Source organism: Harpia harpyja, chromosome 5 (assembly GCF_026419915.1).
Source record: "Harpia harpyja isolate bHarHar1 chromosome 5, bHarHar1 primary haplotype, whole genome shotgun sequence".
Lineage (NCBI taxonomy): Eukaryota > Metazoa > Chordata > Aves > Accipitriformes > Accipitridae > Harpia > Harpia harpyja.
The window spans coordinates 13,843,370-13,987,548 of NC_068944.1; the positions used below are offsets into that span (position 1 = coordinate 13,843,370).

Below are 144,179 nucleotides of genomic sequence, written 5' to 3' on the forward strand. Positions count from 1 at the left end.
ACTGCTTGCCCCAAGGACAGTGAACTGTAGGTGTCAAAGCAGAGAAGACTAATTAGTCACCTTTCACTACCTCAAGGTCAGAGGAACAGGTTTTTTGTAGCTTGCATAAAGTGATCATCTACGCTCCCTTAAGGTCAGAATGTCTCTCTCCGTTCCCCCCCCCCCCGTACTGTCAGTATGGGCAGCCATGAAGAGAAGACTGCAATACTGAAGTCCTATTTTTACAAAGTGCTTTGGTCATCATCAAGTCTTTGAATAATAATTTATTTTTGTCATGGAGTCTATTGATCACGCAGTCATCTTGGCTGTATTTTGGTAAGTGGGTAGTCTGCTGTTGAAGTCTGTTTATCTTCACATACATTGTCATGTGTTTTGGATCTTTTTGATGCATGTCAGGATTCTGCACCTTTGAAGGCTAAAGACATCTTGTACTTCTATGTGTTTAATGTGCATGTGTGGTAAATGATCGTCCATCCTCATTTGAGCTTTCATCTTATGATGTCTTTGAAATAGCTTAATGCTACACTAATGCTGAAAATAAGTTCTTCATCATTTCTAATGCACTGTGATGTCTGTTCATTCACAGACGTTTAAAATTTCACCCAGTATAAGTTTTTTCCCAAAATTATTTTCTTTAAAGCATCCTGTAACAGTCACATTTTGCACCATTCAGTATTTATCTAGCCACAACTATTGCTCAAGTAAAAATTTCACAATTTAATAATTAAAAAAAAATCTCACTGTACTCCTGTAATTGATGACACGCAACTACAATGCAGAGGCACATATTCTTTTTTAAATGGCTTTATTCTACCTGTGAAAGTACAACTCTTCAAGCTTGGCCATGCAATTCAAATCAGATGGTCCGCAACCATATTATACTTTAAGAAGGGTAGATGGGATGCGTATGCCAGATTTTCAAGAAAGAAGGGTCTTCCTCTTATGCTGTAGGAGAATGAAAGCAAAGTTGTGACAGACGCTTCAGAAAGGGTTCTGCTTATTCTGGAATATGGCCAAACCTTATTAATGCAGTTCTCAAAAATGTCAGATTCACCATGGAGCAAACACTCCCTTTCATCTATGACATCTGTAAGGTGCATAACAAAATAAACCTACTAGCTGGTGTCTTCATCACGCTTGTTTTGTTTGTTTCTATTCTGTTCTCTCTTCATTTAGTCAGTCATACAAATAGAACATTTTCTCCCATCCAAACTGCAGTGTCCAAACCTAAAGTAGTTTAAAAGAAGTCTATAATTAAGCACAGGGGAAAATACGAATATCAGTTATGGGTCCATGTTAAATCAAGAAAAGAAAGGAAATTCAGGCTGTGATTGAGGATGACAGACTGGCTTTGAAACCAAGAATTAAATACCTTTTTTTCTAATGTACAGTTAAAAGTATTGCATTGTATATTGTGGTTATAGCAGGATTTGGGGAATATCATTCATTCAGTGCATTCAAAACACACGTAAATGCAGAATACATCGTGGACTAAGTAGCAGCAAAACTTCTGAATGAATTGCATTTCTTTTGCACCTTGAGTCATACAATGCAAGTGAATTTCATTAGTTCTCTTTCAAATATGTCCTTTTAATGCAGCTTTACAAAAAGAGACAAAAATTAAACAAGCTCTATTTTACTCAGGATTGTGAAACAGAGAAAGGATTTGACTCAAAAGGCAGCTTTTATTATAGCCAAACTTCTAACTTTTCTGTAAAGTTCTGTAAAATGAGTGTTGATCTGTTGGTTTTAAGGGATTTTGTTTGGTTGGATAAGGTTTCTCTGCACTCTTCACAGCAGTGTGTCAGAACTGAGTTGTAGAATTAACAGTTCAATCCCTATATTGATTAAATTTAAGCTGAGATTTTGCCTCTGGGAATGTAAATGAATCAGATCAAATAATTGAGTATATATTTCAAGCACTAAAGCTCTGTAACCGGCTACAGGTTTTTACCCAAATTGCAGAATAAGCATGGGCTGTGAGACATTACTGGTATACTGATCATGAGTCTGGAAGCCAGGATTTCCAGACTCTGTAGCTGCTCGATGTTAAATCAGGGACTCCGGAAATCCCAGGAAGGATGTTTGGCCAAGAGAGGACCTTCCTGCTCACCCTTGGAGTGGGAAGAACCTGAAAACTCCTGACTCTTAATCTCATTCAAGGACACTTAGGAGAACTAAGAGCCCTTGGGACTTCCAAGCACCTCAAGGAGCCTCCAATATTGCAAGAGCTCTGTGGTGACCAAGGCAGAGGAAGATTTCTTGGCAGGACTCCCTTGGAGCTTGAGAATCAGAATATCTTCAAGTCCTTGTGACCTCATCAAGAATACACAGGGAAAAAAAGAAGAATCTTTCAGGTCTTTTGCAGCAGTTGGCTTCACTAGGTGCCTGATGGGGAAACAGCTAGCTTTGAAAGAACCAGCATCACCCAATGGAAGTCTGTACCCTTGGCCAGCAATTTATGTGACATGATCTAGTCCAGGTAAAAATTTCCTTCTTTTTAGATTTATCTTGCAGATGGCATATAATACTTTGACGTTGCATTTTTTTGAAACAGAGCCTGAAAAGCGTGCTAATAAGAATATTTAAGAAAAATATGCATTGCATTAAACCAAAATCTTGTTCAATGTCCTGTCCCTCACAATCAACAAGAGCAGCTTCTTAAAGGAAAAAAAAGAAATAAAGTATTTATCCTCCAGCTTTCCCAATTCACCCACTTCATGTCACTAATAATTCTGTGGGCCTCTCATCATATCTGTTGACAGTAGTCTCTCTGCAAACCTAAAGAAGCTACTCCATTTCTCTCAGCACACTTCCTATCTTTTTATCCATATTTTTTCATTTTAAAATAAGTTTTTTGAGGTAGGATGAACAGGACTATAGTCAGCATGTAAGAATGTGTTTTCTAACCAAGTTGCTTATTCTGTTCTTTTTTCCATTCCTGATCATAGCTAACACTCATTTTGCCTCTTTGCCTCCTGAAAATTCTATCTGATATTTTCAAAGAGCTACCTGCAAAAACTTCAAGAGCTCTTTCATTCATCATGATAGAGTCTGTTATTGTGAGTATGTCACTGGGTGATTTTTTTTTAAATTAATTACCTTGTATTATCTCGTTTGAGTTAATCTGCCACTTTATCTTCCAGTTTCTTGAGGCTTCATCCAAATATTAAAAGGCCCTCTTGTAATGTGGTTTAACCCCAAGTGGCAACTAAACAGCACGCAGCCACTCGCTCACTCCCCCCCACCCAGTGGGATGGGGCAGAGAATCGGGAAAAAAAAAAAGTAAAACTCATGGGTTGAGATAAAGACAGTTTGATAGGACAAAAAGGAAGGGAAAATAATAATAATTAATAATAACAACAACAACAACAATAATAAAGGAATATACAAAACAAGTGATGCACAATACAATTGCTCACAACCCACTGACTGGTGCCCAGAGAATCCCCGAGCCGCAGTGTCCCTTGGCCAACTTCCCCAGTTTATGTACTGGGCATGATGTCATATGGTATGGAACATCCATTTGGCGTGTTTGGGTCAGCAATCCTAGCTGTGTCCCTCCTAGTTTCTTGTGCACCTCCAGCCTCCACTGGCAGGGCAGTATGAGAAGCTGAAAAATCCTTGACTTAGTCTAAACACTGCTTAGAAACAACTGAAAACATCAGTGTGTTATCAACATTATTCCTATCCTAAATCCAAAACTCAGCACTATACCAGCTACTAGTGTCATGTCCCAGTTTCCCAGGGTGATGACTCAGATTTGCTGATTCCCAGGTCAGGATTAAGGTGAAATGACACCAGGGATCCTTTAACTCACAAACCTCAACTTTTATTCGCTCACAACAAGAACTGGCATGCTCACCACCAAAATTGGTATGCTCACAACAAAAATTGGCATGAAACTATGTCAGTAAATGGTGTAACATGTGCTAACATGACATCACCAAACATATACTACAGGCCTGGCTTATTGGGGAATCAGTTGAGGGCAGACAATAAGGCGAGCCCTCCCATTGAGTCCCGAGGTTGAGAGCAGACCCCCTTGCTTTCTAGACTCCTTCTCAGAGGTGGCTGGACCTGCTCCCTGTCCCAGACTTGGTCAGTGGTTTATGTCTAAAGGGATGAGGTGTAGGGACTATGGAAAATGAAAAGGGAAAGAGAGAGAGAAGAGAAAGATCTTGCGGGTCCTGGGTCCAGCATTGGTTCAGTCAGCCGAGGGGTCCAGTTCTGGTGGGCTTGCACCCATGGGGCTTCATTTTGTGTCCTTTTATCATCCCTGCTCCTCCTTCGGGCCGGCATTAGGCTAATTAGGTGTCATGAGCAGTTTGTGAGCCTTTGGGACTTGGGGGTCGTTTGGGGAGCCACTTCCCCTTCCCGGCAGGGTGAGCTGTCCCCCTCAGCGCATGGGAACAGCGGTATGGGAGCCGGGAGCTGTGCGCCCTCCGGCACGGCCTCCCCCTCCTGCTGCTGATTGATGGGTGCTGATCGATGGGCTGCTTTTCACCTGGGGTTCCTTGCTGGGCAGGGTTCCTTGTTAGGCAGAGTTAGTGGTTAAGCAGAACTTGCCTCACCACAACGTTTGAGACATGAACTCCTTCAGTCCTTCACAACTAGGAAGAAAATTAACTTTATTCCAGCTGAAACCAGGACAACTTCACGTTCAGCTTTGACTCTTCTGCATGATTTTATATTCTCAGCAAGCTTTATCAAGTCATTGCTTATAAAATTTTCAGATTTATTTCTGAGCATATTTAACAACAGATACCCAAAAATGTTCCCCTGAGAAGTGCCTATAATTGTGAAAACTGACCATTTATTCCGGTGTTTTGCTTCTTACCATGAGCAAATCTTACCTGGTATCTCTGACATCTTAGTTTATTTAGGAACTTTTGTGTAGAATATACTGAAAAGCCAAGAATAGTCTATTAACCAAATGGCCTTTTGTTTTCTCACAAGTTTATTGCTGTCTTGGAGAACTCTGGTGGATGTATCAGACATGGCTTTCTTCTACAAAAGCTGTGTTGATTCTTTGTAGCATGCAATATTTATCCTCAGGTCACATTTTCCTCGTTTCTACCATTTTGCCTACTGTGGATCTCAGGCTGATCTATAGTTTTCCAGATCATTATCTAGCTTTCTTTCACAAGGTGGCATTGCCACTGTCACCTTTTACTCCTCTAGCACCGATTCCAGTTTAAGGAGTACTTTAAACTCACCCATAAAGAATAGTTCCAGAGAGGGAACTTCCTCACCTCCTCTGTGATGAAAACCAATACATAGAATTTATCTACTTCTTTTTCTGATAAAAATTTAGTTTTCTTGCATATTCTCTATATATTATCTGTATCTGCCTTATATATATGCCTTATATATCTGCCCTGTCAGGTTTTCATTAAACTATGAAGCAATGTGCTGGTTTTGGCTGGGGTAGAGTTAATTTTCTTCATAGTAGCTGGTATGGGGCTATGTTTTGGACTTGTGCTCAAAACAGTGCTGATAACACAGGGATGTGTTCACTGTTGCTGAGCAGTGCTTACCCAGAGCCAAGGGCTGTTCTGCTTCTCACCCCACCCCACCAGCGAGGAGGCTGGGGGGGCACAAGGAGTTGGGAGGGGACACAGCCGGGACAGCTGACCCCAACTGACCCAAGGGATATCCCAGAACATATGGCATCATGCTCAGTGTATAAAACTGGGGGAAGAAGAAGGAAGGGGGGGACGTTCGGAGTGATGACGTTTGTCTTCCCAAGTCGCTGTTAGGCGTGATGGAGCCCTGCTTTCCTGGAGATGGCTGAACACCTGCCTGCCCATGGGAAGTGGGGAAGGAATTCCTTGTTTTGCTTTGCTTGTGTGCTCAGCTTTTGCTTTACCTGTTAAACTGTCTTTATCTCAGCCCACGAGTTTTCTCACGTTTACTTTTCCGATTCTCTCCCCCATCCCACCGTGGGGGGAGTGACCGAGCAGCTGCATGGGGCTGAGCTGCCAGCTGGGGTTAAACCACGATACAATGGAAACTAAATGGACACAATGGAAACTAAATGAAAACACTCCCTTTTCCACTACATCATGTATTTCTGATTCTGAAAGTAGTATGAAATCCAATGCTAATCCTATTAAAATTTTCATCTTATAACTCAGAATGTGAATGTGGCTTGTGGTGGACTTTTTTGGCAAATAAACATTTCATTAAATGAAACCAGTGATATGTTTATTTGGTTCAGATCTACTATGGAAATTAAAGCTGATCAATTGGATTTTTTAAATTGAAATAATATAATCTGAAGGGGTAAAGACAACTTAGTGATGAATTTAGGTCCATTTTTTGAAGTGCATTTCAAAGAAAAGTTAAGGACAGTATAAATTTTATAACACAGGATGAACAGACTAACTCACAGCATTCTTGAATTAACTTTTGAATGATCTGAGAAATGTTATCACCTGTAATTTCTCCCTTTCTGTATGGCATGTGAGTTTCTGAATATTTTGAAAGTGAACTGGTATGATTTATGAGGATTATTGCTTTATTATTTTCACAAATGCCATCATCTTACTATTCATGAGATTTATTAGAAAATTTAGGGATTATCTGAGAATTAGTTAGATTCCAGAGAGCATGTTCTGATCACAGGCCCTTGTGCTAGACTGTAGCTTAATATTATGTACTGTGGATAAAGCATAAAGACCTTTGTGCTTACCTCTTAATTTATCTTTTTTCTTGCTTATTACAGCTTTATGCAGAAGTGGGCTGTAAGAACCAAAGTCTGACTAGAAGCAGCAGCCAAAATGGGCAAGGTGAGCAATAGCGAAGGGCACCATCTCATGTGCTGCTCTAGGCAGCCAGGAGGGAAATGAGGAAGGAATACTTGGCACTCCAAATGCCTCAGGTATGCGGTGTCATATTATATCATACACCACAAGCAGCATAAATGGTGTAACTGAACTAAAAATGCAATGCTCTCCATAAACCACTGAGAAATCACTTAAAGTATCCCATATATAACTTGACGGGACACTAGTTTGGCAAAGAGTTCCTCTGCAGGTAGTTTAGAGGGAGGAACTATGATTGTTAAGCCCACAGTTTATGTTTTGGGATATCTCCTTTTTGCACTCTTCTTTTGTGATCTCTGTTTGAGCGAAAGACTAGTGTAAAATCGAGTTCCCTTAATGGAGGAATAAGCGTCAACTGAGCAGCACCACTGCACCCAGAGCAGTGTAAGCCCAGACTCTCGTGATGCTTAAACACGCTCAGCTGGCCCGTGGCATTTGGTCAGTATATGGGTGGATTTGCATCCAGAAAGATTCAGGTTGGATATTAGCATAACTGTAATAATAGGGTTACTGAAACAGGGAAAGAAATTGCCCATCAAGCCTTTGTTACTTCCTTCACTAGAGAATTTAAGGACTGGCTACACAAACATGTATGAGGAATGGCAAAGATATAGTTCATCTTGCCTTGTGCCAGAGAACTCAGTGACCTCTTAAAGTCCCTCTCAGCTTTATTTTCCTATGATTCTATGAAGATTTGATAGTAAATACAATAAAAGCTTCGAGATGCTCACAGACTGCAGTAAAGGAGCCATATAATGTTTTGAGTAGATGACACCAATGCTGTCTTCCTGGGACTTTTGCCAGGTAAGTGATTTTGAGCTACAGCTTTTCTGAGCACTTATACTACTGAATCCCTCAATTTATTTCCAGTGAAGCCTTTATTCTTAAATCCATGTAAGTAAATTAGGCAACTGAACAGAAGGGAACACATTTTGACTGTTAGGAATTGATTAGTATGCTATAAATGTTAATGCATGCAAATACCTCTATAAAGAATATTCCTCCGATTTAGTCCATTTCCTTTTTGACCTTTGGAGACCTCTTTCAATTCTGATCGTTGTGCCAGGTCATCTGATTAGTAACATGTACATGCAGATCTCAGAGGTTGCATGAGTCTTTTCTAGCTTTCAAGCCTTTTAATATTGTCAATAGAAAAAGACAAATTTTCTGTGGTCAAAGGCTTATTTTTGTATAAATTTTAAAGATGAAATCCAATCAATAGTGTTAATTACTGCAATGTAATTCAGTTGTAGCAATATGTATAAAATTGAAAATTACCGTTAAAAGTACTGAAAACATATATGTAATATACATTCAGAAGTTAGGTATGCTATATGTGAGATTATTTGATATCCTAATAAAATCTCATTTGTATAACAATAGTATAGACCCTAATTAATTTATCACAATCTGTTTTTTTTCCAAAAAGATTTTTTTCCACAAGAGCGAAGCAATAGCACCATCTAGAAGAAGTATACTTTCAGTTACGTGTTAGTCTTTTTCATATCTATCTTTTTCCTCTTTCCTTCCTACTGGATGGAAAATAGCCCTAATGTGCTTCTCAGTCTCCTAATTTGGTCAAATTTCAGTAGACTTTTATTATTTTTATTATTTGTATAAGGTATTAGAAATTTGACTTAAATTCATATCCTTCTATTTAAAATAAGGTCTTTATAAAAATTTTCAGTGAAATAATTGTCATAAAGAATTAACTAGCAGAATTTTTTCCTTTACATCAGACGGAGAAATGGCTGAACCATTCTTGACATTTTTCCAAAGTATGAAGATAGAATCAGATACTTGGCAGAAAAAGCCTACACAAATGGATAAAGCTTAGAAAAGTATAAGAAACTGAGAATGGACCTTAAAATTGAAAATGCTGAAAAACTTGAGATAAGCCTTGATACACCATCCAGGATTTGTGCTCATATCAGTAACACTGGGCCAATATTCACGTTACATGACAATAGAGTAGCTTGCAAAAAATTCTGTCTCATGTAATACCATGATAATCCTGATAAAATTTTCTCCCATAAAAAAGATGATGACAAAATTTTATCTGTAGGCAAAGAGCAGTTACTCAAGTGCGCAGTACATCAAAAGCAAGTTTCAGTGATCCTGGATCAGTGAATGGCCAACTCATTGAATGGTTAAACTCATTCTCTGAGCAGAGTATGAATGACTGAACATCCCTCTCTGGGTATCTCTGCTGGTAATGTAAATTCAGGAGCCAAATTCAGTAATGCTCTTGGTATGGATATTTATGCTTTACATTTGGAGTTTCTGCAGTTGATCTTACCTGACACCTGAGATGGAGAAGCCTCATGGACTGTCCAACATCATTTTTGTGTTGCACCAATTAGTGTGACTAACTTCATTGGAGTATTTGATATCTCATTGTCTTGAGTATGCAGTGGAATGCTTTGCATTGGTTTTTCTAGCTTGCAAACATATTACCTTATATTTCGGAAGGGCTATGACTTTTTCCGTGCAGCAGTTTGATGGAACAGGGTTGTTTGTTTTTTTTTAATTAAAACTTAATGACTTGTTGAAGTGAAACTTGTTCTGGCAATGAGCTAGTTTCAAGAAAACATCTTTTGGGAAAAGTTTCTTATGTCCAGCATTGGATTTTCCAGGAGAAGTAAATAAGTAAAACAAAAGGCCATGGTCAACATCTTGATAGTTACCTAGGATGCAGCACCCCTAGATTAAATCTGTAGTCTGAATCAGGAAAAAATCCCACTTGAACTAATATTTCTCAGATTCCAGGTGCAGGTTTCCTGTCCAATTCTTTAAAAGTGTATTAGAGAAGACAAGGTCAAAGAGATGAACCTTGTAGCTGGGAAGAAAGGGGAGTATTTTTCTGTCCTTTGCTTCATAGTGATGATAAAACCTTGCATCAGTTTCTTAAACTTTATCTGATGCTCTTACAGGCTAGACCTATAATCTACAACAAACTTTGATATTTTTTTTACTGGAAGAGTAAGCCTGTTGTCTGTGTATTCCTCCCCCAGATCTGAATTGATCTTTTAGTTTCCATGGGCCCTGGCCACAAAGTAGCAATTGAATTAGAAATTATAGGGAAAGTCAAGTATCATTGGAGAGAGAAGGACAAACCTAGCCTGTTGTTCTTGACAAAAATATGTGCCTTTTAAATCCTCTTGTACAAGCTGGAATTTTCTCCACATGGGAAGTTTTGTGGTGATGCTTATTGCACTACTGCAGTTCAACTACGAGGTGAGATAAGCATGACAGGCATGAATAATAAGGCAGATCTATGTTGTGCAAAGCAGCTTCATACATAGATACCTGAGCTAGCCCCAAGCAGTGCTGATGCAATCACGTGGCACATACAGCATCCTGTTCTAGAAAATAAACCATGTTTCCCATGGGTGCCTTGTAGCTCAAGCTTCTTCAGGCCATCGTGATTATCCTGTCGAAGATTCCTGTTTGGCGGCGAGTGGGATCGGTGCTAGATTGGGAGCAGCCATGCTATGCTCCATGGCACACCGCAGACATGACACCGCTACTCCACAGCTTCAGATAAGAAGTGTTTTGGACCTTACTTCTTCTGTGGCAATTGTCATAACTGCAGAACTGAGTTCTGGCATCTTATGCAATACAAATATGGTGAAAAGACCTAGTATGTACCCGTTGATTTTCCTACTCAGCACAAGTTGGAAGAGAATAAGTAAGAAAAATGGCACAGCATAACCAAGAAATATGGTATATGATGTCTCTAACTTTTGATTTTTTTCTTTTGAGTCAGTTTATAAATAGCAGGAACAGGACATAGGCCTTTAATGTATTTCAACTTACATTTAAAATGTGTTAAATGTAACTGATTTAGACTTTTTTTATTTCACATTCTAAGTACAAAGAAGCAGGACATTAGTATTTAGTGTTCTTTTAATTAAAATAGCAGTTTACTCTAAGCCCTGGAATTAATTACTTTTTGAACTGCTTCTCTGCTTTACTAATAATGTTTGGCAGTTTTAAAATAGAATAGCTAAACTTGAGGCTATTCATTTTAGAAAGCTGATACAGAGTACACTGAGCAAGCCGAACTGTAATTTAAAAAACTGTCATGTGTAAGTGCATACTATTCGTTTAAACATGAAGACCTCTGTGAAAATTTGCATATGCACACTGTGAATGAAAGGCCATTCAAAAGATGGAAATCAAAGCTAATTTTAACATTATTGACCTAATGATACTAAATTTTGTCCTAGCTATGACTTTAACGACAGCTGATTATTTTTCCACAAGCCCAGCCCTTGAAAAGAAATAGTTTGCATCTTACAGGAAATGTGCACTAAAAATGCTGGGTTTTAACATATTTTTCTTAACTATGAAGAAGTGTTATAGGACTTAAATGACAGGACATGCATTTTAAACCAGAAATTTAGAAAAGTTTTCACCTCATAACAACTTACTGATGTAAATAATAGTCAATGAAGGACTCTGCATTTATAGTTATCTTCTTGGAGAAATTACAACTTTAATACTTACTAACACTTTGTCCCAAACGGTAATACAATCATTTTGCCTCATTTAGAATATTTTGATGCCATGTTCCTAAAAGTAAAACCCCTATGTATGCAGAACAAGAAAAACACCCCAGATAACTTCAGGCATTAATAAAGTAGGCTCCTACATAAGGCAACTGACTTCTGGAGGCAGCAAAAAGACCCAAGTAAGGACAGACGTGGCATCAGTGTGTCCTATGCCATTAGAAATGGGGACTGGCTGTGTGAACCACATGCAATACTGTGGTGGTTTAACCCCAGCTGGCAGCTCAGCCCCATGCAGCCGCTCGCTCACTCCCCCCATGGTGGGATGGGGGAGAGAATCGGAAAAGTAAACGTGAGAAAACTCATGGGCTGAGATAAAGACAGTTTAATAGGTAAAGCAGAGCCGCATGCACAAGCAAAGCAAAACAAGGAATCCATTCCCCACTTCCCATGGGCAGGCAGGTGTTCAGCCATCTCCAGGAAAGCAGGGCTCCATCACGCCTCACGGTGACCTGGGAAGAAAAACACCATCACTCCGAACGTCCCCCCTTCCTTCTTCTTCCCCCAGATCTATACGCTGAGCGTGACGTCATACGGTCTGGGATATCCCTTGGGTCAGTTGGGGTCAGCTGTCCCGGCTGTGTCCCCTCCCAACTCCTTGTGCCCCCCCAGCCTCCTCGCTGGTGGGGTGGGGTGAGAAGCAGAACAGCCCTTGGCTCTGGGTAAACACTGCTCAGCAACAGTGAACACATCCCTGTGTTATCAGCACTGTTTTCAGCACAAATCCAAAACACAGCCCCATACCAGCTACTATGAAGAAAATTAACTCTACCCCAGCCAAAACCAGCACTGATACACATGCAACAGTCTCTTCCAGACATTTTGGGTGCTAACGAACGCTCTCTGTAGCAGCAGTTGCCAGCCCCACTTGTGTAGATGCTGCTGGGACAGTGACTCTCTGGAGTGCTTTTCGTATTCTGTCCAGGCCAACTGTCCCCATTTTGGGGACACTACCAGTTGAATTTGCTTGTACTGCTGAGCACTTCAGCATGATTCTCTTGTCACTCATGGTTACTGTGTTTAAAACCCAAAACCCACCTCCTGGAGAGTGTAAGCTGGCTTGTATGATCCTGAATGAATCCTACCCTGGTGGAAGTTGTCTCCGAGTACTTCTGTCACATGAATTCATGTCCTCAGAAATATTTAGATTTCTATGCCAGATGTTGAGCTGATATTTAATAGTGGAGCTTCCTAGATTTTTAAGTATTTGTAATGAAGCAGTTTTACCCAAGAAGAGTTAAGTCTGCAATGTTATCCATTAATATCCAAGTATCTCCATTAGGAGTATGTCACACTTGCCTTCATATACGTACTCTTTCCATCTCCTGCCAACCTTCTCTTTTCTCCCCACCTCAAGATTAAGAACAGAACAATACAATGAAAGTCTAAATTATGTGTTAATCTAGAAGCTAGTAATTAAAATAGGACTTCATTTGGACTGATTTTGGACTGATAAATGTGTATCCAACATCTTCCGTGAAATTTTGTTGATTTACACTTGCTGCCCAAGCTAGGCTTCTGCTTTTAATTTAGTGTTCCTGTATAACTCTTCCTCTTTTACTGTCATCTCAATCTAGTTTTCAGTACATCATTTATTTATTTGTAGTTTTGCTGTATACGCTACATATATAACTTGTGTGCTGGATATAGCAGAGATGCTGACTTGGCAGTTAGCAAATTGCATGCAGCATTCAAATTCCTTTTCTCTAAGAGATTATAAATAGACTGCCCTTTTTGATCCAGGTCTACAGTAATGAATATTTTCATGGTATCTAACAATAATTAATTTGAGTCCAAATTGTGTGACCCGCCACTGCCTCTCTTACTGTGTCACAAGGATGAAAAGTTTGGTAAGACAGCACGATTCATGCTCTTCTTTCCACACCATGATATAACAAACATTCCATTTAAATAATAAAGATGACCTACTCTGTCTCCCTAGTGTAAAAAAGAGTATTTGTCTTAAAATATAAATTGACTCCTATTAACAATCCCCTGGAAAAATGCATTTAATCAGTGTTCCACTGGAACACTAATGAAATAAAAATTAGTTGAACTTTCCAATTAATCCTTTTAAGATTCCATACTATTAGGTAGGAGAAACAGTGCTGTTTTGTCTTAATGAGGAGGTCATTTCTTTTGTCAATGCCAAAAAGAATATTTAATGAGCTTCAGGAAAACATGCAAGTATCTTTATAATTAAATTAAACTTTGCCTTAAGATGCAATGAAGAACAAAAACATACAGTCCCTACATATGTCACATTATTTTTAAATACAGTTTTCAGGTGGGACCCCCATTTGGCGTTTGGATCTATTTACCCTAAATACAGTTACAGGAAAAAGAGTGGAAGGAAAGCTGCAATGGCGTGGCTCAGAGGTAATTGCAGATGAATCAGCTAATAGTTAATGTCACCAGAACACAGCTATACAGTCTACTTTATCTGCATATTGTGCTGACGTCCCAATGGAATCAATCATTAGGCTATAATTTATTTCCACAATAGATATCTGCCTTATTTCCAGACCTTTTCTATTCACACATGGCAGACCAATAGGTAAATGAATGCTCACATTTGCATATAACTAGTTAAAGATGATACAGGAGGAATTTTCTACTCCCCCATGACTCAAAAGGGAAAGTTCTCCTCCAGAAGAGCAACAGGAGTGAGGCCCAGAACTGTGTTACTTGCGTGAGCAGAATGCTCCTGCAGTTCATCAGCAGCTTCTGTTGGCTGTCCATTGGCACTGGAGTCCTCCTATGGAGTATGCAGTCACTTGATTTTATTGAGAAATCCATCCTACAATTCACATTTCACTCCTCCACTTTGGAGCCTTGCAGTTTTATCAGATGCTTTCGGTTTGGATTAACATGTTCTACAGCTGGCATCATATGGGGAGGATTCTTTTCTTCCCCCTTTTTTTAGGATTGAGCGAAATCTCTGCAAGGACTCCTTTTAATTCCGGTAAATATGGAAATGAATGCTCTGACTTGTATGAGTATTCATACTTGAATTGGCATAGTTCAAAAAAGATGAAGTTAGAAACCTCAAAGTTGGCTGATTTCTAGTCCTCATTACACCAGGCAAAGTACTGCTATTATGAATACCTAATTCCAAATTTCTGCATGTTTATGCATATATATAGCATTTGATTTTAGGAAGATTTAAAAATGTGAAATATAGTTTAGGATATTAAAGTGAAAGATAGCCTAGATATTTTACACATCTGAAAAATTCACAAACTTCTGTTTGTGTAAATATGAATCATAGAGGAGCATATTCTCCCATGCAAGGGATTACTTTCAGGATTTAAAAAGAGGTAGGTGTATCAGCATTTTGAACCATTCTTAGCAATTGTTTCAATCCTTTACTATCATACTGTTCTTGAAAGTTCTTAGTCTTAAATAGCAGGTTTAATAATAATTACAGAAGAAAAGTTAAAATATTTACCATTAATACATAATGATATTTCTGTAATTTATTACTTCATAATAAATATCAGATTGTTTTAATTCTTTAATGCATCTGCCCAACATAACATTCTGCTGAAAACAGTGTTGTATTTGATTTTGCAATAGACCTTAATTTATTATACCAATTATTGATTATATGTGGTTATCAAGTTTAAAGGGTCACCCTTAACTGTGACAGAAAGATCTGAGTCTTCCATCTCAAAGGTGGGCCAGTCAATGTTATGTGGTACCCAAATTTAGTAGCACTTTGTTACTGTAATATTAGCTATTTGCATTAGACCAATCTATTTAAAAGAGATTTTGACTTTCACACAACATGCCCATTGTGTGGAAACTAGCTGGAAGTTATTCTTTACAAAAAATGTAAGTAGCAAATTTTAAATAAGTTTTCATTATGTGGTAAATTATAGAAGTTTTGTAAGGAGTAAGTTATCTATTTTAAAATTAATTTTAGCTTCTGCCATTTCAGTTTTCAATTTTCAATTAAGCATATTCCCATGGTTTATCTTCCACAGTTGTCTTCAAATTCTTAGTCTGTGATTGATGATTCAGAATATAATCTTTGGAAAGGTTTACCATAAGATTCATGTACTCTTACAGTTGTTTCTTTGAAAACTGACTATTTATAAGTTTTTCTTGTTCATTCTTTTTTTTTTTATTATTTTTAACATTAGTTATTTTGGGCAGAGAGTAATAATCCCAAAATTCCTACTGGATGAGTTGGAAAGAAAATATTTTCAAATATTCCTGTTTAACAGCTTGCTTCCAGATTTTGCCAATAATAAGCATGGAATTTCTTGAGCTCTTTCAGAGTGCTGTATGTCTATGTTTAATTCATAAACCAACTCACCAACATGTGAATTACTAAAAAATTCCCATATTCTGTACTAAGAAATTCCATTAGGAGTGACCCTTATTATTGAAATGGTAAAATCAAAGGTTCCTGAAAGCCTTAATTTAAGAGCCAAATACATCTCAGCCTAAAAATTGGAATCCTGGCTAGCACTTCTGCAAGTACCATTTGCTCCAGAGAGGATAGTTGACAGTGGTTTTCTAGGTCAGTGGTCTCCGAATTTTTTTGATCACAAACCCCTATCAGTAAAAGATTTTTAAGCATGCACCCTCAATATATGTATATTTATTTATTTATAAATTATATACATGTACTACTGTACTAATGTATTTTGTAAATTGTAAAACATATACAAAAATAGAAATTAAAAAGGATAAAGATGAAATAAACACCAATTTAAAAAAATACTTTTATTTTTCTTATTAATGGTGCAAAAAATACTTTCTTCCTGCACCCCAAAAGGTTGCATTGTACGTCCTGTAAGTGCATGATCTCCCCCTATTTTGGAGACCGCTGTTCTAGATAAAGCAAAGCAAACTGAGTACAGTAGGCAACCTTGCCAATTCCTGTATCACACAACAAATACTTTTTAATTAATTCCATTTCAGAGTGAGACTAAGCAAACAGGAAGGGGGGGGGGGAAAGAAGAAGAAAAGTAAGCATCCTGTAGAAGAGAAGTCTATTATCTCATTGAAATCATGGGGTATTGTGTAAATCCAAATTGCACTTAGTAAATCCTAGGCTAATTATGAGTTACTCTGCAGATAAAAAGTATCGGATTTTTCTTCTTGTTTAAACTGCTTTCTTCTCATATTTAAGTGTTACCACCTAGACTGGCTTGTAAAAGGGAAACACGCTTCAATTTCCAAGAACACTTTGTGAGAAGAGGTGTTCTAACTCTGTTGTGTTCAGGAAAGCCTTTGTTGAAAGGGTCCCCCTGCACTTACAGGAGACAGGTCTGCGAATGACCACAAAAAGGATAAGGAGAGAAAGTTTTTATTTTAAAGGACCAAACGGTGCCATTATCCTGATATCAAACAGGGAGATATATATATATTATGCCTCTCAGTAGGAGTTTCATCACAAAAAAGAATGAAGCATATTTCAGTTTTTCTTGTTTCAGTTTCTATCCCAGTTGAAAGAAATACTCGATAAGTCCACATTAATAAAACTCAGTGCAGAAGGAGCTTATCTGAAAGGTGAAACGGTTGGTACTGAGGTCTCCACACCTTCTCCGTACCTGTTTTAAGGGGTATTTATTTAGCATTAGTTTTACTCTGTTCCTGTGTACCACATGCCCTTTAGAAGCTGGAAAACAGACTCTGCTCCTGGAACACATCTCTCAGCTTAATTTCATCCATAAGTAAACCAGCTCACACACTCAAAGACTGCTCAAATTTGCAATCCAAAATGCGGTAAGTGGGGGCAATTGGGAGATTCACTTCAAAACCACACTCCTAATCTGAACTAAAACACGAACATAGATGTGCTGATCAGCTCAGTGATTCATTTCAGCGTTTCCAGATGTCACACTGTGTATAGATGTATTACTCTGAGCCTGTAGTTTGGATTTGCTACGTGCTAGCAACAAAAACCATTCACAAAGAGATTGTGACAAAAAGTGCATCTGTGATTACATACATCAGCACAGAATCCATGCTGTTTTTAAAGGAAGTGTAGAGAAGTGAAATATCACTCTCTTATTTCTTCTTTCCCACCCTCAGATGGGTAGACTGCTCTCCATAAATCAGGAAGCCAACGTCTCCTCCGTTTCATAACTTCGCTGTTTCTTGCAGTTCAAGGAGTCTTTCGGTAGGAATGTAGGAGTAATTCGTGGCTACTTTGAATCCTTTGAGTCTTTTACCTACACAAAGAGGAATTAATTCACTTAACTATTAAGGGGTGTAGTTAGAACAGCAGTCGATGGCAGAGCAGGGATAGGACAAGGCTATCCGAAATGGCCAAGAAAATCTGCTGGACAGATTCTGTTTTCACAAGAAAGATTTTAATGGACAAATGTACAGGGGCAATTTACCTAGGATGCCTCCATGTTGGGGAATTTTTAACTGAGACTAATTTTCTGTTTTAACGGAGACTGAATAATCTCCTCTGGTTGAAGGAGAAAATAATCCAGACATATTGTCTAATTCTATTATATGTTACAAATGAAAGCAAGCTGACTCAGTCCTGAATATTAAGGAGTTTCTTTATCTCACTAACCGTAACAATGAAACTGTTCCCCTCCTTTATGCTCCCTTGTCCCCCATTGCTTACAGAATCACAGAATCGTGGAACAGTTGAGGTCGGAGGGATCTCTGGAGGTCACCTGGCCCAACACCCCTGCTCAGGCAGGGTCACCTGCAGCCAGTTGCTCAGGACTTACTTCTGCTATTTGTCATTTACACACATAGATTAACCACAGAAAGGGGAAAGCAAGGCAGATTTTTTTTTTATTTTCTTGTGATTGAAACACCAGCATAACACAGTTCAGAGGCAAAAGCTTTTCTTCTGTCCGTTAAAAAAAAGTGTCCACTCCTTCACTTAGCTCTCAACGGGAGACTGTACACTACTGTTTCTGACAAAACTGTTAGAAATATTTTCATACTTGTCTGTTTTCATTTTGTAATCTCAGTTTGAAATGTTCCATAGTGCTCAAATTGGTCTCCAAGTGGTTGATCTCCTTTCTGCCATGCTAACCATCCTCAGACTGATCAGTGTCTTACGTTAGCCTAAAGATGTTAGACCACAGGAAGGAAGTGCTTCATATCTTGCTGGATAAAATATTCTGGGTTCAAACAAACTCCTGTAAAAATCAATAGAAAAACTCAGCTGTGAAAGTGAAAGAGAGAGGCTGAGAGAATGCGCTATATGAAGAGATTACCATGTAATGGATGGTTTAAAACTACAAAGAATAACATTGTATGTACTGAATCAAGGAACATCATTGTGTTTGGTCATCTTGCTTATTTTTAAAAATAAGATTTCAGCTGACATCCAATAAAGAACTCATAAAAGTACATTTCTAATCTAAAAGTGTAGCTGTCATTCCATGTAATAAAATAAGGCAATGTTCTTACTCTAAGGAAAATGCAAAACTTAAAAAAAAAAATTTCAAAATCAATAGGACTCTTACCAAATAAAATCCAAAGGGTTCCAAACAATACTAAGATGTCTTTGAGACAATTGTTTATGGCCACTATTCTTTTCCATTTTTTTTTTTAACATTTCATGTTTTATTAAATGTGAATCCCTTTCTCCCTTTTTTAGTTTGCTGCCTAATAGAAATGTAAGGGTATGGTTATTGGCTAATTAAGACACGCAAAAAATGCACACTAAGTATATAAATATTTACCCATACAAAACCAGGGTAGTGAAAGGTGCATGCTGGCCGGTGAGCTACTACCTTTTTAGAAAGAGTATTTACCAAAACTCACATAAACAGATTTTGTAACAAAACAAGCCGTAAAGCAAAAAAAGGTGGTGGTGAAGACTTTACAGTTGTATGAAGTTCAAAATTTCAAACTCTCTACAGGAGGGAGATCTATTGAGGTAGAAAGTGATTTTGACCAGTCTCTAACTTACAAACCCTGTGTGCTTGTTTATAAACACATTTGAACAAGCTTTTAGCATCCAGCTATGTAGATCCTGAGATATCCCCTTAAGGTCTCATTAGCAGAACATGCAATGGCCACTGTGGCCGTTCCTCAGCTGTTTTGTGGATGTCTCACTCCATAATGATGGTGACTGATTACATTTTGGCATATTTAAAACGTAGCTGGTATGTACCACATGCTATTAGTCAATACTATTGCAATGGTGCCCTTAAAATTAAGAGTGCCAATCAAAAGAGATCTAAGATTTTTAAAGATGAAAACACCCTATTTCAGAAAAGGAAAAATGTTGAAGCTCGCTGTTATATGATGTGACACAGCACATTTTCCCAGAACAGCAAAATCAGCTGTTTTGTGCCTACTTGTTTTATAACCTTTTTTTTTTTTTTAAGTAACTATAACTTGAAACTTAGCCATATGGATGTCTGCATCATCCTGCAGAAGAAACATCTGACTGTCTATAAACACTCCTATGACTGTTTTCAACACTATCCTTCTTCAGTTACTCTACTGTTGCTTGCTAAGGCAGGCTGCACATCTGTATTGTAGAAGTTTATCCTATGGATAAATCAGGTGACTTTCAATTACTGCACAAATAAAGTTCTTTAACTTGAGGCGGGAGAGAATAGGGAAGGTCAGAGAAAGTGCTGAGAGGGTTAGAAAGCAGAGTAGGACAGTTTATTAAGATTAACAGCTGCAGACTTGATGTTGCTAATGGCAAGACAGATTACACACAACATAGGTGAATCCTTTCATGAAGTCTGATATCTTCTATATTCCTTATTATAAGGAGCTTACTGCAGAGCCCTGTAGCTGAATCCTGTGCCCTTCTCACCCAGCAGGATTTTTAAATGCTCAAAGTCAGGCTGGCTGGGTGGTGGCTGGCTGGCTGGCTGGCTGGTCGAATGGATGAATTCTGCTAGCCAAGATCACCTCAGACTTACCCTAATGTGCACGCCGCTATGGCTGACTGTCTGCATTCGTAAGCATCGATGGCAGATATATTCTTGATTTCAGAGTACCGAGCAGACAATCCACAGGCTGAAAAAAAAAAGCCCTGAGGTTCTGTGTTAAAACACGTCGATTTACTGAAAAAAAAAAAAAATCAAAACCAAAAAAAAGCGAGGCTTCCTCATCACTCACCTCCTGGAGTAGCAGTTGTGCTGCTCAATGCTGTCCCAGAGGGAGTGAAGGCACCCGCCTCATTAAAAAGCTGCCCTAAAGACAACGGGTCACCCGACTCCGTTCTCACTGCCCACCAGGTAGCCGGCAGACCCCGGGCCGGGGGACGCGACCCCGGCGGGCGGCCCGGCTCCGCGGGTGCGCACCGCCCCTCCGCGCCCGGCCGCGGGGGCCGCCGGCGAAGGGCGATGGGCGCCGTCTGACCCGCGCTCGCCTCCCCTTTGCTTCTCCTCATCCGCGCCGGCATTTTATTTTTAATTGATTTACAGCCTCCCCCCCCCCGCCCCGGCTGCGCGCTTCCAGACACACTTTTCTCGTTGCAAACGGCGTGAGCATCAGGTGCGGGCAAGGAGGAGAGGGGCCGTCCCTGCCTCCGAGGTGCTGCCTGCGGCGTGGGGAGCCGGGGGAAGGGGCTGGCTGGGCCCCGGGGCCCCCGGCTCTGCCCCCCCATCCCGGCGGGGGGGGCGGCGGCGGCGGCTCTCCCGCGCCGGCCCTTCCCCAGCCGCAGAACGGTGCGGAGGGGCCGGGGGAGCCCATCCTGCTCCCCTCGCACTTCTGTGGCACAAATCTTCCCTTCTCCTCGGCCCTCCCCGCCGCCCCAGCGGTGCGCTTCGCCCCCTTTCTATGTTCCCCCCCACCCCCCCCCTCTTTGTCCGGGCCGGGGGGTGCTGGCTGCCGCGGCCCTGCAGGGCCGGCTCCCGGGGCCAAGAGGGAACACTGCCCTTTCTCTCCATGCACTCCCTCCTCCTCTCTCGTTTTTCGCTGAGATCATTTCAGCTTCTCGCAGTACTCTTATTATTAATATGTTTTGTTCCCTACTTTACTCTCCCCCCTCCCTTCCCGCCCTGGCCGCGAGCCCTCCGCAACCTCGTCGAAGGGATGGGTGTTCGGGGTGGGCTGTAGCTGGGGAGAAAGATAAGCCTGAGAAAGGGAGGGGGAAGAGAAAGGGAGAGATTTTGCTGTCGTCTCTGGGCTGATTGGAAGAGGCAATCATTGTATCTACGGCCGGAGGATTAGCAGCTAAACTTTTATTGCTCCCTTTAGTGCGCGCGTGTGTGTGCGTGTGTGTGCGGGTGTGCGTGTCTGTGTGGTGTGCGTGCGTGTGGGGGGTGTGTAAATGGAGAAGTCGCCTCTCAAGGGGGAAAATCTCTTCAATTTCCCTTTGGCAGGTGCAGTTCAAGGAGGAACTAACTCATGAGCATTTTGTCTCATCCCTGACCTGGGGAGGGGAGGGGAAACTACCCCTCTCCTCTCACTCTTCCTTTCCCAGTTTTGAAATCATTCTTTCCCCACCACCGCCACCCTCCTGCCCTTCCCCTCCCCTTCCCCTTGCCTTTCCCCTTCCCCTTCCCCTGCACTGAGTGAATGGAAGAGTCTCCAGGGTTTTCTTCTGCTTCTCGCCCTGGACTGGAGAAGTGAGGGGACATCTCTGTAGCCTCATCCGTCTCTATCTCGCTCCATCCATTCCCGAGAGGATTTCAGACGGCGCAATGTGTTTTCAGCCTCTTGCCGCTGCTACCACTTGATACCATGCTACGCGCAGGGAGAGGGTTTTGCAAAAATGGATTTGTTCGATTTTAAAGGATTTCTTCTCTAATAAGGATCGCATCGCACACAAATATGACTAAATCCCCTATTTGGTAAATCTTTCTTCCCCCCACCCCTCCTCTTTGGGTTCCCTCCCGCCCGCCCCCACCCCTTCAGAGGAGCAAGCACAGGGAGCTGATGACGGACCCATTAATCCCTTCTTCAATGCATCAAAAGAAGCCGAAAGGCTGGAAGTCGCTGGGCTCGGAGTCCTGCAGGAAATGCTTCGACCTGCTTTTGGTTTTGTATGAAACTGGTGACTAGGGGCTCGGCTCGCCCCGCCGCCGCCGCCGCCGCCGCCCGCCCGCCCGCCGGCACCTGGATGCGCGGGCTGCCGCCGCCGCCGCCGCCGCCGCCGCCTTGCCCGCCGCCGCGATGCAACGCTTACGGTGGTGCTGCTGCTGATAGCTCGGGTGTGAGGGGAGTGAGCCGGCGGTGATCATTTGAAGGCGGTGAGGGAGAGCGAGGGAGAGGAAGGGCTGCTCCGCTCTGCTGTGTGTGGGCTTCGGGATTTTTTTTTTTTTTTTCTTCTTCTTTTCCTACTTCCATCCTGTCCCCGTCACTGGAAGTCCTCCCGTATCTAAATGGAATTAGTGGAGACCGAAGCCCCTTGTGTAAGGAACAGACATGACCCATGGGCGCAGCTTCTTTCACAGTGAGTATCTCCCCCTTCCCGCCTCCCCCCCCCCCCGGGCTGAGCTCCGCCGCCGCGCACGGGCTCCTGCCCTCCGCTGCCTCCACAACTAGCGTAACGGGACGCCCAGACCTCCGCGGCGTGGGGGTAAACTCCCCCCACGCACACACAACGACCCCCTTCCCCACCTCTCCGCGGTGCACCGGAGGGGAGCCGGGGTCTGTCAGCGCTGTGGGGCCGGGGGGGGGGAAACGGCTCCTGCGGGCTGGAGGCTTTCACCTGATGGCTTTCGGCGTGACGGGGCGGGGGGGGGGGAAACGGCCCCCGCGGCCGCAGCCGGGGCTCGAACCGGCGGCCGCGGGGGCGCGGGGCAGCGCCGCGGCGGGGGCGGCCAAAGCCGGCGCGGATCCCGGAGGGCTGCGGGGCGGGGGCGGCCCCCTCGGGCGAAATCCTCCGGGAGAGCAGCGGGGAGGCACGGAAACGTAACAATTGTTAGTCGGAGACCCCCCCGGGGGGGCGTCAGGCTGCCCGGGTGGGCCCCCGTCTCCCGCCTCAGTTTTGCAGAGGGTCCACTCTACTGAAGGGGTTTGACTGGCCACAGTTCCTCCCAGCACCTCTCTCTACGCCCGCACCTGTAAAATAGGAGCGCTATGGCCAGGTATTGCTTGTCCGACAACTCTTCGCTCGGGCTAAGCCATGTCTATGCCAAATCGCAGCCTCCAAAAAGCTGCCTGGCCGAGGGATAAATCTCTTAACGTACAGCTTGCAATGGAAAAATGCACAGATCCCAAAAGATGCAAAGATGCGTAATCAGAGTGGCACTAGAAAGCGTGATTATAATTACACCCGTGATTAGGAGGGAAAGGGGGAGGAGGAAGGCAGAGAGAATGCAACAAGAAATTTGGTGGAAACTTCTTTAAAATAATTCCCAAACCCAGATAATCACACTACTGTTGCCGTACTGTCAAAGCTTCCCAAGCGACAGTTTTCAATGAGTGAAGATTGCATGAGTGGTCTCTTTGGGGTCTTTTTTTTTGTTCTTTTTTCCTCTGTGAGAAGCACTGTTCTTTTCCTGTGGCTTGAGAAGGAAAAAGGCAAGGGGTCATAGAATAAAATGGACCGCCTTGACTACTTAAGTAAAAAATATTGTATTATCTTTTCCCATAAAGCCCACAATTTTAATTACTTTCTAGCTATATACAGATTTTGGTGATGCTGGTGTTAATGCCACCGAATCAAGAAGCTTTCTCTTTTTTTGAAATACGGGAGGAGTATTTCACTTCATCTATCCAAATGTTAGATGTGATACATCCAGAAAAAACTTAGCTTTTTAGTCTCTTCTTGTCTATTATGTTTTATGATCAAGATTATTTTGACTCCTTATTAATAATCAATACTGACATGATGATATGTAAGTATAGCTCCCTGCTTTGGAATAACATAGCTCTGCGACTTGGAAGCATCCTTTCTAGCGGTTACAGCTGGAATTGAAAAGATCTGTGTTTTTTCTGTCATCTTGGTAATAATATCTCTGTGACTTGAACCAACTCTACTTCTCTGAACTTCAATTTTTTTCTACATAGAAAAGGAGGGGAGAGCTAATAGGTAAAGGTGTTTGAAATGAACCTGTAAGAATCAGGCATGAATAGTTATTAATTGCCTAAGAAGAAACATTTCTCACATGGGGTTTGTTTGGCTGTTGTGCGTCCTATTCTAGCTTCCATAAATCTGTGGGCAGAAAGAACACCGGCAGCTGGCTCCATATTCTAACACCAATCCACCTTACACTATTGTGAAATTAGGTTTTGACTGGTGAGGATTACAGGCATAGATGCAGTATGTTCACTGCATGAAACCCAGCTAAAGTAGATGAGCAACTTAGTAAATGAGCGAATCCTGCATTGCCTTTAGATTCTGACACCGCCGGCGGGCAGAGTCCCAGCTAGCATGTATTTCCAGAATCCATCCCCGAGGAGAGTAAGGGCATGAATGGTTGGGTAGTATTCAGATCCAAGCAGAAGATGTAATGTTCTCACTGAATGCCCATGACACAGAAGAGTTTTAAACTACCGGCTCTGCCAACATCCGTCTCTGTTAGCTGAGGGATTCAAAAAGACACAGGGGCTGTGAGCCTGACCAAGAAATAACGAATATGCTGCCAAGCCTTCATTCTCCCAGAACTTCAGCCTTTCCCTGCTTAATAAGGTAGCCATCATCCATGCCTCAAACCCTCTGTCACATAGAAAGGGTCAAAGGCATAGAAATAGAGATCTCAGTGCCATCAGAATGCTGGAAATATGGAGATTGGCTTCCTTCGGGGTAAAAATTGCACACAATTTGCAGTATAAAAGCTGAAAATGATGAGAGCACCATCTTTGAAAGGATCATTTATGTAGCTAGTTACTAGCCCATGATGACTTTTGGTGTCTCTTGGGGATAAGAAGAGGAAAGTATGCCATTCAATTACATTTGTTAAAGACCACAGGTCCATCAATTCCTCATCATAGTCAACAATACAAATGGCAGCTGATCAATCCAAAATGCTCAGAATAAACACACAACTTCATCCCCACTTCAATGCAGTCTGGGCATTATTTCTGCGTTTAACACCAAACTAGCCGGGGTCAAAACCCCGAGCACTCCAAGAACTGATGGATCTGTTCTCTTATGCTCTTTCTATCCCACTTTCTCCAATAGCCAAAGAAGATAATGGGTGATGACAAGAAAATGCTATCATCAGTGCATGATTTCTTCATCAGGTAGCTAGCTAGTCACTTTGATCTTCCAAAGGCCTCTCATTATGACTGGCCTAAGTGTTTGCCCCTTAGCCTTTTCTAGTTAAAAGCTTATATTCGGAAACTCCCAGGAACTCAGGAGTTATCTCCAGGTTGAAGTCCATCTCAGAAAGGTCACATTTGTTCCCCAGAGGCATAGCTGTCCTATCATGGTGGAAATAGGAGATTTCTATTTGTAAAATGGGCTGCAGATTCACTGCAGCACAAAGCAACACCCTCTGGACAAGTCAAACAAACTAGATTAATGAGACTGTTAAGCACACACAATAATTTACTTCACTGGGGATTTGCAAATGCTTTGATAGATGTGAAGAACCCAACCCCTCACTTCTTTCATACTCCCAGTACTCATTTTCAAATTTTGTTATGCCATAACGAGAGACCTTAGCGAGTCCAGTGGCACTGAAACTTAGCAGGCCTTTGTCTCCCTCTGTTAAAAGCAGCCACTTTTCTATCACTGGCCCAAGCTATGATTATATGAATAAATATTGGTAAAATGTTTTTCTGTAGTATTAAAAAAAGAAAAGAAATAGGAGGGAAACATCAGTGCCTGGGGATTTTGTTTTAAAACCAAAAGATCTCGTCTTTATTTGGATACATTCACAAAGATAAATACCTACAAGGACAGATCACAAAGAAACTCGTTTATGCAAAACGTGAAATTTAAAGATGCAAGTAAACATGAAACATTTTTCTTACAGTAATTCTATTTAATTTGTATTCTTCTAAGATAGATGTTTACAATTGATTTGATCGCAGGCACTCCTCACACTGTGATATCTAATGCATATTTCTCTTTCAGTTGTAGCAAGTCTAATCATCCTACATTTGTCTGGGGCAACCAAAAAAGGAACAGGTATGTAAATGTCAGACATTTTTTTCAGACATTATATTAGAGTCCCAAGCATGGATTTGAGTTGTTAGTTTAGTTCCTGAAATTTTTAGTAGTTCGCCTACTTCCGGTGTCTGTCCTTTGTTCATTTGTTCTGGGTATTAGTGTGCCTGTACACACACAAAAATGCAGTATTTTTTTTAGCAAGTTAGTGACCTGATCCGCAGCTAGATGTAACTGAAGACTCAGCCTGACTCCAACCGAAGACTGTAAAGAGTGCCCACTTTCAAATTGGGAAGTCCAGTTTGGGCACTGAGCTATCAACACTTAAGATCTTTTTGCTTGTTAAATTAGAAGTTGCTTGTTGAAGTAGAATTCGAAAACTGAAATTGGGTATCATGGGTGCATTTGTGCAGGGTGGGGATAGAAAGAGGGTCTTAAATGCCCTGGGTGCTAAGTGTGGTGAGAGCCGAGCAGGGCGAGCTGCTGAGCACAGTGTGTGTCTGAACTCCTTCGGGTCTGAATGCCCAGTCCCTGCAGGCCTGAATTCATTTCAGGAAGTTAGGATCTGTGTCCTACTCAGACCAGGAAGAAAGAGAAACCCTTGCAGAGCATAAGGCGGATCTCAGGTGGTTAAAATCATCCTTGGAAGGTGCCTGTCTCCCTCCATGGATCGTAAGAGGGAGCCTCAAACAACTCGGCTCTACACATCAGAGGCTGAAGTGAGATGGGACACCCCTTGGATATCGATACCTCATTCAGAGCAAAACACAGGACTCCTCTTTGGACACCTGGGTGAGGTCTAGAACCTACAGTCCATCATTTTAATACCAGCCTAGGTATTTTTCCCTACGAAGAACCCATCTTATTTTAGCCTACTTGTTAAAGCAAGATGCCCAGGAAGTGATCCTTCACCTTCTTCAGCCTGAACAGACTCAAACCTCTGTCTCCAGGCTCTCTGCCAACGTGCAGAAAGGAGTGCAAGAGTTTCAGGCTAGGAAGAAAACCAAGAAGAAGGTCTGACTCTGCTCTCCGATGATTCACCTAGGAGGAGAAGAGTTCTGGGCTGTGATTCCAGGTCCCAGAGCTATTTATTAATTTTACAGCAAACAGCAAGATAAAAATAATCTACAAACCAGAATCCAGGAATTCCCCCGTCTATCTCTGTCCGGTGAATATAGAGTCAAGCTGCTGTGAATTTAAAACCATGTGTATATTCTATCATAATTCTGTGGGTTTTTTTCTTGATTTTGCAGCTCTGATGTATTTCTGTATTACAGCACATAGCTTGCTGATAGAGCACATGCTTGAGCCTTTTGAGGTACACAAGTGGGAAACTCATGTTGCCCATTTCTTGAGCACATGCTTTTCCTACAAGGTTATTATTTAAAAAGCTATATAAATATGTCTTCCCCTAGACATCCAAGCCTCTTCTCTGCTTTGAAAAAATGATTTGAGTAAGAATTATATGTTTGTACCCCTAAAGAACAGCCTTGTTTTCCCTCAGGTCCATGATCATACTCTTAGTCTCAGCAGAAAAAAGCTGAGGCCACTGACAGAAGGGACTGTTTTATTCTGTAAGAGTTCTAAGTGTCATAGGGACATAATAATTTGTGAGCTAATTATATAACGCTTAATGTGATCGTTTCACAGAAAAGCAAACTACTTCCGAAGGACAGAAACCAGTGCAGTGTGGAACTTGGACAAAATATGCAGAAGGAGGCATCTTCACTTCTCCCAATTACCCCAACAAGTATCCTCCTGACAGAGAATGCGTCTACATTATAGAAGGTGACCAGTAGAAGAATCTTTATATTCTATAATCAACTGTATTAAAAAAAAAAAGTGTTTTATTTTATTATATGTGAAGAGTAGGTAACGCCTATATGATCATGATAAATCTTTTCAAGACACAAGATTTAGCAAAGATCTTTTTCTTTTTTTTTCATTAAAAATATTAAAATTTTGCAGACCATACCAAGAAATACTGGAAAATACTTGATTTATGTCCTGACATCACTCATAAATTAGTTCAGGTGGTAAGTATGCATGAGTCGCTTAGTAATAAACACAGTATAATTTATTTCAGGATATTCAGAAAACGAATAGAACCTAAAATGCTGTAACATGACAGAAGAAAGAATATTTTAAAATGAATAAATAAAAAAAATGAACACAGGAAATGAAAATGCTTTTGACTTTCCTATAGATACTTTAAACTTATCATAACTGAATCAGGGATGACAAGCATAGCTAGGCAAAGTACAGTAAAGACAGTCATACAGAAAATATCCATATAGTGAGTGTAAAAATTATTTTCCATCCAATTGTTCATAAGAAATGAAAATAAATGAAAAACAAAGCAAAACAAAACAAAACAATAGCAGAAAAGAATAAACATTAACACCAAACAGCTGTAAGACATGGTTTTTAAAGAGTAGACAGTTGCAGGCATGGAGGTGATGTGAAAAAGGCTAGAGGTGTATTACAAGCAAGTTATGCTGTTTCTTTTCGTCAGTCTTAGCACAACAGATGTTGAAAGGATTGTTGTAAAAATGAATCTGTGGAAAGTAATAGAGATTAGATACTGTCAGAGCTTAGTCACAGAAAAGATGAATCAGGTACAGAATGGTAAGTCATTGGAACTAAGAAAATTCATTCATGAGTTGTGAATACGTGCAGGATACAACACTCACGCTTGTTCTATGCATGCTTGGTTGGATAGAATTATTAACTACAAATGATGGAGCCAGGAATTATAGAAATATTTATTTTCCTAAAGATGCAGGTAGTATCAAGAGAGATTTCTAAAGGTGTATAGCTGATTCAAATTAAATTAGCTGCTTTAGCAATCCCCACAAGGCCCTTTTAGAAAACAGTCTGTCTTTCCAAATCTAGTGCTGAGTTACTAAAAGAAATATATTTCATAAAAACCTTCCAGGGAAATGATGGATAGTAAATGTTGTATTTATTGTTTAGGAAAAAAAAAATCACAGCAAAATGACTGAGATCTCTGAATTCCACTTTAGTGCTAGGTAACCTGACAGAAGTCAGAAGTACAGAGGTGATTATAAACCATGGAGTCAAACAGCCCCTTTAAAGAAAACTTATGCTTGTCCAGTCTTCCCACTTGAGTCCAAAATTTAAGCAGATGTATGGTAAACATTTAAGTTCTTTCATAGTTTAGTAATTGATTTAAAATGAAAATTTAAAAAAAGATAAATTTATACCTTCGATATGTACTACTTAGCCTTATATTTTTTGTTACACTTATGTTGCTAGATCCAGGTCTTTTTGCATAGATAGATCAAATTATTTTTCTAACATTCCTGTGAGGCTGGGAAGAAGCAAGCCTGTTTTACCTTCATGGATCTGAAACACAGAGACGTGTTTTATCATTAAAGAGAAAGAGTGTGGGGAAAAAAAAAAAAAAAGACCATTTTTGTAAACCCTAGTCCAGTATCTTAGGCCATAAGGTGTTCCTCCTCTCAGTAGGAAGGTGCCTGGAAAGCCTTTGACTGTAAAGACCTTTGTCTTTATTATAGTAATTAGGTACTTACAAAAATATAGTTAAGAAGCTGAAAGGTGGCAAAATATGCTGTTGAAATAACCTGATTTAGAATAGCTCAAATTGGAAATGTCTAAGAACAATTTAGGAAAGAAAGATTTAATCAACCAGCTTCTATGAAGAAGATGAAATTCCACGTTGACAAGTTTGGAGCAATGTATAGTAAAAAGAGTAATCTGAACTCAACAGACATCTTGTTATATTTTATGGGAAACGTCAATCTGGCAAAAACCAGTTGCACGTAATTTCTTACAACACTGATATTTTCTGCTTCCTGTCCAGCCATAATCAACAGTTTGGATTGCAACTGGGTATTTTAAAACCTGTGTTAATAGCAGCTATCTCAGTATATAATTTGATGAGAACCATGCATATTGCACAACATTTTCAGCTCTGATCTCCCCATGTCTATCTTCTAAAAAGATCAGGAATAGTCATTTCTGAAAGATGTCAAAAAATAAACAGAGGTGTAGTAAGATGTCTGAGCAATGATATTTTTAAAAGTGGCAGTTTTCAAAAGAGGCAAAAGGAGCAACACTGAAGGACAACAAAATTGTTTTGTAATTACAGTCAATTATTTGTCCATATTTATTCTTTTTACAACATATAAAAATGGCAGGAGATTATAAAGAAGGCTAGCAAGTGAAGACTTTTCCCCATCTCTTTTATATTCCGTGGAACTCATTGGCATAAGATATTGAAGTTAAAGGATTGCAAAAAAAAAAAGGATTAATTATTTTACTAATAGCAATATCTTTGAGGTCAGATAACAATTTATGGAGTGGCCAATCCTTGCTAATCCAGGACATAAACATCCATTCATTTTTAGAGTAAGACAGAAACATCTCCATATGCATCTTATTCCTATATTTAGTATTGAGATTCCAATATGCTTCAAATAGCTTCTGGTTGCTGTTGAATACCAAGTACCAAACTAGGGGGACTGTCGATATGATCACTATAGCATTCCCACGTTGCTATCTCCCCTTTGTAAGTCTTAGACAGTTCAGCATACCGGGACTGTATATACCGTGCTGACAGCTGTATGACATGAGTTTAGATACACATATGAATCACCAGGTTCCTTTCTGCCTGCTTGCTTTCATTCCTTCATTTTTTGCTATCTAACACAATCTAGGGCAAATTCTGATGGCTTCCCCCAAACACATTTCCTACTGACTTTAGTGGTCTTGAGTGAGGACTCGAGCATGTAGTGTGTTGTAATAAAATTGAATTTCATCTCGATACAATTTTTTCCCCCACATTGTAGCTCATCTTAAATGTATGCAAGCCTTTTATCATTTCAAAATTACTTTGGTGAAGTAAAGGAGCTGGCAAAAATTGCCATGATCATAGACTGTGAGTTTCTAAAAGAGAAGAGGATTTCTGACTGCAGAGGCTTCTATCCTAGCAGTCAAAGGCGTAAGCAGATCAAACAGCTAGAAGTTTCCTTTTCTCTTCCTTTTTTTTTTTCTTTTCTTCTATTTTAGTAGTAATGATAATTAACTATTGGAACAACAAGAAATTTTAAAGTTCAGATTGGATGCCTTTCTAAAAGAAATCCTTTAGGTCATCCAGAAGTCATGGACTCGGTACAAAAATTATTATGCTGTAGAGGAGCTTCTGGTGAATCCCATCTGCCTTTCAAAATGCATTGAGAATTTGTTCTTTTTTTTTCTTTCAGTCTTATTGGGCATATAAAAAACGTAGGAAATAGCTGAGTGTACACATTAAATTCCCTGTTGGGCTCAATTTCACCCTTGTTTCGCATATTCATGACTCTAACCTGGCAAAATTCAAAGCTGCCTGGAAAAAACACAGCAGTGGCAGCATTAGCCTTTGCCAGGCTGCAGAAAATTTGGCATGTGTGCTCCAAAGGGAAATTTGCACAGGAGATTTTGTAGGAGCAAAGGCTTTTGTTTGTGTTAAAAATATTTGGGGAGTGGGATAGTCATACTTTACATAATACATCTTAAGAAATCATTTAGAAATACTGGAAGTGAAATACATGTAAGATTTTATCCATTCTTCAGTTTTTAATAACTAAATGCTTATTTATAAATGTAAGTATGGACTAGAATTGCTTTATGGAGATATGAAATAAATTTTCCACTTTATATGTTTGTGGACATTTAGAGTTAGCTTTCTTGAAGGTCCTCCATGATTTCACTAAAGACCATTAAACTCTTTAAGCCTAGATATTTCACAGGTGTTAGAAAATGGTCACGTATCACTGTACAGAAAACCTCTGCTCAAAGGCCTTTTGTATTTCGCAGTGATTTTTGTGTTCAAAATGTTTTCATCAAAACAAGGAAAGAATCTTCTTTTAAAAGGAGGATATAGGTGGCTTTCTTATCGGTAATAGCTGGACAACCAAAAAGACCAAGGATTATTGAAAACTATTAGTACAGTAGCAGCTCAGATAGATGGGGGTAGGTGTTGAGTTCAATGTCTCATTTCCATGCAGTCTGGTAAATGGAAACAGATTTTTCGCTTAACTTCAGCTGTCAGCTACACAGACTTAGAGGCTGATCGGAATTAAAACCTTAACTGTGTGGTTTTGCTGCAACTGTTCTATTGCAAGTTAGAACCCAATGCCTTTTTTTTCATTGAATCCAAAATCTCAAGACAGCACTGGTGTAAGATAATTAGATGAAAAATATGACAAGACATGCAAGCATTAAGTAGTCTTTCCATGGTATTAAACATTTTTGAAGAAACAAAATTGGAAGCTAAATATGGAAGATTTCTGAGATTTGAAGTAAAATCATTTTATGAGACAGCTTCGATATATTTCATTTGGACTTGACAACAACTTTTCCTGACATCATAGCCACAGAAGTTGTTCTGAAGATGTGAATGGGCTTTACCTGTGAATAAGAGAAATGACCGCTCCATCCTTTCTTTTCTGATTAGACAGCCAGATTCCAATCCAGTCTGGAAGAATTGCGTATTCTAGGCTTTTTGTTGGGTTGGTTTGGTTTGGTTTTCTGTAGCTATACATACCTTATTATTAGTCATTATTCTGGACTTGTTCTTACTGTGTTTCTGTAAGTTTTACTGTGACCACATTTGCACACGCTTTGTTGCAAAAGCTGTGGCACAAGATGCGTAATTATACAATACCTGCTTGTTTTAGCTTGCATTTGGCAAAGAAACCCTTTGCTAAAGCCAGAGTGTAAGTCTGAAATGATACCTTTTTCACTAAAAGGAAGTCAAAGTTGGGAATTTGAATTGTGTGTTTTCATCCCTTACGGTCATTTCCAGGAAGATTTGAATAATTTTGTTTCTTAGGTAGATTATTGCAATAAAGCATTTAACATTTAACTCTAAATATTGTACAAGATGAAGCACAGAGGTGCATTTAAAAGCACGTGATGAAAAGGTGCATGGATGCATGTATAGCAGCCCTTCCTCCCTTTGCCCAATCTTTTGTGATCACCACAGTTCTCACAGTCACAGAAACACCAAGTGTTGCATTCCTCGGGAGAGTTAGGAGAAAGGACCTCATCCTGTTTGGACTAGCTTGCAGAGCAGGCTAAGACAAGGGCAGTACCTATGCTAATACCTAAAACAGGTCAGGAAATGTTCACTGGCCTTAAGGCACTATCACACACCTGCGGATTAACTCCTTTCACCTTCCCAGTCAAGAGAAGGGATACAAACTGCTTGCGGTGAATGGTCCTTGACTGATGCAAACCACCACATCGTGCCTAAGAACTGGTTTTGTCAGTTCTGCCTGGCATGGCCAACATGATGCCAGGAGGTGATTTTAACATTTAAGGAGTGTAAATGGTCAGTGGTTCAGCCCCCAGACTCATGCCCTGGCCTTGTTTTATTTAGCAGTGGAGAAAGGCTGCTAATGAATAGTCAATGCTCCCTTCTTAAAGTGGAGCAGCCTCTACACATGGGAGCTTTGGGGCAAAGTAGAAACTCTTTCTTGAGCACTCCTTGAGCTGATGTGATTCTCTCCGATCCTCTAGCAAGAACTGAGCTTCACTAGGAAAAGCCTCGTCTTGACTTTGTTGAAAAATAAATAAAAGCAGAGAAAACTATAGCAATATTCTGATCGTAAAACTAGTTTGCAATGTGAGATTCAGAGAACCACATGGAGGGTGTGGAAATTGTGCAGTTTTTTCTCAGGCCATGCTTTCACCGAGTCAATAGATCTCATGCGTAACTCTGTAGGCCTGATTCTCTTTTACGGACAAAGATTCCTTTTACATTAGTGTGAGGCTATAATTGACTTTAGGGCTCCTTTTTAACACCAAAAGACATATCAAATGACTGAGCTACAACTCAAAGGGGGCCTCACGCCCATTTTTATCGTCCACTACATGAGTCTTGGATTCAGAGAAGACCTGTTAAAGGTTTAACTATAGGCCAGCACTTGTAAGCCTCCTTTTGGTATGAAATAGAGTAGTGAAGGCCTAACACAGGAAGTTTATGAAGGACAAATATATTACGTTAACGGTGTAAGCCATTTTTGAAGCAGGTATCTCTGTTGACGTGGAAAGCAGAGCAGCCATACACTGTGGTATGATGCTGTCTGACACTAACACTCCTAGCAGAATTCATCTTCATATCTAGTTTGCAACATTAAAACATTACAATAAAGCTTTAGGTAGGTTAATAGCATAATAATGGAATAGTGAGTGTATAAGATTTTCAAGCCTTCATCAGCATTCTTAAGATTACCTAAAGCATTGTCAAGATGGAGTTTCTGACACCTGACTCTGCAGTCCCTAGGTGAATGAAGAGTAGTTCTCAACAAATCTCCTTAAATGGAATAACAGCATACAAAATATGATCCCAGACTGAAAGGTGCTGATTATTCTCTTCTACACTAGTAATGCTTAGTTATGTTTAAGTCAATATTTGTTATAAATATGTGAAGTCAAGTGTAGAAACATCTGAATAAAATTAATCTATGATGTCTTCCAGTTATTCAGTCTTTTATTATAATCTAAAAGATCTACTTTGGTCTTCAAACCTCACCAAAGGTAGTGTTAATAAGATCTTCTTTACAAGCTTTATTATCTGATTTTAATTTTGTAAGGTTTTTTTCATACTTTCAAAGTAATTTCATTTCCATAATCTGTGAATTTGGTGCAATTATATGTAAAGTTTTAGGTTTTGATTTTGCTATTGAATTTGTATGGGGACAAAGATCACAAATTTCCTGTGAGTTGGTATAAATAACAACAAGCCAATAGTAAATACTTCCCTAAATGTGAATATCTTCAAATTGAGAATAGTAGATAAGGTTTCTTTCTTATGTTAAATTAAATATTTCAGTAAATACCAATCACCCAATTACAATTAACTTTGAAAGTAAAGCTATTAAAATAATCTTTCTTCTCAAATAACGTGTTTTATTAACTTCTTCAATGCGTCTTATAAAATAAGGCTGTATTTATTTACAGGAAATAGTTGTAAATGACATCTGACTGTATGCTCTTATGTAATGATTATAAGATTTACCTACTGTCTTCTTATTTAGTTCATTTTAAATAGTCTCCCTTGTTATGTGAGTAATGAGCTCGTCCCAAAAGCTTTAATTTAAAACATTTTGAAATTCATACAAGATCTAGGTTCTGGTCACACTGGTAGTTTTCCTATTATTCCTGAGGAAAGAAATGGAAGGATACTGACTGCTGGAGTGGCAGCAGTTTCCATGTCAAGCTAATGCGCTTAGCTTGGAGTTTGATCTTGCATGTCTTCATGTGAAAAGAATGGTAACTCTGGCAAAGCTCAGAGCAATTTCAACCTCTTCTTATATGTGTAAATTGTAGGACATGATCCTATGAGAGGCACAGCAGGCAGTCACACAACAAACCCTTGTCCTAGCAGAAGGCTTTGTCAGAAAAAGGCTATATCGCACCATGATCTAGACGCTGAAGGCATACATTTTTTGCTATGGACAGGATTAAGCATAGGAACAGCACACCCCAAGGATGCTGCATCTGTTAAAATTTGTAGACAAAACCATGATTTTTTTTTCTCCTTTTAAGAAAATACTGTAGTTCAACCAGTAACTATTCTGCTTTATACAGGAGATGCCAGGGAACATTTCTTTTAGAGATCATTCTGACTGCCACTAGCCTTAGTATTTATGAATAAAGATGGTTTTTATGTCTAATTAAGTGACCACTATAAAGTTTCTTCAAGGTTTTCAGTAGAATATTGTTTGCTCTTTAGTTAGATGTTAGTTTTGCTTCATTGTTATCTAGTTTCTTAAGTGAGAATTCACTACACTTGTCCTTATGTTTCAAATGAGAATAAGTAATTCTGAGTATAAGCAATTACACTCAAGCTTGTCATTGACTGCAATACATATAGGAACAGAATTTGTCCTTCTTACTATAGCACAGTTCTGATCAGTTTTTCCTTCATCTTTGTAAGCATTAGGTAAAAGTTCTTCTGATCAACATTTCCCTCCCCAAATATAAGAAAATGCTGGTTTTCCACTGCGTAAGTTTCTTAGAAAGATTTTGTGTTTGAACCAATTGTTCCTAAACTGTATTTGGTTTTACATCACAGATATCTCTCTTAGTTCTGCTAAGAACTGCTGTCATGAGCACTTTTTTAGAGGTAAAGAATAGACAAGTAAGCTGATGGTATAAAATCTATAAAAACATAGATGTACTAATTTTCAAACAAGTTTTTAAGCAAAATGCTAAGATGCATACAAAATTGATATAATTGATTTTCTTTAATTTTGTTTTAGGTTTGAAGGGTCTTGGTTTAGAAAATAATAAGATAATTTTCTTTTCATCTCTAGCTGCCCCTAGACAATGCATTGAACTACACTTTGATGAAAAATATTCCATAGAGCCTTCTTGGGAGTGTAAATTTGACCATATTGAAGTACGAGATGGACCTTTTGGCTTTTCCCCAATCATTGGACGTTTCTGTGGACAGCAAAATCCACCTATGATAAAATCCAGTGGCAGATTCCTATGGATTAAGTTTTTTGCTGATGGTGAGCTGGAATCTATTGGGTTTTCTGCTCGGTATAATTTTACACCTGGTGAGTACAAACCATCCCACTTTTTGATAGAAAAAGCTTAGCATAGTAACTTTTCTAATGATGTATAATTGTGCTGTTGAATAATGTCTTTAATTGGGACTATGTTTATTATCAGGGAAAGTATTAACAGATCGGAAAATGATAGAAGGTATATATATCTTTTGCATAACAAGTAAGGCTTATTCAAGGAAGAAATTTTCAATACAGTTTTGTCCAAGATGCATATATTCGACTTCTGCAGTTTTTAAAAGAATTGTTTTCAACTGAATTCTATTATAGAAAATAATTCGAAATGTTTCTTGGGAAGTTATGTGTTTTATGCTTGATTGATACACTGTGCAGCTTTTCTTCCAAAATGATCATTGATTAAGTATTCTAACAAAAAAATGTAATTATCTCAGAAAATTCCATCATTGCTTTTCCACTTCACCAATCATTTCCCCAGCTGAGGAGTGGAATAGTTCTCCCTTTTCAATAAAGCAAACTATTACAAGTATTGCCAGAGGAAGTGTGAGGTTCAAATAGTAAAATGTATTAAATATTTTTCTGAAAAAGATGTAAATCTTAATTGTAATTGTACAATTATTCCTTGTCACTTTTTAAATTTAATTCATTAAAGTAAAACAAAATTCATAGTCATACTTTCCATTAATTCCCCTCCTCCCCCCACTTATTAACAAAAGATTGCTGATTTTAAATTTCATTTTTGGCTGCAGCTACACTATACTGCACTGCACTGCTGGATTTGACGTAGTTCTGTACCTTCTTATGTATTGAGTGATGAGTCATACCTTAATATAGCTCACTCTAAAGCACTGTAATTATTATGTAATTTTGTCAATTATGTTACTATTGTTTCAGCTAAATTGTTGTATTAGGTGGAACAATATGCTTTAGAATATCTGCTAAAATTAACAGGCCCCAAATTCTGCTTGCTGAATTATTCCAGTAGCATCATAAAAGATAGCAGGACTACTTGAATGTTCCTCTATGTGGTTTTCTTTCCCTAATGCAAGGAAAATAGTAACAAAATTACCCAGCATAGTTCAATTTTCTTTTAAGTCAAAGGTACTGTCTTCCAGAGGGTAAACATATTTAGAAGGTTCAAACAGCAACAGAACACAGTATTTCTGTAGCAAATAACCTGATAGCCAGATATAAGTATCTATTGTAAATGCAAAGACAATGGATGAAATTTTACTATATCCACACGTACTTGTCTCTGAAAAGTGAGTTAAATTTGTATCTCTCATTTAGTCTGTGGGCTTTTGCCATTTTCCTCCCCACCTCCACCAAAAGTTATTTGCTTTAGATTTCATGTCCTTCTTCTTTCAAAGGGTTATGTATTATGGTTGAAAAGATGCTCATAGCACAATCTGCAGCTTATTCTGTCTAAAAAACTCTCAAGTGAAAAACTATTTCATGGACCATGTTTTATCCTCGTTCTTTTTCTACTGATGTAAGGTGGATTTCTACACAGAGATCAATGCTGGTAAATTGCTATAGCAGCATAAATTATTCCAGACTTCAGATGGAATAGCTATGTCTTTTCTTTTTCTTTTTTTTTTCTTTTTTTTTTTCCCCCTTGCCTCCATAGATTTCAACTGGAAGCTCTGCAAATGATAGAGGTTTTCTAGGAATATTGGCCAAAATAAGAATATGATTAATCTGACAAGTGCAAACCAGCACTGCTGCCTCCTTGATCCCCAGTAACAGGAAGCAGTTCTCATTCCACGTGATTACTTGACCAGTCCTTCATTATGTAGGCATGGATAAGGCTTGACATTTTGAGATCCGTTGTCCAAATGTGTGCAGTGGGAGGGGTCACTGTCAACTCATCAAAAAGAGTGATGGCTTTCGAGAGTGTATAAAAGAGCAGTATAGAGAGGAATTGCCTCCAGAAATTATCGCCTAAACCATCTAGATCCATCTTGGGTAGTGACAACTTATCAAATTAAATTACGAACAACAGAGAGAGCAGAAGAAAATTTTCAGCTAACCTCTCTTAAAGAACATCAAGAAAATGATCTAAAGCAAAGACTCATTTGGAAACTATTGGTGTCTAGAGCAGCTGAACACTCAGGGGAGATGCAGTTTGTCACATCCATCTCACTGGGCACAAGCCACACACTCTGCCTCACTGCAGCTTGCGTAAGAGGCTTCCTCCATCCCAATGACAAGCACAACAGAGCCATTTCTTTAGTACCAGCAATCTTTGATGTTCCCCACCTGTGTGGTCCCCACCCACCCCTGAAATGTTCTTCAGCTGCCACTTTTGCATTCAATATCTTGATGGAGGCTCTGTTTTTTTGATAAAGACAAGAAATGTGATGTTGAACATGTGGCAAGATTTTAAAAAATTAAGTAAGTAAATTTGAATGGAAGCTGCAACCATTTGTTGTTATTTGAATGGTACCTAGAGAAGCAGGGAAAGAAATTATTTACTCTGTCTCCACGGTGTACAAAACCAGCTAACTGGATGAAGTTGAAAAAAGGATCAATTAGGGTATCAGGAAAAATGTTCCAATGAAGATCTATTAGTCTGTGCAAATGGAAAGAGCCCTGTCACCTGAGGCATTTTAAAACTAGCTTGGACTAAGTCCTAAAAAAACCAAATTATATAGAACAATCCCAAGGAATAGACTAATATTTTGCAATTACTAGAACTTTTCTGTTTAGTAATTTCTTTGACTCCTTGGTATTGAAATGGTTGGAACTCCATCCACTGATGCAAAAGGCCAGTGGAGTTTCAACAGTCTCTCAACAGGCTGGGGTTTCAGGCATCTTGAAACAAACATAATTCTCTTGCCATAAATTCTGTTCCATTTAAATAGATTATTTTTCAGAGCACCTTTCAGCACTCTAAAAGGTGAGATCTAGCAGAAGAAACAACTTTAATGACAAATCCAGAACTACACACAAAACCAACACAAACACACTCAGGAAGTGGTAAAACTATTGAAAATTATGCAAAACTGTTCCTTATTAAGAGGATAATTTAGGCTTTCATTTTTGTGATATTATAAATTATAGCGTTAAGCAAGATGTGGTTGAATGAAGCTGTATGTATGGTATAAACATTGACTATTTTAAATGTCAAAACTCTGGGCTAAGGGAAGAAGTCGTCTTTTTTGTTTATATTATTACAGCTAAATACCAGTAATAACCAAATGCAATTTGGATGTAAAGTAAATTTGCAATCATTTTGTATACATGAGAGTTCATAAGCAAAACAAAACACACTTACTTTTTATGTACTATTTTATTTTTTTATTGTTAAATGCTGATTAACTGTGATCATTTCTAAATGGAACTATCTGAACCTATGAAACCTTCATAAATGTATACAAACATTTTGTTGTGTTTTTGCAAATCTCATGTATAGAACAAAAACCATCAGACTACAAGATTTTCAAGTTGCTCTGGTTCATTCTGAATGCAAATATGATCGGCTAGGGAAAGACACGTGAGACAAGTCACATGATAATTCTTTCTGTCTCTTGCTTTGTCATTCTTTAGGCCATTAAAAGGCTTACACCTGAAATTGCATTTTGCATCTCTGGGTGCTTGGACTCAATCCGTTACCCTCATTTTTCCTAAAAAGTTACGTCTCAAGAAGATTTTCCAAAATGGTGTTAAATCACTGTTTCGTGTAGAAAAACTCAAATATTACTTCAAGGGGACTTATTCTTGACAACCATTCTTTGAAATGAGTCAATTTTTTAGTGTAGACAAGGATTCAGACAGAGAGGATATGTTTATTTGAGCTTTCTTACTCAGCTAGAATAATCAGATTTCTGTTCATCCTGGTCCCTGATTTTGCAGGACAGTGGCTTAAGATAACACACCATTACTTTCAGTTCCTTCACTTAGTAAAAGCCATCTGTGTTTTTATTTAGCCTCATTAATATAAAGGTCAGTCAGTAATGTTTTCTGTTCAACTGCCTGATAATGGAAAAAGAAAAAAAGCTTTATAGTCTTTCATGTCCCGAAAAGTGGAGTGTAAAACACTGTCTAATCAGAATAACAGTACTTTTACATCCCCATTGCAGTGGTATAAGTAGCTGTAGAATGTCAGAGTAGTAGAATAATAACATCATCTATCTTGAGGAAAAAAACCCACAACCCAAATTATTTCTGATTGGGGAATTTCTGTATTTTAGGACTGATGAAAAAATTAATGTGATTTATTAAATTCAATCACAATTCTAAACAACTTAGCTAAGGTACTGTCAAATCATTTTGCCATCTAATGTCCATGTCCTGCCTTGTGTGCATTTAAGGAAGGGTTATTTCCCAGGCATCTGGGACAGCTAAATACTTGTGGGAGCTTGCTCACTTGCTTTTATTTATGTCTTTATTTATTTTTGTGTTCTCTTCTGAACTTTGTCTGATTGCTTCTAAGTTAACATCAGCAGTGACAACAACTTTTAACCAACTTGTAATCCAGTTAAGCTTTTTGAGAAACAATAAACAATCTCAGAGACATGCAACTTTGAGTCAATCTTTTTCCTTTGGGATCAGAGTTGGTTTGAAATTATGAGAAATTACTCATTATCACTCTTTGCTTGAACTTTTGAGCCAGAACCTTCTGATGTTTTTAAAAAAAAAAATGTATGAATTTGTTTTATTTATTGAGATTTCTAGCCCTCAGCACTTCAAATTGTTATAACTTCCCTGAGTTATGAACTTTTAGTGTGTTCATACAAGTGCGCAACAGTCAGGCACTTCATTGCTGTTTACAATCTATAGGGCATCTGGTCTTGTGAATGTGAAGGAATTTCCCTGTAACATCTAGGATGATGCACTTGCATGTGACATTGAAAATTATGGTCAACTGCATAAATATTGTCTTTTCAATGGAATTTGATTTGTGTTGTGCTGTTCTGTAGGTTCCATTAACTTACAGGAACTGTAGGATTATGCCCAGAGTATTTCAGTACAATAAATGTGGGAATGTAATGGGATAATATGTTTATTTTAAATTTCAACTAAAAAATAATTTCTTATGTGGAGCAAATGAGTATCTAAAAGATGTCACAGGATTCTCAGGTCCCATATTACCTCTTGTTATCACATACTTATATTTTTTCTTTCTACAATACACAAAAGGCAACTGCAGAACTTCCTAGTTTAGAAATCCCTGCATGCTGGGAGTATCATATTACCAACAGAAAGAAGTTGAACACTTAAGTTCCTACCATGTTAAGCTTTGCTGTAAACATAAGAGCAATAGAAATACAAGATATAGTTTTAAGTATTCTAACATTGGAAGAAAGAAAAAAAAACAAAACCAAGAGCTGCATTAACTAGGGACATTAGAGTTGCATTTGTATTGACTGTGTATGAATATTGGAGTGAAGGGGCTCTCCAAGTCATGTAGTGTTGTCTCTCACACTGGGACTGCAAGCATCAAGTTTCCAACTCATCATAAATATTTAAATTCATATCCTTCTGTTGATAGACCTTCAAAGACTTTCAGGGTTAATTTTATTTGGGTATTTTCTGCTTCAGCCATTGTTATGGAAGACCTGTTCCAGGATCCAAATTATTAGGAATGGTCTTCTGATTTCTTACCTAAAGTTATTCATAGCCAGCTTATGTCTTTGCCTTCTTGTACCAATGTTACTTGTTAGCCTTGAAATGTCTTTTCTCACCAAGACTGTACACCACTGCATCATAAGCTTCGAGATGGCAGTCATCTCTTTTTTAAGATGTCAGTTTGCTTGTCTACGCAAGTCAAATTCTTGTACTGTCTTTTTATGCCATAGGCTCTTTGTTCCCCCTGCCATCAGTACCACCCCTCCTCTCTCCAAGAATCTCTTCTCTGTAACCATTCCACAACAAGTTAAACACAGACTTCTAGAGGAGGTTTACTAGGATATTGTACTGCAGTACAGGTATAAATGATTCTTTTCTACCTCCACCAGAAATAGCTTTCTTGATATGTAGGTGATCTCAACAGTAAAGGTGATTATGCTGTTGCATTGCTAAATATTATTTACAGAGGAACCACATTTCTTTGACAAAAAGTCTATCTTCGGAAGCACCTGAGAGGAACCTTTAGCAAGCTTAGGTGTGCATTCAAAAATAATACTAGAAAATCAATATTTTTAGATTGAGCTGTGTTTTAACACCACCATTGTAATCATTCTCAAAATAGTTTATATTGCTACTTGTTACAGAACAATTAAACAAAATCTTAGAGGCAGGAGAGGATTTTCCTTAAATATGGTCTTTTCTTGTGCTGTTTCCCTAAGGATATACTTCTGGTTTTATGCAAATACTACACTGAGTTAGCTTAACCTTAGCTCTGATATAGAGTGATTACCCTTTGCTTTAAACACTTGCAAAATGTGGAAATAACCAGTGAGCCCTGGGCATTATCTCTCCCTATTATTCTTGATTAAAATACTTGGAAAAGGCAGAGCAGGGAAGATAATATGGAATTTGTACCAAACAGAACACCTGGGTAGTTGTCTTCCACATGTGTTTGGAAAAAACTTGTTTACAAAGAGAATTTTCACTACTAATATGCATATTAAGAATAGCACCTCCATAGTATCTTACTTGGTAGTTCTCATTCAAACATTTAACACCTATTTCTCCAGGGAAAAAATGAGGAACTTTGTGCCTCATATGTAATGAGTAAGGAGTTTCTGAATACTCTTCAAAGTTGTTCCAGATCATCTGACTTCCTTCTCTGGCAGGTTTTCTAATAGCTCTTACTGGGATGCACTTCTGGCTGATTGTGTTGTGGCCTCATCCTGGCAACACTGTTGTCTGTAATAGTTTCTCTTAGTGACCTTGGCGATGTGGATGTCTGCAGAGATTCTGCTGACATTGAAGCAATTCTTTTTCTTTACTTATCCATTCCTTAAGCCGCTGAATTTTCATCTTTATGTATTGTATCTACAGGTTTCTGAGGTGTTACGGGTATAGCCAATAAATCTTGACAATCACCTCCGTGCTTTTGTCTAATCAGCGTGACTGTGGCCCTTCTGTTAGGCAGAGAAACTATTTTTTATTCTAACCACAGAGTTGCAAGTGGTCTGATTCCTTAGCTGCCCATATAGAAAATGATGCTTTTATGTTAGATACAAAAGCATGTTTATATCACTTGTTTTCAGTCACCCATATTTGTTAATTTGATATTTGCATAAGTTCAAGTAACCGTGATTGTTGATTTTTTTGTTATTGTCTGTTTAATGAAGTATTTCTCAATTCTAACGGCAATAAGTAAGGATCTTTGTCGACATATTTAGCTTCCCTTAACAGATTTTTTTACTCTTTGAATAGTGCTTCTAGCTAATTCTCCTTAAAGAAATGCACACAAACCCTTGTTAGAAAGCTCCCAGTCCTCTGTAACTAATAAAAAGAGCTCTTGCCCAATAATTAATAGCTCTGATTCTGCACACTGTAGTCTTTGGAAAAGTCAGTCATGTCTCTGTTTCTAGAATTGAATATTTTTGCTGTATGCAGTGGTTAGCAAATTAGTAAATGTATCAAATTCAAAATACATCCTCTCTCAGCCTCTATTGTGTATACTTACCAACTGTTTATCATTGGTTGATTTTCTGAGGGTACTATTCATATTTTTTGTAAAGAGGTCAATCCAGAGAGTCATTTGCTTACCGGTACTGAGGTGAATGTTCTTGAATATTGTTTTCTATATTTGTAGCTCTAGTAGGTGTACGGTGTCCCCTTAATATATCTTTTGTGATATTGATGGCTATGACCAATGTTGATTTGTTTACTGTCTGTTGAGATGTGCAGACTATGTTACTCTTTCAGATATCACATTTGAGCTTCTTTGGTGCTCAGGTCCAAAAGTAAGATCATGCTTTGATACAAATTTTGTCCTAACTATTTTGTAAATAGATTTTTAGCTGGCCCATTGAAGTATCTATGCCTTTGATCTGTCTTCTCTTTCTCTCTTATTATGTGATATCAAAGAGCCTGCAATCTTTAATATCATACTGCTCTCATGGGCTAGAGAAATACTATTGTGCGTAGTCTTTTCCATGTGGGGATAGAGAAATACTATCATGCATAGTCTTTTCCGTGTGGGGATAGAGAAATAGTATCATGCATAGTCCTCTCCATGTGAGGAGCAGAAATAAGAAGATTTCTGAGAGGTAGATGCCATCTGTACGGGTAATTCTAGCCAATGTGTGTATTGGTAGACACGAACCTCGTGGAAAATCAAGAGCTTGAATCAAGCCTCTGAACACCCAGACTTACTCCTATCTGTTTTTTTTTCCTTTCTCTCTTTCACTCTCTCACACTCTCTCTGTACAATTGCAACCTACCTCAAGCTACTGACAAGCTCTTTTACCATATATATCTTTACCTTATACATACACTAAGGAGTTATGAACAAACCTCATCTCAGTAACGTTAACTGATTTTATGTATACAATAAATGCAGGTATGGTATCCTAAAAATTATTATGACAAATTGAGGAAGTGAGAAGTTCAATTTTTTAAGTCCAAGTCCAATCTTAAAAGAATCCAATCTTTAAAACATGAAAATCTGTAATGAAGAGGTATATAATGGTAATAATGGGTTCATGCAAGAGTCACCTGCTTATTGTCAGTATTGTTTAATGTTTGTGAAAGCTGAGAAGATTAAAGGGTTTTTTCCTTATAATATTAATTCACATTATGTAGCGGTATTCCTTTAAAATCTCATAAGTAACATATTCTTCTGGTCAGCAGGGTAAGGTTAACAAAAAGTTCAGCCAGCAAATAAAGGATGTCACAAGTGTCTGACATCCCTATTTAAAGTTTCAGAATTTGCTAGCCTCCTGTGGTCTGTTTCTATAATGTCAAATAATGTAATTTACAGTGTATCTTGTAGGTATTTTATTAGTTAGCTTTGAAATAATAATAAAAAATATTGTCACATAATTTTCATTCCTGCAAATCTTTGAAATCATCTTTACATGCAGAATGCCACTAGCACAGCTACAGTTTTTCTTTTGTTTGGGAAAGCCAGTAAGTCATTTTTGTTCAATTTATGTTCAATGTGTAGATATTTTCAATTTGCACACGTTTTTTATTGTGGCAAGTCCAAATGCTAGGTGTCCTTATTTTTTTCTCTGCAAAACCTGTTCATTTCACTAAGGCCCTTGAGCCAAATAAGAATAACAGCTACTATAACACTGTAATCCATCAAAAATCTCTGAAATTACTTTCTGATATGCCCAAGGATAATTCCAAAGAACAGTTGCTTAAGCTTACTATACTCAAATACTGCACTGACAAGCCACTAGATCTAGTCCCAGTTTAGTAAAGAACTTCAGGAAGCCTACATTTAAGCATGTGCCTAAATCTGGGCAGTCTCTAGGCTTGGGTACTTACTTAAAGGTAAGTACGTTTAAATAATGTCCTCTACCTTTTCATCTATTGAACTAAGTAAAAATGAAATATTTGTTTATTTTGGAGAACTGAACTATTATTTCTTCAACTCTTTTCATGAATTAAAAACTTTTTTACTACCTTTACAGAAATTATGTGGTAGATATATATCAATTCAGTGTTTGTCTGTTTGAACATCACACTAATATACCTTTAAGTAGGTTCAACTTATTCACTAACTACCAATTTTCACTTGTTTTCATATTCTGTTACAGTAAGTTGAGTTTTTGTTGGAGTTAGAACATCATGGTTAGTGATTTGTCTGTCTTCCTGTGCTATTTTTTCCTCTAGATATTCTTGACCCTAAAAAATCACCTTGGAATTGTCTGAAATGAAATTATTTTCTGTATGTAAAAACGTATAATTTTCTTCAACCATGCTTAGAACAGAATTCATTCAGATAAGTTTTTGGTCCGACTCAGTTTGTCAATCAGGTTTACAAGTTGTAAAATGAAGTTATACTAGTCTGCAACCATTTGCAATGAGTACTGGTTCCACTCCTTGGATTTTAAATTTTAAACGTAAAATAAAGTTTCCAGTAGATTTTTACTATATTCCCACTACTTAAACTTGTGGTAGTGCATCCATTGCCAGATGGGCTTTTTAAAATAAAAATGGATCAGTACTTAAGGATATTTTTTTTAAAGGGACAATTATTTATTGATCAGAAAAGAGGCATGTGATTTTTTTGTGTTATGATGTGTTCTTTTCTCTAAAATTGGAAGTTAAGCTCCCAGACAAAATATCCACAAACAAAAGGTACCTAGGGAAAGCCAAGACGCTCTTTAGTATCTTGCTCTTTCTGCAAAATCTCATCTCCTCACTCTAGCTGATTTTGGAACTCAGTAGAAGTCAGGACCGAGGAGTAGTAGCCTTTATCGCATACCTTTCTAATAATGAAGAAACTCAGATCTCTTGAGCTTGAGCTAGCTCAGCTGCAGATCTTCCAAAGAATGGCGTCTGTCTTCCATGCTGTATGTTGGCGGCAGCTATGACTATTTATCACTAGTTTATTTACTCCTACTACTCATTAATTTATTCAGCAATCTGCAGACATTTAAAAGAGCCTACATTCTCTGTTCATTTATTTTCTCAATTCATTTAGGACTAAGCCTAAAGACATTTAGGTGGTAAGACATCTGTTGAAATAAACAACCATTTAAGCAAAAGAACTGGATTTAGGAAGACTCAAATTTAAGAAGTTTATTTTCTTTGTGGACCTGCACTTCATTATCTTTCAATTACATTTTTCATATTTGTATTGTCTGCCTTTCCTTTCCCGTTTAGCTAAAAAAAAAAAAAAAACCAAACCCAAAACTTGATTGATTGTTAGAAATTACATTCTATTAATAAAAATGTGATCTTTTTAGTTTATTGCTATAAGGAAATATTTAAAACCACTTTCAAAACTTGCATTTATAATTACTGAATGAAGACTACAGGATTCCTTAACCCCTCTTGTCTTCCTAAAGTTTTAATGTTTTTTCCCAAAGGGGTTTTGCTGTAGCCCAGTGTTTAATTAACTAGTAGAATCTGATGCATAAAAGCATTACCTACAACTTCATACAATACAAGAAAGATTTCAGCTAAACAGACCAAATTCTTCTCTGGTTTAAGAATGAGACTTCTATTCATACCAATGAAGTTGGATGCACGGTCAGGCAGGTTGGGTTTAGTCTTGTACTCTGGTCTGCCATGATATATCCAGTCTGATTCAAGAGTGCTTTGCAATAGTATGGACATACAGTCTAATTGAGAACCTTTCATTAAAAAGATGCTAGTCATTCTTAATCAAACCAGGTAACATTAGTGTTAGCAAAATTACTTCTGCCCTTAGAGAGCAATTCTCAAGACAGACATTTTCTGTTTCTTATTAAAAATGCATGATATAATAAATACCACAAATATTCAAGTACACAAATATCTCTTGAAATTGAGAGATCCAGTGCCCTCAAATTATTCTTGCTCTGAAGGCTCTTCTCGATTATGTCAAATGCACATTGTTTACATGATCACAGCATAGTGTGCAATTCACTAAGCATAGTGTGCAATTCACTAGGTAAATGAGTGTCAGACATTCGTGTTTCCTCAGATAGATTTGTAGAGGAAATTTAACTTCAGTGAGACAAAATGTTTTGGTCTATGCTACACAGTCTAAAATGGACTTTCAGTTAATTTTTTTTTTTAATGTTTAGAGTGGTGAGATCTACCAAACAATTGAGAATGCCATCAAAAGGAATAAATTAATTGCAAAATTGTGAAAATAAGTAAGCAAATGCTTTTGATCAATGTTTTAAAAATATTGCTTCAGAGATCATTACACATCAGAGATGTAGAAAGTTTATTTGAATACCTTGATGTCAAAAGGTATCTAATATCCAGCAATTTGTGTTAAGAAAGATTGCTTGAGTCCTGAGTAAGATGCTGAGAACAGAATTGCCAAATATTTTCTGAGATTTCAGATTCAAATAAACTGATCTCTGTGGCACATCCATTATTAAAAATTTGTACTAGAAGCAGGCAGCGTGAAATGTGTTATTCTAGTCACACATCAGTCCCCTAGATGACACCGAGAAGCCGGAAGATGTTGTGTAACAGGACTTACAAACATCATTTGCCAGATGTTATCTGATAGTTGAAGCTCAAGAGACAATGTTATCAAATCTGCTGGTTGCAGTATGTGGGTTAATAAAAGATTGTATGATACCACTTCTTGTTTTCTCTTGATTTTTTTCCTTTTTTTTCTTTCCTGTAGCTCATTTCTCAACTCTAGGTGAAAATCAATATTAAAAGAGAATGCAGAAAATTATTTTTAAAAATATTTTGTTCTTTAATGCTGATTTCATTACATGGATTAGACAGTTGGTTATTAACTGCTACCAACTACAAAGTCCATATTGAAATTATATAAAATAAGTTTACAGGTTGGTTTTTTTTTTAATAAAAGGCATACTGGCTTAGTAGTTTAAAAATCAGATTTGGGTAATTTGAATCTCTGTAATTGTATGTGCTCTCCCCACAAGAATAATTTGTAGCATTAATATAGTTGTTTGTATTGCAGAATATTGCATATCAGTGATAGTCCAATACACATATAAATCAATGATTTACCAAGTACTTTTAAATGAAAGGTTTTATTTATATTTGATTTATTTTTTTTTTATTGCTAGAGCTTTAAATGACTCTTTCAAATCAAGCGAGGAAAAATCCTGCTGTTTGGCAGTCAAAAACTTGATCTGGTCAAATTAAATTTAATTATTGCCTGCTGCTTGGATAAGCAGCTGACCCATACTTAAAAATCCCGAGTGCTGTGACCAACCATTATGTTTGACCTGCTGGGGCTGAAAGTGAAAACTGTCCTGATACCTCATTTCTTCTAAATATTGCCACATCAGTAGAAGAACTGGGCAATCTTTAATCAGTACCCACTTTGCTGTTCTTTTCCCAGTCTCTTCAGCCAGTTAATGGCAACATTGGCTATTGTATAAAGTAGGCATAAGGACTTACGAACACTGCCTTTCCAAAGTGTGATTCAATGAATCACAATGGCTTTTTCATGGTGAATGTGATGCAGAAGACCAGTTTTCATTCCCTGCATGAGGCTGAGCCAGTCAATCAGTGTCACACTCAATAAGTCAATTGCTAAATTCAGCTCAGATTGTGGGCCTAGACCTGCTTCTGTTAGAATCAATATTAAAACTGTGAGTAAATCCAGTGGAAATCAGATTGTTGCTTCAGACTGGTAGTTTTTGAATAGAGGAGAAAAACTGCAAATCTGTCAAATTCCATGGAAATTATAATTTTTTAATCTAAATTCCCAAGTTATGATAATAGAATTAATAATTTACTAATCTATACTGAATATAAGCCCTTTTAGGGATAGCTGGATCTGGAGTTTCTGGGGTGAAGAAAAGTCAGTGGTAACTGAGTTTTTATAGACATGAATCTAACTGTATTCAAACTCTAGGTTACAGACCTCCAGTTATCCACAGACCCATTTGTTTGTTGATGTTCATGACAAACCAGTTTGAAAATTGGTTAGTGAACACAGAGCACATGGCATAAATGATATGCAAAGAGGACTGAGGATCCATTAGAAGGATCTTGTTTAAAGAAAAAGTTAAAAAGGTTGAAGACAATACCCTTTGATTTAAAATTTATCATCCTGTTGATTTTTTTCATGTGGGCATGCAGCAAAACATGTCTTACTGTTACTGATGAGCAACAATCTTTATTCATTAATTCAAGGGGAAACCATTTGGAGCTAGGGTTGGTATGAATTATGTTTATTTTATTCAAATACATAGTAAAGCACACAGTAGGGTTTTCCTCATCAAAATAATAGAAGTCCCAGCTGACCTAGTGTCTTTTTTCTAACAGACTAAATCTACTCTAGGTCAGTATTAGCAATTAATCATGGTTTGAACTGTTCTCTGGCACTTTTAATTGCATGAAATTGGAGAAAAACAATCTATTTGAACAAAAGGGAATGTCGCTCTCATGAAGCTGTAACCAACAGGAAGCAGATGAACAGTAAAGCCAAAAACCTAGCTGTAAAGCTTTACTTAACCAAAAATTTATAAAAATTATTTCCTCCCATAATCTCAGGAGAAGTTGAATTTCATAATACTGGAAAGAGTGGAAGGGTTATTGCTCCCTTCCCGTATATTATTTATATCCTTTAAATATCTGAATGTTATCTTGCATAATAAAATGTAAAATTCATAAGTTTGTGGGTAATTTAAGTAGCAATTCACAGTTTAACACAGAGTTATCGTCTTTCTGACAACTGGACTATACTGAAACTCTTCCTCAGAGAAAACTGCTACCCTATGCTGTTAAAAAAGATGAAGAAACAAAAGAAAGTGCAAGAACATCTCCAAGGAAGTGCCACAGTATACTCTGTAGCTAAAGCTGATGAAAACCTCTCTTCTCATTCTGTAGAGAGGGTTTTGTACATTTGGGAAAACTGCTGAGGTCAACAGCTCAGTGCTCCCTGAAAGGACAATTTCTAGGCAGGAAACCTCCTAGAAGTGGCAGAATAAGAAGGAAAGCTCTGGTGTCACTGGAAGCTGTACTGCCATGGATGCTAAAAGGACAGGACAGAAGACTTATTTTTCCCACAGTTGTTTCTGGGACTTGGTGTTGATATGCCTTCCTCAGCAATTCATCGAGCTATGTGGCTTTTAGAGTTCCTCTTCTTGCTCACTGAAAGTGTCTGTGGTGGGAACATATAATTACCATTAGAGTTGACAACTTGGTTTAACAAATGAATTTCACTCTTCCTTTGATATGTTCTAGGTTTTTTTATTTTTCCTTTAAAAGAGAGCATTCAGGTTCCAGTGGGGATGAAAACCTAGAATTCTCCCTTTGATCCTAAACACCAACAGATTTCTACTATGGATATAGAATAAATTTTGAAAACATCCTGTGACATTGGCTTTTGGAATCTTACAAAGACTTTGTAATAGGAAAACACTACAACATAATTCATCCAATAACTTTCAAATATCTAGCAGTTGCACAGTAAACTAATGAATGACTTTTTGTCTACAGCTATTTCACTTGTTTCCACTCTAAGGATCATATTTTCTGGAGTACTGTGTCAGTTTCATCTCTTTCTGGTATCTTACAAGGCCAGATGATTAAGCAATCAGTTGTTTTTACAAACAAAACTCAGTTCCCTTCCAGTGCTCTCTGACACGGTTATTCACTTCAGCGAAAGACCACCTGGTCCTTTGCTAGGCTGTAAGAGAAAAATATTTGGAGACAGTGCAAGAAATCTCTTGTTAAAGTGGATGGCAAACTATTCACATGTGGAAACTAGAAGAGATATTTGAGTTTCTCATGTGAGATGCAGTTATCTTCAAAAAGATACCAATAGCATATATGCCATAGCTGGCATGGCCAGCTGCAGCAGGGGAATGTTAGGAGGTGTAAAAACTACGTTGATGTTTCTGTTGGAAATGTGTCTTAATGTGCAGTCAACTACAGGTTATTCAGTACTATATGAAGTAGCACAAATAATATATTCTGTTGACTATAATAGCTGAAAAAAGATGCAGCTCTTCAAAAGAATTGGGAACACTGCAGTGAATGTATTCATTCTGTTGAATGTTCTGAGGTAAAACTAGGAGAAAGCATTTCTCCTATGATGAAATAACAAAGGTTACTTTATATCACCAAGTTATTCCCATAAGTTCCCTCTCTCCTGGGAAATCCACTCTATGGACTGATACAACATGAATGGCCTCTCTGAAAAGGATATGCAGATTTAACACTTAATGGTAACAAGAAATAACCATGTATATATTGATTCAATCTGAAGAAGTAATGCCTAGCAACCAGTTGTGGCTAAACCCTCTGGATCATTTCCCCTACGCTTCTGCCATGAACTTAAAGTGTTATTTCCTTGGGCTGAGCTAGGAGTCATCTCTAACAAACCAGTGAGACAAATCCTAAGCCTTAGTAATATGGAGCTGAAATTGCATGACTAGGCCATACTTAGTATTCAACATAATTCAGGAAAAGGTCCATAGCACTTTATGTTGCACATCTTTCTTCCTAGTCAAGTTCAGAGACTGTTAGTCAATCACAGGAAGCCACTGGGATATTTTCCTGGGGGGGACGCACACAAGGTGCTGCCCTTGATAGTCAGTCCTGGTGGTCCGGTCAGCTGCACTGTTGCAGCAAGGCTGTATTGCTCAGATAAAGTGGCTCCTGAGCTTGTTCCATCTTGTTTCACCCATTTCCAGGCAACTGGCCAATAAAGGTATATGCAGCCACAGAAATATTTGTCATAGGATCATTTTTCCCTTTGTTTCCACACATAGTGTGGTGCATAAGGGGAATATGATGCCTAATTGGAGCACTCAGCTGCTAGCGTAAATATTTAACATAATAAAAATGATCTGCCACATAATCCTACACATATCATCAAGGCTCCCAGACTTCCTCTTTCCACTCAGCAGCCTGAGTATGACATTGTTGCCCATTCTTGCTCTCCTTTCTCACTAGGTCAGTTCCAAGAAGCACTTCTTACTTCTGGGATTTAGGTGCACATATCAAATAGTCCAAACACCGTTTGAGGATGAGACCCAGGCTCTCGTGAGTCCTCTTACCTTCTAACATGGTTCCAACCCATACAGAATTTACACTAGAGAAAGAACCTACTCTAAACAGTTTACAGAGTAGACGCGGGAGGCAAGCAGGCTAAGATCTCAAAGCCTGCCATTTTGTGCATGAAAGGACAAATCTAGGTGCAACCTCTGTAATTGTGTGGTCTGTTCCAGTCATTCAGGCACTTCTTGTCTGCTCAGTTTGACCAGTATTAGCAAGAAGTTGTGCAAAGACACGGAATTTCTTTTTCTGATGATATTGCTTTTTCATTTCCAAATGGATGTTAAAGAAACAAGTATTAACTTTTGGTATACAAATGTCTGGCTATTGCTTAAACTTGCAGTATATCTCATCTTAATGAGGTCATTATAGCTGTGCAGGTTTTAAATCAGTATAATATATTAATTACACTATAAAGACACCTTGATTGTGAGTATGAGCTGAGGTTAGTAAAAGTGACAAAGAAAAAACTAAAAAAAAATCATTTTAGAAATCACACTTCTGCACTTCTGGGCAGCAGTTTGTGTTATTTCAACAATATATGGAATCTGGTTAAAGTAACTAGAGCAGGTTGACTGTATTTTTCTAAATAGGATTTTGCTTCACCTACTGCTTGCAGCATTCATTTATAAAATTTCTTCCTAAGACAAATAGTAGCTTTAGTGTACTTTACTGTGAGTTAGATCACCAAAAGCAAGACAAAGTAGTGTCTCCTTATGGACCTACATTCTCAAAAACAGTTTCTCAAACTTCTCCAGAGTACAAATCTTTTTGCTTTTTTTGTGTTCATATGGCTTCTTGTTGATCTAATAGCAGGTAGAACTGCAAGGTGAAACAGCAAGAGTCATATTCACTTCTACATTTGCACTTACCACCTTTGAGTTCTTTCATGACTGTGCTAAGGAGTGAAAAATTTGAGAAGCATTGGTTTCGTTTATAAATATGTAGCCTCCAAAATGGCTGCCCTTACTCACAATATTGTCTTAAAAGAAAGAACATAGAAAACAAAGAGCAAATACAGTACATTCTATTGCCAGCTATAACTATTATAGAACTGTTTTTCAGGGTGTCTAGCAAACTGTGGGCTTTCTTTGAAGATCCTTTAGTATCTTTAATACAGATACAGCTGTATATATGGAAGTTTCAACAAGACTACAGAGCTGAAAAATTCATCAGAACAAATTTCATTTTTGGCTAACAAGACAATAATTTGTGTGGTTTTGCACATCTATTTCACTTAGTATTTTTTTACTTAGTACTTTTCCTTTACTCTCTCCAGCAGAATAGCTAAGTCCCCTTTGTTTGTACACCTCACAAAAAATGTTTATTTATAGAAATATTTTTCTATTTTAGAATTGCTTTAGTGATTCTTCGAGCAGATTTTTATGCTTTTAAAATCTTGTGGTCATCATCTTCCAGCATTTTTACTGTATCATCAAATACTAGGAGGCAACCACATAAAATACCTTAGAATAACCCTGCTGTTCTGTACTGAGTTCTGCAAGCTTTGCTTTTACAGAGAATTATATTTCACCCCTCAAGAGGGCAGGACTGGTTTAGGCTTCCAGAAATCATTGTAAAAGAACCTGACTTCATAAACTTGAAAATAAATAACTGGAGGCTTGCTGAATAGTGCAATTGTCTTTACTTTTCCATGAGCATTTACAAGTAAAATCAGGTCTCAAGTTCTATGACAGAGAACTACGTGCATGTGTTAAAATTTCTTAAATATTGATAGATAGAAGTTGAATACCTATTTCTAGTCATTCAAAGACAGGAAAATGAAAAGATGTATCTACAGTTATCTATTCAATGAATAAAAATGGACAGTTTCCCTATTTATCATTGGGAAATATGGTTTCTACATATTGTGACTACTTTGTGTATATAGCCATCAGAAAAGGAGGTTTTTGTATTCACAAACAGCAAAAACTCCGTTATGTTTCAAACATCAACCCTTTGTAGTGTATACTTTGATCAAATAATTTCTTCATTTCTCATCTATAGAAGAAAAGAAAGCAAAAGGCCTCAAAATTTAATCACAACCAGGTCTCATATCTGCACCAGGATTTTGCGGTACACATTTCCTTCATCTTGACTTCTGACCATACAGCAATTGCTCATATTCTTCACTGTATATACTGTATTTCAGATATAAAAAATTCTCTGTAATTAAGTATATTCTAGTCCAGATATGCTAAGGAACATACCAGCTTGATCTTCCATTTTTTGAAAGAGATATTGAAACATATGTTGACTTAAATCATTTGACTTCCAAGAGTGAGATACCTATTATTTCTATCAGTACAAGCAACAGGTTTGACATTGACAGTGTAAGAAAGTGTCCAAACGAACCTTATGTGAAAAGATAAAGAAACTGATGAATAAAATGTGAGAGGTTTTCTCACAAATTTGTGCATTGGAAAGAAAGAAAATACCGTAATTTTTCTGTATGACTTAAAATTACTTTTAAAAGCCTTGCGGAATCTATCTTTGAAGACAAGTTCAATAATTTGCTAGCTGTGGATTTTTTATTCCAAATTTGATCTTTTAAAATAGATTTGTAATAATACGTACCAGTGGAATATCTTGTTGCTAGTAATTAGTTTGAACTTTATGCATTTTCCCTGTTTCTATTAGATACTATCTACCTGTCTCTTACAGAAATCACTTAAGTAATAGAATTTTAAACAATTTCACCTTCTGTGCAAGTGACTTAAATTGAGAGAGTGCATGCAAACCTGTATGCATAGGTGGGTAAATAAGTAAGTTTCTGTGTGGATATGCCACAGCTGGGCAACCACATAAGATGCTGCAGTTTACTTGTAAACAAGGTCATTTATGTAAATAAATACATTCTTCTTCTTCTTTTTGAAGAGTTAATCCAGTTAACCTAAAATCCCCTTTTACTTTACAATTTTCTTTATTTCAAAAGATTTTTGAGCAATCAGGTGGCCTAACTCATTATAATTGTCCTCCTGGTTTTGCATTTAAACTCCGTGCTTGCCAGCTGCTTAGAAAAGCCAGACTTGTGGTATGTTAACAGTGAAACTAAAAATAAAGAAATGTAGCATGGTTTCCATGGGCCAGGTATAGAATAGATCCCAGAGCCAGCATTCAAAACCTTTAGAGGCTCCCATGAAGACCTAGTGGATCCATTTGAAACCAGTCCTAAATATTACACGTTTCTCCAGGTTGGATATATATGTTCACAGGACTCAAAGCAAATCCCACCAAAACAAGTCTGTATTGTGATAGATTTGTCTAACCTCTGCTATTACCTTGGATTTGTCTTTCAACTAGTTATTTCAATATTAGCCAATTCTGGTGTTTAGTTATTACAGAATCACAAGATGGCTGGGGTTAGAAGGGACTTCTGGAGGTCATCATGTCCAACCTCCTTTTCAAGCAGGGTCACCTAAAGACACTTGCCCAGGACCATGTCCAGATGGCTTTTGAGTATCTCCAAGGATGGAGAATCCACAACCACACTGGGCAACCTGTGCTGGTGCTTAGTCACCCTCCCAGTGGAAAACTGTTTCCTGGTGTTCAGACGGAACCTCCTATGTTTCAGTTTGTGCCCATTGCCTCTTGTCCCATCACTGGATACCACTGAAAAGAGTCTGGCTCCATCCTCTTTGCACCCACCATTCAGGTATTTATAGACATTGGTAGGATCACCTCTGGCCCTTCTCTTCTCCAGGCTGAATAGTCCCAGCTCTCTCAGCCTTTCCTCGTATGAGAGACCTTCAGTCCCTTAATCAGCTTCATGACCCTTTGCTGGACTGTCTCTAGTAGCTCCATATTGCTTTTGTACTGGGCAGCCCAGAACTGGAGCCAGCACTCCAGATGTGGCCTTACTAGTGCCAAGTAGAAGGGAAAGATCACCTCCCTGAACCTGTCGGCAGCACTCTTCCTAATGCAGCCCAGGATACTGGTGGCCTTATTTGCCGCAAGGATACATTGTCGGCTCATGTTCAACTCGGTGTCCACCAGGACCCCCAGGTCCTTTTCTGCAAAGCTGCTTTCCAGCTGGGTGGCCCCCAGCATATAGTGGTGCCAGGGGTTGTTCCTCCCCAAGTGAAGGTATTTGCACTTTCCCTCGTTGAACTTCATGAGGTTGCTGTCAGCCCATTTCTCCAGCCTGTCGAGGTCCCTTGATGGCAGCACAACCCTCTGGTATATCAGCCACCCCTCCCAGTTTTGTGTCATGCTTGATGACAGTACACTCTGTTCCATCATCCAGGTCATTAATGAAGACATTAAACAGGATTGGACCCAGTATTGACCCCTTGGGTACACCACTCATTACTGGCCTCCAACTGGACTTTGTGCTGCTGATCTCCAACATCAAGGGCCTGGTTGTTCAGCCAGTTTCCAGTCCACCTCACTGTCTGCTCATCCACTGCATTTTTTTAATGGTTAAGGAAATTACAGATTATTGCCATTTTCTCCTTAGGCCACTCTAAAGTTTCTCATTCTGCTCGTTTGCCTGTAACTCTAAATAACCTGGCACAGATCTTTGCATCTCATAAGAAGTTTCAGATGTAATTCTATGTTTCACAGAGACTTTACAGAAAAGCCAATAGTAACTAAACATTGCAGGAATCTATTATTTGTGGAATAGGTTGTAATATATCACCAAAGGGAATTTCTGGATATTATTTTGTTGGTTTTGGTTGGTTTTAAAAGAGATGTTCAATGCTTCAGGAAAGAGCCACAGAACTTCTTTTGGATGCAAGGTCTTCCATTTATATAACCGTTATACATTTTTCTCATTTCTTATGAAAATTCCTGGTTTTCTTTTCACATACTTAATTTACCCGTTAAGGAGATTCCCATAAAAATATGTACGTGTCTTGCATTCCCCTCAAGGCCAATTGCCTCCTATTTTTCTCTCTCATTATAGATGATCAATCTTATTTTTCACTTCAAAATCTTCCTGTCTTAGGAGGTTTTCCTGATGGGAACATGATTTTCATCAGGACTATCTGTCTATCGGAAGATCTAGCCAGTCAGTGTTTAGATATCATGAAAAGGGTTCTGACTCAGCCAGACTGATAATAACAATTTGATTGAATTACATACAGAAGAGCCGCTAAAGTATAATCTGTTTAATGGTAGACTATTTAAAAACCAAACATTTGCTGGGTAAATAGGCTTAAACATGGCAGAATTTTCAGCATCTCGGATAAGACGTTATTTACAGATTGTTGTTTTTATTATAATAATATTGGAATACTATTCATGTTTAATGAAGGGTGTCAGGTGACATCATAGATTTTATTTCACTATCCCTCTTGAGATGTTGAAAGGTCGCAAAAAAGATTACTTTTCAAAACTGAGCAAAATCTACCATATGTCTAGAATTTTAACAGTTTGTACACATCTATGTGCATTGTTACCAATGTTACTGTATTGTTAACAAATGAGAACATACTTTCAGAATTGTTTTGTGGGTCAAATTGCATGGTCTAGATTACCTTTCAGTCTGGATTCTTGTTACTAGTGGTCCTTTATATGAGAACTCCTTTGTCGTGGTTTAACCCCAGCCAGCAACTAAGCACCACGCAGCCGCTCACTCACTCCCCCCCCACCCAGTGGGATGGGGGAGAAAATCGGGAAAAGGAGTAAAACTCGTGGGTTGAGATAAGAACGGTTTAATAGAACAGAAAAGAAGAAACTAATAATGATAAAGATAACACTAATAAAATGACAACAGTAATAATGAAAGGATTGGAATGTACAAATGATGCGCAGTGCAATTGCTCACCACCGACCAATCGACACCCAGTTAGTCCCCGAGCAGCGATCCCCCGCCCCCACTCCCCCCAGTTTATATACTAGATGTGACGTCACATGGTATGGAATACCCCATTGGCCAGTTTGGGTCAGGTGCCCTGGCTGTGTCCTGTGCCAACTTCTTGTGCCCCTCCAGCTTTCCTGCTGGCTGGGCATGAGAAGCTGAAAAATCCTTGACTTTAGTCTAAACACTACTGAGCAACAACTGAAAACATCAGTGTTATCAACATTCTTCGCATAGTGAACTCAAAACATAGCGCTGTACCAGCTACTAGGAAGACAGTTAACTCTATCCCAGCTGGAACCAGGACATCCTTCTATGGGAGAAGTCCTGTCAGGAGCTTTTTCTCCTTCTTTCCGCCTCTGTACTTTGTTAACGTGGTGGATTGTTTTCAGTAAATCAGAATGATCCTTGCAAACTCAGCGAAAGGAAGATAGGTAATGGTTACACTAGACACAGTTTGGATGTTAATTTGGACCAGTAGTCAAAGTAGGTTTCCTTTAAGTATATTGCTTTCAGCACTAGATATCAACATCTGAGTACATTAACTGCAATATTTAATTATATTTAGTGTTGCTGGTTATCATACCTATCTACTGATCTACAAAACTGCTTAGCAATTAATGCTAATTGCCTACGCAGTTATATTTGCAGTCCCTTAAGTTCATGAGTATTTACTCACGATTTATATTCTGCAACTGTAAAAGATAACTGGGAAGAACAACAGCAGCCTGGTTAGAGAGGGACAGTTTAAAAAAGTAGTTTGCAACTCCAATTTTTGAAGTCAACACATTCTGCCTCTTCAGGTTAAAATGGCTGATCTTGCTTATAGAGCACCAGACTTTTTCAGGATATTATTTGGTTATGATTCTTATTGTCCTGACTCAACTAAGGCTAGAGGGGAACAGCAGTTTTTGTGGTGGGTTGGTTTTGGGTTTTTTTTTTTCATTTGATGCGTTTCCTACTTCCAAACTTTCTCTTAACTGTTTTATTTATAGCTTTTTCTGCACTGACCCAATCCTGAAACAATAAGATCAGTTCCATGAGTAGACTACATTCCTCACACTCTACCTTGGTTTTCGTCTTGTCCAATCCTTTTGAGGCCTGGGCACTATGTATGTGGCTCAGGAGAAGCTTAATGCAGAGTGTTTGTATGTAAGTGTTTATCATTGATTTCAGAAGACCAGATCCTATCCACTTTCCAGAAAAAAAGTAAAGGCCAGCAGATTTCTCTCGTGTTTTTTTTTTTTTTTTTTTCTCTCCTGAAAATGAGAAAAACAGTGCAGAACATTCATTTTAGGTAGAAAAGCAGTGCAAGTGATAAAAACCATCCAGACAAGCACAGTCTATTCTGAAGAAATCATCTTCTCTTGAAATACTTTAGCCTCTTTCACATTTCTGGTTTTGGGCAGTACCTTCAAACTGGGCCAAATTTTGTGACATGATGGTTTGTCTATGGATAGTTGTCTACTGAAGCATAGGTCTAAGATGAAACTGATTTCACCTTTGTGTTATATCTGGCTGTAAAAGCATGATACAAAGCATCTCAGACAGTAAATATAATCATGCTTACCTGATTGAAAATAGCACATGTATTAGACTCATTACCTGGTTAGCACAATGGTAAATCCTTATGGTATTTATTCCAGGAAGGCCAAATGGATGCTTCTGACAAAGAAAGTGTCTCCTCATTGTCAATAGGGATGGCAGAGTATTCATAAACACAGAATGAAGTTTAGATTTCTGTAGTTAAGTTGAGTGTTATACTGCAAAATGCAAAATAGGCAAAAGGATTCTGAATGGATCTGTAAATATATCCTCTTTCATTAGACTGATGTATTAAAATATCATGTGGTTAGCTGTGTGATGTTCTTGCTTGCTAGTGTATGCAGAAATATTTTTGAACTCACTCTTCTGAAAGAGAGAGATAGAGAAAAGCAGGATTTCGTAACAGAAAAAAAAAGAACTTGGTATGATAGTATCAATAATTTCTGCATTAATAGTGTGTTGCCATAGTTTTGAAACATTTCTCATTTCCAAGAAATATATGTATATCACTGAAGTGCATTGTCAAATTTTAGCACATTGAAATTATAGCCAAGATATTGAACAAAACTAATTTTCTCTTTCTCAATTTTTAAGATCCAGATTTTAAGGACCTTGGCATTTTGAAACCATTGCCAGGTTGGTATGTTGTTTTGTTTTTTTTTTAACTTGGAGGCCTTTGCACTCTGCTGTAGAAAATATTTTTGTTTGCTGTTCAGGTTTCATTTTTTCTGGTATTTTGTTATTCAGTTTGTGAGTTTGAGATGGGAGGACCTGAAGGAATTGTGGAATCTGTACAAATTGTCAAAGAAGGAAAAGCTTCTGAAACTGAAGCAGTAGACTGTAAATGGTACATCCGAGCACCACCCCGATCCAAGGTCAGTCCTTCATCCACTTGCTGATTTGCCATTTAATTTAAGAAATTGACTTTTCTAATATGTTGTGCATTTCTTAGTACAGTCAGATCTTGTTTAATAACTACAGCTTGAACTTGTAAACTATTTTTTTCCTTCTGCTGTGGAAGGGTAATTTGTCACCTCAGCCAAAATAACCTTCTTTCTCTATAAATAATGATGTGGGCAGCGTTAATGTGCTTTTTGTGCCATAAGTAATTTTCTTAAATTCATCTTTAATTTTGCTCATATTTTTAAAGAATCAATGTGTTTTCTTAAGTGGGAGGTAATCTTATCACTTTAGTTTTCAATATATTTCAAATACCTAATATAGAGACTACTAAGGGAACACTGCTGGCTCCCTAAGGTCTTCATTGTTTCTCATCTGGGAACTGTGAAAATGGAGCCAAGGTAAATTCACATTCCTGTGTATGAGACCTTTAGTTCCTTTGGTTTAGAGCCACAGACAAAAAGAGATAGTGTTCTCATTTCTCTCCCACCACAGTCAGCAAGCCATGCCTTTGTAACACAACAGGAGAGGGTTGCAATGAATTTAACAATTCTTTTCTTGGATTCTCTCTGAGTTCCTCTCTTATCCGTGGCTTATCAGTTATTATATGGATTAGTTGTTGCTGGCTACATTACTGTTTCTCCTCTCTTTGCAATTGGAACAGCTTTGTGTCTCCCACCTACTTTTATTCACTGAGTTAAAGACAACTCCATATTATATTTTTTTCTAGATGTCTTTTATTGGACAGGAAAGGTTTTACAAGGTAGGATTTATATATCCAATAATCTCTGCCATCTTTAAAGAGATAAGGGTTTTTTTGTGTAATCTCAGAGCAGACTGTACTGAATATATCTAACTGTTTCAGCATTTGGTATTGAATTTGAATAAGGAGGAGGAAGGGTTTCCAGAAGAGAAAAAGTCATTAGTATCAGCATTTTTCTATTGTGAAAGTTTAGGAGAGTAGTTGAATAGTTGGCTCATAAAGACTACAGATAAATTATTTCCAGAATATACTTTAATCTCATATTTTTTTTTTACTTTTGGATAAATTCAATATTCATAGAGGTTTTCAATTAAGTAGATGAGTTTCCCACTTTGCTGCAGTAAGTAGCTATAGACATGAAATGACTGAACTGATGAATTATTATTGCATATGTTATATACTTAGGTATTAATAGAAAGAAAACAGGTATTATTATTGCATATGTTATATACTTAGGTATTAATAGAAAGAAAACAGGTAAACACAAAACTAGAATTGTGCTTATTAGAATCAGTACAACTAAATAAGCCAATAAAATTGTCCTATAGTCTTAATTTCAGTTTATGCTTGGTTAGTCAGATAATGTCATTGTGATATTCTTTCTTGATCTAACTCTAAAGTTCTGTATGATTCAAAGTCCTGCTAGAAATATTTACTTACCTGTAGGATTTATCCACATTTCAGTCCCGATGTAAAAATACAAATTGTGTAGCTGCATGACCGTAAACAGTGTGTAACAGAAGAATGCCACACTACCACTGTTAATAGAGGATTAAAGACTGTTTTGTTCTTCATGAACTTCTGTAGCTGCATTTAGTTGTGTATACCAGCAGAAGAGCATCTGGAAGGGAGAGTGATGAGAGAGTTCTAGAAAACCTGTAGAAACACTGGAAGTTATTTAATGTCATCTAGAAGATCTTGTGAAGGAGCATGATACCAGATAATAAAAGGCTTATACAATGAGGAAGGAATGCTGTGTTGTCCATGTCTATGGGATAAGCCATGGTCCTGCACTCCAAAAGAAAGATTCAGGTTAGATACTAGGGAAGAAAATTTCAAACAGCAGGGAGAGGATTAGGAATGATTGGGTAAGGAAGTTTGTTCAGCCAGCATTGCTAGCCGTCTTAAACTGCAGGTTAGGTAATGAAACATTACTAATCCTACCTACCTTTATGCAGAGGGGTGGGGTGGGTCATCTCTTGATAAATCTTGCTGCTCCCATCTTACAGAATTCTCTGGGTAGAGAGATAGGGCAATATAAAAGCATATAAATCAGTGTTTCCTAACATGTGAAGTTGAAAGCTTTTTCAGCAAGCCAGGAAAAAAAAAACAGTTTTCAAGCCTAGATTCATCTTAGAGGGCTAAGTCCAATTTAGCACTTGAACTGGATTCTATTGTCCATATTTTACAGTCAGCTTCCTTTGTGCTTATCTAACCTTGAACTAGCGACATATTCAGTACAATCATTCAGTGACATCATTCTAATTTATGGCAGCTTGCACCTATGAAAGCAGGCTCTCCTGCTAAGAACAGTAAGAACTCAGCAGATGTCTTTAAATCCACATGTTCCTGTACTCTGGGCTGCACAGTTTGTTGCTGGGAACTATGCCTAAAAGGCCAGAGTTTCTCAGGCAGGGTTTGGGTTGGATCTTTACATCTTTAGTTTCTTAATTAAACTGTGCCAGAATGTGGGCTGCTTGCAATTTCATTTGGCTTAAGCTCATCCAATCTAAACTGTCTGCAGAAGCAAGATGCAAGTCCTTTCCTTGGTTTGCAGTTCCAGATTCAAGCCAAGTCTGAGCTCAACATATGAGCAATGAGATCAGTCAGGGAGTATGAACTTGAGATGTCTATGCCTGAGCTTCAAACTGACAGTCTGGGTGTAAGGTTGCTGCTATCCTCAGCAAGCTGGAATGGGACAGAGAACAGCACGTTTCTTTCACACACTTAAATAGAGCCATCACTGATTACCTTAGAGCACAAAAAATAAAATGCTGACAATGCATGCAGAACTGAAACTTTTGGGAAGTGCAGAAGACAGCAGAAGGCAGTTTAAACACGACTTCAATCTATACACAGACCTGGAGCTTTATATTTTACAGTGGCTGGTTGCAAAGTGTGTGTTTCTTGTAATCATTCGAAGTCAGTTCCTGCTGAATAAGATAGCTGTGAATCTGGAGTTCAGAAATACTGTGGGTTCGGCACTTCGTGTAGAAGCTGACTTCAGTTGGTAATCAGAGCAAGAATGGGAAATGAAGAGAGCTGCTGATCGAATGCGCCAAGCCACCCAGAACAGTAAAGAGCTGGAGGAACCTCCCCATCCCAAAATTCTTCACCGTAGAACAAAGCCCAAAGGAAGAAGTGGATAAGCTTATTGCGTTGGGATTTGAAAAACTTCAGAGATATCATTGGCTACAGCAGTGGATAGGCAAGGAATCTCTATTTATGAATAGAAAACAAGAAAATGAAAAGAATTATAGTATTTTCTCACTTTTTGTTAAGGGTGAGATGTTGGAGGATAATAGCGACGACAAGCATTTTTCTATATTGGATGTGTTAGCAGAGTTTGACAAGACCCCCCAGGAAAACAGAACACATGTTTGTGCTCAGGTAGCGCTCCCTTTGGTGGGTAACTTTCCCAGCAAGGTACCATTGTATCATGCTTGTTCCCCAAGAGGTTTTGTAGAAAAAAACAAGACAGCAGAATTTGACAGTAAAAGTAACAAAACATGTACAAACATGGTGTTCTGATGCTTGGAAAAAACAGTAAGCAGTGCTGATAATCAGAAGCTCTGGGCAGCTCAGGAAAGAGCGTCCAAACTACAGATAGACAAGCATTAATTTGAATCCAGTCCAGTGGAAGTCATCTGTTCAGGAGGAACAAGCAAGAGGTGCATTTAGACTGAGCAAATAGTGAGGCTACCCTCCACATGTACACTACAAGAAATAAAATGAAGTTGTAAGCTAGTTAGACAAAGTGATGCTTAATTCTCCTGCCCCACCTGAGCATGCTGCTGAGCGAAGAAGATATCTTTACAGGTTATAGGACGCAAGACTTAACAAAAAGCTTAAGAAACTGAAAGGATTAATTAGTGAGTATCTAGTTTTGACATATTATTGCAGAGGAGAGCCGGGCAGGCCCGGCCATGGCAGCTGGGCTGTGGTGGTGGCTGGGCTCACCCATGGCCATGGGGCCAGCCCCAGCTTCGGCCAGGCAGCAGCTCGGCGATGCGTGAGGCTGGGGTGGTGAGGCGCGAGGCCAGGCGCGAGCCAAAAGCCCAAGTGGGACAAAGACACTTGCATATTTACAAAGGATAGGTATTGCTACCTGGTAGAGGCTCTAAATCACTTGTCACTGTTTTCATTGTGGACCTTGTATGCATGTACCTGACCAAACAGAGAGACGAAGCTTTTGGTTCCAGGTGCCTGACTTTGCACTGACTGTAGTCTGGAGGGAGACTGGGTTGTTGGGCACGCATTGCCTAGACAGCTGGGAGGAAACACGTGGTGAAGCAAATTGCAGAGCTACAAGTCTGTATAAACCAATCTGACTAAACCAAAACATTTTCTCTTCTCACATGTGAAGTGGAAACTTGTGCTCGTGGATGAAGACCTGCAATAAAAACAGTTTAAGCTGTCAGCACTGGCAGACTAGCATATCCCTAATTCTTGGAGGCTTCTTAATCAGGTGTAGAAGAGAAGCTTTAAGCAGTACACTAAAATTCAATAGAAGCCATTTGAGTGGTAATTCCTGAAATTTTACAGAAAAATGAAATTTAGAGACTGAAAAACCAATAGCCAGAGACACTTTCACAGACTTCAGATGAGCTCCATCTCTGAAGAAGCTCTGAAGCTTCCTAACATACAGATACTGCAAATAATATTATGAATGAAAAAAACCCAACATATTTATATGGCATCCCTGGAAGAAAGTGAACAAATTATGTTTAAACAAGTAGAAAATAGTGTTTACATATGTTAAACTATTAAAATCACTTATTTGAAACAGTTTTGTTAGATGAAGACATAAGACAAGCATGTGTGTAGAATCTTGTATGTAGAATCTCTTCTAGCAGGCGTGGTAATACACATGCCAGAGTAGCACTGAGAAAAAAACACTTTTAAGTTAGCATGAATCTATTCCATTCAGGTATAGAAATATAACCAACCTCAGCATCCTCAAATAAAGAATTTTAGGAAATGTGATAAAAAGAAGCTACTGGTAAAAGTAATAAAACATCTGCCAAAGAGAACAGCAGAATCAGGATATGATCTACAGTTTTCAGTGTTAAAAAGCAGAACAGCACCAAGGAACTGTAAAGGTTGTCACTTGTGAGCATTTTGCTACTGTACGAGAGAAAAATGAGGATGACTTGACAGTTAGAATAAATGTCAGTTACTGGAGACTCACAGAAATCTGAAGAAACAAATAGGACAAGGCAAAGGAATCCAAAGAGCTTCACTTGTCCAGGAAGAAGGTATTTGATGTCTGAGCCTGGCTGTGAATCACAGGCTGTTAGAAGAAGTACCGTATAAGGTTGTCACCTTTGACAGACAGTATTCTCCAAGCCTTAGGAGAGAGGAAAATACAAGGTGTGGAGTTCTCTGTTTGCACAACATGGTCCCAGATTAGGAACAGGAGGCCCCAAAATGTCAAAAAAACTCAAACAAACAAAACTCCACACAGTAACACTTTTGGGCTGAAATAATGTTGATTAAACAAAAATTTAGCATCCAAGCAACAGGACAGGCTACTTGAGAAGACAAATTCAAGTATTGTTAGTAATATGCCTTTTAGGCTGGTATAGTTGTTGTCTTCTTGCCTTGAAGAAGATTAATTAGCATTGCACAATCTGCTTTAAAAAATGGGACTTCCCAGGCCTAAATGTTGGAGGTATCATCTTGAAAGTCCTTTGTTAATCACATAGAGCTGAACAAGATGCAGAATAAAGCAGGCACTGTAACTGATCACTGAGGAATGGGGAAAGACATAGGACTGTTTAACCCAGTCCTGTGCTTACAAGAGAATTGACTGAACCTAGGAGCTGAATGTGCGAAATCTGGACGTTAGGCCCTGATGAAAAGGAGGTTTCTGTCTTACGTCTAAATTACTTTTGGCAGTTGAATGATGGCATTTTGTTTGTTTGGTTTGGTTTTAAGGGACTGAATGTCTGTGTACATATATTAAGTCTGATATGCTGGGATATGGTTTGAAGCTTTTCCTGACTGGCCTGATCAATCATGTTGTCAGCCCTAGCCTTCAGTGATTGATTAAAAAGCAGAACTCATCAAAAGTGATTCACTATGAAGAGATTATGATCTGATCATTTTACTGAGGTGATATATTATTCATAGTTTCCAAGCATCCTTTTTTTTTTTTTTCCTAATATATGCGGTCAGAGATTTCTGTTGTTTTCAAATTTAAATAAAAAAATAGTAAAACTTACCCAGCATTTCCTTTTTCATTATTATGATGACAATACAAACTTTAAAGGTGACAAGACAATTATTTAAAATGTAATGTGACTGAGTGTAAATTATATATGCCACAGTTGCAGTGAGGCTTTATCAGTTTTGTTGCTAATGGCATTGGCATTTGCAGTGACATCTCAAAACTCAGTAAAAGCTAATACTTGTGCACTAGCAACCTGTTCTTCTAAGTAATGTGGAACCAATGATTTGAGGAAAGTGTCTTATTAAACCTTTACAACAAAAATGTGAAAGAAGAAGACATGTTAGTTATGCTGCTTCTTTCAAATAAGATGTTCTCTTCAACAAGAATGTCCTGATTATGCTAATATAATGTGTCAGTATCTATGGAAATGTTATCCCGAGAGCTCCCTTTGGCATCAATGAAAAATGCTTAACGAAGGCAGGTGGTGGCATTTGAGTTTGTGACCTCTTTTTTGTTCATTTGTTTTCTTTTGGGGGAGCAAAGTTTCTTATCCACTGCTGGTAGAAGTAATGACTAAGATCTCAGTAAATGAAATAAATGGAAATATTCATATTTTTTCTCTCACTTTGTGCTTGATTTCTTTTAGTGAGATCCACATACCAGTGAAAGTAATGAGAATATTGCCACTGATTTCAGAAAACTATGTATCAGGAACATTTTGCATTAGATAACAGTTTGTCATATTATCAGTTTTATGCTTTCCCTGGGGAACTCAATTTATTAGTCATTTTCTTCTGCCGGTGTGCATGTTACAGCCAGTGACAGGAACAATGGCAAATACATAGTAATAAAACCATAAAAATTGGCAGAGGTGTGCAGATGCAATTAAATTATTCCAGCTCTTTAAAATAAAATCTGATCCAATATCAGGTTGTCATTTTGTGTAATCAGTTTCCAGTTTTTAAAAATGCACTGCAGTCTTAATCCATAGGTCTGATCCAAATGAGTAAATGGAAAGATACCCACTGATTTCAGTGAGCTTTGAATCAAGTCCTCATTACTTTATATAGAGTTCTGGGAATAGTCATCTCCAAAGAAGACTGTGAGAATGAAACTCCAGCTCACCCCAGAATATCAGGAATTTATTTTCTCTAATTTATGAAACTTCATGCCATTGGAGAAGGTGCCATATTTCTTCTGAAGGATGGACATAGATTTTTAAGTCAAATATTTCTTTCCAGTGGTTCCAGTACCTATCAAGTCTATATATGTTATGTTCTTAGCTGAATTTACCACACACAGGAATGAACTGGTATGACCAACAGCAGAATTCAGGCTTGGGAAGAACTGAAAGTGCTGGCTTCTTCACTGAAAGACTCAAGTTGAAATGCTAAATTATTGTTCTCCTGGTTCCTTCTCAGCATTTGTAACTGCTGCTCTAAGAAATATTTTATTATTTTATAAGGCTAGCGTGCCACCAGAAACTAGAGAATGTCAAATGATAAGCCCATAGAAATAAGACTTTGGCTGTACTGTTATACGAACAATCTGTTTGAACAGATCAGGAATAATTGATGAATGCTGGAAATTGCTGTGAGAGCTGGTATTTTATAACCACAGTGAGGATTAGCACACATTTCTTGTAAGAATGAAAAGGGATATAAATTACATCTCAACACTGAAATGGGATACTCTATACAAGATATATGTGTGCTTATATATACGTATACACACATACATATGTACATATAAAAGTAGATATATATATATATATAAGAGAGCAGGGCAGAAATAGAGAACAAGTGAGGAAGTGTAAGAGGTCTTTCCCCCATTAGGTAAAGTATAGTTTTACTATTGTTCTGCAGTCAGACTAAGATAATTTTTTTCTGGAGTAGGTAAGGGCTTTCCTGAAGAGTGGAATAAGATAAAAATATGGCATACGTACATTGCATTACATCTGTGTGGTCTATCATATCTATATATGGTATATTGTAACATACAGATGGTATACATACGATACGCGTATAAAAGTAATGATCCATGACAATAACATGTCAGAAGCCTTCTGTGCTTTCCTGTGAGACATTTATCTGACATGCTTTACTTTCTGGAAAACAGTCATGTGTATACAATATTGCATATAATCAGCTGCAGAAGGTTTTTATTGCATTACCTGTGACAAAGTTGGCAAGCACTGAAGTGCCCATCTGAAGCAGGCTGCTTCTCTTAGCGGAGGAAAAAAAAGCAAGGTGCACCTTTAACTCCCCGTTGTAAGCGAAATGTTATGCAGGGATGGACTATGGACTATCCAGCTTCACATGAGGGGCTGGGTGCCAGGGTTTCACAGTGATGAGGTTTACCTGACAGGCTAAGGTAGTCAGGTATCAGCAAGACAGAAATGCTCTAAATAGCTGGAAAACACCAAGAACAAGGATTTGGAGCACAAGAAGGAATAAAAGGTCAGGTGCCTGGGAAAGGGAGGAAGAGAGTAGAGAATGAAAGAGGGACTTGTAAAGGGATGTATCCAGTGCAGAGGCACTTCAGAAATGCATTTTCTGCACTCGACAAATCTTCAGAATTCAAAACAAGCCTTTAAGTACGACTTCGCCAAGGAAGTAAGCGAAGGTTTAGCAGGAATGGAAACTGCATGTCCCCCAGTAGGAGAGGAAATGGCAAGACATTTCAAGACAACACATTTATAAAAAGCAGTGGATACTGCGAGACAATTTCAGCAATGCTGGGTGACTGAACTCTAGCAATTTTTCATTCCACTGCAGGGGTGGAGTGACCAGTAAATGAAACAAAAAACACTATAAAAAGTATTCCCTGATATAAGATATTGCCATCTGAATATTACTTTGTGTATTGCTGTTAACTGTTCCATTTTGTAGAGATCAATACAAGCAGCTTCCTTAATTTATAGTATTTAAAGGCCAGGACACATGGTGAGAATAGAATTCACTTAGCTGCAACTGAATTGAAATATATTCCTCAGAGTTCTTCTGGAGAATGGGAATGTTGGAACATAAGTAAGGATTACTGTAAGAAATAACATACTAGAAAAAGGTGAGGCAAGCAAAATGAAACTTAGTATACCAAATTTCATATAATAGTAAAAATTCTTTTACAAATATTCTTTTCAGAGAGACCAGTTGCAAAGCGTAACAAGGAATGGAAAGGTACCATAATATACTACCTGAAAAGGCTCATTTAAAAATCCGTGCTATTATTAAACAGTGGCAGATTGCTTAATAGCACATAATTCTCAAACCGTAAGAGCTTTAATATATTAATGAGGTGGTGAGTCCTATTGCTACTAGGATATGCTATGTTTGTGTACTTTATGCAAATCCAGAGAAGATTTTTCAGCAATTGTTCCAGGCATGTAAATAACTACCTGAAGTTAATAAGATTGTTTGTAAAGAAGTATATCTGATGTCTAATACAGTGGAGTTTCTTTTTGGTTATTTTTTCAAGTGAAGATGCATATAGCTGGATGCTGGATATATTTACTGGCTTTTTATGTTATTTCTGCCCTACTTCACCTTTCTGTATCATTCTCCTGAAGTCTCCTGGGTACGCTTGGCAGTTTGATTATGTATCGTGTGTCTATTGAAAATATTACTTTCCTTCTCTGTTACTGGAATATTTGATGTTGCTTGTATTATCAGTTGCTTTTAAAATGAGTGGGTTTTTCCTATTAAAGTCCATATAGAGTTGAATATAAAATAATAGCATTTTTTCCTCACCCCGTGTCTTTTTGGGTAGATTTAAAGAGTTCTTTGCAAAGAGCAATACATCTATTACTTTTATGAGAGATCTTAGCTTGTATGCAAGAGACATTTCCTAAAAAGCTTTCTAGGTTTCTAGCAGTTTCCACAAAATACACTTGATTTCACCCCTGTTAAATTATGAAGATATATACCATAAGACTTTGTTTAGAAAAGCTGAGATGGTGACCACATTGCTTGAGGAAACATAAAAAGATTAATGATTGAGTTCTGTCTGGCTCCCAGATTCTCACTTCCTGAATCAGTGTAGCTGAGACATATCACAAAGATGACACATATTGACTCTGGGGAGGGAGCAGCAATTATTTGCCTTATTATTTTCCATGTCAGGCAAGTAATAGAGCAATATTGTGCCAGCCAGTGAAAGAAGAAATTTCTAGCTTGTCTGTCCTTCAGCTTGAAGAACTGTTGTATATACTTCTCAAGGACGGCTATATATTTGGAAATTAGGACCTTACTGAAAAGAAGAATAAAAATATCTAGATCTTCCACTAGATTCTACTTTGAAGCAAGATAAAATACCTGGAAGTATAAAGAGTGCCCAGTTTCCGTATTAATGCCCTTCCAGGGAAGTGGCCTGTGGATCATGAGCTCCAGAAAAATTATTTTGATGGTGGTAGTGTGTAGTCTCTCTCCCACAAGGTAGAGCAAAGGTATTTAATGTTTGTTTAGTCATTCTCAAATGTCTGTACATGTTGCGTTTGTTGTTTGCTTGTTTCATAGATCTATTTGCGATTCTTGGACTATGAGATGCAGAATTCCAATGAATGCAAAAGGAATTTTGTAGCTGTCTATGACGGAAGCAGCTCCGTGGAGGATTTGAAAGCAAAGTTTTGCAGCACCGTTGCTAATGATGTAATGCTGCGGACAGGTCTGGGTGTAATCCGCATGTGGGCAGATGAAGGCAGTCGAAACAGCCGATTCCAGATGCTCTTCACATCTTTCCAAGAACGTAAGACCCTAATCAATACGTCCGCCTTTCAGTTTGTTAAATGATACAAGTCCCAAAAACTGTTAATGTTTTCTTTGTGCAGAGTAGTCACTGAAGAATGTTCCCAAACAAGCTATGTAAATATTCAGAACAGTTTTTATTCCAAGCATTTATAGTGTGCAATAATTTGTAATGCAGTAGATAGAGCACAGGATTCAGAGGCAGGAAGACAGGTACAAGTAGTCACGACCTGTCTAGTTGTATGACTGTGACTTTTATCTGATCCCCAAGCTACCGGGCTGCTATGTCTCAGTTTTCCCATACATGACATGGAAAATAATAGAGCTCTGAAGGTTTTTATCAAGCCTGATCCTTTTCTATGAATTTGATTTTTAGATCTCATTATGATGGGTGTTTGAAAAGCACCTTATGATTATTTTATCAGAGATGATGGGTATGTTTGTGCATATTCCAGAATGCATATATCAATAAACGTATATGTCAGATATTGTTAAGCAAGGAATTTAGGGTTTTTTTGTAGTAGGAGAAGTTTTGTAGAAGCCTTACATGATATTTTGGTTAATATTCTGTCTACGCACCTTGCCTGCATTCATATGTTTATACGATTTCTAGACTCAGATAATAAGAAAAACAGCCTTTGAAAGAAACAAAAGGTAGTTCTAGCCAGTTTAAAAAAATAAACAAACCACAAAAAACCCTCAACAAAACCCAATAACCCCATTCACTTAAAATGGGTAATCACAGGTAATCACCTGTGAAAGATATCGATTTGTTTTCTTTGATGAAAATAATGTATATTTGGTCCCCTGAGGAAGGAGTATACACATTTATTTTCACATGCTGATTCATGTTGATTTTTAATGTATTTTTTGGTTTGCACATCACATGTCTGACAGGCAGATTTCTGTGCGGCTGTCAGCGGTTGGAATGAAGGCACAATCCTACCAAACACATTCTTCATCTGTATTCTGTGTGTGTGTACCCTGCAACGAGGCAGTGAGACTCTGTTGAGAACAGCCTCTGTAATTCCTTAATTATGGCTCTGATTAAAAATTTCTGGCAGTCTACATGCCTGAAACTGCATACGCCACTGTACTCTCACACTGCAGCCTTAGGGTGGATTATATTTTTCTTGTCTGTAAATCAGGCCAGGGCATAAAAGATATTGAGAACCCTCAGTTGAGATGATACTGCCCTTTTCTCATTTCTGCAACTGGAGATGTCTTGAATATTCAAGATCTGATTCATTTTTTTCACAAGGCATCCTGATCTGTTACCTTAGAAACAACTGCACTGGCGGTTCACAGCATATAAAGAACTGGAGAGTGAAGCACTATGATGACTAACTTGAAATGAAGGTTTGAATAAGTGTGTGTTTGCAAGGCTTTCATATTTTAAAGGAAAATAAGGAAAAATGTGTTTTTTTCTCATATAGTATTCCTAATATATTTACCTGACACACTACATCTCACCAGCTACTCCGTTCCTGTAAACAGACGATAGTTTATACTGCAGGGTATTCTGACTGGGAAGTTGAAAACATTAACATGATGTGTTTTCTGTAAATTTATTCTGAACAGTCATTGCACGCTAAAAGCTGAAAATTTATTAAGGGCTAAATTGTGCTTTGAGATATGTATACGCAGCCTGCTCATAAATAGCAGAAGCAACTGCATCTGTGGTTTTAATGCTGGGAATTGACTTTAAAGATTTAAAGGTGATGCAGATTGTACTTTCTGTGCCACGTCAGTTGTCCGTAAGTGCTGCCCTATGCCACAGACGGGTGCTGGCTGTCAGGAGTCAGCTGGAGCAGATGTCCAGCGTGCGCACTGCGAGACACAGCTCAGAGCATGTAACTGCAACGTCTTTCAGCAGTCTGTGGGAATAATTAGATGATCTGCATGGAAGAGAAGGAATGTCAGACCTCATTCAGGGAGATGTGCATCAGGGAACAGACACCTGTGTCTCTACTTGGGGACAAAGAAAGAAGAAAAAAGCTATTTTGTTCACCTAGAGCTGAGAAAGAAACAAAATTTATGTTGTGGTTATATGCATGGGAAAGAGTGACAAAGTAAAATTCCTGTCTTTACTGTTGCTGTGGGAATGACCAGGAGGTGTTGCGATATGTAGCTCCCCAAGTTCCTCTCCTTAGTGTGAAGTTGTCGAGATTGTGAGTCTTCCCTTACACAAAGCTCTGTGAACTGGAAGTGCTTTTTTGTGGAAACAGGCTACTTTTAGCCTGAGGAACGTTTTCTTTCTGTGCAAGTCTGTTCAGTGTTAATTATTGTTATAGAGCCGTTTCCTGGGGACTTGACATTTGTGTAGAACAGAGAAATTTTGAAGAGATTTCTTATATGATTATTTTCTTATGGTTTGATCAGTGTGCTCCACTTACATTTGAAATACATGTCTTTTTTCATTGGCGTCTAAAAAGTGGTCTTACAAGTTTCCAGACCTCTAGCAGTGATGCTCTGCAGAGCAACAGTGCTATAAATATGTCTGAAGGAAAGGCATACAATGCAAGAAGTTGTTAAATTTCCTAAGCCAGAAAATCAGTAATGATTCTCACAACATCAAAATAGTAGTAGAGCTCTAAGTAACACTTAATAACCAATTAATTCATAATAGCTGGTAATTTAGAGTGATGATCTGATATTTCATGATCAGTATTATTAGCTGTTCTAACTATCATTATGGGTTTTGTCTGCTTATGTCCTTACCTTTTTAATCTTTAATATATCTTCTAAGCATATATATCTAATCATATTTTTGTGTATGGTAGTCATTGCCTACAATAGACTTTAAATATCCAATAAATTAATTTAAGAATCAGAAAAAGGAAAACAAGAAAGCTGCTATCATCAAAAGGTGTCTGTTCTTCTGGTAAGAAGACTTGAAAAATGAGTCTTTGTTTTTTCACCCGCTGACTAACTGTTCATTTCATTTTCCATGACTCTGAGAGTGATCTCCAGCCTGATTAATGACAGACATGCTACACCTACAGCTTCTTCAAAGAGCTGCTCCTGAGCAGACACACCTACGCTTTAACCTAAAAGCAGATTCGTAGAAGCAGGGTGTATGGGATAAGAGAAAATCCCTCTGTATGCACAACAGGCAAGACATTCGTTCTCTCACCTCTGACTGCTATTTGGTAGCACTGCTTCCTTCTCCATCCCTAGCCCTGCATCACAAACTCCAGACCAGAAAAATACCATTCCTTCTCTTATTTTGTTGCCCCTTTGAGCTCTAATCCTGTTTTCAAAGCCCTGTCACATGTGGCTTTTCTAAAGAAGCACAAGTTCTATCATTTTCTTTTTATTAACAAAACCTGTATTTGGATAGAAATCTAGGGCCATCTTTAGAAGAGTAGTGCATAGCTTTATTGAGTAACAGCACTCAAGTCCTTGTTTACAGCCAGAATCCCTGAAGATGCTCACCCCAACATGGGCAATTCTCTAATGGGGAAAAGGCACTGCAGGTACGCAGTATTAAGGACTGTGTTTGTTGTGGTAATGCAAAGGGAACTCCTGAGAAAGGGAACAACAAAGCGATAAGTGCAACTCGTGAAGAGATGGTTTCCCTTTGCAAGGACTTAGGAGTGTAAATAGATTGCCGGTTTTGCTCCTTGCTTCCACACTAATATAGGAAAAAGAAAACTTTGGGATTGCCTCCTTACTGAGCGAGCACTCATCTGTGATTTTCTTCCCCTCTGTGCTATTTGCAGCTATCTCTAGTGAAAAACCCTCACTGGCTAAGCATCCCAATGACCCTCTGACCCTGAACAAAATAACTGTTTGTGGTGCCTAGAGTGTATAAACTGAACACAGACTGGAGCTCTGAGCACGTGCTCCTGAGCTGCCAATCTTGGGTGGGTTCGTATATCAAAAAAAACCCATGAAACCACATATAAGAGTATTTTAAAGACCAGATTATCGATGTGCATCTGGTATTAAATATCTGTAAAAGTTACATTTATCTTGAACAGAGCTGTCTGAAGGTGGCTGAGAAGGAAAATTCGGTATTAAGCACATTTCATTTTCAAGTTTCTAAGAGCTGTATTTTAATAAGATTTTTTTTTCATTAGTGGCAAATGAAAAGATAAGTAATTTTACTTTAGGTAATATACTTGTAGTGTATGGTACTAAAACCATCTTAATAATTTTATAATTTTCGTAAAGTAAGTGAAACAGTCTCTCAGTATGACTGATGAACTGTTCCTTGGAGAGGATGAGAGAAAACTTCTTCCTCTGTTTCAAGGATGATTCAAGGAACACCTAAAGAATTTTATTTTTCTTTCTCTTGTGAAGGAAAGCAAGCTCTATTTTTCAGTAAGGAACAGTGGGAAAATCCAAATGATCTATACTTAAAGAATTCATATGCAGAGCGTGATGCAATGAGCTATCTTGAGTGCGTGAGGAGTAGGTGTGAAATGTCTAACAAGTTCGCTGTAAAATATTTCTCACATCTAACCATTGTTAAGATTTCAGAATTTTCCCATTCACCCTCAGGAGAAAGCAAGACCTCTCAAAAATGCTATGACAAGAAGGGAAAGGGGGAAAAGAGAGAAGCCTAAAATAGCAAGTAGGGCAGGGCATTCATCTAAGATTAGGGAGTCACGGACTGAAATCCTTGTCTTGAAACAGCCTCAAAGGGTAAATCCTCACGGTTCAATGAAGTACGACGTAGACACCCAAGCCAGCTTGCTCAGAGCTAGTTCACACCCTAGAAGCAAAAGGAGTTGCACTAACTCTGTATGGTGCTGAGAAACAGTGTAAGTGCACTGGGGAAAGCACTGCACTGAAGTGGAACAGCCAGGCTTCACACCAGGTCCGTAACAAGTCAGCTTTTGGCTTCATCTTGTAAACATGTTTTGACCTGGCTGTGTTTGCATTTTATACCCAAAGTATCCTGTAATGCCCAATAAAATGGTGCTCAACACACAGAGATAATGTATTTTATTGTTAATGTCATAACATCACAATAATACAATAATTATTCATAACACACAGAATATTTAATTGCTGTAGTGCTTTACAAATATTGTTATTTTATAGTATAAATGTCCATGTATTACTCGTGTTTATTTATTTATTGTCTCAGTGAAAGCAGTATTTTTTAAAATATAAAATATGACTGCTTATTTCATGTTTGTAAACATGGCATATGGAAGAACTATTAACGCTCTTTTTGTTTCTCTGCCTTAGGGCTATTCAGGATTACAAGAATTTGTGATCATTTTGCCTTAATAAATGAAAAAGTATAGATTATTGGCTCCATGTGTATTCCCAAAACCTTCCAGTAGTAAGAAAATATAGACAAATCCATTGGCTCAATTTTTATAAATTTTGAGAGCAGTAACCTTTAAATACTAACCTCAGGGGTTTTTTAATACTGTGATGGTAACCTTCTGGAAATACGATCATTATAACAATCCCCTAACTTGTACTACAAACAAAATATATTTACATGCCAGGTGACAGAAGTAGGGTTATTACTATAGGATTTTTTAAAGTACAGGTTTCCTAAACCTGAAAAAACCCTCTGTGATATCATGTCTATTCCTGTTAACTCACTCGCTTATATATCTTCTAGGGTAAGTGCACCATCTTGTGTTCAGTATAAATACTTGTTGCAAAGCAGATGTTACATTATAATTAATTCAATAACTATAAAATCTGTTTGTATATTAAGATACAAGGTATTCCTACACATACGTCACAAATTTTTTAAAAGAAAATATTATCGTTAAAAATACTGTAGAATGAAGGTGTTTAAAGTTTTTCATTTTGTATATATTACTTTATATAAACTATAATTTTATATAAAAATAATTATTGGTTCAAATCCAAACTGGAAAAAGAACCTTAATAATAATTTTTTTCTGTAATTAGTGTTTTAATTTAAATTATAGTGTTTTCATGCTGTTAAAATCCAACAATTTATCAAAGACTTGAAGTTATTAAAATACATCAGGTTGAATTATATGTGTAGTTCTAATTTGCTTGCTTGTGTTATAATCAATATGAATTGTTCATTGTGCTGAATATGCTATCTCACTTATTTCTAGGCCAGTACCTTGGCAGAGCTTGACTCAAGGCAGCTTTGGGACACAGGAGAAATAACATAACTGTGTGTTCCCAGCTGTTACTTTAATTATGATGCCATCTCTTCAGAGAGTCACAGAAGGGTTGAGGATGGGAGGGACCCCGGGATATGGTCTAGTCCAATCCTGCTCAAAGCAGGGTCAGCTGCAGCACGTTGCTCAGGGTTGTGTCCAGTTGGGTTTTGAATATCTTCAATGATGGAGACTCCACAACCCCTCTGGGAAGCCAAGCTCCTGCACAGTGTTTGACCAGCCTCAAAGTAAAAGTTTGTTCTTGCATTTAAGGGGAATTCGCTGTATTTCATTTAGTGCTCATTGCTTCTTGTCATGCCACTGGGCACCGCTGAGAAGGGCCTGGTGCTGTCTTCTTTACTCCCTCCCATCAGGTAGTCCCAGCTCTCTCAGCCTCTCCTCATATGTCAGATGATCCGAGCCTTTAATGGTCTTTGTGGCCCTTTGTTGGACTCACTCCACTACGTCCATGTCTCCCTTGTGCTGAGGAGCCCAGAACTGGACAGAGTACTGCAGATGTGGCCTCACTGGGGCTGAGTAGAGGGGAAGGATCACATCTCTCAACCTGCTGACAATGCTCTTTCTAATGCAGCCCAGGATACTGGTGGCCGCCTTTGCCACAAGGGCACATTGCTGGCTTATTGTCAGCTTACTGCACATCAGCACCTTTTCTGCAGACTTGCTTTCCAGATGGTCAATCCCCAGCACATACTGGTGCATGAAGTTATTCCTCCCCAGGCACATGACTTTGCATTTCCTTTTGTTGATCTGCTTGAAGTTCCTGTTTCTCCAACCTATTGAGGCCCATCCGTACAGCCACCCAACCCAACCACTTGGTCTATCAACCAGTCCTCCCAGTTTTGCACTGCCTGCAAACCTGTTGAGGATACATTCTGTCCCATCATCCAGGATACTGAAGAGGTTGAAGCATATTGGCCTCAGTACTGATCCCTGGTGCACATCACTAGTGACCGGCCTCCAGCTGGACTTCGTGGTACTGATCACAACTTTTTGAGCTTGGCAGTTCAGCCAGTTTCAGTCCAACTCACAGTCTATTTATCTAGCCCATATTCATCACTTTGTCTATCAGGATATTATGGGAAACAGTGTTGAAATCTTTTCTTAAGTAGAGAAACAATGTCCACTGCTCTCCCCTCACTCACCAAGCCAGTCATCCAGTTGTAGAAGGCTGTCACGTTGGTCAAGCATCATTTCCCTTTCATAAGTCCATGCAGACAACACTCCTTTTCCTTCATGTGTTTGGAAATGGTTTTCAGGATTATTTGCTCTGTCACCTTCCCAGGGATCGAGATGAGGCTGACTGACCTGTAGCTCTCAGAATTCTCCTTCTCACCTTTCTCAAAGATGGGGGGACATCTGCTTTCTTTCAGTCCTCGGAAACCTCCCCCGATCACCATGACCTTTCAGAGATAATCAAGAGTGGCCTCGTAATGCCATTAGCCAGCTACTGGGGGCATCACATCAGAGCCCATGGGCTCGTGTCTGTCCAGTTTGTTTAAATATTCCTTAACCTGGTCCTCTTCCAAGGAGGGTAAGTCTTCCTTGCTCCAGGCTTTCTCCCTCATCTCACATGCTTGGAACTCCAAAAAGCAAATCCCACCAAAGAAAGATGGAGGAGAAGGCGGCATTCAGTACCTCAGCCTTTTCCATGTCCCTTGTCACCAAGTCCCCTGCCCCATTCAGCATCACACTCACATTTTCCCCCAACTTGCTTTGGCAGCTGACATACCTGTAGAAGTCCTTTTTGTTGCCCTTTACAGCCCTCACCAGATTCAACCCCAGGAGGGCTTCAGCTTTCCTAACTGTGTCACTGCATGTTTGGTCAGTGCCCCTGTATTTCTGCTGGGGTCATCCGCCCCTGCTGCCACCTGTTACATGTGTCCTTTTTTATGTTTGAGTTTAGTCAGGAGCTCATTGTTCATCCATGCAAGCTAACTGCCACCTTCACTTGATTTTCTGCTTGTCTGGATAGACAACTATTGAGGGTGGAGGAGGTGATCTTACAGAATCAACCAGCTCTCCTGGAACCCTGGAGACCTCCCATAGCATTCTTCCAAGCAGACCCCTCAGACCCCTCAACAGTGAAATTTTGCTCTCCTGAGGCCCAGAGCTGTGATCCTGCTTTTTGCCTTATTCCCTCTTTGCAGCATCCTGAGCTCCACCATCTCACGATCACTGTAGCCAGGGCTGCACCCAACATTAACATCCCCGACCGGTTCTTCCTTGCTTATATAAGTACGAGGCACAGCAGAACTCCCCTTATCAGCTCCTTGATTACCTGTATCACGAAGTTATCATCAATGCACTCTGGAAACCTCCTGTATTGCTCGTGCCCTCCTGTGTTGCCCTCCACAGATAGCAGGCGGTTAAGATCCCCCATAAGGACCAGGGCCTGAGAACGTGAGGCTTCTTCCAGCTGTCTGAAGAAGATTTCATCTACTTCTTGTCCCTGATCAGGTAGCTCGTAGCAGACAGACACCAACTACAATATTGGTAGCTGTGGGCCGACACTGGGGTTCCCACTAATCCTGACCCAAAACCTCTCACTTGGGTCGTCTCCCAACCCAAGGCAGAGCTCTGTGCATTTTCACTGCTCTCTCATATAAAGGGCATTTATATAGTCATGAGGAAGATCGTAGACTGGTAGAGTAGAGCTTCTGCTGGGTGGAGAGGTTTGTGGTGCTTTATCTAGTTGAAGCTAATGATAGCATATGCTTCCTTTTGTGAAAACATCCACAACCTTTCCGCAGGTTTAAACATTTACATATTGAGGCATTGCCAGAGATGATGTTCAAGACTTAGGTTAAGGTATCAAGTGTTGCTTCCACATACCTTTTCTGCTTGATTCCACTCCCATCCTGGGTTCTGTAACAGCTTCAGGAAAGCATCAGGTCCAGATCCATCTTGCTGTAAAAGAATCCTGTTTACTACCAGTTCATTTATCTTTTTGCTATTACTAGAATGTTCTTGATGCGCCATCCCAAGACCCCTTTGCTGTGCCTCTTCAAGGGCAAAAAACTTAATTCCTCCAATGTACAATGGGACTGACAAGTTTTCAGCTTCCCTTGATGCTTTCATTCATTCCAACAAAAAGCCTTCATTAGAGTGGGGAAAATATATTGATTTCTTGTCCAGCTTGATACACTCCAGGTTCAAGGAACCACAGAGAGGACTTGACTATACTAATTTTATAAACAGGAACAAGAAGGGGCTGTTTGTCATTAGGTTTAGGAATCTTACATTTGGGTTTCTCTCATGCTAAGTTTGCTGTACCTTGAAATTGCTCTGCCTCTCTATTCATCTAGTTTTGACATTTAGTCACATAACATCTCTTTCCTCCATAGTTCAACAGCACAATGTAGAGAAACTGAAATTTTCTTTCTTTTTTCTTCCTTTCTCTTGCCTTTCATTTCCAGATCTCCTCACCATCACTTTGCATGATTATCCCTTGTTCTTAAATCTGAAAAAAATATCTTTTGTACTGCTCTTATTTTTTCTCTTATTCCTGAAACATTTCCTAATGTTTTTAATTTGATGTAAAATCTCTTGTCATTCCTTTCAGTGCAGAATGCCTTAAGTGTCATCTATTTCTGCTGTGCAGTTCTTTCTTTCTTCCTCTTCCTTTCATTTCCTTTACTACTTTCCTCTAGTTCTATTTTTCTACTTACCACCACTATACTTCTAAATTCCTTTATTTCTGCCTTGCACAACTGTCCTTCCTTCCTTTAAATTGTTCTCTATTCTTTTAGAGATTGTTTTTCCACTATTAATCCTTTCTTTGCTATTGCATTCAGACTGATTTTAAAGTGGCAAGAGCAAGCCATAGACATCTAGGAGGTTCTGCCTGCTCAGACACAGCACTCTGTCCTCACCACTTCACTTCTAAGGCCTTTCATGCCACTCTGCATTTTTTTTTGGTGTTTTGGTGGGTCTTTTTTTCTTCTTTATGGCTCTATTAGCATAAACTTTCCTAATCCTGCACTTCTTTTTTTTTTCCTTGTTCCCCTGTCAGTCCTTGTGCTTTCTCCATTTGTCATTTGGGTCTTCTTTTCTTGTGCACTTCCTACTTACTACCATGTATTTTGAATGGATGGCTACTTAGGTCTCCTTAGGTTTCCCTTTCGTAAATTCTCTCCCTTTCTGTTTCAGTTTTTTGCTTAGAGCAGGCAGTGAGACTCTTCCTGTGTGTTGGAAAGAACCAGTCCCAAAAGATCCTTGCCTTGCCCAGAAACAGGGATTGCAGCTAGACTCTGAAAGGATGACAGTGTCTCTGGTGGGTTCCCTATATGATGTGTCATATCGTGATGTGACACCGTATCCTCCAGGCTCAGACCTCACTGTCCCCAAATGACAGCAACAGATAGATAAGGATGGTCCCAAAGCACCCTTTCTTGCTAATATGCACGTGTGTTGTTCTGCTCATTCTGTCTAGTTTAAAGTGAAATCCTTCCTGTAACAAACTTAACACCCGATCAGGGTCACTGCAGCTTAGGAGATGGTATACCAGATTTTTCCAAAAATTGAACAGTGGGCAGAACCAGTCTGGCTGATCAGTCTTCTGCATTGGCTAAGAGATACAGTATACATGTACTGTTATATCTGAGTGTATGGTTGCATATTCGGGGGTGTGTACAAGTTTTGATGGCATTTACTGTTTGTTTAACAGACCATAACTGCTCTGAAGAAGCCATTATAGTCAGTTATGGATATCTGAACTTAAGCACTTATTGAAAAGTGGATTTCTTGACATGATGTATAGAATCATTAACTTCTACAATATAAATCCCTTGTACTGTCCTTAGTTAGCAAACCACTGAATAAGTCATCTGCTCTGAGCCAGTCTCTGGGCTATGGATATATGTTGTCACAGAACTGCTTTTAAAGTTGCAGAGGAGAAAAACTGCCACGAAGCATCAAATTCTAACTATCAATAATATAAGCATCATAACTCCTTTCCAATTAGTTAAGGGTCTTAGGTTATTTTTTAACTTTCCCTTTAAAATAATTATAATAAAGCTTTTGAGTTGTTTGAGCTAATAAAATACATGAACAGTTAATTTTTACTGATTTAGCACTGATAAAGGTTGTAGCTCTTTTTCTAAATGGAGGGAGATCTTCTGGTTTGTTTTTTTTTTTTCTGGTTTATCTTTACTATGTTATATGATTTTGGAGTAGTATCTGTACAACCCCAACACCTAAGGATCTCCCAACACTTCAGTAAGTAGCACAGTTTAGCAGCGTGTAAAATTCCTTCTGATGGCTTCCAAGCTGCTTCTTCACAGTAATAGTACATAGCCTTCAGTAAAGCCTTCACCCTGCAGCTTTAATCTGCATGATTCTCCTAGACCATGGGCTTCAGGGACATTGAAGACTGTTGCTTTTTTTAATCTTCACACTGGCGATCAAAAGGGTACTTTTTACTGTAGCCTTTATTATGACCAAAAGGGTTTTTAAATAATTTTCTTTTCTCTGTGTATAAATGTTCAGGGACCATTGATATGGGCACTAAAGTACATATCTTCTTTAAGTCACACAAGTTTTCTTATAAAACTGGAGTTTCAGGAGCAAACTTAAAAACAAATTATTTCCTATGTACCGGATCTGGCTGCGATACAGTTAACTTTTTTTCATAGCAGCCCATAGGTGCTGTGTTTTGGATCTGTGGCTAAAACTGTTGATAACACATCAGTGACCCCCCACCAATGTATGGGCGGCCAACCCAGTACAGCCGTGAGACTCAGACTATGGGAAAGTCCATCCATCTTAGACAGAACTGAAAATCTCTTGCCACAGAATAATAAACAGTGTGTGACTTGAGTGCTCTCAATGCTGCATGTCGAATATTATATATAAGGAACCTGTGTTGTATGGCTTTTTCCTATTACAGATTACATGATCACTCCTAGATGTGTTTGCTGTGGAGAGCTGAATGATTTACTACTTAATATCAGCTTTTTCTCTCTTGTTTTTAGCCCCTTGTGAAGCCAACACATTCTTTTGCCACAGTAATATGTGTATTAATAATACATTGGTCTGCAATGGACTCCAGAATTGTGTGTATCCTTGGGATGAAAACCACTGCAAAGGTAATGTGTAGAATTGGAAATGTCAATTCATTTAGACTGCATTGGATACAGCATATTATCCTTAGTTTCTTTTTAAAAATGTGCCATATGGGTCAAAGCTCAGAAAGAGTAATTCAGGGAGAACATACATCAAGCAACAGAGAAAATGAAGAGAGGTAAAATACCAATGGATACTTTCAGTGTTTGCATTTGTTTTGCTCGGTGTTGATTTGTGTTGGTTATGTCTTTCTGGCAGGCTTTCTGATCACTTGGTTTCTGTTTCCCATACAATCTAAAATGTAACTAAAAGTCATATTTTGGTTCCTTTGCCACAGTTACCTTTGTAGTGGAGTAACATGGGTATCAGGTGTCTTTTAGCTGTATGCCATGCCCATAATGGCCCAGATGGGCTAGAAAGCCAAGGTGAAATGGAAGTAACACTGTAAGAAAGCAACCAAATCTACCTATAATCAAGTGAAATTGAAGAGCAAGGAACAAGCACAGGAAATCAGTCATAATGTCTATTTCATAGGTAGGGACTGATGTTCCTAACCAGGTGCTGACAATGGTTTCTAAATACTGCTCTGTGTTTCTGGAAAAAAAAAAAAAATCAGCATCTGCGTTGTCTTCAGGGAAAAGAGCGTAACTAACTTACATTGCCGGCTAGGGAGACAGTTCGCTTCCCTCCCGCCCCCCCTCACTACCAGAGATTTGTTCCTGGAAACATGGGATGTGCCAAATTTAGGAACCAATCAAGAAAAAATTCAGAATAAGGTGGATTAGCAGTCAGTTCATAAATCTGCTGAAGCCTGTAAAGTCCTCACAAGCAGTGCAATAGGGTAAAACACAAATGAAAACACTTCAAAAGAACACAGAAAAACTGTGGCATGGCATAATATTCTTCAAAGAAACTAAACATACGATTGGGAAATAATTATCTGTTCTCTACTTCTTCAGCACAGAGGAAAAGTGAAAACCTTCCCCACTCTTCAATTTCCAGAATGATTTTCATCTTTCATTTGCCAAGTATCTCTTTATTGGGTCTTGTGCATTTATCCTCTCTTGTTTTTCTGACTAGTAAAAGGAGGTTTGCTGATTCCGCAAAAAAGGTTGCTTGCTGCTGTGTTGCTTTTTCTAACTCTGCTGCTTCCCCAGAGTCTGTGTCAGTCAGTTAGAGAAACCCCAGGTGAATCTACAAGAGTAGGCAATTGGGAGTACTGAAAAGTTCATTTTTGGTATCTAGGAGATTATGAAGAGATGGATGTTATTGTTTTGGTGCCAATAACTTTCATTTCAAAGGCTTTTCATTAAGTCCTTTGATATGTTTTACATTGCCAGGAAAAATTACACTAAACTGGGTGTTGAAACTTAATCACAGTTGTCAAGTCTTGCCATGCCTCTGAGAGACTGATGCGAATGCTTTCAGCTTGGATTTCTACAAGGCTCAGTCGCCGTCTCATGTGTCTGCAGCCATTTCAAAGCAAATCACAGAGAAATATAGACAACAGTAGGGTGAAACTGCTTTTCTTTTTGTTATTTTATTACATGTTTTCTGTTTTTCTTCATTCACAATGCTGAATTTGCTGGCTAACTTCCTAGAAGCCCCTGAGTAAAGGATAGTAGGTAGGATCAGCTTTTGGATTTTTATGGGTGTTTAGAAAGGTTGTGGTAATTAATAGGTCAGGAACAAAAGAAATAACTAGCACAGATTTTTTTTTTTTTTTCGGAAACTTCAGTTTGAATAACTTTTCTATTTTCTCCCGATTTAGCCTTTTCATTGAATACTGTCAACAGTCCCTGTCAGCTCACAAATATTAGGACTTCACCAAAGTTCCCAACGCAAAGAAGAATTTATTTTAAAATCCTGTGAAGTCTTGCTCTTTCGTTGGTCCTGATGTCCTAGTTGCATATATTTACTGGAAGAGACAGAAAATAATGAAGAGAACATCTGTAACAGTCTTGGGGGCTTTAGCAGGCAAATGGAGTTCAGACATGACACTAAAGCCATTTGCTTGTTATGGTGGTTGCTTTTTATAAAAAATGTAAATAATTCTCTTATTTCATTAAGCTTGTAATATACCCTGAATAAATCACTTTCCAAGTGAACAGGCACACAGAGGACCTGTGTGGTGTTTATTTGGCTTTCACAAATACCTGTTTTCTTCCTTTTCTCTTTTTGTCAGTGAGATTGATTAAGTGAACTCAGACACAGACTAGGCTCAGCTTTGCAGTAATCTGTGAACCCATCATGGCTGGTTTTATTCTTGAACTGCAATTAATGTTGTGCTTTTTTTTTTCTCCTGTCACACAGAAAAAAGAAAAGCTAACCTATTGGACCAACTTACCAATACCAGTGGGACTATAATTGGGGTGACTTCTTGCATTGTGATCATCCTCATTGTTATCTCTGTTATAGTACAGATCAAGCAGCCTCGTAAAAAATTTGTCCAAAGGAAAACAGACTTTGATCAAACAGTGTTCCAGGAGGTGTTTGAGCCTCCTCATTATGAGTTATGCACCCTCAGAGGGACAGGGCCTACAGCTGACCTTGCTGATGTTGCAGATGACTTTGAAAATTATCATAAACTGCGGAGATCATCTTCAAAATGCATTCATGACCATCACTGTGGATCACAAGTGTCTAGCATTAAGGGCAGCCGTAGTAACCTCAGCACAAGAGATGCTTCTGTCTTGACAGAAATACAACCCCAGCCTGTAAAACCACTCATTCAGCCCATGAACAGGAGAAATATCCTTGTCATGAAGCATAGCTACTCACAAGATGCTGCAGATGCGTGCGAGATAGACGAAATTGAAGAGGTACCAACCACAAGTCACAGGCTGTCCAGACATGATAAAGCTGTTCAGCGGTCAGTATCAATAGATTTTTGATGAAGACTATTGTGTAAGGACTTGATTGCCCAAACATATTCACTCTTTATTCAGTAAAGACATATTTTCTTTCTTCTTTATTTATTGCTTAAATTTCTGTTTCCTGATAGTTTCCTGATAGCACATACCATTATATTCTCTCTCTCTCTTCCTGTTTCCCTTTCTCTCATCTCTGCTCCTGTTTCCTGAAGAATCCTGTATCTCAGTTTTACTTTTCTACTTTATATCTTTCTTTTTCTTTTACTATTTTACACATAGCAACATGCATACACACACAAGTCAACAGAGAACAGGTACAATTTTTAAACACCAAAGAAGATTTTGTGTGGCTCTAGTTTTTGAAAGAGCCACATACATGTGGTTTCCATGTAACTGAGGTGGCCTTGAGTATCATCCACTGTTGGTCTAACATCTCTAAATCAACACATCAATAAATAAAAAATACATGTATCCATTTTGATGCATGGCACAATAATGAGAAAGACAATCCTGGGGTAAGGAAACCCCTTTTCTCATGAAACATTATCTTTTATATAATGAATGACAATATTTGCAAAACTTTACTGTATCTGTTCCATTATTAATCACAGTATCTTGGCTTGTCATATTAACATATATATATCGATTAGAACATGAGACAGCATAGTGGATAGAGAATACTCATATACTTACATATAAGAATGTAGTTAAAAGGAATCTTTCTAATCAATAAAAAAGTCAAGCATGATATTTTTAATAAAAGAGCTATTTCTACTGTATATTGCACTTTGAATGACTGTAAATAGGAATGATTAAAAGTTTACAAGTAAAAGAAAAAGAAAAGCAGAAACATTTATGACCAATTTATTTGAAAAAGAACACAGGAACTTTTAATATATATTTGTGTTTTCTCTTGCATGCATTATTTATGCACTCTTGTGACTGTTTACATGCCCTCCATATTTTCTTTGCACATTAAGGCATTTCTGTCTCTTAAAAAGAATAAGTTATTTGATTATTTTAATCTAATTGCATGCCAATGTAAATTACTTCATGAATATTGATCAGATATTCAAGGTGTACTGTTTATTAAGTATCTATATGCATATATTTCTTTTTTTCTATGCAAACATTATTATTTTGAATGAAATAGCCATAACATTCCAGGTTCTGCCTCATTGGGTCTCTAAGCAAACATGAGTCTGAGTACAACACAACTAGGGTCTAAGGGACAAACTTGAGGTAAGTAAACATACCTATACAACAATTGAACCATCTGTTGCTTTCCATTTTATTTGTTATACCGCTAAAATGCATGTTAGTTCTCAAGTTATATGTCACCTTGTATGGAGAGAGCCAGGTTTGAATACTGAGAAAACTGAAAGACAGATGACCACTTTAGCATTGTAAACGAAGCAAAATCTATTAATTCCTTATTCTCAACAGCACTATAATCATCCCCTAGCTAAATATAATCTTCATTCCAAACACATTATAAAGACAGATGCTTTGCATGGCTCTGGTGTTTCATTTATTTTTTTATTTATGAAAATAAAATTTAGAGTCCCAGCATGTGAAATAGTATGTAAAACTTGGTGATCTAACCCAAGCCAGGAAAATGTGGAACTATCTGTTTTCAGTTCATTTTATTAATTCAACTTTGTGAAGTGTCGGGGGAAGGGTATGTGGTAGTACTGATAAATTTAGAGATTCTGTAGCACTAATGTTAATGTTTGCAAATTAAACTTCCTTTTTTGAGTCTTTTCCTAGGCTTTTCATTTTGTATAATTTGTTATCAACACTTTTAATCTCAATAAACATAATCTCAGATGTTTATAATGTAGTTATAGATAGTTGCTAGTCTGTCAATTTATATATGTGTATGTGTGTATATAAATATATAAACATAGATGTATATATACATGTTTATATGTGTATATATGTATACAGCAATTTTACTGGGAAAGAATCCATCAATGCTTTTATTGCTCCTAGATAGTTTAGGTCAATATTTTTCTGTATTTTTCCTCATAGAGAGAGCATATTTTAACTTTGGTTTGCTTTCAGACAACTATTCATGCAATCATGCAAACTCTGAATGGAAAAATATATAGTGAATTATTTCAGCTGTCTGAAAGAGAGAGTGGACATGTTTCCAATTTCATTTGATTGCCTTTATCCAAACCTAAGAAGTACAGACATATCTTACTTCCTTAGCAAGACATTCCCATTGCACAATAATGTTTCTTTTGTAATTTGGTTGCCGGCCACCAAGTGCTCCTTAGTTTTTAAATACATTTGGAGATTTGCTGCAAACTTGAAGAAGAAATTAGCTCCTAACTGAGATCGTCCTTTTTTTTTTTTTTTTTAATCTTAGTTTTATTTCAGTTGATATGTTTTATGTCTGTTATTTACTTGTATGTTGTGTGATATGTGGAAGAAGATTTACATTGAACTTTTGTTATATGTACGTTGTTTTCATTATATAGACTGCTTGAGAATAGTGCGCTCCTGGGTGATTTTGAACATGCTACAATGAAATGTGAAACTATCGTCCTTGGAAACACCAGCTAGAGGTTTTATGGACTCTCTGACCAGCTATTCTCATATCATGACAAAATTCAGCAAACAGTGTTGAGTAAAGTTACTAGAAGGCAATAAGACTTTGGTTATCATGCTTATCGGTCATTTCTCTTTTTCTTTTTCTCTCTTCTTTTTGTTGCAAGTTAAATTCCCAATTTCAGGAACAATTTATTGAAATCAGGTATTTAGCCACTCATAATCACTTCAATAGAAATGTTTGTTGGATAAGCATCTAGCAATATGACTGAATTTGACATTGAGAAAATAATCTGCATGTATGTTACTGAATATTTGAGTTGGCAAAAATCCCTTTCTTAGATACATTGTAAAAAGCATGCTTTCACAATTATTGCTGTTACTGTTCCATTTCTGTGTCATATGCTTGCTACTTGTAACTTTTTATATAAAGATACATAAAACAATGTATAATAATTTCTTACCTTGAGTTTAATGGCAATGTTTTCTTTTACTAAATTTATAAATCTTGTATAATTCGGAAGATCAACCTCAAAATGTAGCTTCTAGGAACTTGAAACCCAGATACATCAGAGAATCAGCTCTCTCTCATCCCTCACACTGAAAAGCAAAATACATTATTTTTTAAAAATTTAAATTAATTCATAATACATAAAGTTGATCACCTAATTTCAGTTTAAAAGGTTTATGATAACCTTTGTGTTCAATTCTCTACTCTTAACTAATTTATTTCCATGGCAATTATTAGGAAGTTTGCTTCAGTGTAGCAGAGTAGCAGATTTTTATCAGTTATACAAATGTTATGGCTGGGCTCCAATTTTAGAGATACAGATATAAACTGCTTCCTTATGCAAGATAAAACGATATTGATAATGCAAGTTATAAAGACTAGTAACCAACACCTAAATCAAACTTGAGAGGTTAAGTTATTAAGGAATTATTGTAGGTTGAAAAGCCACAATTATGTAAAGTTGAAACCTCCCTCATTTAAGAACTCAATAACCATGCAGAAAATCACAGTTTCATTACCTATTTAAAGTCTTATCTTCCAAATTCCGTTTCAAAACAAATCCCAGTTCCTTCTTAAACATAGTGTCATTCATGATTGTTAGGTTTTTCTGTATAAAAATTCTGCTAATTTTATTGAAAAAGTGGGAAGAATTCCATGGATCTTCCCAAAGTATAAATAAATGGGAAAAGAGAAAACCTGAAAGACAGACATAAAAAATAAGGTGATCTATATCAGCTATTTAAATATATAGTACATAATTTACATAACTAAAAATATAGGAAATCTGATTTCTACAAAACAATTTCTACAAATGTGATTTAGGAATGACATGAGAAGAAGAAGGGTTTCAGGTATTTGCCTCTTTTTTTGTACACTGTATTTGCAATGTATTTTACATAATTTGATTTTAGCTTGATTAATTTGTTTGTTATCACATATTAGCTGCAAGAACCAGTCCTCCATCCTCTGCAGTCATTGAGCGTCATTGAGTTGTCTTTCAGTTACATGGATTTTTAGCATGCACTAATAGTTCATTTCCAGATCAGTATCTCTTTCCCAAGTTCATATACTTTATCACTGTTTTTTTCCTTAATCTTTCCAAGTCCTATCTTGTGATCTTTTCTTAAGTATATTATGTTATTTGCCACATCCATGCTTAAAATGGATGCATCCATGCATCCATTATAAAATCAAGGAAGAATGAAAGACTTGCTGAAAGAAATGCATATACATGCACACACATTTATGTATATTTATAAATATTTACTAATGGAGGTAGTATATGAATAAATATATAAGGAGAAATCTGAATATGTGAATTTAGCTTTGAATGAATTATATTGGTCACCTAGAAAAATGCTGAAGCCTTGGATTTTAAAGTTGCTATGTAAGTGCCTAAATCCCACTGAAACATAGAGTTGGTCTAATCCCTCCTAAACAAGGACACAATGAAATCTATTTTATGGTTTTTCCAGTGAAGTGTTGACTGAGAGAACTTAACTGGAGAAGACATGGGTATTAGTAATTATGTTGCATGCACATCCTTGCTTTCTTAAAAAAACCTAATTGCATCAGGGAACATGAGTGAGAAACATAAAAACCTGTGTAAATAAAGCAGGTCAAACAAAGTGAGAATGGTAATGCTTATTTGACCTTGGAAACTCCTTTAGAAACATGTTGTCTAACAGCTAGGTATAGCCTTAAACAAAAACACCATTGTAAATGACAAAATATGTGTATACTGGGGGAACAGGGTTGAATTATAAAATTAAAAAATAAACAACAATAAATTCAAACCCAATTAAAATATTATAATTGAAATATTTAAGTAATTATATTCTGTATATAGTCAATGTCAATAATAGCCTAGTCCACTATACTGCAAACAGTAAAGATTAACTTTTGTTCGGTATCACAAAATAGTAGGATATCATAATGTGATCTATAAAACTCAAAATATTAAAATAAAAGGGGTTGTTGCTGAAAATAAACAGTTTGCCTTTCCTATGAGTATTTTTTATTATTATGAAGCCACTTTTTTAAAAACAGAAAGCAATTCAAGCAAGCTAGTTCAAACAGACAGTCTAGTTAAGCAACTTCAAGTTCATACCTCTTTAATTAGCTATAAAGAGAATACTCAAAACTGGTATTTGACCACATATTATAAGTGAAATTTAACCTATTCTATTACACCTTTTCCATTTTATGGAAAAAAAGGTTTAGCTTGTTAAATTAACACAGCTACATGTATTCTGTGTAAGAACTTAGTAAATTACTGCGGATTAGCTCAGCTGGTAGTGTTACCTTCATGCATTTTACCTCATGTTTGCCTTAAACTAAAACTAAGAATGGTAGTTATTAGATCATTTTTTGGTTTGACTGGTGCAATGTGTGTGATGTATAGCCATGTTGGCAGTATGCTTATTTCTTACATGTTTTTTAAAGATGAGTTTTTGTTATCACAGTGCATTGCCATATTGTTCATAGTTTTGCTTTTTTTTTTTCTTTTTCCCATTGCTGTAGTGTTATGTATATACTTTTCTTTTTAGATGATAGTGTGAACAACCAATCCCAATAATTTTTCTCTGCTCCAGGAAATACAGCCTTTTGTTTGTGAATTCTTCTCTGCAGCATCATTTAAAAATCTCAGGAAGTCCATTTTGTAAACCATCCCAGTGTAAACCTTTTATATCTTCCCAATTCTAAGAACACCTAGAAAGGGGGGGAAAAAAAAAAAGGCTCTGAGAAATGTTAGTACCTTATCCTTCTATTTTTCTCTATTTTTATGCTGGAGATACTCTCTTGAACCTAGCAGTGATGTAGCCAATGGGAGGGAATAAGAGAAAGTAGAAAGGTTTCCTGCTCAAAAGAAATAGCTAGCACCAAAAAAAAAAAAAAAAAAAAAAGCAGACAAAGAAAAGAAACAGAGAAAGGTATGCTAATTAAGAGAAGAGTATGAAGGACTGTTTCTCATACCCATTCACAAATTTACAGACATGTTTAGGACAGATAAATTCCTTAGACAGCAAATAAAAAGGTACTGTCCATGTCAAACTCCAAAACATAGCTGTAATACCTATGCTTTAGAGAACACTGTCCTGCAAAGAAGTTGGCCTTTTGAGTTTTCTTCTCTTCCACGTTATGTGCAATCTCCCTGCTACCACAAAGATATTCCAGCTGAGGGAGCACAGCTGAAGAGCTAAATGATACAAAGGATGAAAACCACAGCATTCAAAACACTTTTTAACCCAGAAGTTCGTATCTGATCTGGAAGTCTCTTATCTCCTCACTCCTGACTCAACATTTGATGTGAAGTTGTGGACTCATGGCTCCACTGCTCTTCCTCATCATCACCTTAGCATCACCTCTCTTTACTCTTTGATGACCATTTTACATCACTGCTGCCTTTCATTTCTGTCCACAGTGAGCTTAGTTCTGTTCCCTTCTCTCCTCCAAAATCACCAAAAATGCTGAAATGCTATCTATCAGCTCACTGACCTTGTGTTACCCTTGCACCCACCTGGCTCTTTCTCATCTACCACTTCAGAGCCATCTTAACCTTACCTTGCCTATAAACAGCAAAATGAAAACATGTGATTGCAGCATATGTTAATTACCTTTAATTTGTGCAGCACAACAAAAGCTATGAAGATGCATTGGAATGGACTGCAGTATGGGCTTATTAGGGATATGGGATTTGTATTGTAATGACTGTGCATCAGTGTTGTCTGGGCCATCTACCTCTGGGTTGGCATGCCTGCTCCTGCTATATTCATACCTCAATGTGGCACAAAGAGAAACTCGCCTCCACCCCTTTTCTTCTCCCAGTGATACCTGCACCATTGTCAAACCAAGTTTTGTTTCAAGTGCTTCTATGTTTTCTCCTATGCTGTATTTATATTAGTATGTCCCTCCACACAACATAAATCCCTGTCCTAGCCTCCTTCACGTGCCTATTAAAACACATTTGAGCTGCATAGCCTGGCAAAAACCTGCCAGTGGTGTGTCAGAGCTATCATCAGAAGGTAAGAACATCAGCTACCATCAGGAGAAGCAGGAGCTGCTGCTTCCTTCCATTTTCTTTCCCAGGAAAAGGAGTCGTGCTGATCCGCAATCTCCCAACAAGGTCACTATGGGGAAAAAAGGGAAGCTGCCATCCCCTTCAAGCAACAAACCGTAACTAGGAGTAGAGAGACAATCTAAGCAGCCCATGATAAAAAATGGAAAGAAGGAGATGCTCAGATTTCATTACCAAAGTAACAGGCCTGACCAACACTGTGCAGCAGCATTGCACCTCTTCATTCTCAGATAAGGGAAGACTGAAGTGCAAACCTTCTTTTTCCCAGGGAGAAGGATACCACAACTGTGAGTACCGATTCTGTTCAGGGCTCTGGAAGGACTTAACAGCTGCATGTGTGAATGTGGGCAGACAAGGACTTACTGGGCCTATAGGGGCAATCTTGTCCTGCCACATGCAGCGGACAGCTCTGCAATATCTAGTTACTTAGACCTTTTAAGTTTCCCATTCTTTGGTCTGTCCTCCTCAGCTCCAGTGAGAGACATAGTAAACGCACTCTACTTCTTAAATGGTGGCTTCATTGGAAAGTGATTACTTGACATTTAATTGAATTGGATATGAAAGGCATCCATGGCACTTGCTGCAGTTATTGTAAAAAAAAAAAAAATAATTGGAGGTTTTTGCACAGACCCTAGATACATGTATCTGGTTAAATGAACCATTCAGCTGCATCAACTGCATCAGTAAATGAAGACACCTCCCACCTGAGATTTTGCTAATAAAACTGCAGGGCCTGATTCATGCTCTGTTCACATCATCCCTCCAGATCCTGCTTTTTTCTGAGTATAGGGAAAATTTTAGTTAGGAAAAATCAGTTTGTTGAAAGCGAATGGCTTTCACCATCTTTAGTGAAGCACAGAATACAGTTTACATTGGGGAAAGAGAGCATTTCTCATTTCTTGCTTAGTGCTAGAGGGGTTTTCAACATCACTGAAAATATGTGTGAGCTGCTCTTTCCCTTCGTTTGACAAATCAGTGATTCAAAGCAAACTTAATGCTCTATACTTAACTGACCCATGTAAGTTAGAAAAGGAAGTAAAACAATGAAAGAGAACACCAGAAATCTGAAGTAAGCATATTTTCCAAATGATCAATGCAGCAATAATATTTTTAAGTGTTACAAGACTAACAGCTGAACACTTCGTTACTCTACAAACCCAATCCTAACGCCCATTTTTGTAACAAATTTCATACTGTCATAAAATGGAGTTCAGCTGAGGAACACGAATGATTTTATATTTGTATACCAGTTTAAAATTATAAATCTAACATTTAAAAATCTGTAACAAGGAGCTGATATCTTTTATTTTTGGGACAGACACTTTAAATACAACTGATTTTGCTGGCCAGAAAGAATTATTGTCTCCTCTTTTTCAGAGCCAAGTCTCTGCATTTTGACTTTTCCTTGCCAAATGGACAAAATTTTTAATTCCTTTCCAACTTTTTCACTTCCACATTCTACTGACTGTTTTGGTGTAGAAAACACCCATGGGGTGGTTTTGTTTCATATTCTGAGCATATCTGGCACCTCTTTAGTAATGAAACAGTACATTACAGCTTTGCCTGCAGGAGGAATTTCTTCAACTCTTATCTAAGTTGCATGGCAAAGATCCAGGCCCAGAGACTTTTGCTGTCATTTGAGAGTAACTTTAGTGACATAAAGGATCTTGTTAACTTCTGGTGTGTTGGTGGAAAGTCTACACCACTCTAGGCAAACATTGAGCGTCAGTTAGCTAGTAATAAATTATTAGAAATAATATGAATATGACATCTCCATTTGTTAATATTGCCATCACATTGGTGATTGAGAAAGAGAGTGATATTAACATGGAAAACTTTCAGTTCATAGCAGAAGGGAGCAAAGATAATGTGACATTATTATTATATATGCTAGGGTTTTCAGATCTGTGATGATTCTCCTTAAATTCAGCTAGAATTCTTAGTTTTACTCCTCCCCCCCTTTTTGTAATGCAGACTTTGTACTCTGTATACGTCTATCTGATGAACATCTTTTTTGCAATTCAGTAGCTTATCTTGGTGGGGACTCAAAAGGAAAAAAATATTTGCTATGATAACATATAATATACAGCTTTTTAAAAAAAGGCTACCAGATGTCATTAGAGTTTAGCTGAATCACTTAATATGCTGCTGGAAAATGATTAGATCCAAGATGCATAAAAATAAAAATAGGAAAGTGCTCTGAAAGCTCTGCATGATTTTAGTTCTCTAAGATTTTATTATTCAACTGGCTTTGATCAAAAGACAGAAATCTCAACAGGCATAAACTTTTATGTAAATCTCAACAGGGACATAAACTTTAGATAGCATAAAGTTTTAAACACACATCTGTTTGGAGTATATAGAGAAAAGAAAGCGAACATTTAGGAACTTTTTAATGGTTTGAGAAAATGAGTGGTTCTTCTATATCAGAATTAGTCAAACAGACTTTGCACAGGCTGCTTTCTGTAGAATCTGTGCTTCATGATGAACAAAACATTTAAATAGGAGGTATAAAGTGCAGTCTTTAAGAAGCAACAGAAGTAGATCATGGTAGCAAAAGTGTGTAGAAGTATGGTGTGCAATTCTGAACCTAGTAAATACTACCCTGAAATACTGCAAAACTTAACATCCTTTGGTTTCCTTACTATAAGGCATATGGTTTCAAGCTGCTACATACCAAGGGGATAATATCCAGTGAAGTCACCAGGAAACTTCTTTTCATACTGAGGCTCTTACCTAGTTCCTGAATCAGGATCTTGTCATCCAGTCTGTGAGGACGGGCTCACCACCCTCTGCTGCTGCTGCTGCTAAATGGGTTGATTATTCAGAGGCGATGTTCTTTGTGACAGACCTGTTGTCATTTTTGTTAGCACTGAAAATCCCACCTTCAGCTATGATGGTAATAACAGAAGTTAGTGAGTGATGGAGAACTTGGTCTAGTTAAGCCTTAACTATATACCTATACCATCTGTATCTGTCTCCATATTTTAGCAGTCAAAGTAGAAATAAAGAGGTAGCTAATTTAATTTAAAATACATCCTATCACTCTGGATTTTCTTTAGCATTCTTGAGACATGTTCATTGCTAAACACCTATCTGAAGAATTTTGTGTTGAACACCATGGCTCAAACAACATTTAACTTGAGCACGAAGATCTGAAGATCTAAATTTTTGTATCCTCCCTTCCACCTCCCTCCCCAACATTTATTAACATTTTAAAGTTCTCCAAGCCTCTCAGGAACTGTTATCCAGTTTGGAGCCGACTTTTGTCGGTGACGAGTACCAGCTGGGTCAGAAGAAAGAAGATCTTTGCATCTGAAGATTGCTAATATATTTTCTCAATGTAAAGAACAACCTGAGTACTATAGCCACATGGATCCTTCTACTGTTAGGGGAGAAACAAAACTTAAAGTTCCAGCTAGCTAGCTTTATGCCATAGCTGTATTTTTGCCATGTGAAAACAGTCCTTATTACCCTCAGTTTCAAAGTACATACAAGACAAAGTGGAAAGTGAAGGAGGCTGCTAAGAAAAAAAAACATCCAAAACCCCAACAGTGGTAAGTAAATAATCATTGTACACTTGTGCATAAAATTAATGTACAGCATACCATGGAGTGGATCCATTTCTGTTCCTTTTGGACAATTTGAAAATCCTCTAATGAGTTTATGGGGTTTGTTTTTAGACATGGATCAGGCATTGTCTGTTAACATTTTAGTTATGTTTGTTTCATCTAGTTCTAAGAATTACGAACTCTCTACATTCCGAAATACTTTTGAAAGCTGTTAGCCAGACAGTTTCAACACCTTCCTCTGCTCTATGTATTTTACAGATCATTTAGAAACAGGTACTATGCTACAGAACTCCTGTTGAGCGTGGCAAAACATTGCATAGCTATGCCATCTAGCCAGTACTGTAATCATAGTGCATTGTTTGAAAAATGGGGAAAAATGCAATGATGTAATACAAGGTCACATTCAAAGATCCAATCCACAGAACCCTGGAAAAGGACCTTTTAGTAAAAAGGCAGTGCAGAGTTACTTCTGAGGAGCTTGAATTTGTCCTTTTTTGTATACTGATGTCTAAAATGATAACAAGCATTGTGAAGGAGAAAGGGAGAACAAAAGCACAATCCAGATTTTTTTCTTTCATGATAATAGTAATGCTTATCTCTACATCTACTGCTTGGGCGATGTATTGTTTGGAGAGAACTCTGTGCTGATACAGGCTTTCAATCATAACATGTAATGCTGATGCTTATGCAAGCCTTCCCCTAGCTTGTTATTGAAGTTTTATAAAATTCATAAATCCAATAAACATGATATGAGAATATTACAGCATTTTGCCTTTGCTGTTTTCAACAGGAAATACATTCTAGATTAAAACTTTGCAGGAAGCTCAAGTTTGAACAAAAGTCATGAATCTCTCCTTTCCTCCCAGTCATGCATATAGTGGAGTTTAACACAGACTAATTTGTAAAAATGTGGTGCATATGCTGACATATGCAATCAATTTTCTAATATGACATGCTTTTCATCACTTAGTATGCATATCTCCCAGGTACGCGGATACTCCATTATGAACACAAGAGCTTATATGTCCCCAGACAGCAATAAGCAGTCATCAGATTGCTGAAAACTGCAAATGTGCCCAAGCTAATGCTGCAAGTATTTGGACTGATATTGCACAAAGAAGTTGGACAGAGAAATACAAAGGAAGGCTTTCATCCATTTCCAGAATATTTCATGCTTGGCATTACAAAATGTATTTCAATTGCTATGATGTTGAACATAAATTAAAAAGATTTATCAGTTTGCTTTCTGAAGATGCTGGTAGTATTTTATTCTGGGGGAAAAAAAGATGCAGCTAAAATGTCATGATGCTTAGAAAACATCTGTTCTACCAGATCATGACTAAAGAAACTCCATGCTTACTTTATTTGTGTTTTGTTATTGGTTTTTATGTCTTTCAATCACTCTTAATGAATGTTAAAAGCTGTTTAGTCAAAGGTACATAATGTCTCAAAGCCGAAGCTTGCTTCAAGATCTTGGATGGGTTGGACCCTTACTAGGATAAATGCAGCAGAAGCCAAAGGGAACAATGGGTACTTGGCATTTCCCCAAGCCTGTGCCACTGCAGGGAGAGTAGGGAAGGAAACAGCCTTCTCTAAAAAACGTCTAAAGGTTTGTTGGACTCCTTAACCCTATTGTACATCAGAAACTAAAGCACTGTAAATAAAGCCCCTCTTCTGCAAAAGTAGTACTTCTTTTGCTGCCGTCAAAAAGAATATGAGAGGCAGATTCAAGCTGTCTGACATTCTTCTAATTTATTACTAGGTGATTGTTCATCTGCATCGGTTTTCATGAAATAGAATTGGTTTCCTTCTGAAACTGATCTGGGAGGTTTCAAGCTTAGTCTCCCACATGAAAGAAAATGGCCTCCAGCCACTGGGCCAAGGAGTTGGACTCTTCCTTACTCCTCTCCTTTCAGTTTCCCTCTTGTTTTAATGAATGGTGGTCTTTAAACAGAAAAGGAATAGTTCTCACAAGAGTAATTTAACTATGAACTATGTAAAAACAGCTAGAGTGTTGCACTTGCAGGTGGTTAGTTTTGGAATTATTTTCATTAAGTTACTTGAATTCTTAGCTTTAGGTAACACTGTCTGAAACCTTCCAGTTGAAGGGAGGCTCTGATATTGCATCTGTCTTTCCATATTTCAGTTCTGCTATTTCAGGAGAATTTGGAAGCTCCTGCTTCTGAGGGCTGGAAGAGAATCCCTACAGAAGAAGGGCTGCTCCCCAATAGATGCCTTAGATAGCTGAGTCTCCCTTCATCTCAAGTCAGTGACCAAGGTCAAAGAGGTGGCAGGAACCAGTAGCAGCTGGAGGAATGAGACTCTGAGATGGTGTTGTTGGCAAAGGGAAATGGAGGTCTTTTTCTGGTCTATTACTACTGCTCTTTCACCAGTAAGAACTGATAAGTCATCTTGCAACCAGTAAAAGGGAGTGAAGGTTTCTTTGGGCAGTTGTTCCTCATGTGATCTTACACCTTATGTGAACTTACAGCAAGTGCTGAGTGGCAGAGGGGACTATAAGCACAAGGCGATGTGCCTTTTTCCCTCAGTTAATTCTACATTTTTTTTTTTCAGAGAAAGGTTCAATATTTATTGTGTTTAAATAGAGCTACCTTATCAGCAAGGTGTTTAGACACCAGAGGTTTTAGTGCAGGACAGGTTTTAGACACTTCAGTAGGGCAGTCAGTTTCTATTGGAAAGCTCAGTGTCCAGCATTGTTATTTCAATGAATACATAGTCAAAGTTACTTTCCTCATGAGTACTTATTTCTTTTGATCCAGGTCAAAACAAACTCAATTATCTGCCCCTGTGACAGATTTCAATAAATCTTTCTTATTTCTTTCTGCTAAAATGGGAAGAAGAAGGGTAGAAAGTAATGTATTTTATCTGAAGTCAGTTCCTAATTCAATTAGAGCTTCATCTTGGCCCCATTGAACTCACCGGGCTTTTTGCCACTGACTTTAATAAGGTTAGAATCAGAGTCATAACACACACTTTCTTATTTCTTCCAGATAACCAATTAAAATATTAAATATCTCAGGATGAATGCTTCCTTCTCATCTACCTGTCCCTTCATATTGTATTATTGCTTTTTCTTCCATCCTTCATTAAGTTTTAATTAAGAGTTCCTTTGTGCCAAGGTAAAGGGGGGCTGTTTTATTTTAAAACTTTTCAGGATATGCTTCAGTTTTGATGGTTTCTAAAGAGAGAAAAAATATTAACATGATTTTTCTCTAGTGGAGGCCTAATCTACCAAATATGCTTGCCTGAGGATGAATTGGGAAATGAGCTGACGAATAAGGGATATGAGAGCAAGCATGCATTCTCTCTCCTCTTTTAATTAAAAAAAATAATGCATTTGGTTAATAAGAGTCCTGGTTCTCATCAAGGCTTTCCAGAGAAAATAAACCTCCTTTCTATTTCACAGAACGTCCATTGTAAAAACAAGATTAATATTACTGATAGGTGGTTTCATTTCTGAAGCCTCATAACATTCATATCCATTCATTCTTCTTTTTAAACCTGTCAGATCAGTGCTTATTATTTTACATCAGTGACAACTAAAAGTAATGCCTTTTGATCCAGCTTGTAGCATTGGTTGCTATGCCTGACAATACAGGTGAAAAGAATCTGATACCAGGGACTACAGATTCAGATAAGAGCATGACGAGATGTGGGCAAAGCAACACCTCTAAAAACATACTTGAATGCTGGTATGTTCTTCTATAAAGAAGGAAGATATTTACCTGAGTGGTGGAGAGAAGAAGGGAAAGAGAATGATTTGTCTTGATTTTCATTCAGATTTTTTTCTAGTGACCATGTACTTGTTGGGTTGCAGCATATGTACCAGTAGTACTGCCTGGCTAATACTGGAATGAATATATAACGCCCTCCTTTCAGGTATATATTTGAAAATCATAACTTTGCTCTAAGCAAAGATTTTGCACTACAGTTACTCACTTAGGCCTTATGTGCAAGGCCAAAAAGATGCTAGTTAACTCTCTTCTGTGCAGTTACATACAGCATATTGGTACATGCAAGATGATCATTTAAGACCTTTGTAGGACATCTGAAATTAATGAAAAATTAAATTTTTGCTTGGATTTAATAACTGTAGGGGGATAGAAGGGGAGAAAGTAAAATCCCACCCAATCTACTGACTTGCCAAGTCAGTAAGAAGTTTTTTCTAATGGTGTGCAATGTAACTAAGTCTACTAACTTTTTTTATTCTAAAAACCTAGATAATACAGTCTAGGGTGTTAGATGCCTGATAGTGATTCACACTCCTTATAAGAATTAAACTGTTGGCTGCTTACAAGTGAATTCATTACGGCCTTGTTTATCGATTTCTCTAGGTCTCTAGGGAACCTTACAGACTGATCTGAAATTTCTGTCTCAGATGTATATTGAAAGACTTAGAACTGCTGAAAACAATCTATTTAATTTACAAATACCTTTGTCTAATTGTTGACTTTAAAACTAGCTTAAACAATGTATTGGATTTCATCATGGCATTAACTTTCCCTCTGATGAGGATGTTTGAGTGTCCTCCTGCACGCTTTAAGTTCCTTGCTGTAGATGGAGTAAGGGCAATAAAGAATTTTTCTCAATACAGCATTGTGCTGTGAATCCTCTCCAGCAAAGCATTTTATCTTGACTAACACTTTTTCCTTCTGTCTGAAAATGAGTGGGGAAATTTTTCTATGCACTGTACACCTTGGACAACTTCCAGGGTTTGAAATTTGGCCAGTGTCACTATGAGACTCTAGGGGCAGGAATTTAACATTTGTTTAGTTGCATGAAATAGGAGCCATAGATCAAGATGTTATTCATAATCCAATGACCCAGGCTAATTTTAGTAGCCAAGCTATATAAGTCTCAAGCAAGCAGTTGCTAAACCTTGCTTAAAGAGCTTTGATGTCTATTGATCTTGCTGATCATAGCTATACCTTTCATCTGAAAAGTGATAAATGGACATCCTTGGATAGATTGAAAACCATATCAAAACAAATTCATGCCTTTTATTCAAACAAATAGATGTGAAACTTTGTCTATATTGGCTCCAGCCAACAGCATATAAACTGCATGAATTTTCTTTTTTCACCTAATCCAGGTTGTGGGAGGCTTTCATTTTCTCCATCAAGTTTAAGAGACTACGGTCTGAATGAAACAGTACTGACTAGATATCAATTTAAACAAGAATGAAGGGATGGAAAAAGATACTGAGTCAAACTGAAAACAGGCTTTGTACTTCATTTGTTCAACAGGCTTGCAATTGGTTTAGCTTTTGTGTTACTAAATACTAGATTCTAAGCTAAAGTAGTGTATCTGGCCAGAACTTGTTAGATGAAGAAGAAAAAGAAATAAATGTCACAGACATTTATCTCAAATCAGGTGTTCCTTGATGTCACTCATGACTATGTGAGTTTTAGATGTGATTGAAGTTATGTTGTAAAGCAAGGCAAATTTTCCTTTGCCAGAAACTGGGAAGATTTGTAAAATGACCTAAGTTTATTTTACAGAAAAAAAACCACTTGATCTTTTTTTTTAAATTCAGCAAGGAAAAAAAAACCCACACCTTTTTATGATAATATTCAGGTGTTTTGGAGAGGAATACATGAGTCTGAGGTGATTCATACCATGGAACCAAACCTGAGGTTTTTCCATATTTTGGGAGAGTCCTTGGATAAGCAAGTTTGTAATTATACATATGCAAAATAAATCTATTCCTCTGGAAAACTGGCATATTTTGATGTAGACATTTAAGATCTGCTTCCTTTATCTCTAAAATTAATTAGTATAAATGTTATCAGCAGGTTTTTGAGTTGCTTATAGGTAAATCTGAGTGGTCAAACAGTATTGCAGAAATGGCTCTGGTAAAATAACTGAAGTAAAAGTGAAGGCAAAAACAGTTCTTCAGCTCAAAACTTAGCTTAAATTGATCTATTTCACTGGCTTAGTGGGAGGATCGTGACATGTCTGCAAGCATTTATAAATCAGTGAATGTGCTGGTCTCTTAATGGTAAATCCTATTGAAATTCTGGTAAACTTACATTGATAATTTTTTTTTTTAAGCACTAGAATATAACTTTAGAAAGATCTTTATTATAAAAAGTGCATGGCACCTGGATGATATTTTTTAGTGCAACAAACAGTAATAGATTACAAAAAGAAAAAGCTTCAACTTTTGAGCCATTCTTGTCAGCATGAATAACCAAGGTAAAATAATAAGTACTGCTAATGGCAATTTAATGAAATGTGAGCAATGGGTGATGCTAGAGATCTTTTGGAAGAGCTAATCTGTCTAGCGGTTTATCAGGAATACAAATTTTAAACAGTAAAAGCACAAACTATGTTTGTTTCAGATTTTTATTTTATATAAAACTGATCATAATACAGATATATTTTTATATCTGATTTAATAACACTATAGTAATTCTATCCATTTACCGTCTGTCTGTCAAAGTTTGTACTAATAAAACATTCACAGTTCACATCTGCAAGTTCTGAGAACTTAAGGGTGTTATTACTATTTGTAATGTTAATACCTTTCTGCCTTTTTTCATTATTTATGAACCGTTTGTGCTTTGTTCTGCAAACTGAGAGAACACTTTGAGAAACCTTGTATCTCGCCTTGTCTGTTAGTTGAAAAAGAAATACAACCAAAACCCTTATACAGTTAACTGTGTTATAATATTTAATTTGTCCTGTGTAGTCAGGCTCTACGCTGATCTCTCCAAAAGCATCAACAAGCATCTGTTCATTGATCAAATCAGAGCCTACACTGTGTTTCTGAAGCGTGCACTGAACAACTTATATTTCTTTGGCTTCACTTGTTCTTGCTGTTTTCTCATTAGGATGCCTAAGGATTTTGACTGAACTGGTAGGATTGTATATAACTAGGAACTGAAAATGACCCCAGTTAAAGATTTCTTGTCACTGAAAAAGACTTCAGCTTCACCTTTCAAATTCCAGTGGACGGCAATCTAAAGTGAAATTATTCAGCTGAAATTGCTGGGACCTTAGGTACTCCAGGCTACTGGAAAGACAACTTATTATTAAGCCTGCATTAATGAAGAGATTGGACTTAGGGCATGATCCAGAGCCCATTGTAGTCAATGGGAGTCTTTTTCCATTGACTTCAGCGGGGTTTGGATCAGGCCTTTACTTCCTAAAATGAATAGACACCCAGCGAAAGTCTGCTATAAGCAAGTGGCATCCTTTCCTGAGATCTTGGAAGATTCTGAAGACGATAGTATACTTCACTCATGAGTACAGCTATATGTGTGGCTCACTGCTCATGGGAAGCACCCAGTGTATCTTAAAAGTAATGAAAACCTTTAAAGTCTAAGCGTTGCTTGTCACATTCAGAATACTTGATCTAGAAAGCAGAGATTTCTGTTCATATAATAAATTGGTAAATTATGAGAAACAATGCAGATAAATTTCTGAGTATTTCTTAGTTCCCAAGGGAAGGGGGGAGAATTTAAGTTTAAAACTCCCAGAACTCTAGTATGTGAGTCTTTGACATTCAGAAATAAAAAGCAATGATATCACTAGAGACTTCACTTTTTGTCACAATGACTGTAATGAAAACTAATAGTACCAACACAAAATCATTGATTTTTCTATGAGGAGTGACCATTTTCAAAATTTCTATTTCTACAAAAGGGATTTAAATATGCTACAAAATTGAAGGAAACTAAAGTATTTCTTTCAAAGAACAAATAGTAGGGGATTACAAAGTTCCTGTTTTGTTGTTGTTGTTTTTCCTGAATAAGTTTAAACAATCTTCCTAAATTGAAGAGCAAGTAGAAAAAATTTAAATCCTCCCCTGCCTCTTGAACCCATGTACTTTCCAAGGAAAAAGTTCTGTTTCAAGTCATGTAAATGTCTGAAATCCTAAATGCCTGAGAGCACAGATTGAGCAATGGCTTCAAGGCTTTTGGCTTTATAGTCTTGGTTAGTTACGTGATGTCCTACTTGGACATCTGCAGGACTGTCCCTATGTCTGAGCTAGTTGCTCAAGATTTCCTTTACAGATAGCACTTTTGTAGCAGAAATCTTATCATGCTCATGCAGTTGCTTAAAGTTGATTTGATGAACTATGCCCCAAAACTACCTCACTCTCTCCACTCATTATGAAAGGAATAAATATGACAAAAAATACATGCATACATTTGAGCACATGATTTGCTTCTGCCTCTCTCCTCAGTTGATACAAACTGAGAACCATAAAACCTTGCGATCAGGACCAACAAAAAGCTTGTAATCATGGCTAGAGGTTCAAGAGTGAAGTGGCTGAGAAAGCCTTTGGACTTCCAGCAATCCTTATTGTAACAGTGAGAGGACTTGGACACTGCCAATTGCAATTTCCACAGCTCTAAATCACGTGATTTTCAAAGGGAAGAAGAGGGAGCCTGAAAGATTTCTGCCACGTGTTCAGAGACATCTCTAGTCCAGACACTCCTGACACCTTCTTCTCCTTTTCCTCCTTCCATGTGAGGGTGCTCATATCTTGCATTTCTGGCCAACAGCCTGAAGCAATTACATTCTGGTACTTTGTAGAAAATTCAGTCAAAAATTGTCATTTTTTGAGAGTTCTGTCCTCCTTTCCTAGGTGTAATGAGATGCACAGAGAGAAATATAATGCCTCTGAAATTTTTGTTCTATCTGACACCTCTGAAGAGAGTTAGCTGTAGTGTTTAATTAGCATTATCTTTGACAAAACTAATCATTTATAGTGAACAAATGTTATGGGGCAGATTGTTGGTGCTTCTGAGGCAATTCCATCCTCTACAGTAATTCCTTAAAGGTTGAGTCCCCTGCCTGACCTCAACGGGACTTAAATGGAGATGAAGCTGCTTGGAAAAATCTGTTTTGGAAATAGAATGATATTGTGGAACTCCTCAAGAATTCTTGCTTTTATATCTAATCCAAATTTCTTTTCCCATTACAAATTGAATGCATTAATCTTGTGAGTTAACACAAATTTTACAGGAAACTTTATAGTCAAAGTATGTATCATAATTGGGATTGCTATTTCACCTGATAATTTGTTTTCTTATAAAAAGTTACATATCTTATTAGGTGATTCTAGTCATAGTTCATATGTCCCTTGATTGATGTGATCCTATTTGATCCCATTTGTGCAGTTTACAATAGGTCAAAAATTCTCTTTGAACACTGGAAAGGTGCACTATTAAGTTTTGCAAAGTTATATTCTGTGAGGTAGATTGGCATCACTGTAGTTTATAATGCAATCAAACTGTAAATCTGTAAATTGTAAATACAGTCTTGAGGTTCATTTTGGGCTACTGGTTTTTGAAGGTTGCTCTTATATTGTATAGTTTCCTAATAAATGTTACACTCAGTTGTTCTTTTATTTGATATAGTCTCTTCACTTCAGTTTATAATTTTCTTATTGCTAGTTCTTAGACTTCATGCAAGAACACTAATTAAAACTTAATATATGGCCTGCTGGAATGAATCTCTTTTCCTAACTTGCAAGAGAATGTTGGTAGTATGCCTCTTTATATTCTCGAGAAAATACTATGATAACACTGCAAAAAGTTTTGGAACTGTTTTCCTTTATAATGTGTAAATTATTTCTGTCATCTATGTTATTAGATTTTAATTCAGTAAAGCTGAGCTAACAAACTGTGAAGGGCACAGACTATAAACCTTTCAACAGCTTTGGCAAGAAGTGTCATGCAAGGAAAATACGTGTGCAAGTATGAATGGGGATTTGGAGGATCAGCTGTGTGAGTGAGTGATGTTATAAAAGAAGGACTGTATTTAGTATTATGGATGATGATTTACATCTTCAGCTTGAAAAAGAATCTGCATATGTTTTACGGAGTGTAATAATTCAAAGTGACCAAATTACAGGGATGTCAATAAACTTCCTTTCCTGTTGTTCAGCTAAAACAAATCACTTTTTTTTCTTCTCTTCTTTTTTGAAATAACACAGAAATATGAAATGCAAGAATTCATTCAAGTATGCCACTGTGGTGTGGTAAATTGCATATTGTCCCAGCTCAGACAGAGTGTTCTGCAGAAAGTTTACATGTTATCTCTACAACTTTATGTTATCTACAGACCACCTAACAGCTGCCGCAGTCTTATTTTTAAGAATCTTTTAAGTAATGTTAACTATGTAGCTATCTATGAAACTATCACTGTTTCAAATACATCAGGAATATCTTATTGTTAGTTTCTCACACCAAATTAATGTGTGTGCATTAGCTGTGAACAGAGGTGAAATGGCTGAACATTAGAAAACCATTCTGATGGGCAAGTTGGCAAAGAAAATTAACCAAAAATTACAGGGAATTGATTGTCTATATAGGTTTGTTTTCTCATTGATTAAGGTTCATTTAGGACAATAGCTCAAAAGCATACAGAAAAATAATTCATCCTCTCATATACAAAAAGAGAACAAATGGGTGCTTATATGAAAATTAATTACTTAAACAGCTATTACACACAGGGATATTGAATGAAGCATTGTTGTTGGCAAACAGGATTGATTTCTTTATACTGCATGTAATGATTGAAATAAGGCTATAAAACAATCCATTAATGTGGACAGACATCTTTTCTGAGTACTAGAGAGTGATAATGCTGATTTTGTACGGAAGTGATGCATTTTAGAAGAGAAACCATATCAAGGCCTCTTAACCTGAGAATTTATACCCAGAAAGCAGAATAACCATTCTGATTCACAGCTGATATAGTCTCAAATAGATTTGTGTCATTGGAAATTAGTTAGGTCAATTAGACACAAAGACCTAGATGTTTCAACAGTTTCACTCTGCATAAAAACTGCATCCATTGCATGACTATAGTGGGCCTCTCCTATTACTCCTCTAACTGTTGATACTCTCACAATGAAATATCTTAATATTACTTTCTTCCATATCCTTTATAATTATCACTAATAAATTCTGGAGCTGAAGTTCTGTATTGTTGTCAACTGTTACAAACTGCCAAATGAAGTTGAAAATTGTAAACGTCATCGAATATAATGTTGAAGACAACAATTACTGCAACTATTAATTTAAATTTCAAATTATCTGTTGTCAGTATTCAACTATTACTTAATCTCCCAGACTAGCACTGAAGGTGTCATATTTTGTTTTGTTTTGGTTTTTTTAATAGAGAATAACCTGCTGATATATTCTCTAGGGTATATTAGCTTGGAACAAAGATGATGAAGGGTGGTTTATGTTTAGACTGACAGACTAGAATATTTTCATTTCAGTCTCTGCAGCGTTAAAATCCTAAACCCTAAGATTCTAAGGGCCAGAGAAGAGAGAGGGTTTAGATAAATTACTTTATTTTGAATCCACTTCTACATACCACACATGGAAAATACAGAACATAATTTTGTAAGAAGATCTGACAGGTGAGCTATCAAACTTATCTTTTGCTTTATGTCTTTCGTAATCTTACCAGGTAAAAAAGAGGTAAAGGTTTCAACAAGGCTCCTTCATTTTGTCAGGTACTCATCTGTTTGTGTGTGTTCTTCTTAAATTTCCTTTTTGTAGTTTATGGCACTCTTCCAGGCTTCTCATTTATTTATTTTTTAGGAGTGACCCAGATGAAAAATAGCAAGATGGATCTGATTTTGCATATTAATTTTCAGAGCTCTAACACATAAGCATAGGTGTTTCTATTACTGTAGGAGATAAAATGCAACCTCTTGGCTTGTGGAAATACTGAAAGTATTGTATGCTTTCATGATACCAGATGGTTTCTAATTACTAAGGCCGTTGCCTTGAATACTGTTTTTAGTCACTGACAAACTCACATCCTATTTGCATTTAAATGGCTCTCAGATGTACCTAATAGTTTCACTATACGCTGTGAGTAGGGACACAATTGTACACTCCAATTCCACACAGTAGCTTCACTGAAGTAGCTACTAGCCTGCTGCCTGTTTAGAAAATGAACTTTTTGGATTGGGGTAAATATCTGTGGCTCTCGTGTGATGACTAGTTACCTTTTACTTTATTCTTCAGAACAGGGCTCCCCCCTTCCCGCCCCTGATAAACAAACCTCTATCTTTAACATGACAAACTCTTACATCTCTTTCATTATAATTTTCCCAGGGCTAATACAGTCTTCCCTAATGAAGTGAATTACTTCCAAGTATTACAGGTACTGTGCCTAAAAATCTTCATTCTACTTAGAACAAAGAAAGAAATTTCCATTTGTTTACATAAAGCTTTCATCATAGCACTTCCAATGCAGACTCATTATTGCATTTCATCTAAAGTTGACTGAACTTTGGTTCAAAACCAAATTCTATTCAGTGCGGATTAACTTCATAGAATAGATTGTACAAAAGTGCACTTTGCTTCAAAGGCAACAACTTTGCTGTGTTGCTTGTGAATCCTGTGTTGGCAAAAAATTGTTTGGGGAGTGTATGTAACATAAAAATACAGATATTTAAAGGTTTAGGCAACAACTGTGTTATCCCCAAACTTGTACACTGGTGATCACTGACATCCAGAAACTTTTCTTTGAATATTGTTTCAAAGATTATGCTTCTGAATGTGACTATTCTAAGATCAAATTGTCAGAGAGAATTGTTTTCTGATTTCTATAATTTAATGAAGGTGGTAGGGTGTATATTAAGCGATTATGTGACTCTATCTCCATGATATTCATTCAAAGGCAATCCTTAGAATTTTTCCATATACAGCAGTTTCATTTGTTTACAAATGTACTGTAAGATTTTTTAAAGTATTTAATTTTATCATTTGAATTCATAAAGATGAGAAAAACATTAACTCCTTATAGTTCCGTTATCTCAGCTAATGTTGTGTACTATTAATTTCTGCAAGCTCTTTCTTTTTAATTTGTGTTTCAGTGATAGACCAATGTATCTATCTACATTGCTACGGTAGGTTTACATATTGTTGCTGTTGAACAACTGCAATGTTCACAAACTGCAGTGTCATACTATCATCGTCTCAAACCTAATGGAAAGACATGTATTATGGACAGGTTTTGTGAACTGTCAGATGAGGTGAGCATGTACTGATGTTAAAGGAATTGTAAGATGGGCAGTTAATTTTTTGCACATAATGTATTGTTACTGTACATACCTTTTAGTTGAGGGTTTTAGCCCAGAAAAAGAGGAGCTTTTCTGGGACAAAACCTCAGTCCCGCTGAAGTCAATGTTAAAAGGCTCAGTGAGCTCAGCAGGCCAGATTTCACCTCTGATATTTACATTCACTGTACGCCAAGGTAAAAGTTAGTGCCAGCTCTTCTGTATTGCTCTGTTTGTTTGGTTTTGGGGTGAGGCATGTGAAATTAGCCAGATATGATTGCAGACAGTTGGGATGGGATTGTTTTTATGAATGAATGAGAAGGAATCATATTCTGGATCAGGAAAAACAGCTGCTAGAATTTCTACCACCCATCCTTTAAAAAAAAAATATATACTTTGCTGAGGCACATTATTATTGTATAACTGGTGGCAGTAGTCCTACAGCTGGCAGTTCACATGACAAAGGATGGAGGCCTCATAACAGTGCTGGGAATTTTTTCTCTGACTTCAATATGATTCTGGAATGAAATGCTGGCCCTATCTATAGTTTGTCTACATCTTGTTTTGCTCGGTACCCCTTGCAGTCAGAGGGAAGGCATAGGCCTCTCTAGAGAGTGATTCATTCCATCCAAAGGCAAGTGTGAAGTATGTGGAGGGTGATTCACCTGAATTATTTCCTTCCTTCCACTTGGAGGGAAATGAAAAACATGACTAATATAGGCAAGTCAAATATCCAGATCTCTAATGACTCTTCTAAATGGATCTTCAAAATATCATGTTGAAAATCTTGACATGACTAAATATGACACACAAATATAAGCTTAAATTTAGTTTCAAGACCCACAGTCAAATTGTGCTCAAGCTTTCTAGCTGAGCAGGAGAGAAGGATGAAAACAGTTTTCCCTGTTAAGTCTTGTCTCCTATATAAGGTTCTTCCTACGGTGCAGGCTGTTTTCTCTTCCAGTAGCATTTTTAAAGCCATCTGTATAAACGGGAACTGTCAAGGGCAAAACTCCATTGGTGTCTGCCAGCCAAACTGGGCAGGCATATGCTCTATATTGTTGGAGGGATATAAAAGCAGGCATGATCCCTCCCTGCTGTCTGAGAAGCACAGAGACCTTAGAATCTACATAAAAACATTGTTTACCCAACACAGCATGACTCGCTTGGTTCTAATAAAAAACTAATTTTCAAATCAGTATTGTGATGGCTGCCTTTAGGGAGATATACTGCTGTAGCAATGCTTTGGTAGAAAGTAGTAGAAATTGATCCTGACTTGAATAAATAATGTCAGAATCTGCAACTGCTGTTGCAAAGTCCTCTGCCCAGGGAAAGGAGAAGACATTCTGGTAGGTAGTAAATATGTTCTGGTGAGCAAATAGAGAAAAGCAAGGGAACTGTAGACCCCAGATCCAGGTCCCACATCAGGAAAGTATCTCTGTCCAGCAACACAAGCTTAGTGTATGCCTTTCATCTGCATGCACCTTTGGCAGGGCTGGGTGTTTAGGAGGCATTCGGAAGAGTGGAGCAGCTCATCTCTTGGGAACTTGCAGCAAAGAAGAGCACTCACTGGGTTGTTCTGCTGAAAAAGAAACAGAATGAAACAATCCTTTCCGCACATTAGACTTGCTTCCTGCTGAGGGCAATGGAGATATTGCCTGAAAAATTGTAGAGGAACATTTGCCTCTATATTTTTTGGCCATATAACACCTATTAGTTTCTTGTAGATTATTATTAATGGCCACATCAGACCAAATAGAAGTAATATGAATTCAACAGAGTCCTAAGACAACACCTCAATTAGGCATGCATGCTTCAAATTTTGAAAGCTGTAAAGCATATCTGGAAAGACCCCAAAACTTCTCCTGAAATATCTTTACCAAAACTAAGTCTTGAACTACTTAAGCCTGAGTTGCATAGTCAAGAACAGAAAATTACCATTTTGGGGGGTGTTGGTTGGTTGGTTGGTTTTGTTTGGGGTTTTTGTGGGTTTTGTTTGTTTGTTTGTTTCCCAGATGATTAGTTCATTCCACACTACCTGAGCCATTAGTGTAATATTTAAAAATTTTGGAGAGTTTTGAGAGTTAACTGGTCAGGAACAGCAACACATTAAATGTTAACGGAACCTCCACGGAATTACTAGCTTAATAATAATTAGCTTACTCCAAGGAGTATAAGAAGCAATTTTGTCTTTAAAGGTTAAAAGAAATCACAAGTTAATGGAAGAGAATGGTTGTTAGCTCAGCTTTAATTGCAACCTTTATTAATGACAGACAAAATGAAAGCTAAGGCTCATATCTTCCTCATTACAGTCTACAAAAGCCTACTTTTGATACCTTTATATAGATTTATCTCTCGTACAGAAAAATTATTACAGAATATTAGTATAGACTGTGATGAAAAGAACAAATACATACCAAACATTTTTGAGATATCAAATGTTTTTGAAATAATGTTACTGTAACAGGCACAGATTTATAGATTCCTAAAGCAGGTTTTGGTAATACTTTTGCTCTGAACCACAGCAGATAATATAAGGATCTGAAAATCCTGATAAACTAACTGGGTAGAGAGCTGTTTGACTTGCAGTTTAAAAACAGTAAAAAAGGCATCCTTGGCATTACTTGGCATTGATATTAAATTAAATCAGTACTCCTGAATGTGACTACGGAAGAAGTGGCACAATCACTGTGAAAATTCTCAAACTGGACTAAATTTAAGGTGTTTGAAGAATTTTTTGGCTAGGCTTATGTTTTAGTCAGTGTACACAGAAGGGACCTTGAAAACAAAGAGTCAAGACTTTGTCTGCCAGCAGGACAAGAGTAATATACTTGAATGAAATGTAACAAATTTTTTGGTTCTCTGGGCAAAGTGGGATAAAGAGAGAAAGCTATTTTCCAGATAGGGAAGACCTATGAATGACATGAATTACAATCAAGGAGGGAAAAAAGATGTTCTTGGTACAAGACTGTAGCCATGAGTGAAGAAACTGATTACTGAGGCTGTGACCCTGCCGCCTGGGTCACAGCACTGTACAGCAAAGCGACTACTTTGTTGAAGAAGAGAGAAATATCAGGACTTGGGCAGTTACTGCTGGAGTTGAGACCAGCAGCAGTAGCTCCTGGCTCTTGTCCTATACCCTTCTGAACAGCAAGCTTGTATGTACAGGACCTTTACTACTCTTTCATTCAGCCCCTTTCTTGCTCAGCCTCTCACTTCTAGGGCAGGAAAATTCAGTTCTGGTTTTATAATCTTCATTGCCACATTCTTTCCTAGAAACAGGCAGGGGTAAATTGTGAGAGCAACCAAGGAACTTTGGGATACCTAGATCCATAAAGCACCTGCAAAAATTTACTAAACGGCAAGTTTTCTGCCATGTCTGCTCTCTATAAATCAGATTTTTTTTAAATGTATTTGCCTGGTATGCCATTCTTCTACATTTCTTTGCTAATAAAATGGCTGTCATTCTTTAATCCTTTAATCTCAAGCAGTCTGGCATTTAAAAAAAAACAAAAATGTATCTACTAGAAGTATTTTGCTATTTTAAATCAAGCTAGTAGAACACTGTTATCAGCTGAATCTATTAATTTCATTTTTATTTCAGCCTACCCAAACCAGGTTTTTTCATTATCAATTTTTCCTATTCATCAGTCAATCCCTTCTCGATTTTGGAAATTTCTGCTAACCCGTGGAACAATGTCATATTTTTTTCTCTAATAAAGAAAGAACTGTGTCTCTATATGAGCATAAAAGGCTATGGCTGGTGTGTAAATTAACCAACAAGCAGACCACAGGCTAATCCATTTATTTATTCAAGTACCATTTACTTCTGGACTTGTTTTGCATCAAAAGCAATTGCTACTGTCTTATATAATTAAAGGAATAAATCCTTTTGCTTTATAGCATTGTTCACTAAATCCAAAGCCTCTTTCAAAGCTGAAGGATGATTTTGCTTGCTTTAAGGAGTCACTTCCAAGCAGAATTTAATATGTATGTGCATGCATACATATTTAAGCTAGCCTAGTTACAGAATTTCTCTGTTGCCTTTATCATAGTTACTGCTTTAGTGAGATACATGTCTGGGTACAGCACTATGGACTGGAGAGAAGACCAAGAAAACCTTGTGCATATCTGGTAACTGTGAATTTGTGGGAAGTCCTTTCAGTATGATTTTTAAAAGCTTGTTGAACACAATTGAACACACCAAAATTACTATTTCTAATTCGCTTGCACTCAATAAATTGCATCTGTGTAAAACTGGAATTTAAAAACCATCCACAGTTATGAGCTAAAGAAATGGCTTTAGATCTGAAACATCATGAGCAAACTTTTTAACATCTAAAGCAGCAATTCCTAAAAGGAATCCACATACCTGAATTTAAACAAACACGGAATCCAGGTAATATTAATAGAATTCTGGACAGGTTAGTTTCCTTTAAGGTTAGTTGTTTGTTTTCCTTTTGATATGGTGTGGTCATGCTACAGTAATCAAAAACTGCAAGGAGTTAATAGAGTATGGTCACTGTCATTACTGATGGCAGGATTTATGATGAGGCATTTGTGCAGCACTATACCTCCCTATTGTTAATCGTTTGAAGCTATCGTCTCCATGAATGCCTGTCCATGGATATGGAACTGTAACATGCAATACTGCACTATGTTATTAAAATCCATTTTATTATTTGTCTTGTTATGCCTCCCACTGAGGATTTTAAGTTAGCCCTTGCCATCTGAAAAAACCTGAATTTTATTAGTGGCAGAACTGTCAAGGACATTACAGGGCTCCCTGGAATTCTTTCAAGGAAATGTCAATTTGATCAATACTGAGGGAGTTCAGAGATCTATGAAAATAAGGCAAAGCAGGACAAAGCACACTTACCACATGAAATAGACAAAACTGAAGTTTCAAGAACAGTTCCCTTGATATAGATCTTCATATGTGTAAATTTACAGTTTAGATTCAGCAGGCCAAATGCTGGGGATGTATAAGGTAGATGAAATGAGATAAATTTATGTGCAGTTAGACTCTCATAAACCTCCTGACACCTATTCCCAGATGACTAAATTCAAGTGCCACACATAAATCTACTACTACGACCACTGACCTAATTTATTAATTTACACCAGCACTTTCAAACAAGTTTAAAAAACAAACAACAGACAAACTTGTATGCAAATATTATAAAGGGAATCAAAGGGACCAGGTTAGACTATGCACTTTCTGGATGACTAAAATTCTGTGAGATGATCTCACCATTTTTTTCTGACAATTTTGATCTAAATTGACTTGAACAGGTAGTTTATACCTATTATTGACCTATATTCAGTGGAGGTGTTGAGAAGTAACTCGGCCAGAAGTTAGTATAGCTCTAGTTAACTAGAATATAATTCATCATGGGTTAGAAACACAACAGGACACTGAATTAAAGCCTGTTATGATTCATAACCTGCATGTTTTCAATGAAAACTGCAGAGTCTTTGAAAAATAACTGGCCTTAATAAGTTTTCTTTTCTATGTTTTATTATTTCAAATTAGTGAAAAGTATCTAGCTTGTGTTCTAAATGGATCAACAAAACTAGTAAATGTTCCTCACCCCAAAGGACAAACATTAATAGGCAATATTAAAAAGATTTCAGCAACTTGTCCTCTGTCAAGAAACACTTTCGTCTGTTTTCTTAAACCACTCAGGATGAGAAAGAACATTTCACAGAAAATAAAAGCAATGAAATACCATCTAGCAGAAGGGACACAAGACAATTATTAATGAAAATAGGCTGCATAAACTTCTTAAATCATAGCCTTAATCATCCAAAGATTTGAAAATGCATATTATACAGAGGGTGTATAATGTTTAATTTTAAAATGAGGGAGAAGTAATACAGATCCACTCTTTTGTAATTCAATATTGAGCTTGTCAAAGGGAGCTGTAATATAGATTAGCTGGGCTGTTATTCATGTGCCATGTCCCAGTACCTGAGCATTTACAGGACCAAGACCTATGTTATAACTAATCTCATTGCAGCACCATATGTCAAGCAAAAATGAAGGAGTGCTATTTGGATTTTTCTGGACACCTCTGTGAAAAAATCTTTAATTTGTCACAAGAGTCTCTTCTAAAGATGTATATATATACTCATGATGACATTTTCATACCACCTGTCAGGTTGTGAGAAGTGTGACAATTCTGTACAAGACATAATTATTTCCCCTAAGATTGTAGGGTTTTAATGGAATGAATCTGTCACCCTATGTGTACTTTAGATAGGAAATGCCTCTCCCATCATCTTGTGGGCCAGTGAAGTGAGCTTGCATTTGCCTGGCACAGGGTTTGTTAAAACTCTAGTGTTGCCTTATCTTCTGAGAACAGCTGGCTGGTAAATGTTGCATATTGAATTGCTTGAGCTCATTCATATTTCAAAACATGTTTATATCTGTCAGTGAACAGTTTTATAACATCCCTCTTATATTTTACATCAACAGTATTAACTACAACTCATGTTGTTCATTTGCTATTAAAAGTAACAGATGGTACACTAAGCTGTTTTTTCTTCAACATAAAGCATGCACTCAGTTGACATTAAAATGTGTTTCTGCTCTGAAAAGTGGTTTTCATAAAAAATATTTTATGGATTCCATATTTATTATTTCTCAATGATTCTTGGATGAAATAATCTCTTCTTTATAAGTTATAAATTGGGTTTTCCAACTGCTTGCAAATTTGGTGGTTTGTGAAAATAAAGCTGGTTCTAATGGTACCAGAATCCACAAAGGAAAAAGGCTCTGGAATGAGGATTTAGGTACCAATTTTGTTCATGCCATGCAGTCAGGCACAGATTCTAGCTCTGTCCCCGGATCTGTACTAGCCTTACCAAAAATGGAGGACCAAAATAAAAATACATAAAACAGAATATGACTAACCCTTCTCTTAGACCAGCCGGCTAAACTCCTGAAGTATTTGTCAGCTTAATGGAGTCCATGCAGCCCACAGCTGGAATTGCTGTCATACTGTCTCTCACCCCTCAGAAAGTACTGTGGGCTGCTGGTGTTTGCTTAGGAAGTATCTAATATTCAGGCAGATCATGTGTCCTTGGCTAATCTGGCAAATGAAGTTTCCTTGCTGCCCAGGTAATACAGATTATTATGAAAAAATCTGGTGTCTCATTGCTACCTGTGTCAGGGCTACTTTCTAAGGTTTCTATTTCAACTGTGCAGCTTCGATTAATCTCTTCTTGTAAAGTAACAGGAGTTGCTGAGAGGTGTTATCTTATGGCTCGCTCTGTTTTTCACTTATTTTCCTGACTCTTTTTCTCTGATAGCATGGTGGTATGGAGGCATCTGGCATAAAGTTAGCTGCATGGTTTGCATTCTAGAAAAACTTGGAAACTTTGGAAAGCTGTAATACAGAGAAAATTAAAAATTGGTGCATTTTGATTAGGAGACCAGTCAATAATTAAATGACAGTATAGAAGCAGTGAGGGCATAGAGATTCAAGAGACAATGGATACCTTATCATTGTAAGACCTTATCTCCCTGTTTTGCTCCACTTGAGAAAGAGATATGCTGAGGGAAGATAGGTAGAAAATTGCTGGAAAAATACTTTTTCATATGCTTTTTTATTGATACTTTTAATTTTATTTGTACTCTGAGAAACCAATATTAAGAAATTCCTTTCTCTGTGTTGGGATGCAACACTGCAAAATTTTTCCTCGTTAGTTTTCCTGTGTAACCTTTAAAGACGTAGGGAGAGATGCATTCTACCATCTTTAAAACAACTAATATACATGTTGTCCCTTCCAAATAAAAGCATAAGAGAGAGGGATAAAAGGACTCTAAGCGCAATTCAGGAAGCACTGAAAGTGTCATGCAGCATTTGGTGTTTTACAAAGGATAACAGAGACACCTAATGGCAAAGAAAGGCAACTTGTTTAACGTTAATCCTGAACAAAACATTCCTTTCAGGGAAATTCGAGGTAACACGAGATGGGCTCCAAAGGAAATTTTCCTTTTGATATTCTAGTCTGGTTGTAATATAGATGGATGCAGAAAGGATACAAATTTATGCACTGGACAATAGTTAGTGATAGTTGTTACCTGATCATTTCTTTGGTTCAAATAATTAATTCTAATTTTAAAATTATTTTCTTGTCTTCAGTACAAATATCACTGCAAAAATACTTGGTTAGTGGTGAGAGAAGTATATTTTTTATTTATTTCAGAAGAACATTCAATCCAAATATAGTGCTTTATCAAAACTTTAACTTCATTGAATAGGATTTTTTGATACAAGCCCAAAGAGTTAGGGAGATATGAAGGAACTTGTTCTGAGGTTTTTTCTTAAAAAGAAAAGCAAAAAGTTGAAAAGGAACCATGCCTTTCCTCTGTCTTCTTCCTAAAACTGTGGTGGAAGTAGAAATCAAGTGACAACTGAAAATCAGGTTCCACCTGTTCATTAGCAGGCAAAGATCAAATTCAAACAAGCATGTCAGATTTACATATAAACCAGATATAGACAGTACCTGAAACTCAGTGCATTTGGAATAGCTGCCTTGCTAAACAAATGCTACTCTGCTGGCATCAACAGAGAGCTGACCAAAATCGCAGTGATACATGGAGGTGAAATGTTGAAATAATGTGGTTCCTTGGTACAGTAGAGAGAATGGTAATAGGCAAAGAATAGCAGTCTACAACCTTTATAAAAATCCCATGGAGTTACAAACTGGCATAAAACATACTAAACTCTCACATTGTAAGAGAAAGAAGTGCATGGACAGTGTTCAATGTGTTTAAGATACTAGGTTGCACAAGAGAAGAAAAACACATGGTTGGCTGCTGCTCCTTCTTTTATTAATCAACAAAGGAACAAGGGTGAGTGTGAGATCTCCTCCTCCATGCTCAAGCATCAACAAGAGCAAAGGGTCAGAAATTAGCAAACAGATTACTGCAAAGTACTCATGCCAGCAGCAAAATAAAAGTGGGACTCTTGATCTGGTCACCTCTTTGCCCCTGGGAATGTCTGGCTGTCCTTTATTAGGCTGGATTGTACAGTTATGATAACAGCCTGAAGTGAAAGTGCCAGTTGCAAAATATTCAAAGACATCCATAAAACAGCATAGTTATGCTATAATTCTCTTCTGTTTTCTTTGGGTTTAGATTAATTGCTGTAGCACACTACTGACTTCATGCCTACTAGACTGGTTTGAAAAACGAAGTTTTTGTGACTCATTTAAGGAAGTGTTTAAAAAATTGTTCATTAGAAAAGGCTTCAGAATCTTTTTTTTTTTTTAATCATAATTTCTATATACAATCTTCTACTGAAAAAATATTCAGCGTTATCTGGCTGTGTTTTCCTACTCTATCCTAGCCACATAAAAAGAGAGAGTAGGAAGTCTGAGGAAAAATAAAGGAACCCATTTCCTTTTTCCACTCTCTCAGTAGTGGAAGTCAAAAAGGTCTCAGTCCCACAATACATCAAAAACATGTGTGGAAATTAAAAATTGGGTTTCTTCCTCATTTAACAACTCCTGTTCAAAAATGGTATTTCTAACCTTTTCCTGTTTTTTTTCATCCATACTAATCCTTGTATTATGTTTTCATATGAACACTCTGTGTCATGTAAGTGCCTTTTAAGCTCCTTTTTAATTTCAGTATCAGCAAATACAAACCTCAGGAAATAGTTTTGTCTAACATAGAGAAAAGTGAGCTCTTCACCCAGCATGTATTTATAAATACAGAGGAGCTTAACATAGAGCATATGTTTCCATTTCTAAATGTCACAGTCCTTTAAAGATAATTTTCTTTATCATTAAATTTACTAGTGAAAAATATATTCATACAGAGGCAATAGATAAACTCATGGGTTGTTGTGCTTTTTACACCTCTCTCCTTAGAAAATATGTATTAATAGAGAAATCTACCCCACTCTAAAGCTCTGTGCTTGGTCTGACCAGTAGCTTTCCCCACCCTTACAATACCTCTTCCTTACAATGAGCTTCAAGTCTCCAGTTTGCCAAGATAAATTTTAAATCTAATTCGTACAAACAGGCATCAAGTCTTATGGTGTCATCATGTGGAAACACTAGTGCCAAGAGGCAACAAATGTTTCAAATAAAAATTTCAACAGGGAACTTTGCCTGCAAAAATACTAAAAATAACTTGGTTTCAGACTCAGTAATCTGTATGCAGTAAACCCACTTGAGCCCAGAGGTGTCTATTGACTTAATCCTAACCTCATACCTAGCTTTAATCACAGACGTGCAGCCCCTGCCAGACCAACACAAAGTTGGCTGGCCCTGCAGATACTTGCATTAAATTTATACTAGTGCCCACTCTATGAACAGGTACAGCTCTAAAGTATCAGATCTCTAGAACAGTCTTTGTGTACCCAGTGCCAATTCCAGAAAACCAAACCAAACCAAGCCAGGTTTTCCTAATAGCTTCTTTTATTTCTCCTGGAGGCAGCAGCCAAAGCTGTGGCTCACCAGGCTCTGACAGTCTGGGCAACCAAGCCATCCTTGGCAGAATCAGAACAAATTGAGAAAGGCGACAACTATGGGAGTCTATTCAAAGCCAGCCACCCTTGGTAGCCCCAGACATCACCATTGGACCAGGCTTTCCAACCCTTGCTGGTTGCAGCACTAATTCTGAACTAGCCAGTCTCTCTAGACACAGCCCTTAACTTAGTTTACAGTTCTTTGCTAGCCTGACCAATGCTCCCAACCCTAATCTTAGCTTTAATTACACCCAGGAGCCATATAGCAGTTCCAGAGCAACACAAAGCAAGCAGATCTCTGCTGATATATACATTAGTACTACAATGGTGACCTTTAAAGCCTGCAAACATGCCCTTATGTAATCTGAACCAGAATCTGCTCTGGTAATCTCTGCTAAACACTGGTAAGTACCAGTCTCACAATAAACAAAGCCAAACAGCCCTTTCTGGCCTAGCCATAACCTAGTTTATTGGCTTCTTTTCATTTGAACCGGACATTTATCCCTAGCCACAGGCTTAACAAAGGTCTAAGATCTAGCCTTGACAATCTCCAAAACCTCTTCTCCACATGTAACATTCAGGGAAAAATTGATCCAGATGGGGTTTATTGTGTCTTGCCATGGAGCTAAAACAAGAGGTTTTGATAGGTTTTGAGGGGAAGATAAAATAAGTGGACTGACCATGAATCCTGGAGGATCTTCCAGGAAATGGTTTTTGCATCTCTATTCCTTAGAAGCACATACATACAAAACCTCAAACGTGGCAAATGGTTCCCACATCCAGAGGCTCACAGGAAAGAGATTGAACAAGTGTTATGCATGACATACATGCCCTATGTTTGAATATCTGCATTAGCATAATTTTGTTCTAGATCTGTCAGCTGGATGAAAGGTTACTTTATTCATAGGTCTTCAAAAAGGAATTACATATTTCATCTAAAGAAGATTTCATGTTTTCTCTTGTATGTCTTGTATGTGTGGATTGTTGTATTTTTGGTCCTTAACTTTTGTATGCTCAAAATGAAATTCAGTAGGTAATAGCTGACATGACGGACCAGAGTTTCATTTCTAAATGACTATGTTAACTACAGCTGAGATCTGCAATCAGCATAAACAGCATATCTATTCATGAAGAAAATGTGAAATAGAAAGTAAAAGTAAACATGATGAACAGTATATTAAATTTTCCTTACCAGCTGAAGCAAAATAAACATGCATATTCATTAGGGGGAAAAAAAAAGACTTAAGGACAAATGACAGACATTAGCAAACAATATTACCTACATTGAAAGTCTTAGCTGATGTTTCCAGAATTCTCCACCTCAACTTAATTGACTCTAAAGACCACATACTGCATGAACAGACTTGAAAACTAATTTTCTGAGACAATTTCAGACTACTGCTATGGTAAACAGCAGCACAGAACATGTGAAAGCTTCCCAGACTAAAGAACATTGATGTAAATATAAAATGAATATTGCAACAGTATTTTATGCTGCCAGAGATGAAATTACATCATAGATATTTAAATGAAGACCTATTAGTTTTTTAGAATTAGTTTTAATTAGGTTTTTTCAGAATTGTGGTGGAAGTATGATCTTCCTTAAACTGTTTCAATCAATAGCTGAATTATTACCTTGCTAAATAAATAGGTTGTTTTCCAGTTCCTCCTTGTCCTGAGGTGGAAGGAAACAAGATTAAACCTATCCCAGCCTTAAATTCCGTACTTCTAACCACCAGGGGGGCTGACATAATCTTTGTAAATACAATTTGGAGAGCTTAGCTGATGACAGAGAGGGTTTAGTGAAAATGAGGATATTCACACCTTACCATCAAGTAAAGAAGAAAATATTCTTTCTTCCCCGCCATTAAAAATTCTTCACAAAGTATTTAATAAATCTATCTGATCCATATGGAAGTAGTGCTGGTATCTCGTCAGACTTCACCAGGACTCGTGGTTCTATGCAACCTTGCAGCTGCTCCTTTGTTGGAACTTCCAATTTCAGCCCATTTTGTGTCTGACTGGGTGTCACTACTTGAAGAGAGGAAGAGGAGGAAACTGAGGAATTCCCCTGGGCCCCAAAAGTGATAAACGATGCTTAAATATAGCTTATTTTCAGATATGAGTCTCACAAAATACCTTCTGTTTTGGGTTTGTGTGGCGGTGTTTTGGTAGCGGGCAAGGGGCCACAGGGCCGGCTCCTGTGAGAAGCTGCTGGAAGCTTCCCCGGCTCCAAGTCGGACCCGCCGCTGGCCCAGGCCGAGCCCGTCAGCGACGGCGGTAGCGCCTCTGGGAGAACAGATTTCAGGAGGGGAACCTGCAGTGAGTGGGGGGAGTGGGATGTGAGAGGAACCCCTCTGCAGACACCGAGGTCAGTGAGAAAGGAGGGGAGGAGGGTTTGCCCCTGCAGCCCGTGGTGAGGCGGCAGGCTGTCCCCCCCCAGCCCATGGAGGGCAGCGGGGCAGCAGATGCCCACCTGCAGCCCGTGGAAGGACTCGCCTTGGAGAAGTTGGTGGAGGACTGTCTCCCGTGGGAGGGACCCCCCGGTGGAGCAGGGGACGAGTGAGGAGTCCTCCTCCCCCTGAGGAGGAAGGAGCGGCAGAGACCAGGTGTGGGGAGCTGACCCCAACCCCCATTCCCCGTCCCCCTGCGCCGCTGAGGGGAGGAGGTGGAGAGAACCGGGAGTGGGGTTGAGGCGGGAAGGAGGGAGGGCTGGGGGGAAGGGGTTCTAAGGTTTGGTTTACTTCCTAATATCCTTGTTTTGTTTTGATTGGGAGCAAATTAAATTGATTTTGTTTCTTCCCCAAGTTGAGCCTGTCTTTTGCCCGTGACCATAAGTGGTGAGTGATCCCTCCCTGTCCTTGTCTTGACCCATGAGTGTTTCTTTGGATTTTCTCCTCCTCATCCCACCAGGACTGGGGGGGGAAGGAGGGAGGGAGTGAGTGAGTGGCTTCATGGTGCTTTGTTGCCGGCTGGGCTTAAACCACGACACTGTCCGAAGGGAAGAGTTTTAATGATGAAGAAGGAGAATATTTTTCTATGAATCATTGCATTTCTTTTACAAATATGTTGCAACATATTGCCAAACTGGATGAATCTGGATCAATCAGAGGCCCCAAACACCTTTGAAGTTAGATCTGCTTTGAATAGGAAATTGGACTATGTGAGTTTCAAAGACACTTTCTGACCTGTATTTTTTCTGTGATATGGGGTTTAAAAAAACCAAGTGGAAAATACTACTTTCAGTGTTTCTGTTTAAGTCTTTTAGTTACCAGAATGGATTCTAGAACTTAGTGGAAGACGGTTGTGTTAGTAGGACAATAAATTAGCAGTAGGACCTTGATGCAGACAGCCTATGTGACATTGCAAAAGTCACTTTGTAAATCTTTATTCCAGTTTTGCTCTCTGTGAGGTGGAGATAGCAGTCATCTCCTTCATAATAGTGATCATCCAGCGTGGTAATGGAAGTACTCAAGACAGCATTAAATACCAGCCTACTTGTGAAATAAGCAAACTGGGTCCAAACTATGGTGGATGTCCCTGCCAGTGGATCTCTACAATTACTCCCTTTCTTAAGAGGAAAGGTAAAGCATGATCTAATGATCTAATGCATTTCCATGAAAACATTACCAAGACTGGGTTGATACTAGGGGAAATACTTTTTTTCATGAGGAAAAGGTAATTAAGACAATTCTTTCAATTGAACATGGCCTCTAAGCTATCTAGTATACAGGGAAATGATTTCTTTTTCTTTTAGCAAACTGCTGAATACATCACCACAATTATCACCAGGCAGCGGAGATGGCTGTTGGGGCAGTGTTAAATAAACTGCAGCTCCTACCTGTACTTTACAAATGTGAAGTGTTGTCTGCAAATGACATGATTTTGCAAAATCAGTCATCTCTACCCCACTAGTTCATGTGCTGTCAGAGTAATGGCAATATTGTCATATTGTCAGCAATAATGCTCCATTGACAAAAAGAAAAGAATGAGGGCACACACAGCCCCAGGTCTGATAATATTTGCCTTTTTGCCCTTCATAACATGACATGTGATGTGTATGGTTCTGTGTGTTGCCCTTTCTATGAACAAGTGCTTTGGGGGAGCTTACATAATCTTCTGCATGACTGGGTAGGCACCAGTAAAGCCAGCTTCCTTGTTCCTACATGTCAATCAAGCCAATCTGAAATTTGAATTAGATTAGCTCTGCCATTGAAATTATACTTTGCTATTGTAAAACTTAAAAAAAACCCCCAAGAAGTTAAAAACAGATCTTAATTCTACCATAACATTTCCTGTAGGAAGAGACACATAGGTAAGAAAGCAACTGCAAATTTCATAGTTCTGTTTTCTTCCTGCTTGACTTCATTTTAATTGCCTATGGTGTTTTTGTAAACTTTCAGCATCTTAAAGAAAAGGTAAAAATTTAGGCTGGTTTTTTGGGTTTTGTTTTGTCTAGGTACTGAGAAGAGGAATAGATTTTTCTTAATTGTTTTTGACTCTGGAGAGCATGGTGGGTTGAAATCTAAGTGGGTTGAAATCTAAGCAGTTTAATGTTGTAGAGCCTGCTTTCAGATTTGAGCAGCTCTGGCATTTTTCCCAGGGCTTGTACGTGATTTTGTCATCATGTCAGAAACTGGTACCATACTTTTGGCACTGCGTATGACATCTGGGGAGACAGCTCTCAAGCAGTAGGAGGCACACACCACCAGAGGGTGCCAATTACTTTCATAAGCAGGATCTCTGAAATAATCTTGTCATTAGCATCTTAGCATTTATCAGTGCTACATTATTTACTGCGTGGACATGTTCAGAAGGCTGTGCTGGGCATTATACTGACTACCAAAAGCCTCTGGATGACACTTCTCCCAAGCATAAAGCCACGTGAGCCAAAGAATTCAGCACACTGCCCTGCAATCAAGGGCAGTGTAGCAAATGCATCTGGGCCCAATTGCAGAGACAGGATCAGGTGTATGATTTGAATGACTACCTGCAAGAGCTATTTTAAAGCATATAATGTTCCACAGCTGAGCAATCTGCAGGCAAACAGGTGAGTAACAAGGTGTGAAGACAAAGGGATGTGTTAGGAGTGGTCTCCTTGTAGAGCAGGCAGCGAACTCCCAGTGTAGCATTGTAACTGTGATATATACAGAGAGTTTGGTCATCTTTGTATGGGCTGCTCTCTGCCTGGGTGAAGTTTAAGAGTGTGATGGCACAGGAGGTTTCCTTGTTACAGAGCAATGCACTTGATAAGAATCTTCCCTTGCCCTTTCCTCTCTGCTGCTGCAGCTGTTCTTTCTGCAAATGCTCCTATTTTAAACAGCCTTAGTACTTCTCTAAGCCTCCAGAGAAGGAGGAAACTTAGAGAAAGGAAGACAGGTTTGGGGGTAATTGTATTGAAGGAACATCTTATGAATTAAGAGCATTTTAAAGTGATAGTAATTTCTTAGAGTTCTACAGTATTAAAATAGACTGTGCTCTGACAATTTGTATTTTTGTTTTGTTTACATAAGATATACTCTGGCTGAAAGACTCTGTAATACTCAAGCAGAGTGAAAAATACAGTGGTGGTCCTATCTCTGTTGTTTTCTGTTTTCTTGAGGGGTGGGGGTACAGATGTGGTGGGTTGACCTTGGCTGGCTGCCAGATGCCCACCTAGCTGCTCTCTTGCTCCACCTACTGAACAAGATGGGTAGAAAATAGGATGGAAAAGCTCATGGATTGACATAAAGACAGGGATACTGCTTACCGATTACTGTCACAGGTAAAACAGACTCACTTTGGGGAAGATTAATTTAATTTATTGCCAATTAAGAATAGAATAGGACAATGAGAAATGAAGACAAAAACTAAGCCACCTTCCTCCCACCCCTCCTTCCTCCCAGCCTCAACTTCACTCCTGATTCCTGACCCTTTTCCTCCACAGAGGTGCAGGGCAATGAGGGATGTGGGCCACAGTCAGTCCATAACAGGTTTTTTCTGCTGCTCCTTCCTCCTCATGCCTTCTGCTGCCTCCTTCCCCTGCTCCAGCATGGGTCCTTCCCACAGGCTGCATCTTCTTTCAGTGCATGTCCACCTGCTGCAGTGTGGATATCAGCTTCACCATGATCCTCTTTAGGGGCTGCAGGGGAGTCTCTGCTCCAGCGCCTGGAGCACCCTCTCTCCCGCCTTCTTCTCTCACCTTGGTGTTTGCAGGACTGTTTCTCACCCATTTTTCTCACTCCTCTCTCTCAAATGCTGTGCGGTATAATTTACCCTTTCTTAAATACGTGTTCTCAGAGGCACCCCACCCATGGCAGAGGGGCTCAGCTGTGCCCTGGGTTGGAGCTGGCTGGAACCAGCTGCGTCTGGCCTGGGGCAGCCCTGGCCTCTCCTCACAGAGGCCCCCTGCAGCTCCCACCCACCAGTGCCTGGGCACCTGCACCCAAAACAAGGGATTATGGAGAAACTACAGCATTTAAATACCAAGATGAAGGGACAAATGGAGAAAAGACTGAAGGAGGAAGGGGCATCTGTTGAGTTAACCAGGAGGCTGAGGTTTCCTGGTTGAAAGAGGGAGCTGCAGGCTGTACAGCAGGGTACCTGGGTCCTGCAGGACACCAGACAGGTCATGCTGTAGCCAGAGCTCTGGAGGAGTTTTCTAATGGAGAGAGGGATGGCCAACAAAAGAAAATGCTTTATAGGCAGAATAATGAATAATAACCTTATTTCATTTTCTCTGAGGGACTATTTTCCCCAAAGAAATAACAGAATCAGTTTAAGAGGAAGATGGAGCAAGAAGAAAGTGGAGGTGAATTAAACTCAAGACTTCTCCATGCCCTGTGGCATCCCTTCCTTGCAGAAATTTACTCGTTAGCTTTACTGTTTCATTGTGAGATACTCTTGTGTTTTACCTGGATGTGCATGAATTAATTTATGTGTCCATTCACATCCCATGCCAAGCCACTGTCTGACCCAAGGTAATGTTATTGACATCTCCACTTTCCAGCAATTATGTTTCTTCCCGGACAACAATGATAAAGCAATTAATTGCCTGGTGATTTAGTTTTAGAAAGGTTAAGAGCTGCAGGTAACCAAAAGTGTCTGTGGTAAGCAGGAAATCTCATTCTTGGCTACTGGGATTGCTGGTGAGTAGTTTTGACCATAACCAAAATACAGCAGGGAAGGATGCTCACAGTTGCCTGCTGCAGTAAAGCCTCTAAGATATCACTATTTTAACTGTGAAACTTGTCCTATTTTGAATGTGGTAGGACTTCTTACAGGCTGAAAGTTAAGCTATAGTCCTCTGCTGAATCTAGGTCAAAATGATGATAAGAAGGAGCTTGCATAACTAATGTGTTTGTACCACATTCCCCTCTGCCTCCAGCTTCAGAAAAGGTGTTAGGTGCTTCCATGCAGCTGCCTCTGCTCAGAGCTGACCAAGCAGACAGAGGAAATACATTAGAAAAGAATTGTCTGTATGTGGGGAAATGTTAACTCTTATGTCTCTTTAAAGCATTGTAAGTGCCCATTAGTGAGGAAGTCGAGGAGTCAGTTGGTCTCAGGAGGGATATCTCAGCATTCACTGAAGTGTTTGTGTTGCAAACCTTGACTTTGTAACATGACCCATCCCTCAATTCCTTATGAACCCCTACCAGATCTGGAGCTCATGTGGTTGGGAATGTCATCAGGAAGCATATAGGAGACCAGATCTGCAAAGGCAGCGAGACACCTGCCTGTCCTGGATCTTCATGTTAAGTAGGTACAGGATTCCCTCCAGAAAATCTGTATAAAATGGTGACTAGTTTTTATCAGTTTCAGGCTGCTTCTATTGCACATGAAAATGACTAATTTTCTACTTTATTGTCTTTGATATGATGTAAATTTTTTTAGACTGCTAGGAATGTGACAGAATGGATCAGACAGGTTTTGGCAGGAAATTGCCTGTCTGGGTTTGCACGACATTCCCCAGGCACTGATTGCAGGTTCATACTGTGTCTTTGTTTCCAGAGTCTTAGAGACAAGGAGGCCATCTGAGGGACCAGAGGGAAACTCCAAAATGTTCCTTGATGTCAGTGGGGCATATAGGAGTTCATTAAGGTCTTGTGGGGGATGGAGAGTGATTTTAAGTAGATCACCCATGATTTCTGACCTGACAAAAGTGTTTGAAATGTCGTATGGAGGAGTTGCAGATTGATTTCAAGTGATTGTCAGTTCAGTCGTGGGTGGGATTACACATGGAAAAGCATGCCATCCTCCAGTGTTAATGAAATTCCTTTGGTATTCATGGAAAATGTGGATATTGGTTAATGGTAGTATCTGACTGTAATTTGTTATCTTGTTTGTTATTTCTGATGCTTTTTTGCTATAAATAGTACAACTTAATGGGAAGATTGCCATCAGGAGAGATGATACTTGGACTTTTCCTTCTTTATACATAATTGCATTATGTTCATTCCTTAAAGCCTGGGTCAGGTAGAGCCACTTGAAAGGAATATTGTTCCTTGCCTTCAGTGACTACTGATCCTGGTCAAATACAGAAGAAACTGCAAGGGGTGTTGGGAAGAGCTAGAGGAAAGGCTGTCAGCAGTTCAAACAGCAAGACTGCAAGGCTGCTGAAAGGAGCAGGGGGAGGCCAGTTCTAGTGGAGAAGGAAGGGCTTCTCTAAGCTCCTTTTCTAAGCTGTGCAGAGTTTGCTGCAGCTCAGAAAGTTACTGAGTGACTCAAACCAAGCCTGGAAGCAAGACTCACTTGCAAAGACGTATGAGGCAATGAGTGAGTTGGGTATGAACCCTTTTATCCACATTATGCTTGCCCAAGTCACTTTGAAGTTCCTTTGTTAAAGTTCACTATCTTGGTTTATAGTCTAATAAAATTGTGCTTATAGAACTTAAAAGTCTTGGTCCTTATGGGAAGCCCTCTATAGAAGGGTCTGAATACATGAACACCTCAGAGCTCTCACCAGCTCAGGAATCCGTCACAGGCTCTTAGGACAATTGCTGTTTATGATCTTTCTCTCTGTGTATCTGAACTCTACCTATGTTTTGTCTATGTGCCTTTCATTCCCACTTCCTTCTTTTCATTAAAATAGCCATAAAATTGTTCATGTTGATGTTACAGCATAACTGTCAATTACATTGTCAGCATACATGCAGTTGATCCAGTGTGTTATAGTGAGATGTTTTCATCTATTCATCTATTTTTTTTAATGATCATCAGTACTTGAAACTTAGTAACTGAAATTTATGGCAAGTTGCAAAAAAATCTAGTGGAACGTTATTTGTGTGTCTGAATTATCTGTTGACTTGTCTGAAAACTCAAGAAGACAATGTTCCATATAGTTACATTTACTTCTTCTTTGTACTTAAGATATTCCTTTATAAAAAAATATATATTAAATGGAAAGTTTGAAGAACTACAGTAATTCTACTGTGCAATCCAAGCATAATTTTCCAAGAATCTGAATGACAAGAAATTTCAACCCCATTTTCAAATCCATATGATCTCAGCCACAAGTGACTAGTGGATAGCTACTATCGTAGTTTATTCGTATCCCTCTCCAGGTATTTAGGTATTTCTGAATACAACATATTCGTTTAAATTTACAGAATTAAATCTATCTGAAGGTACTTAGTTAAAAGTTTGCATGGAGAAAAAATAGATAGAAAGATTAAATGTTATTATTTGACAAATATTTTTACTATTTACTTCAAAATAAAGCAATAAAATAAAACCACAAAAACTAAAGTTACACCTAAAAATTAGTTAGAAAGGTCGCAGAGGTCATTTTCATTTTATGTGAAAGTAACTTAGTTATCCAAAGGCCTTGATTTCAAGAAAGGATAATTTAAAGTGTCAAACTCCAGAGCTGCATTTTAGGCCAAATGCAAAAAATGTAGCACAAAATGTAAATATATTTATGTAATGTGCTCATAAATGATTCAGTGTTTAGACACCAATCTAATTTTGTTTAAACTGTATCACTTTATTGTAGGCTACAAGATTTTGAAGTTTGAATTAAATTAATGAGCAATATAGATTTAGCTTGTGGGTGGGTTTTGTTTTCTTGGTTTTAATCTCTGTTATTTTCCATTGTGGGGAAAAAACCTTAGCTTTTGGGGGAGGAAAAAAATAAAAAGGAATAGAGAAAGATCTTCATGAGTAAATAGCTGTTCCTGAATTTTTGTTTGACATTCTATAGCTATGATGGTAAGTCCCCACTTCGAGCAGATGTTCTAGCTTTCTCTCCTATACTTAACATTTTCAGGGCTGGAACAACAACAACAAAAATTAGTAGTCTTTAGTAAATTAAACTAAGCTTATCAAAGTACTCTCCAAATAGAAGTCATAATAATGAAAATAAATTCTGTGAAAACATGGTGCATGAATTAGTTTAATTGATGCAGTGGTTCTATGTAGGTGAGTATGATCTGCTGTTTGATTGTCTGTATACCAGCCTCAGGGCCACCCAAGATTTTGAAGGGACACATGTTTTGCAAATTTCCTCTATTGTACAGCTATGGAGTGCCAGATTCTCCCAGAGACAAAACAGCTCCAAAACAGAGGAAGCCAAATGCTTAGGTGCTTGTCTTTCCTTCTATAAAAGAAAATTTCACCTTTTGGAAAGAGCAGATTTCTCATTCCTTAATATAAAAAATACGCTTCAATGAAAAGCATATGCTTCGAAGGTTTCCCATCCCTGGAAAGAGATGGACTTCAAGAAACAGAAAGCAATTCTGGGGACCAAACTCTTAATTAACAAGAAAAAACTCAGTACAAAACCCCCAATCAATTCTAAAATAGGTGGTGGGTTTTGTTTGTTTTGATTTGGGTTGGGGGGGAGGTGTTTGTTGGTGGTGGTGGGTTTGGGGTCTTTTTTTGCTATGGAGTAAAAGCCTCTAGGTTATTAAGCTGGACTAAGATGTGAGCAAAAAGTAAGTGACCAACATATGATCAAAAGAAAAACATCAATGAAGTGCAGTGCAAGTTACTATTTGTGACTGACTTTTTTTTATGCTTAGGGGGAAAAAAAAAAAAAAGAAAAAGAAAAAAGCTGATCTAATGTTTGAGCTGGAACAAACAGCCAGAGGACTAACCAACAGAAAGATTATAACACATGGCAGAGCAAGGAATGACACAATCTTGTGCATATGTGGGCCACCCTGAATGGCCATCTGGGTTAAAAGCTCCTGTGCAGAGCTTTCTTTTGACCTAGTCTCTTCAGCTTGGTAGTAAAATTCCCCAAAACTGTACAGCCTTCAAGAAGCCAGTTATAGTAAGTTCCCCACAATTGGACTCTCAGAGTATGGACAATAAATTTTGAGGTGGGTAAAAGCTTGGTAGTGGGAAGGAGCCCTGGGTATCTACTTCAGTCATGTACAACAGGAGAGTGAAGCTCAGGGTTATTGGGGAATAGTTCTCTTAGCTACTCGTATTTGAGTTTTTCAGCTTGATGTGGTGTTTTCCTTTTATTCCTTTGCACAGATTCTGTTTGATTTAACTTAGTTGTCATTGGGAAGGAAGAACTGCTAATTTCTGAGCATCCAGAATGAGAGATATGGATGTGTTTCAATACTGAATCACAACAACTGCTTTTGTGAATGCATTTTCCAGCTATTAATTAAGTTAATAGAGGTGATCTATAATGTCTTTCATGCCTTAAAGAGTGCACCAACATAAATATCTGCAGAGGATATACTTGTTCTGAAAAAAAATGCATGGTGGATAGAGGAGGAACGTGCCTCACAGTCTTGTTTTGAGCTAAGCAATAATAATGGCATGAGAGCAAATCCATGTAATAGGCCTCAGGAACCACTGGAGCAATGAGGTTGTAGCCTCCAGTAAAAGTTGTGCAAAATACAGTGAATTCTAGATAGATTTTTAGATGAAAGAGTATATATTCATAAAAGTGGGGGCACAATGCCATTAGCTCCCTGTTATCATCACAAAACACAGACACCTGAAATGTCTCCTAGTCTTACATGTTGAAGCTTCTTTTATTAACATTTTGAATTTTTAAGTGGTAGTTTTCTGTTTAGTACCACTTGAATTCTCAGCAGATATCTTCTGTTGAAGTGTCTTCACTCTTATTTGGTTTTACTTAGCAAATCAATGATAATTAATTTAGTGAATCATTATCATTCTCTTCTAAAATATATGGCATTGGGTGCCATAAGAAAATGGAGTTTAATACTTGGTGATCCATTGGATATGCTTGTTACTGTTTTCTTCGACTTAATGAAATGCTTATTCTTGTCTCTTAACCCCATTAATGTTCAGTTTTCAACTGTTAGGGTGCATATGTTCTATGTTTTAGAATACAACTTTTTTCCCTCAGTAAAATTACATCACTTTTGAATTTGTAAGAAAATGTTTTGTTGCACTGTAGAATAGCCTTCCTTTTTACTGTAAGCCTGTCTCATTGCTCAGAAGTGGTTCTCCAAGATTTCTGAACCATGGGATCAGCTGTGGTCTGAACTCTTGAAGCTACACAAAAGCTTCTTTTGCTTTCAAAAGCCCTTGTGTTTTTACGTGCTTTTTTAAAAAGTGTAAAATGTAGTTTCTTTAATTCACTATGTATACTTGGCTTAATTCTTTTTAAGGGTCTGTCTGTTTTTTCCTGAGACAATTTTGAGAAACAGGCTATACTGCTCAATACTATTATTTTTGCTTAATGTGTGTGTCGGAGAGGGTCGTTAAAATACATTTAATGGTCAGGTTGCTACCATCATGTGAAAGTTTCCTTCTTCTCAGTATTCTCAATGTGTTGCTGTTCCCACTGAGCAAAACAGGAGGCTCTCTATGTGTAATTGTGCTGAAGAGAATGCTCTGCTACAGCACTCACTAGAGTCATGTTTTCTGTGTAATAAAGTCTTAGTAAAGGAACAGGAATTTACTTTATATATGAGAAATTTTAGTTAAAATATAAGAAGTATCATGCAGAAAAAGTTTTATTTTTAAAAAATTAGCTATTCAAATAAAGGTCTGTTATTTCAAACTGTTAACATTTTATATTTGTGTTGCAATACCGTAAATGCTTCTGAAGGGAAAGAGAAAATCTCAGCAGGGCTGCTTATCTCATCTGCAGGTTCCATCCATTTAGATAGAGATGAAACCTTCTCTCGTAAATTAGGTTGCCTGTGGTGGCTTTCCCTCCCTACTCCTGTCCCAGCTTGAACTCCTCGTGTACTCAGAACTGTACAGAGCATTTCACTGGCGGTTCCATGAGGGCCTTGTGCAACGGATGTACTTCTTTCCTATTCCTACTCTGAATATTGTGTTTGTTTTCATTCCTTTGTCTCTCCCTCTGAGCTGACCAAAGGAAATGTTCCTTGTGATTTCAGTCATTCGGAACCAAATGACAATAGCTTTGTAGGTCCCTTTTTGTAGATCTGTTTTCCTGAATTCAGGCTTGAAGTCTTTGAAGACCACCTCTGACAGTATGAAATTTTTTATAAGGGGAAGTTTTTGTTCTTTTATTTTACTGTTATTTTTATGCTTCCAGCATTTTAATTACAGTCTGGTTATTACCGCTTTTCCTGTTGTTCCCCAAAATGAAATCTGTGGGAGCCAAAAATAATTGGAAGCATGATAAATCTCAAAAGAAACTGAAACTGAGGCTATGATCTTTTGTTTGTTTCTTTCTGTAGACTCTTAAATCTGATAGGCAGCACCTTCAGACATTAGCATTTGACTAGCCTGAATACTCCTGACATTTGAAGACATCATAAATAACCATTTAACATAATACACCTTAGAGCTTTGAACAATTCCTGAATAAAACTGTATATGCGTCAAAACTGAATGTGATGGTTTCAATTCTTTGCTCAGGCTTACTCTAAAATATAATTCCAATTTCAACTTCAGACTTAGAGACAGGTATTATTTATTATGAAAAAATATTAAAGACAATTTTCTGGAGCAGGAAAGAAGTCTGCCATTAAAGCGAGAGTGGAATGAGTTGAACTTTCTCACCCTATATAAGGTCTGATACTCCAGAAACAGTTGGGATATCTGGAAAGATTGTGCTCCGGCAGGCTTCAGCAGTTGTGCTAGACTGTGTTTTCTTTAATTTCTTGTATCATCTAGTTAACTTTTTTTTTTTTCAGTTAAGAGTATGCTAACATTTGTATGTTACAGGGTTAATGAGACTTGTCATATAGCTGCCTAAAGTCCTATTACATTTGTGCCATTATTAAAAATGTCTCCTCCCATGATCAAAACAATTGTTTCTGAAAGAGCTATAAAAAGAGGATACATTGCATATTAACAATGTTAGTTTGGGAAAGATGTGTTTTAATACCATACATACCAAAAGAAATAAACATTATACACAGAGTCTTTAATTAACACAATTGCTTTTAAGTGTTGGTAGTTAGGATTAATGATGTTGGTTATAAAGTGCCATGTTTTCTGCCACAATTATAATATGGGACTTAGAAACTGATCATTGGGGTGCTGACCTTTATTTTCCCCAGGGCAAAATAAAGCGTTTTGCTGACTCAGACTCCTTCCATCTTCATGCCAGAATGACGTAGACATTAATTTTTTGTTGCTGTTGTCTTTACCTAACTTAGTATGTAAATTGCCATTATTTGAAGTTTGTGCTGCTTTCAGCTACACTATCTTGGTGTAACATTTATAATCATTGTTGAATTTTAATGCTTTGGATTAGAGGACAAGAAATAGGAGAAGAGCGAAAAGGAAATAAATTATCCATATAACTCATGGCAATTAGGGTGTTTATTAAATTACATTCCGGTGAGCCCTTAGCACTTTCTGAAAGCAAAAGAGAGAAGCATATGGAAGAGCCTTCTTCAAAACCACTCTAATGATGCCAACCCCTAATGTGCTGCTTATGTTCATGTTTCCATAAAGCACCATAGTATTCAGCCTATAAACTCTCATTGAAGACAGAGGGAGAGGTGTTACAAGATAAAAATTCTGCTTTCTTATTTTCCCCACCTTTAAAGATGGTAACCAAAAGGCTAATGGGAGCAAACCCATGTCAGCCTTTTCTAACACACAACTTTACCCTGTGTTATGGCTACTCTGTGAAAACAGAACTGAAGGGTTCCATCATGACAGATGCAAGCTACCACCTACTTCATAATATCTCTTCTGAAGATATCAAGTCAAGTCTTGGTTGTTATCCACAAAATGTGAGGGCTAACCCAACAAACTATGATATTGTTACAATGATGTGTTGGAGATAATCATGGATGTTGGTCTCTTGGGTTTTCTCAGTAGCTTAGTCTTGAAATGAAGGATAGCTGTGTTGTTGTCCATTCTCTTTGTATTGCTCCTCTAAGCTCTACAATGGTGATTTATAATTCATAAGTTAAGGGATATGAACTCTCTGCCCTGGTTATTTATAGAACTGACTCTCCATTTTTTGATAAGTATTTTAAATTAATAATGTAAAAATCTATTGATTTTATTTATGTGTTTCATTTAATATACAGGAATACTTGTTGGGGCATTTATGGAATAGTAAAAATAACTCAAAGGGATAGATGATGGCTTACATTTAAAGTCTGCACTGGAGAGGAGTTTGGATTGTTGTGATTTTAAGTTATTATTGCTACTTTTGATCCTCAAGGCAGGGCTACTTACACACACTTGGAAGTGCTTTAAATAAAGTGTTGCACCAAGTTAACTCACTCTTTTTTTTTTTTTTTTTTTTTGGTGGTGAGTTAGCATTCCCCAAACAAATTAGACCTTACATTATGAGATACAACAACAGTACACAATGGATGCTGTTGTCAGTTCTTACAAATTTACAAGTCCTGTGGCTGTTAGTCTTTTCTTTAAATATTGATTATAAGAACCAAGTGCTCCTTGAAGAAAACCAGCACCAGATTTATTCTAAGTTAAAAAGCAGCTAGAGATAGCTCCATATTCTGAAAAATGACTATTTTCAGGTGATTATAAGCAGGAATGTTGTTCTGGCCTTATTGGTCCTCTGATCTATAAGAGCATTTATTAGCCAAAATGATTTGTCACCTTTCTTGGCTTGTTGTGATACATACCCATCCCCTGACCCATTTTCTGTTGAACCTTGTGGGTTGGTATTTTGTAAGAGTTAGCACAGAATTCTAAATATTGTGAATGGAGTAAATCTTAAGCTGTGTTGCTTGTGTAATTATGTTTTTGAAAATATGCAAGCTTAATGATGAGTATTTTGCAAGAAATTACTGAGAGCAAATAAATTAGCTCTAAAGTGTGTGTGTTTCAGTTAAGAATTAATATGGTGCATTTCTGTTATTTCTGAATGATTTGTATTGCCTTGTGACCTACCTTACACTCCTTGACAAGCCTATCAACTTGAGTCAAAACAATATCAAAATGCAATTTGTAGTACTTTTTGTGGACCAAACTCAAATTAGGGGCAAAACTTATGTATGAAACTCAAAAGAACTCTGCAGAGAAAAGAAACCCAAATGTAGGTCAAACAATCATTTATTTGCTTCAGTACATACTTACTATCTACTGTGACATTAATTTGTAGACAGTAATAATGACTACTAATTGCCCATATGGTGTTCTGTCCAAATTCTACTACGACAGCTAGCTAAAGCTAGTCACATCTTCTTATTTTCTGAACTCCGCAGAAGATGTTTTTCCTCCTTTCTTCAACATAAATGCAACCATTAAAGTGCAGAAGATATACTAAATCTACTAAAAATGCTTTATCTTCAGATACCAGGGTAAAGAGGTACACATGGTTTCATTGGGTTCCTTTCCCTTTTACTGCCTGACACTGGACTTTATGCTGCTTTTTCTGTGTGTGAGCTGAGATGTTCAAATTGCTAAATGTAAATCTGAGGAGACTTTAGTGCAAGTAGTAAAATTACACTGAAAGTAAATTTATTTCTCATTTTAAATATCTAAATATCTCTTGCGAGTCAGACTTATCTGGGGTTTGTGTGCATGGGGGGAAGGGTGGTTTATTTTTGGTTTGTGTCTTCTCAAGCAAATTTCTTAATAATATTCTTATATGAGCTAGAAAAGGCACTTCAAGCATTATTACCCTGATTCTTAGTATGGTGCAGCCAAAGCCTTTCTGGTAATCAATAAGGTTCCTGTAGAAGGATTCACTTAGAGTATCTTACTGATTTCTTTAGATTCATAAGGTAAAAATCTATTTCTAATTTCCTTTCCTCTTGCTAAATTATACGCTATTTGAAAGGCTTTTTAATCTTGCAGTGACTAAATACATTATACATCAGTGTCTTGGAATGCCTACCAAGGGGAAGACTTCCAGTGTCTTATTTGTAAGCAGTGTAGAGGAGAGAATTTAGATACTTCTGATACTTATGAGAGAAGCAAAGGAAATATTTCCATTTCTAACTGCACTCATTCTACATGTTTTGGTCTATATGGGCTCTGTTAATATTACAGGTAAGACAATATTATCCCATCATGAGCGTTGGAAGTAAGAAAACTGATTTCATCCTTTCTTATTAATATTGCAGTAATAACACTGGATGTTTTGTTTCATTTATGTTACATTGTCTAAAGGTATTTTCACTCCAGTGGTAGATTCTTGAGTCAGTTCTAGGGTAGAGGGAGGTTAATGCAGCATCTCTGAGACCCAGGTATTTATGTATACTAGTACACACTGTTATGTGTACTGTGTACTTTTTTAGAAATCAGTTGTATCACCAACACTACTAAATAGCAGGCTGTTTGGTTGGTTTGTTTTTTTTTTTTCCTACAGCCTGGGTTGAAACACTCCAATATTCCAAATGTTAAACTATCAAGACAGGCAATTATGTGTTAATTAGTTTCGTCAATTCAGCTTGCTGTGGTTCTTGGGCTTTGCTTGCTACCTTGCTTGTGCTTTGTCTTTTCAAAACATCTACAAATCTTGATTTATTTTGCTTGCACAGTCTCCACTAATCACAATATTTTTTTAAGAGGAATCAGGCACCCACCTTCATCTTTCCTATTTTATCTATACTATTTTGCTCCTTTTTTGTTTGTTTATTTTTTTGTTTAATAAGTTATGTTGTTCTTTTTTATTCCTACTAAGGTGGCCAATTCCATGTAGAAACCCACGTCATTGAGCTGAGGGCTATAAAATATGTAGTGTCATTCTTAATGCCATGTTATAGTTTATCTGGCCTTCTCCTGACCTTTCTCCATAGTAAAGAAAAATCTAAAACCAAAATCCTTGCTCAAACCTTACACAAAATGTTTTTCCTTTCCCATTATAGTTGTCAGGCCATTCATACTTTTCAGAATGAATTTTATCTAGCAATTAATTTAATTTTCTTCACATTTATTGATCTGTCTCTGGGAGAGTACCAAAAGTCTCAAGTAGGCTTAGAAAAAAATGAAGAGCTTTAATTGTCAATAATTATGCAGGAGAGTGATGCACTGAGATAGCTTTCTATTTGCCAATTTCCATCTTTTTCAGTCAGATGTGGAAATGCTTCTAATGTCCCTTTCATCTGGGAAAATTACTGACAGAGTATCCTTCTCTAGTGGCTGCAATATATATTGACATCTTTCTTAATTATATGGCAGGGTAGCAGCCGGAGTCCATTACGAAGAGAAGAAATCAAAATTCCAACCTGGGATTTCCCTGTGGTTTTCTCAAACAATACATTGTCGGATAAAATATGCACTATTGTCAGATAGTCAGAAAACTCCCTCAATCTGTTAATTTAATTGGAAGGAAAGAGGAAAATCTAAGTTGCACTTTTCAGGACCCTTTAGGCTCAATGCATGTTCATAATACTATGTCCTACCTTGCTGTTTGATTTAGAGTGCAAGCTAGTAGGGTTTGTCTGGAACATCTTCCTTTTGCTGCAGACAGAAAATGCTAAATGGGTTTCAAAAATAATGACTTTCATAGAAAAAAGGATCATTCCTAAGATAGCAATGCTAAGAGCACTTGAGGCCAGAGAAAAGTTTGAGCTGAACTTTTTCACATTATGGCCATTATTGATAAAAGGAAGCTCTAACATGATAGTGAGCTTTTCACTCCAAATAATGTTCAGACTTTGTATTAAAAAGAAAAGAAAAGAAAAGAAAAAAAAGCAGCTAAGTTCTAAGATGATACCATATTGCTCAAAGGAAACCATTTAGAACTAGTTCCTGGTCACATGCAGTATTCAGTTGCTGAAGCTGTGGCCAGGCTCGGGAAGGACAAGGGTGACGAGGAAGACCCAGCACAAATTCACCAAGGGCAATTTGTGCCTGGCCAACATGACTACCTTCTGTGATAAGATTATTGGCACTATACAAGGGGAGAGCCCTGAGTGTTGTTGACCTTGATTTCTGCAAGGCTTTTGACATGTTCTCCCATAGTATACTTACAGGCAAATTGATGAGATATGAATGGAACAGATGGATAAGAAACTTGACAGAAAACTGTCTGGAGCCCTGGGTTGAAAAAGTTGTGATCAAAGCTACAAAGCCCATATAGAAGTTGGTTACTAAAGGCATTTCTCAGTTTGCTACTGGACCAAACTGGGGAGAATGGTCACTACTTTGGAGTGCAGAGCTGCTATCCAGAGGGATCTCAACAGGCTGGAGAAGTGGGCTGACAAGAATCTCAAGAAGTTCAACAAAAGGAAATGAAAAATGCTACACCTGGGGAGGAATAACCCTATACTGCCATACAGGATGGGGCACAGAGCAGCTCTGCAGGAAAGATCTTGGCCATCCCAGTGGTCCACAAGTTAAACATAAGTCAGCAGTGTGTCCCTGTGGTGATGCCTTTTTCAGGTGCATTCTGGGCTGTATTAGCAAGAATGTAAACAGCAGGCTAGGAGCAATTATTGTCCTCTGTCCAATGCTTGTGAGACTGTCTCTGGGACACTGTGTCCAGTTTGGGGCTCTGCAGAAGAAAAACATGGACATACTGGAGTGGATCCAGCAGAGGCACCAAGATGGTCAAGGGACTGCAGTGCATGAAAACGCTGAGAGAACTGGCTTTGTTCAGTCCTAAAAAGAGAAGGCTAAGGGGAAATCTAGTTGCTGTCTTCAGATATATCCTAATAAAAGATACAGTTGAAGATGGATCCAGACTCATCCTGGAAGGGCATAGTGGCAGGATGAGAGGCAAAAACCACGATCTGTAACATGTAACATTCCAATTACCTACTACGAAGTATTTTTACTGTGATACAGTACAATACAGGTGATTAGACGCCTGATCTAAATTGTCCCTGTTGTGAGAAGAAAGTTGAACTAGATAACCTCCAGAGGTCACTCCAACCTAAATTATTCAGTGATTACATGCTAAAACCTGTTTTCCCTTTCTGTGTGACTACTTAACTAATATTCAAACTCATGAAGATAGCCTTCTGTTAGAAGATATTCATCTGGGTATTTTACTAGTATAGATCTGTTTATTTAGACAGAAGATACAGGGAGAATATACTATTTCTTTGAACCCAGCAGAGACAAATACCAGAAGGCAGTTTCTCAGCTCATAGTTAATATTTCCTTTTCTATCCAGCTCTGTGTCGTAGTTTAACCCCAGTGAGCAACTAAGCACCACACAGCAGCTCACTCACTCCCCCCCCCCCAGTGGGGGGTGGGGGAGAAAATCAGGAAAATAAGTAAAACTCATGGGTTGAGATAAGAACGGTTTAATACAACAGAAAAGAAGAAACTAATAATGATAAAGATAACACTAATAAAATGACAATAGTCATAATAAAAGGATTAGAATATGCAAGTGATGCACAATGCAATTGCTCACCACCCGCCGATCGACACCCAGTTAGTCCCCTAGCGGCGATCCCCCTGCCCCCACTCCCCCCAGTTTATATACTAGATGTGACGTCACATGGTATGGAATACCCCGTTGGCCAGTTTGGGTCAGGTGCCCTGGCTGTGTCCTGTGCCAACTTCTTGTGCCCCTCCAGCTTTCTCGCTGGCTGGGCATGAGAAGCTGAAAAATCCTTGACTTTAGACTAAACATTACTGAGCAACAACTGAAAACATCAGTGTGTTATCAACATTCTTCTCATACCTAACTCAAAAACATAGCACTGTACCAGCTACTAGGAAGACGATTAACTCTATCCCAGCTGAAACCAGGACACTCTGTTAAAAGAAATTTTCCATCTTCCTTGTGGTCACCATGCTAGTTCCTCTTCCCCCAGTTTCTCTAGGGGTTTTTGTTTTCAGCACATTCCAGCTGACATGCCACCCTTGCTTTCCCAACCCATTCCCAAGTAACCAAGTTAGTTTGAGCTGGCCCTTGCTCTGGCTTTCCTGCATTCTGAGCAGTGATCTGTCTTGTACCATGTAATCCCTAAAAGTGTTTTTTGTTTGTTTGGGGATTTTCTTGTCTGTTTGTTTTGTTTTGTTGGTTTTGGTTTGTTTTATTTCTTGGGGTCTGGGAGTTTGGGTTTTTTTCTTTTTTTAGGCCAAAAAAAGTCAGGTGACATTCTTAACACAACTGTCTGGCTAGAAAACATAATTTATCTTGAGATTGTGTGGAAGAGAAATTATCATAATTTAGATGAAACTAGAAGCTTTGACATTTCATAACTGCATGATTTCCTTTTGGAAAAGTTGACATTCTCACTGGAAGATGTGAAAATAATAAGAGCCCCTCAGACAGGCAGTTGACTTATCATTGCATCAAAATTATATCACAAGATGGAAATTTCACTGTGGATGTGTTTTCTTATTGTGATAAACTCATTTTAAACCATAAACTTATATTCATTCTAGACATAACACCAACAAGTTCTTTCAAGGTCTGTAAATGCTCAGAAATGAACGACATGATTGCGTAAAGTCATCAACAACCTCCATAGCAATATAGTAGAAGTATATCTCTATTCTTCAATAGGAAGTTTTTTCTATTTGTCAGTTTTTGGGGGTTCATTTGAGTTTTTTTTTTTTTTAAGACATTCAGAAAACGCCACAGGCTTTCAGAATTCAGTGACACAAAAAGCCCACCAAAGAAACATTAAGGTGTTTCTTTCTTATTTTAAGATATAAATAATCTCTGTGTAGACAGAATGTTTGTAGAACTACCATAAACTATGGAAAAGTTAGATTAATCCGGCAGTTTTCTTACTTTTTACTGGCACTTTTTTATAGTTTCAAAATAAAAACCAAATAGGTGAACTGAAACAATTTCAGCTATACAGTTCCTTGCCAAAAAGGTCAGCTTTTCTCAGACTTCCTGGTGTATAGCTCCACATTCCA

General features: G+C 37.9%; 1 protein-coding gene and 1 long non-coding RNA gene across 10 annotated transcripts; one reads left to right on the top strand and one right to left on the bottom strand.

Annotated features, from left to right (window-relative positions):
* Positions 1-18,162: 18,162 nt before the first annotated feature.
* Positions 18,163-22,602, bottom strand: LOC128142229 (uncharacterized). 2 transcript variants are annotated; one of them, XR_008235318.1, is made up of 3 exons: positions 22,259-22,602; positions 20,287-20,430; positions 18,163-18,534 (listed from the first exon to the last, which is right to left on the bottom strand). It is a non-coding gene; the product is annotated as an uncharacterized LOC128142229 (long non-coding RNA). The 2 variants fall into 2 exon arrangements; XR_008235319.1 differs by lacking the exon at positions 22,259-22,602 and adding an exon at positions 20,834-21,061.
* Positions 22,527-92,800, top strand: NETO1 (neuropilin and tolloid like 1). Of its 8 annotated transcripts, none has more exons than XR_008235317.1 (11): positions 22,527-22,766; positions 26,343-26,396; positions 28,026-28,163; positions 36,725-36,973; positions 61,461-61,502; positions 61,614-61,741; positions 72,439-72,667; positions 84,776-84,889; positions 87,180-87,738; positions 88,893-88,981; positions 90,229-92,800. XR_008235317.1 is itself a non-coding variant. In XM_052788159.1 (11 exons), the coding sequence occupies exons 1-10, from the start codon at positions 22,739-22,741 to the stop codon at positions 88,965-88,967; spliced, it is 1,602 nt and encodes a 533-aa protein (XP_052644119.1). In that variant the 5' UTR covers positions 22,527-22,738; the 3' UTR covers positions 88,968-88,981; positions 90,229-92,800. The 8 variants fall into 8 exon arrangements, 7 of the variants coding, with proteins under 7 accessions (XP_052644119.1, XP_052644122.1, XP_052644120.1 ...); XM_052788159.1 differs by having other exon boundaries at positions 88,907-88,981; XM_052788162.1 differs by having other exon boundaries at positions 88,931-88,981.
* Positions 92,801-144,179: the final 51,379 nt, after the last annotated feature.

What these genes read in the sequence shown, in the direction of transcription:
- NETO1 (XM_052788159.1), top strand. Translation starts at nt 22,739, where the DNA reads ATGACCCATGGGCGCAGCTTCTTTCACA. An exon ending in ATGCGTCTACATTATAGAAG is followed by an intron (nt 28,164 to 36,724) that starts GTGACCAGTAGA and finishes TTTCATCTCTAG; the next exon opens with CTGCCCCTAGACAATGCATT. An exon ending in GGATGAAAACCACTGCAAAG is followed by an intron (nt 84,890 to 87,179) that starts GTAATGTGTAGA and finishes CCTGTCACACAG; the next exon opens with AAAAAAGAAAAGCTAACCTA.